The 138,359-nt window shown below is 37.0% G+C and overlaps 20 protein-coding genes across 28 annotated transcripts in view; 9 read left to right on the forward strand and 11 right to left on the reverse strand.

Annotated features, from left to right (window-relative positions):
* Positions 1-2,368, forward strand: part of LOC130719986 (uncharacterized) — a 3,549-nt gene extending 1,181 nt beyond the window's left edge. Inside the window, exon 2 of the mRNA XM_057570571.1 lies at positions 1-2,368. This exon is cut by the window's left edge and continues 315 nt beyond it. Coding sequence (XP_057426554.1) covers positions 1-2,368 — 2,368 coding nt within the window.
* Positions 2,369-15,752: 13,384 nt separating this feature from the next.
* On the forward strand, positions 15,753-21,688 carry LOC130718119 (BTB/POZ domain-containing protein NPY2). Of its 5 annotated transcripts, XM_057568591.1 has the most exons (7): positions 15,753-16,090; positions 16,183-16,246; positions 16,989-17,536; positions 17,621-17,712; positions 19,117-19,186; positions 19,436-20,611; positions 20,943-21,688. In XM_057568591.1, exons 4-7 carry the CDS (start codon positions 17,651-17,653, stop codon positions 21,498-21,500), a joined length of 1,866 nt encoding a protein of 621 aa, XP_057424574.1. In that variant the 5' UTR covers positions 15,753-16,090; positions 16,183-16,246; positions 16,989-17,536; positions 17,621-17,650; the 3' UTR covers positions 21,501-21,688. The 5 variants fall into 5 exon arrangements, with proteins under 5 accessions (XP_057424574.1, XP_057424575.1, XP_057424576.1 ...); XM_057568592.1 differs by lacking the exon at positions 16,989-17,536; XM_057568593.1 differs by lacking the exon at positions 16,989-17,536 and having other exon boundaries at positions 15,753-15,995.
* A 5,158-nt stretch (positions 21,689-26,846) lies between these two features.
* Positions 26,847-28,311, forward strand: LOC130716608 (LOB domain-containing protein 38-like). The gene is made up of 2 exons (XM_057566581.1): positions 26,847-27,123; positions 27,796-28,311. Exons 1-2 carry the CDS (start codon positions 26,937-26,939, stop codon positions 28,206-28,208), a joined length of 600 nt encoding a protein of 199 aa, XP_057422564.1. The 5' UTR covers positions 26,847-26,936; the 3' UTR covers positions 28,209-28,311.
* A 12,729-nt stretch (positions 28,312-41,040) lies between these two features.
* On the reverse strand, positions 41,041-47,710 carry LOC130717222 (QWRF motif-containing protein 2). 2 transcript variants are annotated; one of them, XM_057567369.1, is made up of 6 exons: positions 46,032-47,710; positions 45,144-45,263; positions 44,672-44,788; positions 44,503-44,592; positions 41,602-41,712; positions 41,041-41,508 (listed from the first exon to the last, which is right to left on the reverse strand). In XM_057567369.1, the coding sequence occupies exons 1-6, from the start codon at positions 47,430-47,432 to the stop codon at positions 41,428-41,430; spliced, it is 1,920 nt and encodes a 639-aa protein (XP_057423352.1). In that variant the 5' UTR covers positions 47,433-47,710; the 3' UTR covers positions 41,041-41,427. The 2 variants fall into 2 exon arrangements, with proteins under 2 accessions (XP_057423352.1, XP_057423353.1); XM_057567370.1 differs by having other exon boundaries at positions 41,602-41,709; positions 46,032-47,709.
* Positions 47,711-55,063: 7,353 nt separating this feature from the next.
* Positions 55,064-56,263, reverse strand: LOC130717223 (40S ribosomal protein S29). The gene is made up of 3 exons (XM_057567371.1): positions 56,103-56,263; positions 55,393-55,492; positions 55,064-55,286 (listed from the first exon to the last, which is right to left on the reverse strand). Exons 1-3 carry the CDS (start codon positions 56,162-56,164, stop codon positions 55,278-55,280), a joined length of 171 nt encoding a protein of 56 aa, XP_057423354.1. The 5' UTR covers positions 56,165-56,263; the 3' UTR covers positions 55,064-55,277.
* A 1,557-nt stretch (positions 56,264-57,820) lies between these two features.
* On the forward strand, positions 57,821-59,795 carry LOC130720731 (uncharacterized). The gene is made up of 2 exons (XM_057571424.1): positions 57,821-58,052; positions 58,354-59,795. The coding sequence occupies exon 2, from the start codon at positions 58,379-58,381 to the stop codon at positions 59,459-59,461; it is 1,083 nt and encodes a 360-aa protein (XP_057427407.1). The 5' UTR covers positions 57,821-58,052; positions 58,354-58,378; the 3' UTR covers positions 59,462-59,795.
* Positions 59,796-60,779: 984 nt separating this feature from the next.
* On the reverse strand, positions 60,780-64,276 carry LOC130721197 (uncharacterized). Its single transcript, XM_057571950.1, has 4 exons — positions 63,792-64,276; positions 61,665-61,893; positions 61,285-61,409; positions 60,780-61,113 (listed from the first exon to the last, which is right to left on the reverse strand). The coding sequence occupies exons 1-4, from the start codon at positions 64,101-64,103 to the stop codon at positions 61,009-61,011; spliced, it is 771 nt and encodes a 256-aa protein (XP_057427933.1). The 5' UTR covers positions 64,104-64,276; the 3' UTR covers positions 60,780-61,008.
* A 1,954-nt stretch (positions 64,277-66,230) lies between these two features.
* LOC130719987 (putative pentatricopeptide repeat-containing protein At1g74580) lies at positions 66,231-79,872 on the forward strand. The gene is made up of 8 exons (XM_057570573.1): positions 66,231-66,621; positions 67,791-67,992; positions 68,334-69,500; positions 73,337-73,394; positions 73,611-73,724; positions 74,555-76,294; positions 76,371-77,318; positions 79,359-79,872. Exons 1-6 carry the CDS (start codon positions 66,231-66,233, stop codon positions 76,286-76,288), a joined length of 3,666 nt encoding a protein of 1,221 aa, XP_057426556.1. The 3' UTR covers positions 76,289-76,294; positions 76,371-77,318; positions 79,359-79,872.
* Positions 79,873-80,293: 421 nt separating this feature from the next.
* On the reverse strand, positions 80,294-82,882 carry LOC130717195 (leucine-rich repeat protein 2-like). Its single transcript, XM_057567330.1, has 7 exons — positions 82,631-82,882; positions 82,274-82,406; positions 82,075-82,146; positions 81,668-81,811; positions 81,484-81,555; positions 81,276-81,347; positions 80,294-80,622 (listed from the first exon to the last, which is right to left on the reverse strand). The coding sequence occupies exons 1-7, from the start codon at positions 82,707-82,709 to the stop codon at positions 80,556-80,558; spliced, it is 639 nt and encodes a 212-aa protein (XP_057423313.1). The 5' UTR covers positions 82,710-82,882; the 3' UTR covers positions 80,294-80,555.
* Positions 82,883-85,305: 2,423 nt separating this feature from the next.
* On the reverse strand, positions 85,306-86,014 carry LOC130717196 (uncharacterized protein At2g23090-like). The gene is made up of 3 exons (XM_057567331.1): positions 85,857-86,014; positions 85,674-85,714; positions 85,306-85,564 (listed from the first exon to the last, which is right to left on the reverse strand). Exons 1-3 carry the CDS (start codon positions 85,927-85,929, stop codon positions 85,445-85,447), a joined length of 234 nt encoding a protein of 77 aa, XP_057423314.1. The 5' UTR covers positions 85,930-86,014; the 3' UTR covers positions 85,306-85,444.
* A 546-nt stretch (positions 86,015-86,560) lies between these two features.
* Positions 86,561-90,134, reverse strand: LOC130717194 (uncharacterized). The gene is made up of 5 exons (XM_057567329.1): positions 89,914-90,134; positions 88,979-89,137; positions 88,720-88,892; positions 86,917-88,633; positions 86,561-86,800 (listed from the first exon to the last, which is right to left on the reverse strand). Exons 1-5 carry the CDS (start codon positions 89,974-89,976, stop codon positions 86,744-86,746), a joined length of 2,169 nt encoding a protein of 722 aa, XP_057423312.1. The 5' UTR covers positions 89,977-90,134; the 3' UTR covers positions 86,561-86,743.
* A 1,108-nt stretch (positions 90,135-91,242) lies between these two features.
* LOC130718159 (protein FAR-RED IMPAIRED RESPONSE 1) lies at positions 91,243-95,435 on the reverse strand. 2 transcript variants are annotated; one of them, XM_057568658.1, is made up of 8 exons: positions 95,085-95,435; positions 92,520-94,662; positions 92,384-92,440; positions 92,141-92,209; positions 91,981-92,049; positions 91,816-91,884; positions 91,656-91,706; positions 91,243-91,566 (listed from the first exon to the last, which is right to left on the reverse strand). In XM_057568658.1, the coding sequence occupies exons 2-8, from the start codon at positions 94,581-94,583 to the stop codon at positions 91,516-91,518; spliced, it is 2,430 nt and encodes an 809-aa protein (XP_057424641.1). In that variant the 5' UTR covers positions 94,584-94,662; positions 95,085-95,435; the 3' UTR covers positions 91,243-91,515. The 2 variants fall into 2 exon arrangements, with proteins under 2 accessions (XP_057424641.1, XP_057424640.1); XM_057568657.1 differs by having other exon boundaries at positions 91,981-92,052; positions 95,085-95,434.
* Positions 95,436-97,175: 1,740 nt separating this feature from the next.
* On the reverse strand, positions 97,176-100,004 carry LOC130721367 (probable prolyl 4-hydroxylase 9). Its single transcript, XM_057572156.1, has 8 exons — positions 99,657-100,004; positions 99,464-99,583; positions 98,637-98,794; positions 98,187-98,289; positions 97,994-98,089; positions 97,801-97,866; positions 97,589-97,708; positions 97,176-97,437 (listed from the first exon to the last, which is right to left on the reverse strand). Exons 1-8 carry the CDS (start codon positions 99,762-99,764, stop codon positions 97,351-97,353), a joined length of 858 nt encoding a protein of 285 aa, XP_057428139.1. The 5' UTR covers positions 99,765-100,004; the 3' UTR covers positions 97,176-97,350.
* A 3,750-nt stretch (positions 100,005-103,754) lies between these two features.
* LOC130721585 (uncharacterized) lies at positions 103,755-104,611 on the forward strand. Its single transcript, XM_057572387.1, has 2 exons — positions 103,755-103,884; positions 104,008-104,611. The coding sequence occupies exons 1-2, from the start codon at positions 103,841-103,843 to the stop codon at positions 104,282-104,284; spliced, it is 321 nt and encodes a 106-aa protein (XP_057428370.1). The 5' UTR covers positions 103,755-103,840; the 3' UTR covers positions 104,285-104,611.
* A 694-nt stretch (positions 104,612-105,305) lies between these two features.
* On the reverse strand, positions 105,306-105,686 carry LOC130719988 (uncharacterized protein C6G9.01c-like). The gene has a single exon (XM_057570574.1). It carries the CDS (start codon positions 105,684-105,686, stop codon positions 105,306-105,308), a length of 381 nt encoding a protein of 126 aa, XP_057426557.1.
* A 1,319-nt stretch (positions 105,687-107,005) lies between these two features.
* On the forward strand, positions 107,006-109,556 carry LOC130720357 (probable E3 ubiquitin-protein ligase RHY1A). The gene is made up of 3 exons (XM_057570982.1): positions 107,006-107,387; positions 107,551-107,738; positions 108,741-109,556. Exons 1-3 carry the CDS (start codon positions 107,214-107,216, stop codon positions 109,138-109,140), a joined length of 762 nt encoding a protein of 253 aa, XP_057426965.1. The 5' UTR covers positions 107,006-107,213; the 3' UTR covers positions 109,141-109,556.
* Positions 109,557-112,538: 2,982 nt separating this feature from the next.
* On the forward strand, positions 112,539-115,165 carry LOC130716811 (probable protein phosphatase 2C 63). 2 transcript variants are annotated; one of them, XM_057566816.1, is made up of 5 exons: positions 112,539-112,665; positions 112,801-113,056; positions 113,359-113,732; positions 114,246-114,482; positions 114,574-115,165. In XM_057566816.1, exons 2-5 carry the CDS (start codon positions 112,804-112,806, stop codon positions 114,841-114,843), a joined length of 1,134 nt encoding a protein of 377 aa, XP_057422799.1. In that variant the 5' UTR covers positions 112,539-112,665; positions 112,801-112,803; the 3' UTR covers positions 114,844-115,165. The 2 variants fall into 2 exon arrangements, with proteins under 2 accessions (XP_057422799.1, XP_057422798.1); XM_057566815.1 differs by having other exon boundaries at positions 112,574-113,056.
* A 1,073-nt stretch (positions 115,166-116,238) lies between these two features.
* Positions 116,239-118,930, reverse strand: LOC130716810 (pentatricopeptide repeat-containing protein At5g02860-like). Its single transcript, XM_057566814.1, has one exon. The coding sequence runs from the start codon at positions 118,843-118,845 to the stop codon at positions 116,440-116,442; it is 2,406 nt and encodes an 801-aa protein (XP_057422797.1). The 5' UTR covers positions 118,846-118,930; the 3' UTR covers positions 116,239-116,439.
* Positions 118,931-125,026: 6,096 nt separating this feature from the next.
* Positions 125,027-127,953, reverse strand: LOC130718069 (uncharacterized). Its single transcript, XM_057568525.1, has 3 exons — positions 127,274-127,953; positions 126,335-126,682; positions 125,027-126,221 (listed from the first exon to the last, which is right to left on the reverse strand). The coding sequence occupies exons 1-3, from the start codon at positions 127,697-127,699 to the stop codon at positions 125,604-125,606; spliced, it is 1,392 nt and encodes a 463-aa protein (XP_057424508.1). The 5' UTR covers positions 127,700-127,953; the 3' UTR covers positions 125,027-125,603.
* Positions 127,954-137,274: 9,321 nt separating this feature from the next.
* The window catches only part of LOC130718557 (protein DWD HYPERSENSITIVE TO UV-B 1), a 5,967-nt gene continuing 4,882 nt past the window's right edge, over positions 137,275-138,359 (forward strand). The window contains exons 1-3 of one of the 2 annotated variants that reach the window (XM_057569162.1): positions 137,275-137,502; positions 137,790-137,856; positions 138,098-138,351. In XM_057569162.1, the coding sequence (XP_057425145.1) occupies positions 137,471-137,502; positions 137,790-137,856; positions 138,098-138,351 (353 nt within the window). In that variant the 5' untranslated portion in view covers positions 137,275-137,470. Of the gene's footprint in view, positions 137,503-137,789; positions 137,857-138,095; positions 138,352-138,359 lie in introns of those variants that run through there. The other variant, XM_057569163.1, reaches the window with a different exon arrangement.

Raw genomic sequence — 138,359 nt, forward strand, 5'->3', positions numbered from 1 at the left:
CCAACCGTCAACCCGGGAGTCCCGACGGAAGGGTCAGGACGAACGGAAGTCGAGACGGAAGAAATATGATAGTTATACCTCACTGAACTCCTCCCTCTCACGTATCCTGAGGGAGAAAGCCTCCACCGACCTCAGAGACCGCCCACCCCCACTCCTGACAAGGGGGGACAAGCTAGATTCCAAGAGATTCTGCGAGTTCCACGACAGCCCGGGCCACAACACTGACGAGTGCCTGAACCTCAAGGACAAGGTGGAGGAACTGATCAGAGCAGGAAGACTGTCCAGGTATGTAGCTGTGTCAACGGGGGCCCTCCCGCGCCCGCGCTCGCCACCCCCGAGGCGGACACCGACCCCCCCAAGACACCGAGACCGGACTCCTCCCAAACGCCGATCGGCAGAACGTCGAGACAGAACTCCACCGCGTCGCCAAAGCCCCGAGCGTCGCCGGAGCCCCGAGCGTCGCGGACGAAGCCGAGAACGGAGAAGAAGTCCCGACCGCCACGGCCGGGATGAAGTCAGAAGACAACATGGAAGCAATATAGTCGACGTCGGTTCAATAGCAGGAGGATGGGCCGCAGGCGGGCCCACCAACAACAGCCGGAAGAGGAGTACCCGCGTCATCATGTCCGCGACTGGACGGCCCCGACCAGGGTCCCTCCACCCCCCAAGGCAGAAGGTGGCCATAACCTTCACGGAGGACGATTACGGCAAGGACACCGGCGAAGAAGACGACCCTATCGTCATTGAAGCCCTGATCGGCAACGGTAAGATCCGAAGGACACTCATCGATACAGGTAGTTCTGCTGACATTATGTTTTATGATGCTTACAAGAGCTTAGGACTATCTGTGAAGGATCTGCTCCCCTACGACCATGATTTGGTCGGGTTCACAGGGGACAGAGTCCTACCCTTAGGATATTTTGATACTTGTCTTTCCTTGGGAGATCACAGAATTTGCAGGACTATAAAGGCCCGCTTTCTGGTGGTGGAGTGTCCAACAGCGTACAACGCCATTCTTGGCCGTCCAAGCCTCAACACCTTCAGGGCTATCATATCCACCCACCACCTAATGCTTAAGTACCCCTGGGCAGGAAGGGCGGTACCCGTACGCGGCAACCTGGAAATGGCGAGGAGCTGCTACAACTCCAGCTGCAGACTGGCCAGGGAGGAAAGGAAGAGAAAGAAGTCCAAAGCGCACAACCAGCACGGCAACTGTCATGTTCATCACACCAGTCTCCTGACCGACCTCGACCCCCGCGTGGACCCGTCGAGAGACGATCAGCGCCTCAAACCCGACGGGGAGTCCCACCCCATCCAGGTCGGTCCCCTTCCAGAGAACACCACCAACCTAGCTCGGGGTCTTCCCAGAGACCTCTCCAAACGGATGGAAAAATTACTACTTTCCAATGGGAAGCTGTTTGCCTGGTCGTCAGCAGATATGCCTGGCATCGACCCCGCGTTCTGCAGCCACAGACTTTCAGTCGACCGGAAGTACAAACCAATCGCTCAGAAGAAAAGGCAAATGAGCGCCGAGAAGCAGCAGGTTATCCAGCAACAGACCACAGAATTGCTTCAGGCCGGGATCATTCGGGAGGTCAAGTACACAACCTGGCTCTCCAATGTGGTCTTGGTCAAGAAGGCAAACGGGAAGTGGCGCATGTGCGTCGACTACACTGACCTCAACAAGGCTTGCCCCAAGGACCCGTTTCCCCTACCGAGCATTGATGCGCTGGTCGACAACTCCTCGGGATACGAATACCTCTCTCTTATGGATGCCTATTCAGGCTACAACCAGATTCCCATGCATAGGGACGATGAAGAGAAAACTGCCTTCATCACCGACCGGGGCACCTACTGTTACACTATGCTGCCCTTCGGCCTCAAGAACGCAGTGGCAACCTACCAAAGGATGATGACCCGAATCTTCGGGGACCTAATGGGAAAATCGGTCGAAGTCTACATCGATGATATCATTGTCAAGACCCCGAAGGGAGGAGACCACGCAGCTGACCTCGCAGTCGTTTTCGAGCAGTTAAAGAAGCACAACATGCGCCTGAATCCTGACAAGTGTACTTTTGGCGTTCGAAGCGGGAAGTTTCTGGGCTATATGCTCACCAACCGCGGCATTGAGTTGAACCCTGACAAATGTCAGGCGATCATGAATATGAAGAGCCCGCGCACGGTCAAAGAAGTCCAACAGCTGGCTGGTCGAATGGCTGCGATCGGCCGATTTTTGCCAAAGGCTGCTCTCCGGGCCCTACCTCTTTACACCCTCCTGAAAAAAGGAGCAACTTTTGAGTGGTCGGCAGAGGCCGACGCAGCATTCACTCAGCTGAAAGAGATGCTCTCTTCCCCCTATTCTGGCTAGCCCTAAGCCAGGGGAGACTCTACACCTATACCTAGCCGTGCGAGAAAAAGCAGTGAGCTCTGTCCTGATCAGAGAAGAAGAAGGAATCCAACTACCGGTCTATTTTGTTAGCCGTTCATTGAAGGGTGCGGAGCTCAGATATAAGATGCTGGAGAAGGTGGCGCTGACTCTACTGACCACGGCGCGACGACTAAGGAGGTACTTTCAAGCTCATCGCATCGTGGTGCGAACCGATCAGCCGGTCCGACAGGTCCTTCATAAGCCCGACCTAGCCGGTCGGATGGTTAGCTGGTCCATCGAACTCTCCGAGCATGACATCCGCTACGAACCCAGAAGAGCCATTAAAGCACAAGTCCTAGCAGACTTCTTGGTCGAACTCACCGATGAGGAAGAGCCCCCTGCTGAGATCACCTGGGTGGTCAACGTCGACGGCTCGAGCAACAAGGAAGGTGGCGGGGCTGGGATCGTATTACAGAGTAGCACCGGGATGGTGGTCGAGCAATCCCTCCGCTTTAACTTCCCAACCACGAACAACCAGGCCGAGTATGAGGCCTGCATTGCGGGACTGGTCACAGCTAGAGACCAGGGGGCTAAGGAGATACTGGTCTGCTGCGATTCTCTTCTAGTCGTCTCACAAGCGAACGGAGAAGCTCAAGCGAACCCCATCCTGGAGCAGTACTTGGCCCATTTGAAGCGACTGGCTTCAACCTTCTCCAAAGTGGAGTTCCGCCACGTCCCCAGAGCCTAGAATGATCGTGCAGATACCCTGGCCAAACTGGCCAGCACTGGAAAGCCTGGCCTAAATGGAACCGTCATTCAGGGGACCCTAGCCCTCCCTTATGTGGCTGACCCCGAACGTCCGGTGGGACAAGTTATGATGCCGATCGGTACCGAAGAAGACTGGAGGACCCCGATCATCAAGTATCTCAGATCCGGATGGCTACCTGAAGAGAAGGCTGAAGCCAAAAAGTTGGTAAGGCGCGCCTCCTGGTACACTATCGTTAACGATGATCTCTTCAAGCGGGGATTCTCCACCCCCCTTCTGAAGTGCCTGGGTAAAGACAGAGCAGCCTATGTCTTAGCGGAAGTCCACGGAGGCAGCTGCGGCCACCATCCGGGTGGACGTTCCCTGGCCCGGAAAGTGCTCCGAGCCGGCTATTACTGGCCAACCCTAGAGAAAGACGCGACAGATCATGTTAAGCAATGCGACCCCTGCCAGAGGCATGCTGATCTGCACAACGCTCCCCCTGCCCGTCTTTCATCACTGGTCAGTCCTTGGCCTTTCCATCAGTGGGGCATGGATCTATTGGGCCCGTTCGACACCGCACCCGGCCAACTCAAATACCTGGTGGTAGCGGTGGATTACTACACCAAGTGGATTGAGGCCGAGCCGCTAGCAACGATTACCTCAGCTCGAGTGCAACGCTTCTTCTACAAGAACGTCATCAGCAGGTTCGGAGTCCCCGGAGTCCTGGTCACAGACAATGTGACCCAGTTTACCTCTAAGGGGTTCAGAGACCTTTTGGATGGGCTGCACATCAAACAGCGGTTCACCTCCGTCGAGCACCCCCAGACGAACGGGCAGGCAGAGTCAGCCAACCGGGTCATTCTCAGGGGCCTCCGGAAAAGATTGGGGAGCGCCAAGGGCGACTGGGCCGAACAGCTCGATCACGTCCTGTGGGCATACCGCACCACTCCGCACTCGACTACGGGGGAGAGCCCTTACCGCCTCACCTTTGGCACAGAAGCTGTGATTCCGGCTGAAATAGGAGAACCGAGCGCTCGAACAGCGGGTTTCGACCCTAACCAGAACGATCAACTCATAGGGGAAGACCTCGACCTCCTGGCAGAAAGGAGAGCGGTAGCCAACTACAGAGAGCTAATCGCAAAGCAGCAGGCAGCCATTCGCTACAACAAGAAAGCAGTTCTCCGCTCCTTTACCGCAGGGGACTTGGTTCTCCGGAAGGCCAGCGTCGGAGCACGATCAACCGAACGGGGAAAGCTAGCGGCCAACTGGGAAGGCCCTTACAGGGTAGTCGAAACAACCGGCACGGGAGCATACAAACTGGAAACTCTAGCAAGAAAGGAAGTCCCTCGTACATGGAACGCAGCCAACCTGAGAAGATACTATAGCTAAACCACGACCGACCAGGCACCCGCTATCTGTTCAAGCATTTTCTTTTAATTTAGTCTTTTGTAATCAAGGGTACACACCCACCTCGTCCAAGTTTGTAGACGACTAGAGCCACGAGCTCCAAGCGCAGAAATGAAGCAGTTTCTTATGTTGAATTTGAATTAATTGAACTGGCAATATATACGACCGCATCAACAAACTATTAAAGACCCTCCGGGCACCAAGACCCATAGGGCACTAAGACCCACCGGGCACGAGATTATTAAAGACCCGTAGGGCACCAAGACCCGTCGGGCACGAAATTATTTAAGACCCTCCGGGCACCAAGACCCATAGGGTACTAAGACCCACCGGGCACGAATTTATTTAAGACCCTCAGGGCACTAAGACCCGCCGGGCACGAATTTATTTAAGACCCTCAGGGCACCAAGACCCACCGGGCACAAAATTATTAAAGACCCCTAGGGCACCCGGACCCGTCGGGCACAAAAACATTAAAGACCGTTCAGGCACTAAATAACTCTAAGACGAGTAAAGAAAGAAGAATACAACCCAACAAGAAAATATAATAATAAGTTCTTACAAACACAGGAACAACGAGTCTTTACAAAGACGGAACAATAATTAAAAACAACAAGTTTAAACAAGCACAGAACGATCATTAAACACATCAAAATACAATAAAAAGACAAGAACTTCAAGGAGCTGGCTCGGCTGGGAAGGTCGGAGTAAACTTCTTCTGGTCGTCCAGAGTCCCGATCTTTCCCCCCAACACAACCTTCCGATAATGAAGAGGGCGCACATCCAGTCTTGGATGGACCACCTCAAGCTGAGCCAAAGCATTGTCAAAAGAAGCCTTGTGAATCTCCTTCAGATTCGACCTCAGCTTCTTTCTCTCAGCCCCCAGATCGACAACTTTCTTCTTGAGCTCGGCATTACTTACTTTCAAAGCCTTCATCTCCTTAACTTCACTCTCTCGAGCAGCCTTCTCGTCTTTCAGGGCCTGCTCGGCTTTCTCTGCCCGGGAGCGCAACCAATCGTTATCCTTCTCGCTCAGCTCCAGCTTCTCCGCAAACTTCTTGGCCGCAGCCGTCACCTCGAGAACCTCCCCTTGTAACTTCGCTTTAGAAGCGGTCAGCTCTTGAACCGATTTCTTGGAGTCAGCCAACTCTTTGTCCGCCTTAGCGAACTTATCCTCGGCGGCGTTCAACTGCTCCTTGACTTCTTCCACGTCGAGCACCGGCCCCTGCTGCACATGACGAATGATGGAGGCAGTCTGAAGCACTGCTTTCAGAGCAAAGTTCAAGAGATTGTAGGGTTCCTTTGTGCTCAGGAACGACTGGTCGAGCTCATTGTACACCAGATCATCGATTTGGTTGTTGTGCTTGTCCGTGTCCACCGCATCTCGACCCCACACAGAAATTGGCTCCGAGGGACCTACTTGAGCAATCGGAGTCGCTCGTTCAGGAGAACGGACCCCCTCGCCTGAGGAGCGGCGTTTCCTCTTGACCGGGCGCTCCGAGCCGGCCCTTTCCCCCTCAAGGGAGCCCTCCTGCTGACGTACGGGATTCCCTGAGCCCGACCCGGGGTCTGCGTTTTCTTCGCCACCGACCGGGACACTCTGACCGGCCCCATCGGGGTTAGCCCCGGCTAAAGGCTGCCCCTGGTTGCCAAGTCCATCGCCCTCGTCTCGGGGCACCTCCTGCTCCTCTTCACTGTCGGTCTCGACCTCGTCGATCGGAACCTGCAGCGCGGCGACCAAAGCAGCGTTGACCTCCATCTTAGCTCCTGCATGAACATCACAAGAAGAAAGTCAGTCAGACAAAGAGACATGCATCGCTTTAGACATAGTAATAAAAAAAAAAAAACCCCTACCCCTCTCGCGCAGCAAACAAGCGTTCCTACAAACGCTATAAGTACAAAGGTCGTAACAGCGCAACGGCCGAATGCAGAATTCTTTGGGTGGATTACCCCTCACTTCCTTCCGTATGGCGGCCACCAAGAGGTTTTTGAAGGCCAAGTCCACTTCCGACAAGGCCCCGGCCTCGTAACCAAAAGCACTGATCTTCACGTCGTAGTGCTTGGCGTTCCAAGTCAGCGGGAACCTGGCGCAACTGCCGCCGTTCGAGGCCCTCTCGAACCACCAGTGAGGGGGCGGAGTAGTAGGCGCCACCCGAAAGAATTGATCTTTAAAGTCCCAGTAAGACTCTGCGAACGGGTGAAAGATCTGGAGATCTTTACCCGACCTCTGGGTCACGATCCCGTGCCCGCCATATCCTTGAGTGTGGGCCACCTCGAACAAATGGAAAAAGAGCGGAATCGACGGCTTCTGGCCAAACAAGACGCAAGCAACCTCGTACGCTCGTACGAAACCCCAAGCGCCGGGATGGAGCTGCGACGGCGCGACCCCCATATGGCGAAGAACGTCACATTGAAAGTCCGTGAGTGGCATCCTCACCCTCACCTTCTTCATGGTGTAGATATGCATGTACACCCCGAACGGCGGGGTGTGGGGTAGTCACTCCTTCTTACCCGGCGAATACACCATGTGACCGGGGCCGATCTGAGTCTGCGACATAAAACGCTGACTCCAGAAATAATCTTCCTTCTCGTTTGCATACTCCGACGGGAGATCGAGGATGGTGCGGCACCACTTGTCATACACGGCCTCGTCCCCCTTCAGATGAGGGTATTTCTCCCGGTCGATCTTCTTATTCTTAGGGGCCCCTGACCGGGGCCTAGAGGTTAAAGCCCCGCCCGGGGCCTCATCTACAGTCTTGCCTTTCCTCTTCTGGGTAGGCTTCCCCATAACGACACCTGCACAAGGGAAAACGCCGGATCAACACCTGGGTCGTCTGTATCGGCTCAAAGAAGGACCCACCCGGAATCCATCTTTGCCCTAGGCAGGATAGCGCGACCGTGCGGCGGCACAGACCCTCATAGAGAGTCTCCGCCGCCGCAAGAGGGGGCCACGGGGGGAGGGGAAACTCCCAACTCCCCCAAGAGCGAGCCACCGTTTCTACTAGGAAACGGAAAATTAAAAGTCTTAAGAAAGAAAAACTTAGTGAAGCGAGAACTTACAAGAAAAAGCTGGAAAAGCTACCGAGCGACCACCGCGCAAAAGGAAACACCACCGTGAAACACCGGTACTTGACGGAAGGAAGGAGAGAAGGCTTGGGGAGAATTCAGAGATGCAAAAGTGCAAATGAATCCCCCTCCTCTCTCTTTTATAGAAGATGAGGAGGGAGACGTGACGTTTTGACAGCCCTAGTTTCCCTAATCATGACGTTTGGGGAAACCAAGGGGCATCGTCCAATCAGACCCTGCCACGTCAGAAAGGAGGCAGTGACGGCGAAGCGACACACGCCTCCAAAGGCACGCGGGAGAGGACTAGAGAAGCGACGCAACCCACCCGGAAACGACACGTACCATCCCAAGAGTCAGGTACATTAAATGCAGTGGGCCCAAAGCCTCACACCGTTCCATTCTCCCGCACCTTTTTGGCTTCTCAGATTCAAACCATGCAACAACCTACTCGGTACTAAACCCGGTCGTCCCAAACCACTCGGATCCGGTCGGTCGACTCCGCATACACAGCCTCGAGAGGGCTCGCGTTGACCACCGGCCTCTACATTTAATGCCCCGTTTCATTTCCCAAGAGAAACTCCTAGGGAAAGGCTAATGGGCGTTACCACCCAAGAACGTTTCGATTATAAATGGTAACCATCCCCTTTGCAGGATCCACATTTTCCTCAAGATAGAATGACCTCCATGGAAGCTTACCTGAAGGTACTCAGGGCCGAGGCTCTAGACAACGACCTATACTACTTCTACCAAACGCAAGCCGCCACCCCCAGTAGGATCAGATCCCTAGTCGGCAGAATTCTGGCAGAGGATCCTGACCCTTAACCGAAGGCGGGGCTGCTAACCTTCTTGGAGCTGACGGAGGAGATGTGGGAATTACACCGACGCCGTTCGGAGGTTAGCATGCTGATTTGGGGCCTCGAGGTTTCTGCCACGGAACACCAAGGCGAAGGGAAGGGAACAATGGACGAAATCAAAGCCGAGCTGACCCCCCTCCTGACCGTAAGGGAGAGTCTCGACAGAGACCTACGAACCGTTCGCCTCCGATACAACACCATGCGAGTAACACCCCCTTTCTAGGGGTACTGAATGTAACGGCCAAACGGCCCCCCACTATCAATGAATAAAGTTTTAAATTTATGACCCCTATGTAACGACCCCAAAAACGTCTATGACACCACAAACACCGAGCATGAATAGCCCTCGCCCCGCTGGAACAGCCGACCAGGGCTGGGGGGCTACTGTTCCGGGAACCCTGACCGAGGATGGACAGGGGACCTAGGGCAGGACTGGCCCCACTAAAAGTTCCAGATAAGGGGCCGTTTGGGGAAGGCCAAGAGCCCCCTACTCCTGAGCCCCACCACCAAGGGTGAGGACAAGGAACCCGAGGCCCACTACATAGGGGTTGACCTAGGCCAACTACCCTAGGGGTAGGTTGGCTGGTGCAGATCCGTAGGGGCCCCCAAACCGTTGGATCACTGTTCCTCTACAGGGGATCCAACGGTGACCCCTGCCCCCAGGTACGAGCCATGCATGACGTTGCATGGCTCCAACCCTAATCCTGCCTCTCCTATATAAAGGGAACACTCCTTCAATACAAAGGTAACGTATTTTCTCTCCAAGTTCACCATTCTTACTACTTCCCTCACTGACTTTAGCATCGGAGTGTCTTGCAGGAGCCCCTCCCGGGACCTTGCCCACTTGGAGTCCTTCAACGCGTCCAGATCCCTCCTCTCCTACCCCTTGCCAACGGGTAGCTTGATCTCTCTCAGATCACATAGTTAATGCATACTTATTAAACTCTCAATGAAATCGAAAAAATGCATTAGATCTTGCTAATTAATGCCAACTTATTATTTATTTTATAGGCTAGAGCCATATCAATCAATGTGTGTTGTTTTGTATTAGAAGATGCATAGTATTACTATTTTCATTTTATAAATTCCAGTCACAAACATGAACAACAGAAAAGATGCTAATGTATTTCCCATTCACCAAAAGGTGCTAATGGTAATGGTAAGCTCAATATATATATATATATATATATATATGTATGTATGTATGTATAGCAGGTTTGAATTAATTTCTTTTTTCTCATAATTAATTTTTGAAATAACTCCCAAAATTAATTGTGGCACTAGAATAAAGTGTAAAAGAAATTTCAAACACGTCACAAAATTCTTCGTATCTACATGATTACGTACATCAGAATCAGAGTCACCTTACATATTAAAATTACTTATATATTTGAATTCTCATTAAATTAAGGTGGATTTATGTTGAACTTGCAAAACACAATCTTACCTTTTTTATCTACACTAGACTAAACTAGCATGACAAATTTTAACTTATTTATTAATAACTTAAAATATATGTAATCAAGTTAGCGTTTGTACTAATATCAGATCAAATATACACTTCTCACGAACACATTTTGCTTAGTGTAAGAAACTATGAACATTTCTCATATGAATCAGCAACGCGTGCTACCACGCAATGATGATCATAAAGTTGTGGGAGGCTATCACATTATGTTCAAAGATATCACCTTTGAAGATGATAGCCATAATTAGAATATCATTTCAAGTCACAGGTTTGTATGATTAAGCTTTTTGAAAGCAATATCTCAGTGTTTAAATTAAACCATAAAATTAAAAGTTGTTCAACCACTGAACATGCTGTTTAATATATGTCTTTCCAATCAAGGGATAATTGAAACATCAAATCTATTTTTATTTACTTAAACCTCTTTCTAATTGTCAGATTTAAATCTAAAGATTTTGTCCTCGAAACTAGAGCATATGAATATATGATCGATGATTTGATATGCTTTAACATTCACAATTATGTGCTCTACCTAATAGTATGATTCTACTTCTTTATTTAACTGGCATAATTGCTGCAAATGTGATAATAAACCATGTGAATTCTGATACTGAGAAATCAAAATTTCCGTACAAATTTCTCTAACAAGCTAACTGTACATGATGAGTTCTAAATGCAATGGCTGTTTTATATAGTCCGAAAAGGAATCAAGTAGTACCATTGCTAGCTAAGATCATAATAATGTTTATGCACAAAATCTGTAGCATTAAACCGTCACAGGATTTTCACACTCCATTATGATTACACTGTCCCCCACCCTCACAAATCCCTTTCCCTCTGTGATCTCGTGATAGACTGAAACTAGAGTAGATTCAACAATAATATTGGAACTCACACAAACCTAGCAGAAATTCTGATGAAAGTTTCATAGTGCTTGTTTGGTCTCATGACTAGTATAGAATTAAGGCTTAAAGGGTCAAAATGTCCCTGAAATTACAAAGGGAATCAATTCTATGACTTAGAAATTTTTTCATCAAATTGGGTCCCTAGAATTTTTTTTTAATTCAATTAAGGCCAAATATTGCCACATCTCAATTTTGTCCTAGTCACCAATACCACATGACTTTTTTATTTATTTTTTAATTAGAAAAATTAATTTTAAAATCCAACTCAATTATGTAAGCAGAAAAATAAAATAAAAAACTTAATAAAATCCTAATATAAATATAAACTTAATTTTTTTAAATACCAACTAATGTTTATCATTTTATTTTATTTCCAACTCATTTCATAAAAAATAAAACCTATTCTAACTCATTTCCCCTAAACCTAAACCCAATCTTCTTCATGATATACAACAAAAACCCAAATCCATTGAAACATTAACCGTATCTGCTTCTTCTTCCTCTGGTCCTCTTTCTCAGTTGTTCCTCACTTCCTCACCAAAACAAAACCCTAAGTCGTGAGATCAAAATCCATGGACGGTGATTCTCTGGAGTGCTCGGCGATTCAAGTACTCATGGCGACAGAGCAGTTAATGGTCGTTGGTGGCACCCACTGTGTTCAGATCGCCGCCCTCGCCTCCGACTCCGAGTGAGATGTCGCCGACACCGTCGTTCCGACACCCTAGGGATCTTGACGAAAGCGCAATGATCTGTGGCCAGATGAGGCTGGGTTTGAGGTTGAAATATGAGCATTTTTAGGATTGGGGTTGAGAGACACCAAGGGAGGGTGAAGGTGAGGTTGGTTGCGACAATGGAGTGGAGTTTAGAGGGTTTCAAGGTAAGGGTTTTAATCTGATGTGTGGGTGGCCGGATCTGGGGTCTAAGGTGGGTTTGGGTTTCGTGGTGGTGGCTGTGATTGATGCAGTTGTTAATGTTGTTTGTTTGTTGAGTATTGTGGTTAGAAGGTGAATTTTTGAATTTTAAATTGAATGAGTGTTGGGTAGACTGGTTGAAATTACAGGAAGATTATGATGCTCTAGGAGTAGGATCCATGGTTTTACATTGCAGTTGTGGTTGTATCATGGTCCTTAAAATCATGGATATAGGTTGTTGTTTCCAATCCATTGTATTGTTTGGAGCACCTCTGATTTCTACTTGCGTGTTGGCATGAGGAAGTGTTTCCGGTTGTGATTGTTGGTGGTGCTATGGTGGTTCTCTGGTGGTGGTGAAGGATGGCGGTGTGGGGGGAAGAAGATGTTGGGGTTAAGAAAGGAAGAAGAAGAGGCTGAAGATGAATGAAGAAGATGAAGACCATTTTGTCTGGGTTTTGTTCTTGAGATGGAGATTGAAAGAAGAGTGATGAAGATTATGTGTTTAATTTGAATTTAGTTCAGAGATTTATTTAAGTTTAGGTTTATATTAAGATTTTATTAAGGTTTTATTTTTAATTTATGGGTTTGAATTAAAAAATAAAGTTTTATAATTTTTCAATTAAAAAAAATAAAAAATGCCATGTGGAAAAGATGACTAGGACAAAATTGAGATGTGGCAGCCTTTGTCTTTAATTGAATTAAAAAAAAAATTCTAGGGACCCAATTTGATGTAAATTTTTTTTAGGTCCTGGAACTGATTCCCTTTGTAATTTCAGGGGTCTTTTGACTCTTTAAGCCTAGAATTAAAGACACATTTACTTAGAAGTTTATAGAGTACATGTTTGAAATGTTTCTACTATTGATTTTAAAGTCTAAAAAAAATTTGGAGATAATTTTTTATCAGTAACGTTTATGTGTCAGAATTGATTCTCATAAGAGAGTATATTTGGTCCAAATATGCTTTAAAAATTAAAACACATATTCGATTTCATGATTTGCACAAAATCCAATATTCATCTATTCATAAGTTAAGTGTGTGCTTGGTATCACATGCTAGAGTCTCATAATTAATTTTAAGTGGTTATATAAATGTTTGACACCCAATTTAAGAAATTGATTTTAGTCACAAAATCTATTATGTATAGAAGCTATGTATTAGTTTTTACTCCCTCCGGTCCTATTTATAAGCAACAAAAAAAATTCACATAGTTTAAGAAATGTAGTTAAACTAGATAAAATGCATTAAATTTGTCTTAAATCAAAATAATCTTCCAAAATTACCCTTTGTTATTAGTGTTGGAAAGTGGGAAAGAGAGAGAATAATTAATGAGACACATTTTACAAGTTAGAATTAATAAGGGCATCATTGGAAAAAATTAATTAATATAGCTCAAACTTTCATTTGGTTCTTATAAAAAGGACCAAGATTTTTCTTCTCTTTCATGCTTATAAATAGGACCGGAGGGAGTACGATGGAAAAATCAATTGAGAGATTTCATAACTAAATTTCTCACCATTATTATATAGAAATTACTCTCCATAAACGCATTCAAATATAAACTACTTTATTTTCAACTCACTTTAACTTATATTTACTAAAATAAATTGTATCCAACATGAATTTTTGAAAATGCTATTCCAACACACATTTAAGTTCCCTTCTAAAGTGTGTGCGAGATGCATATCCAAACACGCTTTAAAACTAGTAGCTTCTACACAAAAGTGATTCTAGAGTTTTTTCCCACGGAAATTAAATATGACTTTAGCTTATAACCGGAAGTGATTTTAGAGTATTTCACTGTGAAACTAAACATGTTAAGAGTAAATTCACTTTTTGAGGGTGAAAAATATGGATCCAAACACAAATAGAATTGAGATTTAAGACAGAATATGGCCAGTTTATCACGGTCCTAAAGTTTTTCTTCATTGTTTAATTTGCCTAAACATTACTCTCTAAATACAGGGGCTGGCTCAGTCAACAATGATAGAGATTAGCAAAGAAGAGTCAAAATCTATGTAGGGGGGACCCTTTTTCCATAAGTATGATAAGAGGGTCATATTCTTTTGAGATCCTAATGGTTAAAATTAGGCAATGTTGGGCACTTTTTGGCACAAGGCGTGACCATAAGCCGTTGACTAATCCCTTGTTGGGAATCTCACCAGAATACATGAGTTTTGGACAAGTTCACCACCATCTTTGAATTTGAACCAGCTTGATCAATCTCAAAGTTTGAAGGTATCAAGTGTTACTGAAGGAATATACTTTAAAAAATGTTTGAAGGTGGAATATTTAGTGCTTGTGTTCATACAGTCAGCACCACGTGTAAGAGTTTAGTTCAGGCACCTTGTGAAGATTTTGAGGGAAAACAGGAAATGGGGGACCTAAACATGTGCTTATGAGTTTTGTTTAAAGAAATCTAGCAGAATAGCACTATTATTGGGATGTGTTCAAATGGGAATATGATATATTCTTGGGTGGTTCTATAATACAATGTGCTTTGTTAAAGTGCCTGTTGGACAGGAACGGGTTTCTATCAGTATTTTTAGACATAGTGAACGATATTTGGTTGGTTAGCAATTGACATATGCATTAGCCACATTTTAGTAGCAATTTTTAACCTTGTTAACCGCTCCAAGTATTAACCGCCGTTAAAAATCATCATTAACCAATAATATGTATATCTATCGGATATTATCTCAAAATTAGATGTTCACTTGTTAGTACTATATTAAAAATCATGTAAATTATCATTTTTTTTGTCTTAAAAGTCCTAGCGTATTCTGTCCATTTAAAAGAGCAACTCTCAACAGCTCCACAACACACTCTCTACTATTTTATACTTACCAATCAGGCCTTCTTTGCGTACATGGATTTTAATATGAAAGATAAGTGAAATAGGTAAAGAGTATCTTTGAAAACTCATTCATTTTCTATTAGCATGTTTAGATTTGGGTTAGAAACAACTCCAAAACACATTAGTGGTCATGCTCCATGTTGTAACTTATATATTAATGAGATTTTGATGTTTAGCTTCGACTCCAAACCTGCACTATGTAGAGCAAAAAGTGCTTCTAGAAGAAGCTACAATGAAGGGAGAAATAACTTAAGGAGATTCATGAAACCGAACATGCTAGATGTTTGTTTGACTTTAAATTTCACTCAATTGGTAGTATGGAAACAAGAAACAATATAAAAATAATATTGATTAACACTAATTTTTTTTATAAATGTAGCATCAACTAGGACTGTTCATGTTTCTCTAAGAACCGAAGCTAACAAAAACTCGAACCGTTAAAAAACCAAACCGTTTAAAAACCGAACCTTTAAGAACTCGAACCGAACTCGAACCTAAATTGAAAAACCGGTTCGGTAACCGAACCAAAATATCAACTACCAGTTCAGGTTCGGTTCGGTTCGAATCATAGTATATCAGTTCGGTTCGATTCGGTTCGATCCATCTATAAATATGCATGTTTTACCGAACTGGTTAACCGAAATTTGAAACCGGTTCGGTTCGATTCGAACCATACTATATCGGTTCAGTTCGGTTCTCTCAAACCAAAATTTTGGTTCAGGTTCGGTTCGGTTCAAGCAAAGAACCGAACCATGAATAGTCCTAGCGTCAACCATCAACCATGTTGGTTGACAATGTAAACATGATAATAAGTTACCGCCATTTACTTGCGGCTTATGAGTCTCTTAGTTGATGTGTATGGTGAAATCGAGTGATGAATAATTTTATTTCTCCAAAAACTATACTTTTTAAATGGAAAATCATACTTTAGGTACTCATTGTCACTACTTCAATGTACTTTTCACCTTCAAAATAAAATTAACACATTCGAAATAAAAAGTGAACAATTTTTTTCTCAAATGAATGTACTTTCCACCTCAAAACACATTTATTTATAATCATATAGTACTTCAAATAAAGAGAAACAAAATTATCCGAATAGCTTGTGATTTTGCAGTCGTACAAAGCAAAAAATTGCTTTTGCCAACTGTCCACCAATGAAAAAGACTGAAGTGATGATGAAAATGGTATAGGAAGGAGGATTAGGATGCAGTTGGCTGCTACTTTGATCAGACCACAGGCAGCAGCAGCATTTATTGAATGATCTCCATTTCCATTTCATTTAATACAAACACAACCTTCCTTCCTTTCTTCTTCAACCAAAAAAGAAAAGCTGTAGCATTGTCAGTTTTGGCGTGCATAACTTAGCAACGTGCTTCCGTGGCCTAAGGTGCACACCCCAGAAATTGAATGGTGTGCTACTAACTTTCTCACCCAAATTTAAAGACCAAAATGCATTAGGAAAGTCCATCAAAAGTGCCAAAATAGAAAAAGCAGTAAACTTGAAGGTTGAAAGACTGATAGAACATTTCTTCACCGTTTGGCATTTTGTCTGCTTTTGGTTTTCTCAGACACTGTTTGTACTTTGGTTTTGATGCAGGAGGAGAAGTAGTAACATGAGAGAATGAACTTGTTTTTGTGCTGAAAGTTGAAACTTCTTCAAGGTCAGTTTTGTTTGGTGATTCCTAAACATAAACTGCCATGCATAGCAACAACTGCTTGTGAGTTTGTTCTACAGAACAAACAGCAAGTTTGAGATTTTTTCTCACTGTGGTTGTGTAAGATCTTAGGACCTCTTGGTTTACTTTACCCTCTTCCCTCTCTTGCTTCATTTTTTTTTAATGGCTTTGGTTTACTTTTACCTTCACTACCATGGCTATTTTGTGACATTGTTTTATTGTTTTCCTCTTGGTAATGGGGTTTTGGAGCTTAACTTAGTAAAGGGTGTGTGTATATGTTTTCAAGTTTTTATTTTTGTTGTTGTTGTTGTCAGCAATGAGCTATGCGTGTGTTTGTTTCTGTCTGTGGGTTGAAAAAAAGGGTCTTGGGTGTTGTTGTGGTTTACACGGAGAGTGAAGTTTGGTGCTTGTCATTGTGGTATGCCAGTGGATCTAAGGCATATTTCTTCATGTGGGGTTGAGCGTTTGACACTAAGAAGTAGTATAAAGTTTTGATCTTGCCTTCATTATTTTACTAGATTTATGTGATACATTCTGGGGGATTCCTCAGATTTCAGCTTAGTTTGTTTATGATATTATTCTGGCAAGTAGCTGATGAATGATTTGTTCATAACTATAATAATTCCATATTCGTGATCTTCTTCATTTATTCCCATGTTTGCCAAAAGATTCCTGCTGTCTACAGTTTTGGTGGTTTTTTCAACTGATACCAAGATGCTGTTTTCAGTTGCAGGTTTTCAAACTTCAACGGTAAAGAAAAAAGGCGAAAATATATATATAAGCATTATAGATATTGATATCCACATGTTGGATATGGAACTTGGGGTTTTTTAAGCCACTAGAGAGGTCTTGGTGGTGTGAATCTTTATTAGGATTTAAAAACAAAGAAACAGTGTAATCAGAAAGTGGAAGATAAAGAAATATGGGAAAGTGAGGTGGAGTCAGATTTGTGTGTGGTGTGTCTCTGGTTTGAGAATTGTTTAGTGTTACTTCTCTGTTGGCTATGTCCCCTGAGCTGACTCGGTGCGCCCGGGCTCCGTGGGCTTTGCCGTCGACCAAGGAAACAATCTGTTGTTGGGGTCTCTTCCCATTTAAGAGAACCTTTGCTTAAAAAATTGGACAATCCCATCTAGTCCAATTTCTCTTTCTCTCTCTTATTCAGCTTCTTCTGCCTTGTTTGCTGTCAAGATTTGTTCATACTCTGCAGTATTTAAACTTGCTTCTCTAGAAGCCTTTCTTTCCTCTCTTAAAGCCTAGAAATTTGCATACATTGAGGTGAGAATTGGTCCTCACAGCTGGGGTCATTTTCTCTTTTCATTTCTGGGAAATTTTGTAACACTCAGGATACTATTTATGTAGCTGAGAGTAAGCAGATCTTATATTGTCAAGATGAAGTTTATGAAACTTGGTTCCAAGCCAGATACCTTTCAGACTGATGGGAACAATGCGAGGTGAAAATATACACTTCTTCAACATACACATTGTTGTTTATTACTAGTTTGCATATGTTTTTAACTGTGATGCAAATTACATTTCTCGATGTGTTGACGTTCCTTTCTTTTTCCCCCAAATATAAATTAGTTTAGATAAGCATGATATTCATTCTCCTAACAACTTCTTTCATAACACACACATAGTGGTAATTGAAAGAATTTTGATAATTCCTATGAGTCTTTACTTCCACTGTGTGTAATGCCATCTTCTATGTGTCTTTTGGTGATTAACGAAACATTTTCTGTTTCATCCCTTTTTTGGTTGGGGACAACAGCATGAATCTTCTTATTTCTGAGTGTTTTCCACCCTCTGTGGTAGCTACTGATGTTTGATATAAACTAAAGAGATACGCAATCAAGATAAATGCTGGGAACGGAAATGTTGCTTGTTAGATATATAAATTCTAGTTACCATTGTTGTTGCTGACCTGCACTTCATAGCTATTATAGACTAAGGCGTTCTTTGGGTTTTGCTACCCTAGCTAGGACTCTTATGATAATAATGAAAATTAGCTATGTTCAAATTGTTTCCTTTCATTTATTCATTGATTTTGCTTCTAATGTGTAGCTACTATTTAATAAGTGATTTGTCATTATACACTAGTATTTATCTATCACTCAAAACTCCTAACATTACTATTCTTTTATATGACTGATGTGAAAAAACTTTAGGATCTACTTGATTTTTTTTTCTTTGAAGCTGTATGGCATTATCATAAGCAGAATATTTTAGTTTTATAACATATTGGATAATATGGCTACCTATCCTTATTCCCAATTAAGGTTTTGATTCGTTTTTACATTGTTTCAAATGCCTATTATAAGAGAATGTTGATTCCTATGAACCAAAATTTAGACATTAAACTTTGACAGAACACAGGTGCACAATCAGTATCTTACACACTTACATATAATTTTTACTTTTGACTATGGCACAAATTTTGATTGCTACATAACTTCATCAAGTAAGCAGAAATTTGTCTGACTCGGTTAATTTTCTGATTCTTCTCCCTTGGTCCACCATTGATCAACAAGCTTTCATGCTGAATCCATACAGGCCTTTTGTGTAGAAGTAATTTTGAAAGTAAACATGGTGTTGATGAAACAAGCATTCAGAGTTGAATATCCGTTTTAATAAACAAAGGGTTTAGTGTTATATCTTTGTTTCATGTGAAACTATATACAGTAAGATTTCAATCATGTAGAGCCTGGAATTTGAACTTAGGTTAAAGTTAGATGTTCAAACAATTTTTTCATGACCTGCCCACCATACTCACATGCTTCGCTTTTTTAATACTATATGTTTCCATTTTATGTATCCTGTTTTCAAACAGTTGCTAATGAGATGGATTTCAAGTGCAGGTATGTGGCAAGTGAGTTATCATCAGATATAATTGTCAGTATAGGGGATATAAAGTTCTACTTACACAAGGTATTCCTCAATCCAGTAAATATATCTAGTCTTCAACTAAGAAATTCTACATAAGCTTTTATTGATTTCTAGAAGTCTAAATTATTCATGGCAATTTTTTGAAAGTCACTGTAAAATTATCACTTCGATATTCTTTTCCCAATACATTAATCTATCAAGGGTGATTCATATTTGAACTCTAAATCAATTTGGGTACAACAGTACAAGTTTCCATTTTGTTACTGATATTCCAAATCTTTCTGTTTGCAGTTTCCTCTTATATCAAAGAGTTCTCACTTGCAGAAGTTGATCTCTCTCAGTAATGAAGAAAACATGGATGAAGTTCACATTCCTGACATTCCTGGTGGCGCAAGTGCCTTTGAGACATGTGCTAAGTTTTGCTATGGCATGACAGTTACACTCAATGCATACAATGTAATTGCAACTCGATGTGCTGCAGAGTATCTTGGAATGCATGAGACCATTGAGAAAGGGAACCTTATTTACAAGATTGATGTTTTCCTTAGCTCTAGCATTTTCCGTAGTTGGAAGGATTCGATCATCCTTCTTCAGGCTTCAAAGTCCATGCTACCCCTGGCTGAGGATCTAAAGGTGGTGAGCCATTGCATTGAGTCTATAGCAAATAAGGCATGTGTTGATGTATCCAAAGTTGACTGGTCCTACTCCTATAACCGGAAAAAGCTTCCAGAGGAAAACGGGGCTGAGACAAACCAGAATGAAGTCAGAACTCGAAAAGTGCCGAGAGATTGGTGGGTTGAAGATTTATGTGAGCTTGAAGTTGATTTGTACAAGTCTGTAATTACAAATATTAAAACCAAGGAAGTTCAATCCAATGATGTAGTTGGCGAAGCTTTGAAAGCTTATGCTTACAGAAGATTGCCGAATTTCAGCAAGGGTATGATCCGGTGTGGGGATGCGTCAAAGCATCGCTTGATAGTTGAAACTATTGTGTGGTTGTTGCCTGCTGAGAAAGGCAGTGTTTCTTGTAGGTTCTTGCTCAAGTTATTGAAAGCTGCCATTTTTGTAGAATCAGGAGATAGGACTAAAGAAGAGCTTGTAAAGAGAATAGGGCAGCAACTAGAGGAGGCTTCTGTGAGTGATATTTTGATTCAAGGATCAGATGGAGAGGCTACTATCTATGATGTTAGTATAGTATATAAAATTGTAAGGGAGTTTGTTATGAAGGATCACAATGCTGAGATTGAATCAGTTGTAGATGGTGAACCTGAGGGGATAAGAAAGCCAGGGATTTTATCAGATGCTTCCAAGCTGATGGTTGCGAAACTCATAGATGCATACCTTGCCGAAATTGCAAAGGATCACAATTTACATTTGTCAGATTTTGTTAATCTTGCTGAGTTGGTGTCCAGCACCTCTCGTCCTAACCACGATGGCCTTTACAGGGCTATTGACACATATCTGAAGGTAACTCTTCTTGAAACGAAAAATCCTTGACTCAGATTTGCACACTTCATTTTAAATTCAGTATAGTATGTTTTATAGTTTATTAAAATTCTATGCTCAATATCCAGTAATACTTTTATCATGTTTGAATCAGTTTATTTTTCCTCGGAATCAATTCTGGCACCTTGAAGCTAGTCATAAAATCTTTGCCCCAGAATTGATTCTGGCTTTAAAATCAATTGTGGAAAGATTTCCAAACATGCTTTAGCTTCACCCCTTGTTTTTGCCATGGCTCTTCTGTGGAGGCAACTAATTCATCCCTTTTGTTTTACTTTGCTTTAAAACACTACAGGAGCACCCTGGGATCAGCAAAGGTGAAAAGAAGAGGATATGCAATCTGATGGACTGCAAAAAGCTATCGGTTGACGCGTGCTTGCACGCTGTGCAAAATGAGAGGCTACCATTACGGGTAGTCGTGCAGGTACTATATTTTGAGCAGTTGAGGACTGCTGCATCCTCAGGTACTAGCACTCCTGACATACCTAAAGGAATGAAAGATTTGAGCAATGGATCCAATGGTAGCTCAAGGTCAGGGACAACTAACCCAGATGATGACTTGGATGCTGCATCCAAAGCGGAGGAGCTGAAGGCATTAAGAAAGGAACTTGCATCGTTGAGACTGAGTAATGGAGTTAAAGATGGAGATAGCAGCAAACCCAGCATGGACAAGGCTGTGATTGGCAAGATGAAAGGGTTGCTCAAGTCAAAGAAGTCATTCATAAAGCTCTGGGCTAGCAAAGGGGGACAAGGGGAGAACAGTGGCTCAGACTCATCAGAGAGTATTGGTTCTGCTAACCCAGAAGAAGCCAAATCTACCCCTTCCAGAAATAGGAGGCACTCAGTTTCATGAAACTAGTTGGTCCATTTTCTTGGCTTATCTTTTATTGTTTCTTTTTTGTTAGTTTCTCTATGACAAGACCCCAACACTAGTGATATCTAGTTTAAGATAGCAGAATTGTGAAGAATGGAAATCATGTGATCCTTGGCATCTACTATCCTATCATTGTTATTAAAAAGGCCTTATGCACTTCATTGAAACTATTTTGACTCATGACTATAGAAAGAACCTGGTATAAAAGTAGTTAGTTCAGTTACTGCCAAGCATTTTGTTGAAATTTTAAGCATGTTTGGATGAACTTATTTTTCCTCAAAATTAATTCTGACATTTAGCAACAATTGTTGGAAGTTTCACCTCATAATTAGTTTCATCTTTCAACAGTTAATTGTAGAAGGATTTTTGAACATGCAGTAACAATACTTCAAGTCTATTATGGGTATCTAATGTCAAAATAGACATCAGTGTGGTATGTGAGTGTGTTTGGTTTCTAATTGAAAGTGCATTCAATTTAACTGAGATATTTGGTTTTACAAGACAGGTTTTCCAATTGAGTTGGATTGAGAAAAAACACATTCAAATCCAATTCAATGGATAAACAAAAAACACACAGAAAAGTTACAAATAGAAACAAAATAATTTACTATTTAATATAAATCTATGATTGTGGGAGATTTGAGAGGCTGCAACACATGCATCAACATTTTATGGAATTGCAAGCTTGTGCACCATTATTCTATCCCCAAGTTAAACTAGTTGTTTTGCATATAACTAGTGATATTAACCCGTGCGATGCACGGAGACTGAATGTTCGATTTTATCAAAAATATGTATGATATGTAAAATATATATATATATATATATAATGAAATCATTTGTGTGTATGTTAATATGTGTATATATATATATGTGTGTGTGCTTTTGTTGTGATATACTAATGAGGAACATGGAGAAAGAGTACATAGAAGAATTAATCATAGTTTGGTTCCCCATGAAAAACCTCATAATCAATTTTGGTAGAGTAAATATTGATGTTTGGAAGCCATTTGCATAATTGATTTCAGACTCATAATCAATTCTATTAAAAGTTTTATATAGAGAATAGTTTTTATACGGGTTATAATCAAAACATTGTCCTACAAATTTCACTGGTAGCCAAACACTAATTACATTATTTTAAACTCATGATTATTAATTATTACATCCAAACACACTTAGTTACCATTCAAGCGGTTGCTAACATTTTTTTTGGTACATCGAAAAGTATTTAAATTCTCATTCCAATGATTGATTCCTGAATCTTCCTTTTCTTGGTGGCTAGTAATTTTGTTAAAACATATATATTTATTTTATAATCAACATCCTTATAATAATAAATAAATGCATAATGTAACTTATAAACTTTTATTTATTTTTTAAATACTAACAAAGCAGTCTTAATATTTTGGAGCCCTTTATGCATGTGTTTACATGTTTAATCCCCTTTATGATTAGAACCCATGGTGTGGAAAGACTCGTTATTGCTATTTACAGAAATTCGAATTAATGCTCATTTGGTTTCATCGAAACTGACCCACGGTGCTTCAGTTTATCTTTCCATCATTGGATTTAATGTTTTTTATTTGAACGGTCCAGATCAGCTAATATTAATAATAATTCATTAATTAAATATATATAACTTTACCAAAATACCCTTGTCTCTTCCAATGCTTAGCCACCACCCCTCTCACTCCCATGGCAGCGCCGCCACCACCTCCCTCTCCCTCCCTGGCCACCACCACCGTTCGAACAACAAAACCAGATTTCCTCCATGGTAGATCCTTAACCATCAAAACTTTCATATTTGCATGTTTTTGTTTTCTTGTTTTTGTTTCTCAATGCCCACTGTTTCAACTTTCAGATCTTCTCAAACCTAATTTAGGCAAAGCAAGAAAAAAAAGGTTACCCTTTTACAACTCTGGATCAACTTTGCTGAATTTTTTCCAGAAAATAAAACATCGATCTTCAAGAACCTAGATGATAAGATGATGTAAAGGAACCCAGATAAAGCATAGGTGAACCAGAAATTGATTGGTGATGATGAAAGAAATTGATTGATTTTTAAAGCTTCAGTGGTTGCCATTGTTTCCCATAACTGCATGGCAAAAAGAAATTGTGCAAGCAAATGGGTAATCCTCTCCCCTTGCAGCGCCGCCAGCCCGCCACCAGTCCACCACCACTCAACACAATCAGATCTGGTTTGCTTGCAGGAAACGGGTCGACCCATCCCCATTATTGCAAAGCCCAACCACAGTAACCACCATCCAAAGCAGAAAACCCAGCGTGAGTTGGTGATGATGGAAGGAGAAAGATGGAAAAATTTAAGCAAGAAAGGTTATTTTTGTCTTATCACTCCTCTAGTAAAACTGAAGCACCGAATTGACACACGGTAGACGCAGCCCATTTGTATAGAACCAAACTTTTGTCAATAAAGTTCACCAACAAAAAACTCGAATTAATGTTCATTGTATAGAACTCAAACTTTTGTCAATTGTAGTTCTGTTGACGTAGTAATATTTTTTTGGTTTGAACAATGTTTTTCCCAGGGAACACAAACCTGGTGGAAATCTCATAACAAAATAAAGAACTCAAAAAACTCAACGCATTTGTCCAAGAACTCTTGTGATAGTTCCAGCTGGATGTAGGACGGCAGCTAAAGAATTGGATTTGGGTGAATCTTGGAAAATCCATGGGAGGATTTAGCTGAGATTCTGCCTCAGCAATACAACACATGAAGATTTTGGCAGCTGGTATATCCATACAGTGAGCTTGGACAGACTTGGGTCTATGGAGCAGAAAACGGGTGGGTTGACCCGGCCCACGAAACTACCTCTGATGAACAGTTCTTCAAGTTTTACTTGGTTATGTGCTCCAAAATTGGATGAACAGTTGCCAAAAAGTTCTTGAAATAGTAGGTTTTAGATTTAACAGCCTTGTAGGTTCTTTAAAGGTTCATTATCATTATCATTTTCCCCACTACAAAGGAATTGGTGCAAGGGTAATCCAAAGTGAGACTTCCAACATACATTGTAGACAAAAGCAAGTAAAAAAATAAAAAAACTCAACGCTGCTGTCCAAATACAACACAATGCTTAGAGGTAGGTGAGTTCTGAAATTGTACATTTACTACCCCGGCCAATAGCAAACATAAGAAGAAACAAAACTGGTCCCCTAAAATCCACACCAACATGCTTCAAAATGCACGTCAGAAACATTGATAATTAATGGTAATTCGGCACCCATTAACCACATCTCAAACTTTCTTGGATGGATTATCAATATAATCAATTAATAAAATCAAGGTCAAGTGCTTAAGTGTGCCGCGGCAGCAGGTTCAATTGAACTAACAAATATTAGTCATGGAACCAATAGTAAGTGATTAACTGGCATCATTCAATAACCCCCTACCTGTTAACTTCAGTGAGTTAATATTGTACAAATTGTACTTTTCTCCACTTCGTTTCTGCCACAAGGTTTGATCAGCTTCATTGTAAAATTAAGATTTAAACGTGTATTACAAAGTAAAGGAGTGGCAAAAGTTCAAATGGAAACCTAGGAAATATGAATGGTTATTTATTAATGCACAAAACATTGGTCAAGATAGCAAAACAAAAAAATTGAAATCACTGTCATAAAAATGTTAGCAGGGCATCTTCCAACTTCCACTGAGATTAGATTCAAGAAAAAAGGGTCAAATTGATTGAAAGGTCCCTGCAAAAACTAATAATAATGCCCCAACTCCAATTTGTCTTCCTAATGTACTGAAGGGACACATTAAAAAGATGATACTGATACACCAATAATAGTCCCTCTATTTTAAAGACTAGTTTTTAAATTTTTGAACTGTGTAGGGCCTAATTAAACTTGATTAAAAGTATGAATAATAAGCAGGGGATATAATTGGTCCAGTCCCCCAATTTGGATATAATAACAATCTGAGACTGTGGTGGAGTCACCTTTAAGGCTTTAACCACACAAGAAGATGCATGTGTATGAGGACAAAGTGTGAGCTGCAAAAGTTTAACCTAATTGGAATCCCATTCTCCATAGACATTTATTTTGTTGGAGAGTACGTTAAGCACTTTTCATGTGAAAGCCAATGTGGTCCATTTTGGATAAAGATGACAATTGCCACGTATTCAACTTCTGGCTGTAACTTCTATGCCTATATACAGCTATATACACTAGCTAGCCTAATCATCAACGTCCTTACATTATGCATCATCAACCTCACATTACATTTTTAAACAAATAGTTTATTAATATCCCCACCCTATCATTATTGCTTAAGTCTTTGTCCACACTTTGTAGTTCATACTCATCTATAAGGAGAAAAATGAATAATAGAGACATTAATATGAGAAATATGATAAGTAATGTGACGTGAATAAAAGAGAGTTAGAAGAGAAAATGAATGATAATAAGATGACGAAAAAGATAAATAAAAGATAATTGTTTACCATCGCTACTTATTTAAACGAATTTTCTTTTTGACTGAGATCATTTCTATGTCGTCCAAGTGACACTTGTAAATTTTGTTTAACCTTCTAAATTGTTGCACTAAAATGACAGCACAATCTACGAATAGGCTTTCATAAAGTTGTAAGATCATGTATGCAGTTCATGCCCGATTTTGTTTAACCTTCTAAATTGTTGCACTAAAATAACAGCACAATCTACGAATAGGCTTTCACAAAGTTGTAAGACCATGTATGCAGCTCATGCCCGCCCAATACTAATATTTTTTTTAATGAGACAAAAATAAGTAAAGATGAGATTGAAATTATATATTTTTTATAAAATCAAAATTTGTTCTAGAACTTTTAAGGACTTAGACAAATATAAGTTTTCCATACATAAGACTCAAATTTAAAATTTTCTTAAGGGAAATAAAGCATATATTACTTGAACCATCAACTAACAAAAGTATATTTTCGAACTAGTACATAATAATCAATGATATAGTATAAAATAAGTTACAATGAATCTAATGCACATTTGTATTGATCTGAATTGCGATTTAAAAGAGTTTTCATGGTTAATTAGAGATAGATACGAGGAGGAGAATCCAAATATGGAGAAATTCCAACATTTGTGGAGAACCGGAGTTGCAGCTCAGGACATCCATTTCTTTGGAATCCCACTTAGCCCCACATTTGCTTGCTTCCCCTTCCCCATGACCCTACCCTACCCATGCATTAGTAACTCAACCGTGGTTGCATGAATATGATAAAATAATACCAATACAAAATGACAAAATGCTGATCAATTGGTAATGCAGGTTCCCCCGCTCTTTTATCACTATATATACCATATATGCTTTACTCACTTTCCTTTCTCCACATAAATCCTGCATCCTTTCTCCACATATATGCTTTACTCACTCAAGATATTCATCAAAGTCACAAGAAGATGAGTTGCAACGGTTGCCGTGTCCTCCGAAAGGGTTGCAGCGGCGATGACTGTATGCTACGACATTGCCTTCGGTGGATAGAAAGCCCCCAAGCCCAAGCTAACGCCACCGTGTTCGTCGCCAAGTTCTTCGGCCGCGCCACCCTCATGTCTTTCCTTTCCTCTGTACCCACTAACCAAAGATCCGGTATGTCTATTGATGCATGAAAAAAAAAAAAGAACTATAAATGCTTGCACATGAATTTCAACCTTTTAATAAGATCATACACATCATGAATTGGTTCATCTTTCTCTAAATTAACATGAATCACAGCCAGGTGGAAGAATCAGTGTTATTATCTATACAAAATTTTGAATGATTCTACAATTGAATTGTATACAAAGGCAGGGGTGGCTCCATTTGAATGACAAGTACCTTCCATCAGTTCAACCTTGCCAGATTAAATTTGGATAAAGATATTAGTATATACATGAAAATTTCTTATACACAAGTTTCACTATGAAGAATTCAGATCATATATATGTTGCATGCTTGCGGCAGCAAAATGATAAGTATATAAAAGTTTTGACCAATTTAACTTTTTATGAATCAATATATGAACCATTTAATATGATAATCAATGGTAAAGAATTCGCAGCAGACACATGAAGTTGGTGCACTCAAGTTTGGTGTAACATATCAATAGATTATATATATGTATTGGCACATACCACTCACCACTATAATAATTAACTAATGAAAACTAGCAATTAATAATTGATTAGGAACTTCATGTTCTAAACTTATAATGTTTGTGTGTGTTTGAGTATGAAGAAGTTGATTTGGAAAATTGTAACATGATGTATATGGAATTCGCAGCTTTGTTTGAGTCTCTTCTATATGAAGCTGTGGGGCGTGCATTAAATCCAGTGAGCGGAGCAGTGGGGTTGCTGTGGAGTGGGAACTGGCAGCTCTGCCAATCGGGTGTGGAGAAAGTGCTCCAAGGTGGTGGCGCGTTGACTCCACTTCCTCAGTTCTCAGGTGTGGATCATGAGAGCAGTGAAGGCTTTGAATCATTTATTGCAGGTTCTTCTCCTTCAAGGAAGCTGAAGATTAATCATGAAGCAGAATCATCAGGTTTGGTGGTTGGCGGCGGCGGAGGAAGGTGTCACCAAGCGAAGAAACAACGTGTGAGGACACCGTCTGAGGAATCTGAAGGGTCGACGTTGGGAAACAGAGGAGAAGATTGTGGTTCTGACAGTGAAAGGAAACTCCTTCCTCTGTTTTTCTGATGCCTTCTTGTTTTGTTTATCAATATTATCCAATGATCATCAATTAAATATATTTTACGTTGGTCAATATTCTTGACTAGCTATCATATGATTCATATCCAAATCATCTCTCATACTTTGATGAATAAATGACATGCCATCATAGATTATTATTAGTTAAAAATTACTGTAGTATTTTAGAGATGAACAAGAAGAGAAGAACACAACTTTTTAAATTAGGTATTTGGGTTTCTTGCTTTTTGGATAACCTTAAATTCATGTATTCAACTAATTTAATTTGTTTGATTATGATCGAGTAACTCACAAATTTTATTAAGATCGGACGCCTTCGATCTCAATTGCATGACTCAAATTTATAATTCTTATATGCTTTCAAATGCTACAACACATTATTTTGTTTTTTAGTGTTCAAAAGGAATCAAACATTTTTAAGAAATCTACAATCACACTATTTAGCGAACACTGATCCAACGTTGAAATAAGAAAAAGTATGAGATAAGAAAACAACACTATCTAGTTAGCAGTTTTTTTCTTGAAATGTTGGATATCGAATTACTGAAAGCTATAAACGGCCATATATCTACATAATACAATAATGGCTACCAAGAGTGTCAAGTAAATTGAACATCCTTCCATTTTAATTTTTTTTATGCATTTTAATCATCCCTCCTTGCTAAATTCTTTCAATCAGATCTTTGTTTGCTCTAGTTTTCTAAATCGGTACTCACCACAGTGGTGACAACTTGTTGTTTGCTCTTATTTTCATGTTATGATCAGAGCTCATCAGCTCATTGTACGTCATTCAAGTTATCATCAGACATTGGAGACCTCTCTAACACTAAAAGACAAGAATCAATTTCGTAGTGCATGAATTTATCTAAAACACTAGAAGGAAAAACTTAACTTTGAAGGCTTAAATCCATTTAAAACACTATGAACAAAATAGCTTGATTTTATCCTTTGAAACCCCCTAAGTTATTACCATTTGTAAACCACTAAGGTAAAAAGCCTCAAGAGAACTTGTTAGAGTTCCATATTGTTCTTCAGATGCATCTATTTATTTGACATGGAAATACACTTGTTCCGGTATGGAACCGCAGACTAAGACTAACCAATATCAAGAGCAAGCGAGAGTAAACAAAGTGAGTAAAATGCGTGAAATGATAGGATGCCCACCGCTTGGGCGGTCCTCTTTTATTTATAGCTTGGGTTTTGGTCCGGCTGGACCATGGGTTGCCCGGCCCATTAGTTACATGATACTGATTAGCCCATTCGGTCCGCCCATATCAGTCCACAGGCCCACAAGACACTGATGTTTTAGAACTAAAACGAAAGTGTCTCATTGAGGCCCACAACTTCTGGTACGTCCGTGTACAATGTGAACCAATTTGAGAGCACGCAGGCTTCAATGAAATAAGGCTAATCAACAAAGTAAAAATATACTAGGCTAATCATTATAAAATAATTCTTTCTGCGTGACACGTGATGTCTAAGTGACGCTTTGCCCATCACCTCAATCACTATGCACCATATCAATCCCCTTCCGGATTTTTGTACCTGCAACAATCATCACAAATACACTACAGATATCTTGGAACTTGTAATGTATAAAACCTACCTAAGCTATGCTATTCGCATTAATTGAAATGTGCATTTAAAATCCACTCATAGGGTAACTTTTCTCTGAAACGACTCTTCTTCTTCGAAACGACGCTTACCTGCCAACTGACACCACTCTCTGCTCAAGCGTTACTTTTTCCAAACGTCACCTCTTAATGACGCGCCGGTTCACCGCCTCAGCAAATTCAAATGTGTGGTCTGAATGAACGCGTGGATTCACACAAACCACACGCATGCTCACAGTTTGCCTCAAGTATTTTTAACCACACCTTTTTGACACACCTTTTCATCTTCTACCTTCTCTCTATATATAGCAATCCTTTTTACCCCCAAACCACTTCACTCTTGCACTTCAAAATTTTCACCATTCCTCCGCAATTACCAAATTTCTTGCATTTAACTACAAGTGTTCTTGCACATTACCAGAAGTCCTCCAGATTTAACCGAGTTCATCACAGCCTTTTTCACTGGTAAGCATTCTTCACTCTGTTTATTCATGAAATCTTACTTCCTTCTACACTAAAAAGTTTCATCTAAATTCTTCTTCTTCTTCATTCGCTTGTTTATCCAAACCAAACTCTACTTAAAATCTATTCTTCCCCACAATTCCAACTTACATTTTACCCCTTTATATTCATAACCCTGGATCCTTTATAATTTCAGGAATTCTTTTGAAAATGGATGCAAAACACACCCGTAGGGCCTCTAAAGCTCCTAAAACTTCTTCCATTGCAGTCGATACATGGGTCACTAGCAAAGTTAAAACTAGGTTCACTAAATTCTGCAATGTTAAAACTGTAATGGATCTAATCACTGAAAACACTTTTCGCTTTGATGGCCAAGATGTGTACCTTGACATAGTCCTCTGTTTACCTACTGAACCTTGTTGTTTTGGGGCTCCTGACCCTAACGGCAAAAACCACACCTATTTCTTTGAAAACATTTTCACCGACCTAAAATATAAACTCCCTCTCTCAGATTTCACTTGCTCCGTTTTAACCTTACTAAATGTTGCCCCAACACAACTCCATTGTAATAGATGGGCATACCTGAGGGCGTTCGAACTTCTATGTCAAGTGTTAGGTATCGAACCCACTAGCAATAAGTTTTTTTACTTCTTTGAAACTAGTGGTAGAAGCATAAAAGGTGAATATCTTTCTTTAGCCGCCGCTAGGGGAAAAGGCCTATTTACCTTATTTAGAAGCCATTACAAACAATTTAAAGGGAAATTCTTTAGGCTAAACGAAACAGAGAAGTGCAAGGATGTATTTTATTTCAATGATGGAAGCCCAAAGTTCCCTTTCTACTGGACCGCCCGTTATGAGGCTATCATCAAACTTCCTGATGATTCCCTCACCCCTGAGGAAATGGTGGATTGCACCTTTCTATCTAGCATTGACTTGAATCTCACCGAATTTCTAGATGCCCATTATGAAAACAGATTGGGTGAATATGTGGGTAAGATTCTTAAATTTCCACATCTTTGTATCTCGAGTATTTATTTTATTTCTAACCCTACCATTTTGTTTCAGCAAAAATGACTCGCCTCTCTGATGATGATATCCTCCGTTTCCGTCGAGAACAACAGGCTGCAAGGGAAAAAAGAAACCCAGCGAAAACTCTGTTAGATGCCGATGCTAGTCATTCAGGCACCGAATTGAATCGCCCTCAAAAGAAGAAGAGAAAGAATGAAACACCTGAATCGGCGAAAGGAAAAGACTCTTCTCAGCCCTCAATGGAAAAATTTATGGTGAAGGGTAATCCTCAACATATGACACACAAAGCTGGGTCTTCAAGTGCTCCGCCCCCTTCATGGAAAAGCCTGCTGAAAGAATTTGAAGAACTCACTTCTGAAGAAGTGACCTCGCTATGGGACTCCAAAATTGATTTTAATTCGCTGGTGGAAACAAATTTGGTATTTGAGGCGGATCGGGAAAAGGTTAAGAAGATCGGATTAAAAGAAGCTTGTCAAGCCATCATGACAAAAGGACTTGAAATTGCGGCAATTTCCAAGATGATTGACCTTGAGACCGCTGACTTTGATGGGATTAATTCCGCCAAACAGTTAGAAGAGAAAGAAAGAGAGATGCTGAAGATGAAAGCTACTCTGAAATTGTTGGATTCTGCCAACAAAGTGAATGAGAAGAAGGCCGCAGATTTAGCCCTAGAGAATGAACGCTTAAAGAAGCATGCTGAAGACTTAAACACCGCTCAGAAAGCTAAGGAAGAAGAACTTGTGAAATCTCAGGCAGAAGTCACACAACTCCATTCCGCCAATGCTGAATTGAAAAATGAAAATTCTAAGTTGCATTCACAAATTTCTGAACTGAAGAATTCTGTCCTTGACCAATTTGAAGCTGGATTTGCAAAAGCCAAAGAACAGATTCTTTTCCTAAATCCTCAAGTTTCCATCAACTTTGCTGGTTCCGATCCTTATGCAAGGATTGTTGATGGCAAATTGATCAGCCCTGACACTGGTGATGAGGAAGAAGAAGAAGAAGAAGCAGATAAAAATGAAGAAGATGGGAATGCCAACAACAATGAAGGCGAAGGAGAGAATCATTAGTTCCACCCCTGTTCAAGCATATGTACTACATGAATTATCCTTTAGTTTTTTTTTTCTAAGTTAGTTAAATCTGCCTATGTTTTATCTTTATTTCCGTAAGTGTTGAGCAATTAGCTCCACGGTTTATCCTAAGATAATTATGTAATGTTTATCAAGCACTATTAATATGATGTGTTTTCTATATATCAACTCTCAAATTGCACAATTCTAATGGTTCTGCCTCCCGTCTAAATTACTTCAACACTTAATAACATGTTTCCAACACTTAATATATTTTTGTTCCTATTCCTATTCTATGAAGACATCACATCTTAACTTAACATAGAAACCATTAAGTTATTCTTTCGATCTCAATAACATAATTCATCCAACAACAACTAGATCAATTAGACAAATTAATATAATTAATAATACTGCGCTTTACTAACCTTTCAATCAGTAATCTCAAAGTATAACTTAACATGAATAATTTTTACTAACCTTTCACCAAATTTGATCCGCCTTCGTCGTTTAGTTGAATACGTTATTCCCACATTTTGCCGTACATAATGAAATATGCTAAAGTTTAAACTTAATCAACTACTTTGGAATCATAAGGCCTTTGTGTACATAACTTAGTCAAATTTTTCATTTTTGACATAGTTACTCATGGAAATCAAAGTCAACATATTTGATTTCATTAGTATGCTCGCGTGGAGACTTGTGCTTAGTTTGGACAAGCTTAAATCCAATTTAAGACTGTGCTTATGAATTCGTGGCCGAATGCTCTTGTTTTAAGAGACTTACTTTTTTCTCAATTGTCTGACGTCGCCCAATTGATAGACCTTAGTTGATAAGTTTCCGCTATGGGTAAAAGAAATAAGTAAAATGATAAGCCCTTGATCATTTTAAAAAAGATTATGCCTCGTTAAAAACTCTCCCGCCTGGGGTAGAGAAAAGAGTGCACACCTGTTATTCATTAATAATTGATGCCTCGTTAAAAACTCTCCCGCCTGGGGTAGAGAAAAGAGTGCATCAAATCTAGTCTTACACAACAAACATAGTTTTAAACGATACAACCAACAAACGTAGACTTCAACACACACAAACTGAAACAACGAAACACAGTCTTGGACAAACATACACTGAAACAAACTGTACAACACAAAACAAACCGAACGAACCACCCTGCACTTCAACTGTAATAATAACGGAGATGCTGTGCATTCCAAGCCCTTGGGACCCTTCGCCCCGATAACTCCTCCAAATGATACGCCCCTTGACCAAGCTCTCGCAGAATCCTGTAAGGTCCTTCCCAATTAGGTGATAACTTCGAATCATCAGGCCCCTTTGCCTTCCTACGCAGAACCAAATCACCAACTCTCATTTGCCTCGGAACCACTCTAGAATTGTATCGCCTTTCCGACCTCTGTTTTACCATTGCCTGCCTCAAACGAACCTCTGCTTGCGTTTCCTCTGCTAAATTGAGATCAACCACTCTATTCATGTCGTTCTGCTCTTCATTATAAGTTGCCACCCTGAAAGTTACATCTTGTAATTCTGCTGGTATCATTGCATCTACGCCGTAAGTCAACTTAAAAGGTGATTCGCCAGTAGTTGATTGAGGAGTAGTATTGTAGGCCCAAATGACCGTGATTAACTCTTCAGCCCATAATCCCTTAGCTTCGCCTAGACGCTTTCTAATTCCATTGAGAATGACTTTATTCGCTGACTCCACTTGTCCATTTGTCTGAGGGTGTTCAACTGAGGCGAAACGCATCTCAATTCCCATTCCTGCACAAAAATCCTTCACACTCCTGCTTGTAAACTGTGTTCCATTGTCTGAGACGATAGTTGCTGGAACGCCAAATCTGCAAACCAATTTTCTCCAATAAAACTTTTTGACTTTTTCTGCTGTTATTTTCGCCATTGATTCCGCCTCAATCCACTTAGTAAAATAGTCCACCGCCACCAAAATAAATCTGATTTGAGAACCTGCTGGAGTGAACGGTCCCAGAATATCTACTCCCCACATTGCAAATGGCCACGATGAACTCATTGAGCTAAGAGTCTCAGGCGGCGCCTTATGTAAATTTGTATAAATTTGACATTTACCACACTTCTTCACATATTCCATACAATCCCCTCGTAAAGTTGGCCAATAGAACCCTGCTCTGAGCACTTTCGCCGCCAAAGATCTTCCCCCTACATGACTTGCACACACACCTTCGTGAACTTCAAACATGATTCTTTCCGCCTCATCCTTAGAGACACATCTCAATAAAGGAACTCCAATCCCTCTTCTGTACAATTGATCGCCCAACAATGTGTAACGACTTGCCTCGCGAATTTGATCCTTAGAGAATGTCAACACATTAGAGCCTTCTGCCTCCAAACACTGTTTGATACGCCCCATCCAATCTGAATTCGCTAAAGTTAACACCATCATTGTCTCATCTTCTTCGATACTTGGGCTACTTAAAACTTCCTGGATAACTGACTTATTGTTTCCCGGCTTCTTGGTGCTTGCTAACTTTGATAGAATATCCGCCCTTGTATTATCCTCCCGCGGAACATAATTGACCTGCACTGTGCTTATCTGCTTTATCAATCCCTGAGCTTTCAATAAATACTTAGCCAGCTGTGCGTCCCTCGCCTGATATTCACCCTGAATTTGCCTGGAAACTATTTGAGAATCTGTTTTAATCATTATGCTCTTGACCCCCATCTCGATCGCCAACTTCAAACCTGCAATTATAGCTTCATACTCTGCCTGATTATTGCTTGCTTTAAAGTCAAACTTGAGTGACTGCTCAACTGTCACGCCACCTGGCCCTTCTAAGATTATTCCAGCTCCACTTCCCTTGACATTAGACAAACCATCTACAGACAAACTCCATTCGCCAACTTCCATATTTTTCTCACTGGAAGACATTTCATTAACAAAATCCACCAATACCTGTGCTTTAACCAGACCTTTCCTGTCAAAAGTGATTTCAAATTCTGACAATTCAACAGCCCAGGAAACCATTCGTCCAGCCAGATCAGGCTTTTGCAAAACTTGGCGAAGTGGCCAATCTGTTTTTACCACAATTGGAAAGCCTTGAAAATAAGGTCTTAATTTCCTGGCGGATATGATTAGAGCTAATGCAGCCTTTTCAATTTTTTGGTATCTAACTTTAGCTCCTTGAAGAGCATGACTCACAAAATATATGATCCTCATATCATCCTTATTTTCTTGCAACAAAACTGAACTAACTGCATTATCAGAGATGGAAATAAACATTGATAATGAAATACCTGGAACTGGTTTGGCTAAAATTGGTGGCTTGGATAAATGATCCTTCAAACTTTGGAACGCCCTCTCACATTCTTCAGTCCACTGAAAAGTTTTGTTCTTCCTTAAGCATTGAAAAAATGGTGCTGATTTTTCCCCAGAACACGGAAGAAACCTGGACAAAGCTGCTATTCTTCCTGTTAACTTCTGCACATCTTTAACTGAGGTTGGACTCTGCATATCGAGTATCGCCTTACACTTATCAGGGTTCGCCTCAATTCCTCTCCTCGTGATCATGAAACCCAAAAACTTTCCGCTTTGAATTCCAAACGAACACTTTTCCGGATTAAGTCTCATGTTATGCTTTCTTAGTTCGCCAAAAGCTTCTTCGAGATCAGAACAATGCGCCACCATTTCCTCTGACTTGACCACCATGTCGTCTACATAAATCTCCATGTTCCGCCCCACCTGCTTGTCAAACACCTTATCCATCAACCTTTGGTATGTTGTTCCCGCATTCTTCAGCCCAAACGGCATAGTGTGATAGCAATAGTTCGCCTGATTTGTCATGAAAGCTGTTTTCTCCTCGTCAGGCTGATACATTCTTATTTGATGATACCCTGAGTATGCATCCATGAGGCTAAGCATTCCGAATCCAGATGCCCTATCCACAAGCTTATCAATATTCGGTAAAGGATAAGAATCCTTAGGACAGTGCTTGTTCAAATCTGTATAATCTGTGCACATTCGCCACTTGCCATTAGCCTTCTTTACCATAACAACATTCGCCAACCAAGTTGGATACTTTACTTCCCTAATGAATCCAGCTTCCAGTAACTTATTTGTTTCCACCTTTACAGCCTCTGCCTTTTCTTCGCCCATCTTTCTTTTAAACTGAACAATAGGTTTCACCCCGGGATTTAAAGCCAATTTGTGACATATAAATTCCGGATCGATTCCTAGTAAATCTCTTGCACTCCATGCAAACAAATCCATATTCTCAGATAATAATTTTACCAACCTGTTTTCCTGACTTGTAGTTAAATTGACACCAACTTTCAAGTTTCACTCACCAATTTGGATCGCCTTAGTTTCCTCTTCTGATTTCATCTTGTACTCACTGAATCCTTCTCGAGGATCCAAAATAATTTCTGACTGTTCTAAATCCACCTCATAGACTCGATGCCCCTCTTTCACTGCTTTCTTACCCATGTGCCCATACTGCTTAAAACTTTCTGAATAACACTTTCGAGCAACCATTTGATCAGCCTTTAAAATTCCAACTCCTCCTTTGCTCAATGGATACTTCGCCGTTAAATGTCTTGTAGAAATGATCGCCCCCAATCTGTTTAGTGATGGCCTCCCAATGAGTACATTGTACGGTGAAGTACACTTTACTACCAAAAACTTAATAGCAAATGCCTCCGCATTCTTCCCTTCTCCAAAGACAGTTTTCAATTCCACATATCCTCGAACAAATACTTTTTCTCCAGAAAAACCCACTAAAGAACCATCATAAGGCAACAAATCAGATTCATTTAGCCCCAACTTTTCAAAAGCGTCACCATAAATCAAATCCGCCGAGCTTCCTTGATCCAGAAGTACCCTCTCAATTTCATAATCAGCAATCCTCAGCATTACAACAATTGGATCGTCTTCGTGAGGCTGTACTCCCTCAAAATCTCGCACAGTAAACGTTATATCGGGTTGATTGGTTGCCCAACTTCCCCAATCGTTAGAGTAAACAGCATTAATGGAGTGAACGTACCTCTTACGAGCTGAATTAGTCATTCCTCCGCCACGAAATCCACCAAAAATAGAATGAATTCGCCCCTTTGCTTTTCCATCCGATTGCCTATCTTGACCACCACCCTCAATCTCTTTTCCATCTTCGGTTCGTCTTGTTGAAGTTCCTGCTTCATCTGAATTGCTTCGCCCCTCAAGCTGCTTCATATACCCAGCCTTTATCAATTTATCAATCTCCTTCTTCAAAGTAAAACAGTCATCAGTATTATGCCATGAAATCCTATGATACTCGCACCACTTCTTCTTGTCCACGTAACCCGTTGACGGCTTTGGCTGCCGTGGAAAACGAATAACATTCGCCTCCAAACACGTGTGCAAAGCTTCAGTCAAATTAACCGCCAAAGGTACTGCACGGTCATTTTGGTTCCGAGTCCACGTCATCGAATGTCCTGGCCCACGCACTCCATACGGTTGAGCACGATTTTTGAAATTAGAACGGTTATCAAATCGGCCGTCATAACGGTTACGATTATTATACCCTGCGTTGCCACGTTCGGTCCATCCCTTCGAATATTGATCTGTAACCGCTCCTTTTCTCGCCTCGAACTGCTGTTTCTGCCCAGTTACCACCACATTCGGGCGGTTATTCTTGATCTGATCACTTTGCTCCTCCCTAATGTATCCTTGAACCCTTTCGCGTAGGTGCACCATTGTTTCCACCGGTTTCCTGCTTAAATTACTGTTTAGACCGCCCGGCCTCAAACCCAATTCAAAGGCTGCAATGCAAATTTCTGGCATCTTATCCTCCAAATGAACAGATAGTTGATTGAAACGCCCCATATAAGATTGCAAAGTCTCATTTACTCCCTGTCGAATGTTGAATAATGTCGCCGGAGTCACTTTTTGTGCACGACTGGTAGAAAACTGAGACAAGAATTTTGTAGATAATTCTGTGAAATTGACGATTGACCTTGACGGTAGAGTTGTAAACCAAATCATCGCCGATTTCTTAAAAGTTGACGGTAACATTTTGCACTTCAACGCGTCTGATGCGCCTACAATGACCATTTTCGTGTTGAAATACACTAAATGGTCCTTTGGATCTGAATCGCCATAGTAAGAATCAAGCTTCAACGTCTTCAAATTGTCTAGGACGGCAGTGTTCGCTATTTCCTCTGTGAAAGGTTGAAAGTCCACCACCGTCTCAGTCATTCTTCGATCGCCCTCTCGTAAACCCTGAGTCTGATTAAGATCAGTAAGTTGATTTTGCAACTGCTGATTATGTTGACGAAGTTCATTGAGATCGTCCATGATCCGCTAAAGAACATCGGGAGGAACATCATTTTGTTGAACATGATTCCTCTCTCCGTTCGCCCCGGATCGAGTCACTATCGCGATGAAAAACGAAGCCTAGGAAAGTATCCAAGGCCCCACGGTGGGCGCCAATGTTCCGGTATGGAACCGCAGACTAAGGCTAACCAATATCGAGAGCAAGCGAGAGTAAACAAAGTGAGTAAAATGCGTGAAATGATAGGATGCCCACCGCTTGGGCGGTCCTCTTTTATTTATAGCTTGGGTTTTGGTCCGGCTGGACCATGGGTTGCCCGGCCCATTAGTTACATGATACTGATTAGCCCATTCGGTCCGCCCATATCAGTCCAACACTTATATCATAACATGTAGTAATTGATTTCCAATAACACTTGAGATTGTGATAAAATAGCAACTATATGTAAAGTTCTTCAAATCTCATTAGTTAGTTTTCAATCCCTAGTCATTAGTCTATATTTTTGTTAAGCAGTTCACTATTAAGGATGAAATCTTAAAACGTTGATTTAATAAAATGTTTTTTTGTTCTTGAGCCAATTTGATATATAAGACTGTAGAAGCATGATGTTCAGATCGGTTTTGGGCTTTTTGGGAGGTCTTTTCATGTACATTATTGTATGAAACTATTCATTTGCCCTTATCCAAAGTCTTCACCTTGATTCGCTCATACTAGGTGGTTGGATACCTAGATAGAATCTTCTTTGCTCACAATTAATTATTTTTTTCTGCTTTTGAATAAGAAATTGAGAAGAAGACAACATGTTTGGAAAAAAAAATGTAAAATCGTACACAAAGTTGCTCATGAAGTTATTATTTATATAGCTGAATTTTTTTATCTAGAGAACTTTAACATATGCATCTCTTTCGTGAATTCATATACAGTGCAGGTTACTGTTAGCAAAACATTGGACATATACAAGAATGTAACTGGCCCTTGAATTCTTCGAGGAGGCATTGGATCAGATATTGTTTTGGAGTAATTCTGTTAATCACGAATGGCCTATTTCACCAAATTTCATGAAACAGGGAATGCATGTGGGTCTGAATTCTGTGACTTCAGACTTCAGGAGGAAAAAGACCAAAATTCAATGAAAAAAATGAATTTTCTATTAATTTATCTTTTGTTTTGCTGAAGATTTGTTTGTTTATTTATATGAACAATATGCATACAACTCTGGCAGAGGAAAAATTAATTTCCACCGAATGGAAGACTGGAAGACTAAGAGTGGGGTAAGGCCTATTGAAGAAGACAGCACTGTTAGTGGGACCTCAACATTGTATTTTTTCATGTTTGGAGTGCCTTTGTGGCTTTTTGCTCTTTTTCACTGACAAGTCCCAATTAGAGCCTGTTCTTTTATTGTTGGAGTAACTTTGTGGGCTCATCACATTAACTCACATCTATTTGATTTATAAGTAGGTTGCTTTGCTCAATTCATGAAGTTTGAAATCGAATTCACTTTTTTAATAAAAGGTTGATTTTCTTAACTCAAATTAAGCCTGTCCTTTCAGGTTTCTACTCTTCTAAAGTGAGTTCTCAAAATATGTAATCACTATTAATAATTGTGATAAATTATTTTACCCTGATTCTTTCACTTCAGAGGAGGCAGATCCGTTATTGTTCTTTCGTGATTGATTGGCCTCATGCTTGGTACAATTGTCAAAAGTGGCATGTTTGACACTTTTAATTCATTGAAAAACATTGCTTGTAGTCTAAGTTAGATCACCAAAGACATTCACGTAAAATGCCTACATGTTTTTCTTTCCTCTTACCCTTCTTACTTTAAGGGGTGGAGGAACAATCTCTTTCTATCATTGTATGTACTTAGATATTTTAATTTCATCTTTTGGTTGCCAAGAAAAGCTTTACATACAAGGGGAAACTATCCTTGTGCCGAATTTGAACCCGCGACATGCTGGTGAATGGGATAAACCAACTAACTAAACCACTGGTGCTGCAGGGATTGGCATACCTAGTTTGATCATGTTCAAATGTAGACTGTGCATGTTTGATTTTCAATTAAAAACCACATTCACTGCATTGGAATTAGAAAACTTGCGTTACGAAGCACCAAATGTGAAAGCAACCCAAGACTTCCGGTGGCTTTCAGTTGGGTTCAACTAAATACCAGACATGAACTAAATTTTCATTTCTCACTTCAAACGTAAAAAATGGGTATTGCATAAGGGATAAATCTGAGCTGCATTTTTGCTACGCTATCACCAAACTATGTATCACTTATTTACATTGAAGATCATAAAAATACCTTCAATCACAGTGATTGCTAGAACTATCATGACTAAAGAATCAAAGCAAATGATCATAAACCAGGAATTCAAATGAAGATTAAGCCACAGACTACCTACTAAACAATGATTAGTTGATTACATATAGAGATATATACACAGACAGACACTTGCTTAAATTGTATACAGCTAGCTAGCTAACTAGTGAGAGAAAAGCCACCACTTTTTTCCTCTGTAACTTGTAATATTCAGACACAAAGACTATACTACACACTGAGAGACATACAAGACCACCACACAAACAGCTTTCAAAAATGTCAAAGGAAACACCAAAAACCAGCTATTAGCTCCATTCATTCCAAGCTTATTACCTTGTGTGTTATCTCCACCCTGTGGAAAATAAAAGGCTGGGAGTAGTGTTAGCATTTAGAGTGAGCAGTCAAATAAGATCAGTTCATCTACACACGTGTTGTCAGGGAGCTGGAAGTCGGTGCGCGAGAAAGTTGTAACATATGCGTTCTTAAGCTACAATCCTTGACCTGCCAGAATTTTGTTAAGACACACAATAGCAATAAGAAAAGTGTGATATATAAAATTAGTATGTGAGAAAGCTTTGGAGAAGAAATTGATACCTGCATGGCTCCTAGCGATGATAAAAAATCATTGCATTGTTCAAGCAAAAACCTTTCCTTTGAGGTCACCTTTAGGATTTCCGCCACCAAGCAATTAGTTTCTTCCACCTGCTACAAACTCATGAATTCAGATATAGTCCTCGAAGCGGAAATAGGCACTTCCCATGAGTGGAACCATACAATTTCAAAATATATGAAGGAACCATACAATCCGCCATGAGAGCAAATATGCACATATCGTTGTATACAAAAGAACGATGCACCAATAATTTAAAAAATGAGTTTGAAGATTCAATCCAGGCTTTGAAAGTGCAATTGCCAAGCCCCATTTGAATTCTGATAATTCAACTATTTTTTTCTTTTAAGTTATGAATATTCACTTGGAACTATCCCAAAGGAAGAAGTAGAGCTTAAAGAAAACAGAAGTAGAGATTGACAGGTAACGCGGCAAGACATTGAATACTATAAGGTGCTTCCACTCACATATATGGCTAGTAGCTAAAATGTATAAGAAAAGTTGTCAAATATTAAATATAACTTTTTTGAACAAAAAAATGTCACAACTCTTGATTATTGTGTATAAGCCAGATGTGTCTATGTCGCGAAGCCTATGTACAGATAGGGAAGAATATATACTTGTAAAATGATATTCTTAGAATGTACGAAAAATATAACAAATTAATTGGATTGTATCAGAGTGATTTAAAATATCTTAGACTTAGAATATCTCTAAGGACTGGTTTCCATTTTCCTTGGATATCATGATTTGTTTCCTTAACTAATTAGGATTAGGAGTATAGTAATTATCATGATTAGTTTTCTTACTAAATTAGGATTCAGAGTCTAGTATTTAGTATAAATGTCAACAGACTGTGAAATAGAGCATTTAATGCTCTTAATTAGCAGTTATATTTTTGTCTGTATATAATTATGTTGTTTCCTGTTTGTACTTAGTTTATTTTAGGTAGTTTCTTATTTCCATTCATTCTCCTTAATTCTCTCTTTAGTCAAGGATTTCCTTCTTTGACTTTGATCAATCACATTATGTAATTTCCTCTATAAGAAGAGGAATCCCTGTACAGTTTTTCATATCAATAATATTACCAAATATTTCAACTATAAATAATGGTTAGTGGTTAGTCTGTAGTTTAATATCAAACCATAATTGTAATTTAAAGTCTTTATTTGCTCTCTACCCTCCTTCCTTATCTAAATCCTATAACTACAACATGATATTAGAGCATTCCCATCATTTGTGACCTGTCTTGTCACCATTCTGTTGTCGAGTTCTCTAAAATCTAGTACTCTAATACTAAGTCATTATCTCCATGATTCTTTTCTTCTCATCGCACAGATTTCGGCCCCTATTTCCTTTTCAAATTCTCTTTTTGTTGGTGGGCTTTTCTATCTGTCGCTTTCATAACCTATCTCAGAAGCCTTACACTCATTGTCTTGCCATTCCATCCAGCAACCTCTGACTATTTCAAATAAAGTTTGAACCCAGATATCCCAAAGGCACCCCCAAAAAATCCCAGATGAAGTTTAGAAGCCTCACTAGTCACTATCCTATATAAAGTTTAACCATTGGCAATCCCAAATCCAACCTGACCTTGACTATCCCAGATGCAGCTTGGCCTCGACAATTCCAAAGTAGTGATGAATTAGCTATGCACATATCATCCTTCCATTGTCAACCACGGCAATGCTGATTCCTACTATCTCATCAATAAGTCATGCTGTAATGAATTATATATGGATGTGATGGGCACCAACCTCAACTTTAATTTCAATTTATTTGCTTGGATATCCTAAATTTTATTGTTTTGTAAAGCTTCCGAAGGCTGTGCTCGGTGGATTTGGGATAAGTTTTCGTTCTTGTTTATAATTTTGTACCAGGAAATTTTCGTTGATGATCATTATAGCGAGGCTCTTCTTCCCTAGTTATGCAACATCTCAACCAGCTACTATTTAGGTTGATGATTATTCTAATGATGCTCATCTATCTGACACCTCCAACATCCTTGAGTTGCCTTTCCAGCATGTCTTGTGAAGTCCACATTATATTTTTCTTTTTAAGGGTTTATCTGTAACAAGCTTAAAGTTGTAAGCTTTAGCTTGAGAAGAAATGTTAGAATATATAAAAAGTATCGCATACTATTTGGGTTGTAATATCCTAATTTATCTCTTAGGTTTTGTTTCGATATTTTTTCCATTATTTCTATCCTTATTAAATTAGGATTAAGAATCTGGTAATAGTATGAATAAGAATTAGTCTGTCTATTGTATAAGATCAACCTATAATAGCAATTCAAAACCTTTATTCATCCTCTTCCCTCCTTCCTTATCTAACACCTTATAACTACAACAAATATCACACACTAACGAACGCATAGAACACCTGAATCATTATGAGTTTAAGACATCAAGATCATGGACAATATTTTGTGTCCAGCAGCCCAACTATTGACCCTTAAGATTTTATACTTTCTGCATTTTTGGCATATTCTTTTTAAACATCAATTTGAATCAAAACTCTATAAATGGTAAGATGGACATAAATGAGGTAAAAGGGGATAGAAAACCAACAAGTTTCTAGACCACCACATAGCTAATTTTGGCTCTATTCAAAAGAAATTAAAGCCCAAGGATCTTGTCTTCAAAAAATAACTACAATCAAATAATGGTAGAATGGCTTCAACTGGCATGACAAAATGTGAACCTGAGACTGAACCAACCATTCTAAGTATTACTTCCAAATTAAATACCAACCATCAAACAAAAGTTTGGACAATAAAATTATAGACATCTTGGTTTCATGCAGATGCTACACAGCTAAGGTGTCAACTAAACTAACATGCACCTTACAAAAAAATGCATATGCAGAAGATATTAAAAAGACACCTTTGATGAAAGAGTGTATATTGAGGATGCCATTGCCTGCATCACATCAACTGCTGACCGCAAAGCATCCTTTAGATTTGGAACATCAGCCTGATAAAATATAATGGTTTAATATTTGACAGACTATCTTAAAATAGTATGAAGCATCTAAAAAAAAATTAGCACATACTGTTGCTTTTTCAACGACCGGAAGACGCAGGGTACTGGCCCTCAAAGCTTCAGTTGCTCCAAGCAAAGAACTGGTGTGATCTCTATCTAGAAGCGCCCATTCTTCCAAATAAGAAATCTATGACCAACCACAATAAACTTCAATCACGATAAATAATGGTAATGAAATAATTAGCATAATGATCATACACATTGTTGATTATGGCTCTAGTGTAAAAGTGAAATTAAATCCTAATTAATTTAAGTGTATGTGCGTGCTTGGAAGTAATGTACTGAATTGCCAAAATTTTATTGAATGGTAGACTTTGCATCAAGATGTAATCAAGCACATCAGCCGGCATGAAGTATTTAATAAAACAAAAGCAAGTTTTCAGAAAACAATTTAATTTTTTTGAAGCTTATCAGCTCCCATGAGCTACATTCATTGCATAAGTAAGAGGCATTATTTTAACATTGAAAGCTCTGAATCATACCTGCCCCTTTAGGATGGAGGTTAGCTTCAACTTTTGCCTCAGCAATAACAGCTTGATTCTTTTAAGTATGACTGAATGCCGAAGCTCGGAAATAGTTACCCATGCATTCCACAAATGTCTCTGGTAAAATGAAAATCATTTAGTTTAGCCTACAGTACATACATTACCACGTGGTAGTATTGTTATCCACCAATAGTGTAGCCATTGTCATTCTAATTAATTGTAGAAGTATTCTACTTCACAACACATGAAATTAGATGTGCAGGTGCAATCTTTTTAAAGTATCTGACTGCCTCTCAAGATAAACAGTTCAGAACATTGTCAGCATAATGCAAACCTAGGTAAGCATGAATGAAATTTCTGAATGTCACTAAGACAAATATATATCTAGAGCCTATAAAGTGATGTAAAAAGTCTCCAAATTGTCAACTTCATTAGACACCTGACTAAAGGTCTACATGATAGATACTATGTCAATCTGTACATCCACATTTTCTAGACTAAGATAATAAATCCAAGAAGTGCAAAATCAATTTCATCATCCTAGTCATCTGAGTTCTAAAACCTCTCATAGTTCCTTGAAAACGAGACATCGCCAATTCACCATTCATCGTTCACCTCAAGACCTTAGCAGCCTAGATTTCTAGCACAGGATTTCTCAAATGTAGTTTGTTAGCGCATTCCCAAGCACATCATATTGAATGTCCCAAGTGCGACGAAGAAGATCCTCTTAATCTTAGACCATTCCACAAGATACACTACAATTTACTAGCACTCAATGACTCAATTACTAAACAAAACATATCAGTTCGAGATATTCAATCAATTACAAGTAAAAAGGAGGCATAATATAGAATATGGTGTGATTAAATACATGTATAGCCATACCTCTGCATTCAGCTTCTGCACCATAAATGTAGCATCTGCCCTTGCATTAACAAACCGCCATTGAGCATACCGGTTATACAGAAGCCTCAAGGCATGTGCATCAAATATTCGATCTTCCCCTATCTTCCCTCTCCGCACATCAGCAGAGAAGCTAAGAATTGAAGGTGTGTTACTAGAACCACTATTGATAGAGCTAGCAACTGCACTCCTCACCCTAGCAGGGCTAGAAAACCCCCTTGATGGTGATGATGATGCAGATGCCCAAAGTTTACTCGGCGAAGCAGGGCGCGCGTTTCCCCTAATCGGAGAAGCCATGGTTCGAGGGGACAACATCGGACCATCAGAGTTATACCTTTTCAATGGAACATTCTTTGATGAGATAGAGCTTCTCGAAGCAGGGCTGGTCGACAAGGGAGAACCAGGGTCCTGCAAGCGGCGCAGGCGGCTATTAGTTTCCTGCCAAAACCTGGCAGACACAACAATGCCACGAGGCTCCCTTGAAGCCTTAGAAGCCCCAACACAGTCTTGTGCACCTGAAGTGCTACCAGAGGAAACACTATCAGTATCAGAAGCAGTGAGATCACAAGGCAAACAAGGCTCACTATTGAGTTGAGCTTGAGCTTGAGAAGCACCCTTAAGCAACTCAGCTTTGCCCAAATCAAAACTCATACCCCTTAACCCATCAAAAGAAGCCCTTCTTCCACCACCACCACTCTTCATCTCCATAGACTGCTGCAACGCACGTGCCACTTTCCCCAATCCATTCCCAACAACAACCCTCTTCTTATCCCCATCACCACCACCACCACTGCAATCCACACTCCTGGAGAGGCTATTAGCCTGCCGGGACCTCCCCGGCCACCGATGCTGATCCGCCGGACGAGAATTCTCAGACTTCTCTCCCTGATCCCCTCCTTTCCCAGCAACCAAAGACGCCCTCCGCCGCTCCGGCGTCGCCGCCTTCGCCTTACTCTTGCTAATGGGTAGCGAAAAAGCCTCTCCCTGAAACGAAACGGACAAGCTCCGAGTGGAAGTCACCAGAAGCTTCGTTGCCTCAGGAACTGGAGTAATGGGTCGGATTCTCCGGCGGTCCACCGATTGCGAGCGCTTTTGAGCAAGTGGGGTTGCGGAATTGGTGGAGTGTGAGAGAAGAGGGGATGGAAATCGCCGTGAAGAAGAAGAGGTTGTCGTTGTTGTCGTCGTTGTTGTAGAAGAAGAAGACGTCGTTGTTGTTGTTGTTGAAGGTGAAGGTGAAGGTGAAGGAGACATGTACCTGGAAGAAACTTGCCTCCCTTTACCTCTTCTGGGTATGCTGCCGCCATTGTTGCTCTCTGAAGGTATTTGCTGTTGTTGTTGCTGCCGTGAGGAGCTCAATGGGTGTTCAGAAATGGCAGCCACCATTATAGGAGCTTGAGAAAAGGTGGAAACTTTTCCCTCACATTGCAACCGTGAGACACGAAAACGCGAGAATCTGAGGTTTAGCCATGGGGGAGAGGTGCAGATCAAGAGGTTGGATAATGGGTAGGCTCCAGATTCAGCATTTCAGAGGAACAGTGAGAGACACAGCGCTTCAGGTTTCAGAGAGAGAGAGAGAGAGAGAAAGTGAAGTAGGTGAAAAAAAAATTGAAACAAAAAAAGAAATAAAATGAAGAAAATTGAGTGAGACTTTGGGTTTTGGTTTTGGTTTCGATTTTGGTGAATCTTTGGAGGAACGTTATGTTGTGTTAATTTAGTTTATGATGCTTTATTATTTTGCTAAGCTTTGTTTATTATCATTCTTTTTCTTTCCCACACTCAAAATGCAATTTTATGCTATAACTTTTAACTTTCATTTAATGAAATAAAAGAAAGTTTGAGTGAGTTCAGCTCAAGTTAATATTATGAGTCAGGACGTGTTTTAAGGACTATGGATCACTTATAAAGGTATATATAGCTAAATCGCTTAATAGCACAACTCTCACATAAATAATAGAAATTGGACACACAACATTTTGAGATGAAATGATTCAACATTGCAATAGAGTAAAGATGCTTCTATAAGTTGTTATAATAAGCTATATTGCGAGGGTGTAAATTTTTAGTTACCATTCACTTCAAAGTAAGGGAAAGAACAAGAATATACCCTATCGTTTTCACTTAAAGGGAAGGGAAATTTTTATATTGCAAAATGTTACTCTTCAAGAAGAAATAAAATACAAAATAAAGTAAGGCCACCTTTATTCAACATTTCTTTTGATGCAAATTCGTATTTGGATCTAATATTTAGTTTGATTTCAAAAAAAATTATTTAATTTTGAATGGAATTGATAAAAGTAAAGTAAAAGTGAACCGATTTAGGTTTTGGTATATTTATGAGAAAAACTATTTCAGGGTTTATGAAATCTATCTGTAAAATTAAAAAATTGATTACTTCCACATAAATGTATGATGTATGTTTTGTAGAGCTACAGCCAATTATGAAATAAAATATCCAAACACCAAAAATTTGATTTTGCCAAGGAAAATCAATTCTAATACTTATAAACGAACATGAAAATATTCTACTAGTAACTTCTTCTACAATTATTATGTTTCAACATGAAAAACTATTGAGTTTCCAAACAAATCTAAAATAAGGGCAATGCTCCAATACCCTTGAAAATGAGAGAATTGGGTACCTTTCATTTCATTATTTATATTTAAAAACTTATTAGTACTTTTAAAAAAAATTATAAAATAAATCATGGAAAATTAAAGTAAATTGTATGAAACCTCTTTTTTCCTACTTACCAAAAAAAAATTGTATGAAACCTTTTCATTTTGAGTGGATATCAAAGAAATTGCCCCTATCGTTTACTTCTATAAATGTTAAATGTACTTTTCTCCGCTATGTGTTTGTTTAGTAACTTGGTAAATTTGCATATTAGAAGACATGGTTCTGAAAAAAAAAACAGAAAAGAAAATACTTCTAATAGATTTTATAGGGGGGAAGTGAATCTAGAAAGTTTAAATATAATACTAGGTGACCCCTAATGTGGACTAACCTGCTATAATAGGTCAACACAACTTTTTTTAAAGAAATTTAATACATAATAAATTTTTAATGATATTTTTTCTTTAAAAAATAATGTGTTGACCTGCTATACCCAGTCAAAATAGGTGGTGTAAAATTACACCACCTAAAATTGGTGCATATTAGGTTCACCAATAATACTAACGATGCTATAAGAATATTTGTAATGAGAAGTTCTTAACGAGTTATGATATATACACACTTCTCCACTTCTTTTCCACCATATTTTCTATATATTTCTCTTTTTTCTATCAATTATATCACTCATCACATCTTTACTTTCTCTCTCATTTCTTTCTATCTCTCTCTTCTTTCACCTCTCCACACCTCAAAAATGAGGTGTGAAGATATAATTATTCGCTCTTAACTAGTTAATCCTCCATATGAATATGGGCTCCATACTAGTTCATATAACGAAAAGAAACCCTTAAAGAGATACATAATTAGTCCTTTTTTATATATATAATGAATTGAGTTCAAACTCTTATGAATGCAAAATTTATTTTAAGATATGCAATTTTATTTTAAATTTTAAACGGTAAATATTATAAAATTTCCTTTTTTGAGTTTTCAATTTTCTAATATATATTTTAATTTTCTGAACATCTATATTTTTTTAGTGGAGGATAATCACTGTTGATAGTGGAGGATATTCTAGTTTCAAAAAAATAAAAATTAAGGCATATGTAAAAAACAATTTGACGTTTTTGTTTGTACTACTTACGATTATATTTTACTTGAACGCATAAATGATAATAAAAAAAGTAAACCTGTTTTGGGTAATTGAGATTCAATCAATCATTCTCAGATTACCTTCACAGGGTTAGTGCCTAACCCATTACCCATCTCTTTCATAAACAGATCACATTGCATCAATTTGTGTTTTTATTAGAGGTTTTGGAAAATGGTCATACTTTCATGTGGTTCTTACTTCAGCTAGTAGCTTGGCATCTCTTAAGTCTTAACAATATTTGGTAGGAAAGTTTTGAAAAGAAAGAAAGCAAGTTGGCTATGTCTTTAGTCTTAACATGATCATATATTTCTTTAACTTTTTTCTTCTATTTCCTTCTTACCAAACATAACATTAATGTTGTTCCCTACAAGTCTTCAACTAATTAAGCTAATGTCATAAATGATGTTTTCAACTAAAAAGTCCATAGATAAAGAAAAAACAAAAGTTACATATATAGTACCCACGGATTATTCATAATATGTGGTACTTTGCACAATATTTCCTTATTAGTCTTTATATCTCATGACTTGAGCATTGACTATTGCATAGGTAGCTTGTTAAATTAGTCACCCGTCCTTCTGTACAATCATAATTTCACAAAATTGTAATGTGTGTCAACCATGGGGATGATTGGTGTTTAGTAATATATGTTTGAATCCCTTAAAATGAAATTTTAGATTCCAGTTCTGTTGAAAAGAAAAAAACTCATTGGGGGAATTAGTCCATTATATGTTATGTGGATAATTCAACTCGAACACAGTTCATATCGAGAATATCTACGTTAAAAATATGTTTGACCATGAGCAGTGGCGGAACCAAGGGGGCTTGGCCATGCCATAGTCACCCTCAAAATTATACTTTTCTTTTTATACCAAAATTATACATGTACAATACCACCCTCTTTAGGCTTAGCATCACCTTCTTCAGAAGCTTGCGTCCGCCACTGATCATGAGCACTAGTGGAGCTCATTTCTTCCTTTCACATTGAGCACCTCATAAAATGCAATCTCAATTTCTAATACATCACTCTAAATGTATTTCTCTTTCACATGTTGAGAAATACTTATTCAGCCGTATAAGTACTTCACAAACAAGAATATATACAGAAATTGCCACTGTGATATGTTCACGTGTATGTATATATATTATATAATAATGTATAAACAAAGATTTGCCTCCTTCAATTAGTGACGTGAGATAGATAGATTACTTCATTGGGAAAGAGATGAATGAGCTAACCTTATGAAAGGGAGCTCTAAAGCAAATACAGTGGTTGATGATGTTATCAATGAGAAATGCCTAAAAAGCTTAGACATTATCAACCAGAAAGGCAATGCTGTTGCTTAATTGTGATTTTTGCAAGCTAAGCTATAATCAATAAATTATAATAGCTAGATTAAGATGCCACATCTCTTTCTGTCCCTCTCCATCTACAATACTCATTATTGCAGCCTTTGAACGCTTCATCTTGTTAATTTCTTAACATCAGGGTTCTATTCTCTGTTTTCTCCAACCTATGGTTCTCCTCTAGCTTTCTTATTCTTTATGTATGTCATGTCCAACGAATTTCATTAATTTTTCCCAACAATGTTTTTCATTTAAATAAACAAGAAAATAATTTTAAACTTGAGAATTGCTATTAGTTATGAAATATCTTCACAAGAAATGCAAGAACTAGTTATCTAGCTGGTTGGAGAAAATTTCAAGGTCCCACTACCACTAAAAGGGTGAATTTGATTGGATGCAGTTTTCTTCAGTTGATTTCTTGCTTAAGTTCATTTGTAATAAATATCATTTCTCTTACAACATTCAACTTTATGGCTAACACACCAATTCCTTACCCAGGAGTAATTATATTACAGTCAATAAAATTCACATTTTGTTAGAGTTAACTCTTTTAACAGGAATTTTATCCATACGTAAAACTTAAACTTGTGACGTTACTTAAACAAAATTAAATATGTTAGTAAAGTGTAAACAGATATAAAATCTCCTAAATATTTGAAAATTTCTTTTTTCTTTTCCTTCCCATCCCTCTAATCTAATGTCCTTGCTTGTAGTTTGTTGTGAAAGCATCTTGTGCTTTATATATATTCAAGATAGTGACTATTTCCTAGGCTGACGGCGTAGTTTACTCATTATTTAATTTAGGCTCGATTAAAATCAATATTTTCTGTTGTCACAGACTCACAGTAACTCTCAGTGAAAATTACTGTGAGCAATATGCAATTAAAATACAATATTTGAAGATTCTGAACTTCTAAAGCAACGGTTTGATAAGAACAAATTAATAATCTAAGGAACTGCATAAAATTCCAAATCTTGATCAATATTGAAGTAGTATAGTCTAGTGTGTGCTATAGAGTGTAATAATGTGGTATCACAGACAATAATTACTTTAACCACTGCCCAGGCCTAGCCATCGATCTCAATCCAAAATAATACATGGCGGTTGGTTGAATTCTCTTTTTTCTTGGTTGTAATGAGCTATTATTAGTTAGAACGACATAAATATCCACCACAGCAGTTGAATTCTATAATGGAGTGATTACAATTTCAAAAAATATAATGGAGTGATTACATGTAATGATCCAATCGACATATATAATAGCAGGTTTTTAACCACAGCAAACATCAGCAAAACCGCCGTTAAATTGTCAATTGGATGTCAACCAAAACGATATGTCTTGAGAATCATTTTCATTTTATAATTGTTTCTAAAATCTGAATAAAAACTTCTATGAATAATTCATTGAATTTAATTTCCCGTTCAGCATCAGAAATCAAAAGATATTACTGCATTGTTTGATTAAATAAATTATCCATGACAAATGTATCCTGGAATGATGAGAATCGAAAGGCATCATATGCTGGAGGCAATGTAACTTAAGGTACACTCATAATGGAATAATTGGTTAAAAGTAAACACCAACTCAAAGATATCAGTTAATAAGGCACTATTTAACTTTGCTTCAGAAGCGATTATGGGCTTAAGGAAATAATATAGCCCCTGCCACATTCCTTTCCAACTTTGCTTATCCTTTCCACCTCAACCCCACAAAGGAAAGTGTGTGAATATTTATAAACAGAGAAAGAAAAAAAAAACGTGAAACGCAACTTTAGCCTCAGTTGGTGGAGTATTGGCGGCTATATATTCAGCATGCTCTAAAATGTGGTTATTATTATATTGCTTAGGGGGTTAATAAACCTTGAAGCCAAAGATTCAAGATTCTTCTTGATACTTGATTTGTTGAGTTAAAGCTTTGAGTACTCAAAGAACCCCATTTTATGCAATTTCTTATTTTATGGCTCAAGTCAATCATTGACATTGTAATACTCATTCTTCTAACCTTAAAGGATGAATACAGTATACATCACTTGGCAATCATTATTTTAACTCTTATTTTGAAGAACTTTGTATACTTTATTCAAATAATATGTAGTAATTTTGGTATAATTCTTGTGAGGAAAAAGATATCACGAAAATGACAGCTTGCTTGTGTAACGAAATATTCTTTTCAAAGGTTATGATGCATTGATCCATTTAAGAGGTCACCTCTTGGTAGCGTTGCTTTTTATCTTATATATCAGGCAACACTGTAACAAAGACATATATACTCAATCATTCATTCCATTTCTATATGCTTAACGGCTGAATGTAAACACACTTCAAAGAAAACAAGGAATAAGGTAGCTTGAGACATCATTTGGATCTAATTCTTTTACCCTTTATTCAAGTTTCAGAAATTGAGGTTATCACTCTAATTCTGATACTCTTAAGCTATATTTGGAAGCGATGATGTAAAATGATACGTAATGGAGTGATTAAGAGATAAATTTCAAGAGAAGCTCTGCGTTTAAAAGCTTTAGGATCACGGAATTGGACCATCTGCAGTTTGCACAGCTTTAGAATTATTTTCATGGTTGACTTTAAGTTTTATTTGCTCACTTCATTGGTTAAAAGTAAAACCCTGTTCTGTACAGACCATGATCTTTGATGGTCACGGGTGCATTGTCAAAAGTTATTATTGTGAGGGGAAGAGTCCAAAAAAAAACACATGATACTCTAGTTTCAGAATGGCAGGTAAACTGGTAAAGGATTCATGCATGAACACAAAAATCATACAAAATGTACGATGCTGCTGAAATGCCTTCAAGATGAAGGAAGAATTAGAGGTCTGCGTGATATGATAAGTTGGTACAATTCATAACGCAGATAAAATAAGCGTTTCTGAGCTTATATTCTCTGCAGCTGTTGGTGGGAAAATCCCGAGTAATAATATATACACACCTCATCTTTTAAACACTTCATTTACACCTATTTTTGTTTCTATCTCTCTCCTCTTGTCATCCATCACATCTCATACTTTTTCTCTCTTACTTTTTCTTTTCTTCCTATCTCTCTCCTCCTCTACCTCCTTCCACCTCAAAATGAGGTGTGAAGAAACCATTTTCCGACAATCCATGTAGGCTAACAATTCTTTCACCTCTCATCAAGCAATTTTGCTTTTAAACTTGTTACCATGTAACATGTTACATAAATGCTCATCCAGTTGTTTTCATATAATATGATGACATTCATTGAAAAAGATAAGATGGCGAATACAAATTGAATTTATGACATCTAAAAACAATGGAAATCAAGGTGTTGAGTTATGTCATTAACCCAACAAATACAGCGATGGCAAGTTAGCAACCTTCAAAAGGTATAGAATAGTTTGAATGGATAATGAGAGAGATCATATTTCATTGCTGAATAAACAAATTAAACGCTTAATATAAATGACATAATACAAACTTTCATTAAATCTAGTCATATCTCATTTCTTCTTCAATATTTTCAACCAATTATTATCAAGGCCAGCTAACATAACACTAAAATATGAATCAGTTAAAATTTGGAGTAAACCTAACAATTCAAAGATTAATTTCAGCCGCACATTGTGCCATGATTCAATCATATACATGACAATATTTAGATACTACCACCCTACAAGTTTCAGGACCACGCCCAAAACATAATGCAGCGGTTGAGTTCTTTCATTGAACTGTTATAAATCAATATCAGGCTACAAATTTGCCATTAGATTGAAAATGTTTTGATCCATTAAAACGTTATCAAGGTATGTGAAACTCAACTAAAGCCAGATATAATTTCAATATAATACCACAAACACCAACCGAAAAATAAAGAAAACGGCACATATTTGCAAAAATATAAGACTAAAGCATAGGCACGGACCACTGTAAAGCAAAAAGACTTCTGAAATATTAAAGGATCACAATTGGGGAGGTCAATAGTAAAAAGAAAATATGTAAAAGGATTCTTACTACAAATTAAGTCTCATAATAAACCAGATGCAAAAATAAAACAAGACTCAAGTTTCTTCAAAAACATAGATCCCCAAAACATCCTAATGCCAGTAACTAAAATAGGTTGAGCAGGTGACAAGCTCACTCTTTAGCGATACTGCAAACAAAACAAAAAACAGCGAGTCAGTTTGAGGCAAAGAAATTCACATCAGAATAATTTGAAGACAGCAATTGAGAATAGATTAGCATATACAAATATTAACCTTGATGAAGCCAATTTCCTTGGCATTGCTGCGGAAGCACTGCCTGCAGCACATGAGGCCATACTTCCTGATGATTGCATGGGGATTCCCACACACGCGGCTGCAACAAGTGAACAAACAGGAAACAACAATGACAATCAGCAAAGATCATCAAAACAAGTACACTATAATTAGCCTAGATAAATAAACTATGCACCCAACAACTTCAAAAGAATCAATCATTGAGATTCAATCATAATAACAAAATCTATCTAATTCTCAAAAACTTGTTTGCTCAATGTTTTTCCAGTATCATAACAACAACACAACAAAACAACCAGAACCTTAACCACTATATAAGATTGACTAGATCAAACAAATACATGTTCATTGAGAACTAACCCCAAACCCAAACCAGCTTGAAAAAACCCTAATAAAAAAAAACTGAAAGTTTTCTTCAATTGTCAGCATATAACCCTAATCTTAATTAGGATCCTTAATCCACTAGTTTACCAATCAAGATTAACTTAAACAAGTGATCAATCAGAACATGAATACTTAAACCCTAACGAAAAACAAACAACTATTGCTATATAGCACAGAACAATGGAAAAGTAACAGAAAACATAAACAACAGCATCGATTGAAGCGTCTAACATTTGCGATCAAAATGAAAACTATAGATTCAAAAGCAATAATCCCAAAAAAAATGATGAGAATCGGTGACGTACCAAGCGCGAGAACCAGGACCGTAGGTCTTGGGGTGAGAGTTCCAGACGTTAGAGTGTCCCATTGCTTCGCTCTGGTTTCCTAGGAGAAGAAGAAGATCTGATTGCGCAGCAGCTCAAGGATGTGGACGAGGAGCCTCTGTGATCAGAGAAGGTCAATTTATATACGCTCCAAACTAGGGTTCTTCTTTCTGATTGTTATTTATTGGGCTTGATCTTGGCCCAGCTTCTACTTCTGCCGGCCTATTATTACTACACTGGGCCGGGGAACTATTTTTTCTTTTTTAATTTTCACCCAAAAATATCACCCAAAAGTAATATATTATTGACAACAAAAATTGAAAGTAAAGTCATATATACAATTTGGTCTTTATAATAAGACTAGATAATAAGCCTAGAGTAGTATAAGATACTAATGTATAATCAGAGTTATGATGTTTGAGCTCTTTGATCTTGTGCAAGTTTTATATTTATAACACTAAAGAATCGGAATAATAAAATACTAAGTGCCTGCATGTTTGAATTTGAGTTGCATTCACTCGATATGCAACTATGAAAGTTGGATAAATGTTCACCGGTTCATGATAGTTATTATATTTTAGATTAGTTTATCAGAGAAGAGTAGTGAGTCCTTCTTCCCTAATCATTTTGGGCGCTGCCTTAACTTTAACTCAGATAATAATTTTCCCAATTTTGTCGCTGCCCCTTCCGATCCATCAGCGACATCAAGTTCACTTACCTTTGCCATTTCTCCGAGCCTGTCAATATCATCATTCAAGTTGCAAGTGACGGTCCATGAGCTAGCTCTCACTTAAAATATATGAAATGGGAAAGAGAAACTCTGCTCATTATGACACAACACGTGTGGGAGATGCTAGGCCTCAACAGCAACACGACCATGATATTCTCCAAATGCTTCCCAACTTCAATGGAAGGTTTATGAGGAATAATACGTTAGACAAATTTGTGAAAAATGTATGAAACCCTAGCTTGCGTTGTTGTTCAAGCCCTCAAAACCTTGATCGTGGGTCTCTCACTTCGTCTCCTCTAACCAGCCATGTGGGCTGACGCCACCTCCTTCCTCGATGTCCTCCAGCTTCCTCGTGCATGTTTCCTCAACTATCTCACTCAATCGGATGGCTAATGATGTTCCCTTGCGTTGTTCAACAGACCACCAACAATCCAACATTATTCTCTCTTTCCCCTCTTATCCTTCATTTATCTCTCCAACATTATTCTCTCTTTCCCGCTCTCACTCTGTTTATTCACTATCCATAACCAGTTACATCTCTTTTATTTATTTATTATTAAAAATTAACACAAAGTTGGATGACTTATTATAGGCGACAAAAGACAGAGGTCTGAATTTTGTCCTCATTAAAACTTATTCACATTAGGCGACACTTCTTTTTTAGTTAAGTTGATGAAAAAAGTCATTTTTCTAAATTTATCATTCCCTTTAGAAAAGTGCACTCGAAAGTGAAATTTTATGATTATCGAGTGAATGACTTTTATACAAACACGCTCTAGTCATAGAAAAAAGAAAATGTTTTTACTAAGTGAAAAAAAGAGAACTAGATGCATGAATATTTGGGGAAATCTTTTAGTGAAAAAATCTATAAGTAAAACCTTTTTCAAAATGATTATTGAAATAAAACTAAAAATAATTACAATATTAAAATATAAAAAACCTAAAATTTGTTGAAATATATGACAAAATTCATTTTTTCAACTGTGAGAGGGAACAATAGACAGAAAAGAGGGAAGAACGACGAGAGAGCACAAGGTTGAAGATGACTGAAGAATGTTACGCCTGCTTTGAGTAAAATCCCTTCTTCGAAATTAGGGTTTTCTCTCCATCATCTCTTCTCATTCACAATCCGCACGCCACCAAAATAGCAATTGGGGCTTCCAACTTGATACTCAATTCAACATCGGCGGCTTCACATTTTGGTACGAATCTCTATCTCCCCCTAATTTCATCAAATCTTGCAACTTTCTTCCAAAGGGTTTTCATTTCTACTCGATTTTCGCTGCTTAGATTTCTCAATTTTGCTCATTTCTCAATTTCGCCCAATTGTCATCTGAATTGCTGTCTCTAATGGTTGAATTGAACTCGATCGTGATTTCTGATTATGAATTGTTGATAAAGATATTGTTTTGGAACTAGGGTTTATATCAAGTTTTTGTTTTTTTGATTGTTTGGGTTTTGTTGATTTGAGAATCTGAGGTTGTAATTTACTTGTTGACTCAGTGATTGTGTGAAGATTTGGAGGGAAATGACGGTGCCGAAGCGAAGCTATATTCGAGTTGACACTCTCAAGCTGAAGGCTCTGATTGTTCGGAAGGTTGGTCAGCAGAGAGCTGGCAAGTACTTTGGTCAGCTTGGAAGGTTGTTGAGTTCAAAGATTAGCAAATCTGAGTTTGACAGGGTTTGCATCAGGACAATTGGGAGGGAAAATATCCCTCTTCACAATCAGTTCATCAAAGCAATTCTCAAGAATGCTTGTTCGTCTAAAGTCCCGCCTCCGAGAGGTCCTGCAAGGATAGGGAGTGCCTTAAGTGGGAGGGATTCGAATGGGCTGCAGCAAAGCTCTGTTCAAATACCGTATGGGGATGCAGTTCCTTCTTTGTTGCGGAAGGATGGCTCTGTGGCTCCCCGGGAGCAAAAGTTCAAGGGCCGGCGAAATGGTTTTGGACTGCTGGGTAAGCCGCAAAGTCTTACACCGGAAGAATTGATCGACAAGGCTCAACAGCAGCAGAGTGCAACAGAGCTGAATTCCCTTGGCAGCAGACCTCCTATTTCTGTTGAAGAGGGTGAAGAGGTTGAACAGATGGCCAGAAGCCCCAGCATCCAAAGCAGGAGCCCAGTTACAGCTCCCCTTGGTATATCCATGAATTTCGGTCATGGACGTAAACTTCTTTCCAACGTATTAGGTAGCAAATGTCATCCAGATACCTGTCAAAGCAGTGGGGATCTCCCTGACACAAGATCTTTGAGGAGTCGGTTGGAGCAAAAGTTGGAGAAGGAGGGTTTAACTGTGACAGTGGATTGTGTAAATCTATTGAATAACGCGCTGGATTCATATCTCAAGAGATTGATTGAATCCTCTATAGGTTTGGCTGGGTCAAGATCTGGAAGTGAGTACCTAAGAATGCGAAACCGACAGTCAGTAACTGGTTCAAATGTATTGCTACCTGCAAGATACATGCAAACAGCAACACAGTCTGCTGGTGTATCTGTCTCCGATTTTCGTGTTGCTATGGAGTTAAATCCACAAGTTCTAGGACCAGATTGGCCCATACAGCTTGAGAAAATTTGCATCTGCGCTTCTGAAGAAAGAAGCCAGTGTTCTCAGTAGATCAGAATTTTTTTCTAGTAGATGAATTTAAAATGCAGGAGTTAGTAGGCAGTCCATGCTTGTGAAGAGTTTCAAATGTTGAACTGTTTACTTCAGCTGACATGACTTTGGGTTTTCGTTTAGTCCTGATGTTATGCAATTTGCCGAAACAGAATAAGCTGTCATTTTAGAAATAAGATAGGGAGTTGGTCATGTCAATACAAAAATATTGGAAACTAGATAGGGTTAAGAAGTTCATTGTATCACGAGTGTAACACCATTCTTCATTAATATCCTGTTCTTTTTTGTTTATTTTTAGTTCAACTAGTTTTTATTGAAATAAAGCACTTCTGAATGCCTTGGTTTCAACTTTGGCTGTCGATCATGCAACAGGTTTAGGACCTGATCTTGAGTTACTGCATCTCATGGTTCATTTTAAAAGAATGTGAGCCCGGCAAATTTGCAATGAATATGATAAGGGTAAATTTGAGCAAGTTCAGGATATTGAATATTGTTACTTGATTATGACATCTTTTCTGCTGCCCTGGCATAGTCAATTTAATAAAAATGTATCCTCAAAATTGTCACTGCGGGCAGTTCTGCCAGTTAAAACAGAAATGGTCATATGTATACTTTCTGTTTTATATCGAGATCTGACAGGTTTATGCTTCTGCAATGGTTGTGGCTCGTCATTATTTTCCACGAACTAAGCCTTGTGGTGTCTACTATTTACATTCCATATGTAGCAACTTTTCCATCTCTTGTTTTTTTTTCTTTTGCCTTCCCCATAATATTTTTGTTTCTCTCTTTTATTCATATCTTTCCGAAACGTGAATGTGAAATATGAATGTGAATTTTTCCCATGTCTAGCAATTCTATTTCTGACACAGATTCTCCTCGGAGATAACTTCCCCTAGGGCATGTTTAGCTGGTTTCAGAAAGCTGCTCACCACTATTGACATCAATAATCCTGTATCTGGCTAGTTTATGCTGCATTCACTAAGACCACGGAATAACGATGTTTGAATTTCAGTTTGCAAAACAAATTCTGGTAAAAGTGAAAGATTATTCTCTTAATGCTTTGATGAATTGGGTACTGATTATTGTGATATTGAGTCTACCTTCTCTAGATACATAGAAACTCCCTCAAAAATTACATTCCCCTAGTAATCTATCATCATCTTCCCAAAACTATATTTTCTCATTAGCAAAAAAAAAATTGGTGGCGGCGTATTGATAAGCACATTTCCTCCTCCTCTTTAATAAGAAGGAAAAACGGATATTGAGTAAAAATATAAAGCGAAGGAAAGGCTTCTTGAAAGAACTAATAGAAAATGTCTTCCAGAAAAAGGGGGGAAATTCATTAACAACAACACTATAGAGGTTCTACAAATAGGTCTAATTGTATAAGAAAAAAGGTTATACAACCAAAACAAATCAGGAGGAATATTTGTTAAACAGGATGAAACCAATTAATCTAATTCGTAGTATATCCTTGGACAACGAGATCAGAATTCCCGGGGACACCAAAAGATTTGATAGTATACCACAGTTTACTTTGAGAATGATCAGCTAGCTATCTCTGCTATCTCTGCTATCTCAGCTTTCTCTAGGCTTGCCATATAGGTGATGTAAATGGTCCACAAATATGAAAATGAATTGCTGACTAATGGCTGTCAAAATGAACAAATGTAGAAAATAATCAGTTAACAACCAGAGCCTAAAAACATAAAAATAGAATGGAAAACTTGTGGCTATTTATGGTGGCACACACCATGCATCATCCAAATCTGCAAGCATGGCATGCAGTAAGAAAAGAAAGGTAAGAAGATATTAACACATACCTGTAAATGGACAGGAATGAATCTGAAAGTAATAAAATCACACAAAGGCCAGTACATAACGCCACTCAAAAACGTAGGAAGCAAATCCCGCTTTAAGCGTGCTACAATCTCCGTGCCAGTTTCACCTAGCAACCAAGGAAAGCTGTTTAGAACATTATAACTTGAAAGAATTGAACAGAAGATAAAATATGTCATGTATGTGTAGCAGAAAGATTTTGTTCACTAAGAATAGAAAAACGAAATGTTGAACAAGAAAAATGGAAGGATAATAATATCAAGAAAAAAATCCTCCCAGAAAATAAGGTAAGCCAAGGAAATCCATATACAATATATAAAAAGGAATTGCATTACAAATATTATGCTATGAGAATTAGACATACCCTGCAAATGCGCATTAAATGAGAAGAAAATAACAGTCATGGCAGGTCCATAAAGTGTCTGACCCATGACCATTTTCATCAATGTAGAGAAAAGATCCGTCCTTGGGAAAAGCTTTGACATGAAATTGAACCAGAAATGCAGTGTTGGTCCTAAGATGATCATCCCATATCCCGCCATGCGTAAAGTTCTTACGAAATCAAAAGGTTCTGAAGATTGCCGCACAATAGCCTAAAAGAATTAAATATTAAATACCATGAAAAGACAACAAAATGAGCGTCAAGTATGCAATATATAACCATGTGAAGCCACGTAATGGGTTGGTAACATTTATATGACCCGAGAAGGCCTCAAGTATGCAAAAGAACATGAACCAATATCAGTATTGGAGGAATTTCAGTGCAAGACAACCTTAAGGCTCCTCAAAAAGGTTACCCATATAACTTTCAGAAGGTTAAAGTGAGTAGCAAGACTACCATATTGCAAAAAAATGCATGCACTTTCAAGATATTATGCCACTGGGACATTCAAACCATACAGCAGCAATGAAGCACTGGAAAGAAAAATCAAAACAAGGCTGAACAAATAAATCTTACTATGCAATATTTTTTTTTCCTGTCTCTTCATGATTAATGTTTTTTTCTTCAAATTATGACCTCCACCTAACATACAAATTACAGTGTCTAACAAAATACAGGTGACAGACAATAACCTTAGATAATTGGTTACTCCAAGGTAATTTACATGATTCTTAAGTATCAGTTTCTCCATTTTCTTCTTTACATTGATTTGTTTCTTTATTTGATTAGGATTGGGAGTCTTAATTGCTTTTCATATTTTCCTAGAATAAGAGTCTAATATCACTATAAATAAGGGCAAATGCATCAATTTTTCCTATTCCCTCACTGTTTTCTTTTAATCAGAAACAAAACTTTCGGCACAGGCTTCACAAGAATTTTTGCTCGTGTCACTTTTCTCACCTAAACCAAACAATGGATTAGTGATTGTGCAATATACCAAAGGCCAGGCAAGAGTAAACATGGAAAATCAACAAAACGTTATCATGAATGTGAATGATATGATACTAGGGTAAAATAAGTGACAACACGCCAAAAAAAATAAGGACCTCTCTCAAAAGTAAAAAGAAAAGGCCAAGGTTCTCCAAAACCAATGTGTTACTAGGTGAAATCAGAAAACTTATTTGTTTCAAGCATTCACCAAAAACCTTTGATCTTCAGTTCCATTCTCTTCTTTTCCTATGCTCTAACCTTACAACAAACCATAACCACTGTTGTGAAACTCAAAAGGTGATTGTCATTTCCTTACTTCAGCTTTATACACAGATTTCCTTTTCTTTCCTGTGATACACATATTGGACAGTTGGTTTTGCTATCTAACTCTGAAAAGTTTTAGTTTTTGGTCTTCACATAAGTTTGTTTGTGCTGCAAATCCTTCACATAAGTTTGTTTGTCGAATCAAAAGTGTTGTAAATTTTTTTAACAAGTTACATCTAAGAGTGATGTGTTAAGTCTATGCTTGCATAAAAGTAGCTCTTCCACTATCATCCCCTCTAAAATTCCTAGCTGGATCTCCATTTCCACAATTGATGCTACTACCTTACACCAGACTATTACAATTTTTACTTTCCCTAGAGTTCCATGCCACAGCTAATGAAACATTCACAAGTGAGCAGAACCATGCATCTTATAAAAAATAAAATAAATAAATAAACAGTGACAGATACTCTAACAGGAGCTAATGAAGAAAAGGCAAGGGAATCAGGAACTCTCAGAATCATAGTTCCACAACCAAGGATTAGCATTAAGTTCCCATATTAACAAGATAATCTATTGCAGTTGAGTCGAATTCAATTTCATACGCGCTAAACAACATCAGACAAGGCATTCTTAGAAATCAAATATTAAACCCTAGTTGTTTTACAAGAAACATAAGCCAATTAATTCAACAACTACACTATGACCTCAAACTCAACTTTTCCTTCTCAGCTGAAACTAATGCACTTTCCATTCCTTTACAAAAATTACCAATCTTCATAAATAAAAAACTCACATGTCCATGAAAAATAAGCAAACAAAACAGATAGGATAAAAATGACACTAGGGGATTACCTGGGAGGATAAATCAGCAGCAGTGTAAATAAGTGCAGAAGTAACACTTTTGGTGAGAATGGGCCGGGCTTTGATCATTCCCAAATACCAACCTACAAAACCAACCTTGGAGGCGGAGGCGGCGGCGGTGGTTGAAGAAGAAGAAGAAAACGAAGAAGTGAACAAAGACGGTGATGACACTTGATATTCTCTAGGCTTCCTCAGGAAATGCGGTAATCGAAAGTAAGGTTTAGACTGCACTTTGTAAGGATCAATGACACGGTTCATGACATGGGAAAACTTGATGGGATTCTTAAGAAAAGAACTACCCATTTTGTTAGGGGTAACCTCAAAGAACACGAGTTTGCAGCTTTATGTCAAGTGTCGGAGTTCCTGGTTCATGGGAATTGGCGGTGCAAACTGCAGACAGAAATTGCAGGTGCGGCTTTAAACCCAGTTCTGCAATTCGCTTCTTAAACCTCAATGTCTTTGTTCTTTCCCACATAAATTATTTTATTATTATTGTTAGATGCTAAAAATATTCCTTTTATGAAATTATATTTTGAATTTTTAGTATAAGAAACACCTAGGACAAACAACTTTGGTTAAGGAAATGGAGTCACTAATTTCATGCCACGTTTCAAACCTGCTCTTTCATTTTGTGCCACGTGTATATGTTGTGTTCTACATCAAAAGTCGATGGTCGACATATTTTTTCTAAGGTCGCCGATGTTGAAATTCAATTTTACCATCAACTCTATAATAATATATAAATTTGAGTTTATTCTATAGTGAAGTTATCATTTTCTTTTTTTCTATGAACTCACATTTAACATTTTTTTTTACACGGAGAGGTTAAACCCCAAAAAAAACTAAGTACCCGACTCAAATGGTTAGGGAGACGTCCTCCCTGGTGTCTATTATAAGAAGACGATGACACCCGCCAAAAGGAGAGAGGAGAAGGTATAAATCCAAAAGGGAAAGACAAAGCTGCACTAGTTAATCAATCTGCCATAATATTTATGTGGGCAAAAGAGAAGGTGACATTCCCATGGAAGGCAACTCCATGATCAATCTTGTGGAGGATGTCCGCATACGGATGATTCGACTCATGATGAGAGGACACCAACCGAATCGCCTCAATCGAATCACTGTCTATAATAATATGAACGAAACTTCTCTTTAGGGTGATAATCACTGTTGAAAAAAATGACATTCAACTCAACAAGGAGAGGATTAGAGGTGCCTAAGTTGTTGTAGAACCCAATAATCCACTCGCGTTCAACATTGGGCAACGTTCCCCACAACTTGCCATCCTATTCTCCTTAACGATGTCGTCGACATTGAACTTCACTTTAACCGAACTCGGATGCTTCCACCGCTGCAGACCCTGGTCTCTTTTCCACTATCCATGCCACGCCCAGCCTGGTTCATGATGTGAGGACGCTCAAAATTTGAGGACTGATGCGAGAAGATCATAAGTGAGGTCTCCCTGTGCTTGACATCAATTGCAGTAGCTTGGATATGCGCCTAGGCACGTTGGGGATCCGGAGGCAGCTCTAGAACACGAATTCATTCCTCAACCTCCAAAGGGCCCAAGTTGTCGAGGAAAATCTGACCGACCACAAAATGGTAAGACACACAACTCCACAAACCTGCAAGTTTTGAGTCACTCAAGAACAAAAATCCAATGAGAAAAAAACATGCACAATCGAGCCACGTAGTAGCCATGTCCAAAGAAGAGACAATGGATGACAGTCCGTGAGGACGTGTGGATCCGTTCCCATGGTCGTGCCACATGTCAAGCAGAGATTCGATGTTGCTAAACCGCGACACACCGAGTTATAAATTTCACACGCTCCAAATAAAAGTGAAACTCTCAAGTTTAATTTGATTAAATTCAATTTTTTCTAAGGTTTAAATAAACTTTTAATCCCTGAAAAATACATCATTTTTGTTTATTGTCTCTGAATTTTTTATTTTGTCTAACATACTCCAAAAATGACATGTTTTATTCTTAGTCATTGTCTTCACATTTTTCATCCAATCTAAATGAAATAAACACAATTAACGTAAAAGTATAAATGAATAAACACAATAGCCATTTAACCCATGTCATGTGTAATTTCCTTTCGGTTAGATGAAAGATATGATGGTAAGCACTAAAAACAAAATCTGTATTTTAGGAGGTGTTAAACAATTTTTTTTTTCAGTGACAAAAAAAATGATGTATTTTGCGAGGACTAAAAAATTATGTAAGCCTTTTTCTAAATTATAAGTTTCTATCTTTATATAGTTTCAAATTCAAATATTCCTTTTTTTGACAGTAAATTCAAATATTCCTATACTTTGGAGATTTATTTAAAATAACAAAAAGAAACAGAAGATATTATTGGGTCCAAGTCTCGCACAGAAGATATTGATCCCAATCCCGAACAGAGGCAGAGATACCTACATACAATGTCGTCGTCATTTTTAAGGTTAAGGAACTGTCCGTTTCTTTCCAAACCCACTTTTCTTCTTTCTTTTCATTATCACTCTCACGATAGTGTTGATGATGCCGTCTCCAACTTCAATCGCTTGCTCCGAATGAGTCCCACCCCATCCATCATTGAGTTTAACAAGATTTTAACTTCCCTCGTGAAAACCAAGCATTACCGCACTGCAATTTCCCTTTCTCACCAATTGGACTTCACTGGAATTACTCCTAACATTTTCACTTTCACCATCTTGATCAATTGTTACTGCCAACTAGCTCAAATACCTTTCGCATTTTCTGTACTCGCTAAAATTCTCAAGAAGGGTTATCAGCCCAACACTGTCACCTTCACTACACTTATCAAAGGCCTCTGTGTTAAGTGTCAAGATTTCTATTATACTTTGTTTAGCTGACTAAACTATGACTATGCTATTTTTAAATCTCTATGCAGGAATCACATGACCAACTCTCATTTGTAAAAACTGTACTCTCTCTCTTAATAATTTCTACTGAAGGAACGTGTATCATATGCCAAAACGCACTATTGGCAGAGAGTGATATCCATGGATTCTAGAAACTTGTTGCGCTTTCTGGTTCTTTCACTCAGTGTAGCACTAGTTTTGCTTGTAACAACAAGGCTTCATATTTCCCATTTTTTAGTAATAGTGGATTTTAATATGTGAAGATTGATTTTCTTCTGGGGTATGGTTATCTTTAAGTCAGGTCTGATGGTTGTATGTTATTCTTACCTATCATTTTTATGTTCAACTCTAGCAACATTTGACCCCATAGTTCATGTTTCCTTGGCCTTGATCCCGGTAAAGAAAAGGTCTTTGCCATTAAAACCTCGAATTCTTGAAGTCCATAAGAACCAATTTCAATATTCCTTTTTCATACTAAGGCTTGCCTTCGGACTTTGTAGCATATTCACTTACCTTAAATGCATCATGTTGAACGTTCTTTTTATTCCAACATCACCTCTACAATGCACATAAGTACATATCCCAAACCAGCATGATTCATTTTGTTTATCTGTGAAGAAGAAGTGGGGTGGTGTTGTTTTCAAGGTTGAATCCTTCCTACCCTGCACCTCTCAGATCAGTTAGTTGTATACATTGATACCGTTCAAATCAATTTGCACCAAAACAATGATAGTCTAAATTCATGCATCGGTTTTCGTGTTTTCTTTCCTCCCCCTTTCTTTCCACCCAACCAAACATAGCATAAAACTAATCAATTACTCACTTCACCTAAAATGAATCCAACAAAAAAAACTTCTTGAAAAACTGTAGCAAGTTGAACCTTCCTTATAACCTATACAAACTTGTTTCATTTTGAAATCTTCTTCAAATATGTGGGGACTTTTCTTGTAATTGTATTCTTGAATTAATTTAAAAAAGTGACAGCCCATTAATCCCACTAGAACATGTGAGTTGAGCCTCTTTCCAACCCTAACTTTCTTCTTCCGTTTCTTCCATCAACCTCTTTTCTCCATTCTCACTCTCTTATGATGCTGTCTCCATCTTCAATCTATGTTTCAGATGAAGCATACCCCACTGCAATTTCACTTTCTCACCAAATGGACTTCACTGGAATTACGCCTGATATTGTCTCTCTCAACATCTTGATCAATTGTTACTGCCATCAAGCTCAAATCACTTCCGCTTTTTCTCTACTTGCCAAAATTCTCAAGCTGGGTTATCAGCCCAGCACCATCCATCACCTTCACTACACTTTTGAAAGGTCTCTGTGTTAGAGTCCCACATTGGCTAGAGATGTGGCCAAACAATTGCTTATATATGGTTGTGCAAACCTTAACTCTTGAGCTAGCTTTTGGGTTAAGTTAGGCCTCCTTCATGGTATCAGAGCCAATGGTTGTTTGACCATGGGCCTGGGCCCTATCCTAGATCAATTTGTTGACTCCCCATATTTGGGTCACCCGTTTCATTCCACGCTCCAGATGTTCTACACTGGGCGTGAGGGAGTGTGTTAGAGTCCCACATTGGCTAGAGATGTGGCCAAGCAATTGCTTATATATGGTTGTGCAAACCTTAACTCTTGAGCTAGCTTTTGGGTTAAGTTAGGCCTCCTTCACTCTGTCTTAATGGTCAGCTTCAAAGAGCACTGCAATTTCGTGATGACGTTGTAGCACAGGGATTTCAGTTGCTCAGAATGATTCAAGGGAAATCGGTTACGCCTAATGTGGTAATGTACTCCACCATCATTGATAGCTTCTGCAAAGATAAGCTTGTTAGTGATGCCTACAATTTATATTCTGAAATGCTTGCCAATGGAATATCTCCTAATGTTTTCACTTACAATGCTTTAATATATGGCTTTAGCATTGTGGGTCAATTGAAACAAGCAACTGAGTTGTTAGATGAAATGGTGACAAAAAACATTGACCCGGATGCTTATACTTTTACTATACTGGTCGATGGTTTATGTAAGGAAGGAAAGGTGAAAGAAGCTAAAAATGTGTTAGCTGTGATGATGAAACAAGGTGTGAAACCTAATGTTGTTACTTATAATTCTTTAATGGATGGGTATTGCCTAGTTAGTGAAGTAAACAAGGCCAAACACATATTGAACTCCATGCCTCAAAGGGGAGTGACTCCTAATGTACAGAGCTATAATATTACTATTAATGGATTGTGCAAGATTAAAATGGTGGATGAAGCATTGACTCTTCTTGCAGAAATGGACTGCAAAAACAGTATTCCTAATACAGTAACATACAATTCTCTTATTGACGGTTTATGCAAATCAGGGAGAATCTCTCATGCTTGGGAGCTTGTTGATGAGATGCACGTTAAAGGTCAACCAGCCGATATTATCACCTACAATTCTTTATTGGATGCTTTATGCAAAAGTCATCATGTTGACAAGACGATTGCTTTAATAAAGAAAATTAGAGATCAGGGTATTCAGCCAAATGTGCGCACATACAATGTAATTATGGATGGACTCTGCAAAGAAGGAAGACTCAAGAATGCACAAGAGGTTTTCCGGGATCTTTTAATTAAAGGCTATCATGTAACTGTCCTAACATATAATATTATGATCAATGGGCTTTGTAAAGAGGGTTTGTTTGATGAAGCATTGGCCTTGCTGTCTAAAATGGAAGACAACGATTGCATTCCTGATGCTATAACTTTTGAAACGATCACTCGTGCTCTATTTGAGAAGGGTAAGAATTATAAGGCAGAGAAACTTCTACGTGAAATGAAGGCAAGAGGTTTATTGGAAAAGTAAAACTAGGTAATTAAGATGCTTTCTAGTTACACATTATCTTATTTGTAAATTTTATGATGACCATCTTATATTTATTTATTTTTATGGGCACGCACAAAAAGGAAGATGGACTACCCAACGGACTCACTAGTACTTTAGCTGTGATAAAAAGCCATAAGTTACTAGGTTCATTTTAGCATTGTCATGATATCAATGGTCCATTTTTTGATATAACTGTTCTTCTTCCTCTTGTTCCTTTTCTACTGTTTATTAGCTTCAGCTACTACAGTGGTTCTTCCAGAAGCCTTGCACCGAACTTTTCCTATCTCTTTCAGCAGATCAAGTGTATAATCCCTTCTTGAGAAATGAAAATGCCTTTCTTGCTTGTTGCCTTTCTTTTTTATGAGATGTTCATAAAATCAATTGATTAGTTCTATGAAATTTTGCACCTAAAAAATAGTTATGCTTCTGTGACTCCATGTTGAATCTAAAAAACTTTGATTAAGGATTTAAGTCCTTTGGATGAGTAGCGTACTATATATTAGCTGCATGTGTTTGTGAAGATGTTGCTTTAGCAATATTGTCAAGATGTTGCTTTGTGACGGGTTTTATTTACAACTTCTAGTTGAACTTTCAGGGTGTTTGAGTAAGTTGGGATTTATATTTAGGATTATGACAATTTCATTTTATGCAGATAGGTTTTTTTGGCAATAAACAAATGTAATTAAGTCCTTTCCACCCTTGTTCTTTGAAAAAATTCCCCAAGCCAATGATCTAATTCCTCTGTCCGTTTACTTTTTAGCCATGTTTCCATCAGCTTGTATTCAAACACAATAAAAAGAATAGGATCTTTTTATCAATGAAATCAATTGCAGAAAGGGCAAAACTTAGGTGCAGTTATCGTGGGAAGAAGAAGAACCGGAAACAGATTCCACTGAAGAAGGGGAGACAATTTCGATGGCAGATACAGAAGAAGTGGAAACAAGTGCCTACTGCAGAAAAAAGGGGGAAAATGCTGCTGAAGTTCATGACAGCAATATATCAGAATTTGATCATAATGGTCCTGCTAGTCTGAATTCAAGTGGTAAATTTTCCCCTGCTTTTAGTTTTATGCTATATTCATTTAATTTGTTTGGAAATTCTAGTTAGATACAAAAAGAAATTAGAAAAGAATAGAAATCATGTGCTTTTTGTTTTGCCTATAAAAAAAGTGCTTTTTGTTTAGTTTCTCCAAAGTTAATCGTTCAAAATTCAAAATCTGTTATCAACATCTAGTTATAAGTTTTGTTGCTTATTTGACATTTGATTGGGATAGTCGATAAAGAACAGAAGTTCAGTGATTTTTTTCAAGTATATCTGTTATGCTACTTTAGATTCTTACATGCTATTTCATTTTTCATTTTTTCTACATTTGATGGTGAATGAGTTGGTTGCTATTTTTGGTGCTTGTAACCTTGCGTTTCTTGTGTTAAAGGGTTAAATGGCAAACATAAGCTTTTAGTATATGGTTTTTTTAAATAGGGTTGATTGTATTAGCTCTTGAAGATGAAAATCATTCTCGTGGTTCCTAAATGCAGTCTCTTGGGTCAAAAAAAATGTTTAGGCTTTCTTCATATGTTATATGTACTAAATCTTGTTTTTATGAAATATATTAAGAATATAAGCCGTGACCTTATCAGTATTTAATATGATTTGTGATTCAGTTAAATGGAAGGATAACATTGAGCATGAAGTGACACATGAAGATATTATCCCATATTTTGGTATGGAGTTTGATACAGAAGATCATGCATATAGATTTTATAATATGTATGCTGGTTTCATTGGTTTTAGCATTAGAAGAGATTAGAGAAACAAAAGCAAAGTAGATAAAGAGGTTGTGATATCTCGAAAATTTGTTTGCTTTAAAGAAGGTTTCAAAAGCATCAAGGACCAAGATGGAAAAAGACCTGCAAAGATATCTGAACTGGATGTTTAGCACACATGGTAATAGGTCGACAATCAAGTGGAAAGTATGTCGTTACTTCTTTTGTAAAAGATCACAACCATGAGCTTGCTACCCCTAAGAGTAAGCACAAATTGCCTTCACAAGTGAAGGTTTCTATAGCTCAAGCTGCTGAAGTTGAAATGGCGAACCGTTCAGCTATTCGGCAAAAATTAATTTTTGAGTTTATAAGTCGACAGGTTGGAGGGAGAGAAAATGTTGGTTGCACTGCCAAACATATAAGCAATCATTTGAATTCTAAGAGGATGAAGGAAATGGAAGAAGGTGAGCTTACACTTTGCTTGATTATTTTAAATCCAAACAAACAGATCATCCTTCTTCTATGAAATTCAACTGGATATTGATGATCAAATAACAAACATTTTTTGGGCTGATGCTAAGACGGTTGTTGATTATGCTTATTTTGGAGATGTGATATGTTTTGATACCACTTACCGCACTAATCAGAATTTACGGCCATTTGTGCCTTTCATTGGATTCAACCATCATTGAGAAAGTGTGTTATTTGGTGCAGCCTTATTATATGATGAAACTGCTGAATCATTTGAATGGTCGTTTAGGACCTTTCTCAAGGCTGTGTGGGAAAAAACCGAAGACGATTTTCATTGATCAAGACGCTGCCATGGCCAAAGCAATATCACAGGTTTTTCCCGAATCACATCATCGTCTGTGTTTGTGGCCTTTGAGTATGAGGATGACTTCCTAAATGCTTGGGAGTCACTACTACACAAGCACAACCTTCATCAGTATAAGTGGATGCAAGATTACTTTGAAAAGAAAAATGGGCTTTAGTGTATGGGCGTCATGCTTTTTCAGCCGGTGCTACAACAACACAATTAAGTGGGAGTTTCAATGGTCGTTTGAGGCTTTATATGAGGTCTACCTTTAATGTGCTAGGATTCTTCAGGAACTTTGAAACGTTGCTAGAGGATATGAGATATAAAGAGATAGCGTCTAATTATGAGATGAGTCAGAAGATGCCATCATTAAATATGAATATCATGTTATTGAAAAATGCAAGAGATACGGACACACCTGCAGTTTTTTCTCTAGTTCGTGAGGAATATGAAAAATCTTGTAATCTTGTCATCAAAGACTCCACTCACAACTTGCAACTATATGAATATGGTTTGGGGCAATGAGGAAGCATAAAGTTACCCTTAACCATGAAGATCAAAGTGTTGATTGCAGCTGTAAACGTTTTCAATTCATCGGTATCCTTTGTTCCCATGCTCTCTGAATACTGAATCACTTCAACGTGATTGTTACCCCTCCAAAATATATCCTTAAGAGGTGGACTAAGCATGCTCGAAGTGGATGTGTTCTAGACATTAAGGGACAAATTATCAAAGAAGATCCAAATTTGGCAGTCTCAAACTGTGTCAAAGATTTGCGCCGCTCTGCAGTAGAAGTATAAAAAAGGCTGCTGAATGTGAAGAAGCTTCAGCATATTTTCGAAGAAAAAGGGTGGAAGTTGGCATTGGAGTTGATAGCATCTTGAATAAAAGATCTTCCAGTTCAAGTACAGATCTCAATGACGTAAATTGGCAAACTAATGAAGTGAAAACAGATGACACATTTATCATTTCAAAGGAAGAGTATAATATGTCTCAAGCCAAGGGTGTAAAAAAGAAGGATAGCACATCTCGGGTAAGGGTAGATCAAGAAGTTGTTTGAAGAAAAAAATAAAAAGAGAAGGCACTCGCAAGTATAGTCCATTGAGAGAAACAAATTCTTCTACCAAATCAATTTCAGCTATACAGGTACAAATAAGAAAGTATGATAAATGACAAATTCTTACACACTTCTTGTATGTTAATTTTTCTTTTGATTGTTAAATGTGCATAGTGTGCCATTGTTACATGGAAGTCATGATCCAGTAGCAATTGATATTAATATGACACAGGTTGGTTAATCTTTTATGCTTTTATTTGTTTTCTCCTAATATAAGATTGCTTGGCTGGTTTAAGTACTACCAAGCCAATTTCAACTATAAAGGTAGAATGTGCACATTTTTAGTTTGCTTTTCATTCCAAGTATACATGTATTGATCTTCTATTGCTTGAGACTAATTTTAGTTCTACTGTTTTTGTCATCATATATTGATCTTCTGGAAATCCAGCCTGCCATTAAGGATGGGGAGAATAAAGAACACAAGGAACAATCAAGTCTTTCTATTTTTGCTCATCTCGGACCAGATCATATGAAGAAAGATGATAAAGAGTTCTACAGTCCTGTCCTTGACACAACAAATGAAAAACTTTATTTCTGAGAGTAGAAGCAAGGCAAACAGCTAATATGATTCATCACAAGATAGCCTATTTTTCAAGCTGTGAACTTAGATTTACTTTTCCTTATAAATTTATGCTTACAAATGTAACTTAAATTTCAGCACTGAACTTGCTGTAATGGTTGTTTTTAACATTTGCTATTTCATGTCTTCTATTTGTGTGACCTTATAGTTAGTAACTCATGAGTTTTGGATTATATTTCTTATATTATATGTGAGACATAGTTTCATGATAAGTGTGTGAAGATCACTTAATGACTTGTTTCTGTGTGAGAGCAAGGCAATTATTTTCTTCATTACAGTTTATCAGTAGTTCCTCTTTCATTGATTGGGCTTAGTCCATCAGTTTATTAGTAGTAATAAAAGTCCACCAGCCTGCCTAATTCATGAATAGTATCAGTCAGCAGTTGGCTTTCTAAACAACAATTTTGAAATGTGCAAAAAAGTGTTGGTAATTCAAGCATTACTTTTGATCAAACACTTGGATTCTTGCATGCATTCCCATTTTCACTCAGTGCTGTCTTGAAACAAGAAATGTTTACTCATTAGGTGCAGGGCAACTCTCCAGAGCATTAAGCACAGCCATAATTGGGCTTCTCATAGCAAAGGAATCTTTTTGTCAAGGTCTGAAGGATTAATAGAACATGCTTTAAAGTTTCATTCACAAGCATGTGTGTGGTATCCTTCTCTCTTGAGGGAAAGTGTATTATTCCCTTAAATATTGACAAAAGTTCCTTAATTAATGAAATTATGTACATCATTCATTACTTTTTAAAACAGTGGTTATTTTATTAATATTTGTGAATGGTCAATTTCAGATTCATAATGCTCCATATTTTGTGAAGAGAGCACAACCACAACATAATATAGATATATTCACTGTTTTGTCGCAAACAGCAACCAATTCTGTCGGGAAACAACCACTCACCATGTCGTCATTTTTAAGGTTAAAGAACTCTCTGCCTCCTTCCATTCGCAATGCTGATGATGCTGTCTCCATCTTCAATCGCTTGCTCCGAATGAGTCCTACCCCACCCATCATCGAGTTCAACAAGATTTTAACATCCCTCGTGAAGATGAAGCATTACCCCACTGCAATTTCCCTTTCTCACCAATTGGACTTCACTGGAATTTCTCCTGACATTTTCACTCTCACCATCTTGATCAATTGTTATTGCAATCAAGCTCAAATTACTTCCGCTTTTTCTGTACTCGCCAAAATTCTCAAGAGGGGTTATCGCCCAGATACCATCACCTTCACGACACTTATGAAAGGCCTCTGTCTTAATGGTCAGGTTCAGACAGCACTGCAATTTCATGATCATGTGGTGGCACAGGGATTTCGGCTGGATCAAGTTACTTACCGTATCTTGATCAACGGGTTATGTAAGATGGGGCAAACAAGAGCTGCATTGCAATTAATGAGACAGATTCAGGGGCAATTGGTTAAGCCTGATGTGGAAATGTACACAATCATCATTCATAGCTTCTGCAAAGACAAACTTGTAAGTGATGCTTACAATTTATATTCTGAAATGCTTGCCAGGAGAGTTTTACCTGATGTTTTCACTTACAATGCTTTAATATATGGCTTTTGCATTGTCAGTCAATTGAAAGAAGCAACTAAGTTGTTGGATGAAATGGTGACAAAAAACATCCACCCGGATGCTTATACTTTTAATATACTGGTCGATGCTTTAGGTAAAGAAGGAAATGTGAAAGAAGCTAAAACTGTGTTAGCTGTGATGATGAAACAAGGTGTGAAACCTGATATTATTACTTATAATTCTTTAATGGATGGGTATTGCCTAGTTAGTGAAGTAAACAAGGCCAAAGACATATTCAACTCCATGCCTCAAAGGGGAATTGCTCCTAATGTTCACAGCTACAGTATTATGATTAATGGACTATGCAAGACTAAAAAGGTGGATGAAGCTTTGAATCTCCTTGCAGAAATGGACTGCAAAAACATTATTCCTGATACAGTAACATACAGTTCTCTTATCGATGGTTTATGCAAATCAGGAAGAGTATCTCATGCTTGGGAGCTTGTTGATGAGATGCACGTTAAAGGTCAACCAGCCAATATAATCACCTACAATTCTTTATTGGATGTCTTATGCAAAAGCCATCAAGTTGACAAGGCAATTGCTTTAATCCAGAAAATTAAAGGCCATGGTATTCAGCCAGATGTGCACACATACAGTGTCATTATGGATGGACTGTGCAAAGAAGGAAGACTTAAGAATGCACAAGAGATTTTTCAAGATCTTTTAACTAAAGGCTATTCTGTAACTGTCCAAACATATACTATTATGATCAATGGGTTTTGTAAAGAGGGTTTGTTTGACGAAGCATTGACCTTGCTGTCAAAAATGGAAGACAACGGTTGCATTCCTAATGCTATAACTTTTGAAACAATCATTCGTTCACTTTTTGAAAAGGGTGAGAATTATAAGGCAGAGAAACTTCTACGTGAAATGATGGTGAGAGGTCTATTGAAAAAGTAAAACTAGGTAAGATGCTTTCTAGTTACACATTATGTTATTCATAATTTTTATGATGACCATCTTATATTTATTTATTTTGTAGGTGCGCACAAAAAGGAAGATGGACTACACAACGGACTCACTATCACTTTAGCCATGACAAAAGCCATAAGTTACTTGGTTCATTTTAACATTGTCATGATATCAATGGTCCATTTTTTTATATAACTGTCCTTCTTCCTCTTCCTCATTTTCTACTGTTTTTTAGCTTCAGCTACTACCGTGGTTCTTCCAGCAGCTTTGCACTGAACTTTTCCTACTCTTTCAGCAGATCAAGTGTATAATCCCTTCTTGGGAAATGAAAATGCCTTTCTTGCTCGTTGTTATTTCCATCCCAAGAAATTACTTGTAGTGTCCAAAGTCTTTTGCCTGTATTTCTTCTTGAAAGCTGACATTAAGTTTCTGAATTCCATGGGGATTATTACCAATAGTAATTATTTCATCAACATAAACAATGAGAACTACTTTCTTCCCATTTTCATTTTGTTTAATAAATAGGGTGCCATCTGTTAGAGACAGCTTAAAGATTTCCTATTCAGGGAAATGATTATCAAAGAAGATTTATATTGAGATGTTTAGTTTTAAATAAGTTTAAAGATGTAAAGATTACAGAAAGAAAATTTGAATGCAATATATAGATAAAATTATCAATGATGTGAACAAGGACATATACAGTTTTTGCCACTGTATATGTACTTTCACTTCAACTGTGTTGTTTTCAGAGTTTCCCAACCAACCAGCCATTGTTTTATGTAAATTCAAAGGGCGAGTAGAGCTCAATCTGTCTATTTTGAGACAGTCATTGTTTGATATATTACCAAGTATGTGTGTGGTCAGATTTTGGGTACTTGCCTCTTCAAATCAGGTTTTATATATGATCACCTGTTGGTTGATTCTTTCTGTCGCTTTAACATATTGTCATGTATCCTGACTGAGCAGTATGAATGCACCTGTCATGGTGGAGTTGGAAGGGGTGACTGGTTCACTTGAGGTACCAGAACATTTCCTTCTGCTTACTCATGATTTTTTCTTTCATGTAATGTTACTGAATTTAAGCGCACATTTGTTGGTCGTTTATACATGTCTCTCCCGATCATTTTATGTCAGTATCATATTTCTAAATATATATCCGTATGGCTAGATGCCCTTCATGTGAAATGGATTAAAAGGTTTCTTTTAAGACGCCTCCTAACTTTGACCACATTAGTCATTTAGTACCCTCATGTTGAATGAAGTGCCTTGACTTGCTTACTACGGATCATGTGAGAATTGTATGTAACTATTTACACTGTATTTCCCTTAGCTCTCATTTGTATGTTTAACTTTAGCAACGTTTAAATGCCCATAGTTCATGTTTCCTTGACCCTGATGCCTGTAAAGAAAAGGTCATGGCCATTAAAGCTTTAGTTGGAAAGCTAGGAAATCTCAAGATTCCACGTGAAATTGCCAAGGTTTCACGTGGAAAACTCAAGTTTCCACGTGAAACAGCCCAAGTTCCACGTGAAAAGCTTGGAAATCTCAGGATTCCACGTGAAGTTCACTACCTCACTTTGACCATGCTGCTCTTTTTAATATTCCAATGATGTTTCAAACTTTTTTTTAAGATATGACAAGATGTTCATAAAAAACAACTGATTAGTTCTATGAAATTTTGCACCTCAAAACTACATTTATGCTTCTGTGACACTGTTGAATCTATAAAACTTTGATTAAGGATTTAAAATACCTCGTACTACATATTAATTCCAAGTTGGGTTTTAATGGTTTAATATAGTTCTCAATTTCTTTAATTTGGTGAAGAACTCCGCAGTTTATGCTCAGAATGAAAATTTGATCATTTATTAATTCTATGAATTCTGGAAGTCCATAAGAACCACTTTCAATATTCCTTTTTCATGCTAAGGCTGGGCTTTGGACTTTGTAGCACATTCACTTGCCTTAAATACATCATGCTTAATTTTCTTTTTTTAATATTTAACCTCTTTCATGTTCTATTTTCTAACCTGTTATTTTCAATATCTTTATATTTAAGATCAGCTTCAGGATACATGTTTTATATTTTAGTTCTATGTTATATTCATTTTTAATGTATTAGTTGTGTGATAACAATAGCTTTGCATTCATTTGAAATTACAATGCACGTACCTATCCAAAACATTGACAAAACAATTCATGAGTATCTGAGTACACCTAGCCAAAATTTGTCAGCACTTATCGTTTTTTAAGACTCTGTTTGTGTATGTATCATTTAGTGTGTCTGTTTTAGTGTAGGAGTGTGGTTCAACATACCTTCTCCCCCAGCAACAAATTTTTGCTTCTTTGTCTTTGTGCTTTGCAACTTTTCCTAAAATGCAAACAAACATAGCCTGAACCATTTGATATTTATCTAGACTCAATATCTGATATCTTGTTCTCCCAATGTCCTGATTGCTTTGGAGGAGCTTCAAGGGCGGAAGATACCCTTTAGCATCTGTTGCTAACCATCTTGTTCATTTCTTTTGTCATTTGCATGTGTTTATGGCAACATGGTGATACAATTCTAGCACTATTTTAGCTCTGCTAAGTCAATAGAAAGGTAAAAAATCTGGAATGTAAATTGGCTTACACGGTTTGGTGCAGCAAAACTAAGATTTTACCAACACAACAGATGGCGGAATTACTTTGTAAAAATGGGGGTAGTCGCTCTCCAAAAGTTTTTGTTAAAAAAATAAATAGAATTGTATTCAAATGTTCTGTTTTCTCTCTTTTAAATTTTAATATTGCTTAGCCATTTAATTTTTTTTCTTTCTATTATCTCTTTTTTCTGGCTCCGTTCCTAAACACAACTAACCTTACCTTGAGTTCAGAAACAGAATGACTGCCTTTGTTTACAGCAATTAATAATTGTATATTTTGTGGCCAGGTTTTGCAGTTTAGAAAATCTTACAGTCTTACAGGACTTAGCTTCTTTTGATAACTTAGTTTTACAAATATTATGTTTTTATTTATTTATTGGTAAATGTTTGATGTCGTTTATCTTTTATGCTGGCAGCTGAAATGGATAAATGCAGATATGCAAAAGATACAATCAACATCTGGGGAGAAAAAGTACAAACCCAGAAATCCATCCAACCCCAAACTAGCAAACCCAACCCAAACTGCAAGACAAGTTTCATTGCTTATATATATGAGAATACTGTTTTTATGAAATGTGCTGAATTGTATCTTATTACTGGAATCCTAATTTTTTAGCCTAGTTAAATTGGCTTACCAAATTCTTGCTTTTGGAGCCTGATTTGCTAGTGAAATTCAATATGACTAGATATATAGAGCTAGGATAGTAGAACTGCAGTTTCTCACTTGTGCTTAATGTGCTTTGGGGAGAGGTCCGTGATTAGTCTCTTTGTCTGGAAGGGTCTTTATTCCAGGAATAGTTTTGGGTGGAATCATGGAAGAAAGGTCAACTTTCATTTTATTATTTCCTTTTTATTACCAATAATTTGGATTCCATGTTCTAATAGAAAATAACTCAATTATGAAAGTCACTGAAACTGAATTCGTCCTTCTCTGGGAGTCCATCATTGTGAATTAAGGCCCCAGTATGAAATGTTTCATCAATTGGTTTTTCCCCCCACAAGCTTCTTAGTACTCATCATGCCTATCCGGTTTAGCCTTAAATTGACCCGATCCTGACTAGACCTGAACATTGTTGGGTTGTAATATGTGAGTATCTGTTTGCATTATAGTCTCGTGTGCTGAGGTGGTGGCTAGGAAGAAGGGGAAGAAAATGACCAAAAATGATTAAAGGAAACTTTGAAGGAGTAAAATTGATGTGAAAATTACACGTGAACACTTATATCTGACTAAGATTACAATGTGAATTGGTAACTAGGTAAAAAATATGTCTAGTATACTTTACGACATCACGACTAACATAAATCAAACAAAAGGATGGTTTTTTCATGGATCAAAATAGAATCATGTGTATAAGTCGAAGATCAAAAACATATTTAACCCATAATGTTATTTACATACAATTGTTTGTTTTTTCACCAATCTCACACTATTTTTTTTATAATAAAACAAGTAAACATAAATTGGAATTCACTCTCCCTATTTTTATTTTCCTAAGAGTAAAATGGTGAAGAAATATTGATGTGTGAACAACACCGCCCTTAATGATTCTCCCGGCATAAACCAAGCCTCTTCGTTGCATTCTTTTAAGATAATATGCAAATCCAATCTTTCTTCAGCATCCAAAATCATATGGTACCAGTCCTTTCAGCTCGGGACCACTGAGTCTGTTGTTTTCAAAACTGAAACAAGAGCAGGAAAAATGTATTGTAAGCAAGACATTCAAATTACTCAAGCTCAAAATGAAACATGTGAAGACTTTGTGCCATCACATAGTTGTTGTAAATTCAAGTTTCTGAGTTTCTATTCTAGCAAGCAAGATAGTCTGCAAGTATATTAGTGTATTTAATATTTTGGATGTTTCATTCAAATTATCTCTCTCATGCATCATGTCAAGTGTGGTCCTCAAATGCCGTTGAGAAATAAGCTAGGAACTGTACCCTATGCAAGTCTATAAGAAATGATACTTGTTTGGATGCTTAATGATGTAAAGCTTTATGAAAGTTATACAGAATAGAGAAGGCACTTGATGATTTTCTGTTTTTTCACATTGGAAATCAATGCTACAAAGGCCACAGTAAAGGGTCTTGTTACCCGTTTGGATGCAAACCAAAAAGCACTTAAGGCTATATTCAAACGGGCTCTTTCTCTACTCTACCTAGCGAGCATTGGCATTTTCACATGTTTGATGCATGAAACTATGTTCCAGAATTCTAAATCACAATGCCTTGCATATTCATAAAGACATGTTTGGATTGGTAAGCCATTGTTAGTTGTTAAGAACAAGTTATGCACAGGACTGATGAGATAACAGTCACAGAAGAGTTGCTGATACCTTTCCATTGGGAAGGACCCAAAGTTTCCATCTACTGGTATTGTTCCACAGAGGTCATTATTAGAAACATCACTGCAACATTGGAGTTTAAAATCAGCTATAAATAAAAGAAGAAAACAAGCAGAAAAATTGAACTTTGACCATCTCCATTACTTCACATTCACAATAAAGAACAGGAAGAAAACAAGAGACATGAAAAGAAACTCACAAGATTTTGAGATTGGGGAGATGAGTGAGTTCTCTCGGGATTGATCCCGACAACTCATTGTTGTTTAGCCGCCTAATATATAATTGCAAATGAGTGAGCAAAACAGGAAGCAATTCATACATCACTCCAAAAGTTAAGAAAAAAAAATCAAGAAAAAAAGACAGATCAACATAAACATGCTTACAGGAATTTTAGTGACTTCAACTTGCCAAATGACTTTGGAATCTTCCCCTCAAACTTGTTGTCATACAAATCCATGCTGATGAGTGTTTTCAAGTTTCCAAGTTCTTTAGGGATCTTTCCTCTCAGGTCATTCTTATAAAGCTCCCTGTAATTAAGAATCATCAATAATCATCAATCTATTTTTCCAAAAACACTCCCAAGTCCTAACCCCAACCAAAAACAAAAGCAAAAACAAGTGTATATTTGATTAGACACAGAGAAATCCTAAAATTGGCTTGTTCAGGTTCACAGTTTTAACAATTATAGATGGCATGTAATGTTAGATCAAAAGAATAAATCAAACAAAGAAGCTCATATTTCAAATTTTCAGCAATATTGGCCAAAGGGAAGAGTAAGATAAGACCATACAGGTACTGCAGATGATGAAGCTGGCCAAGTTCTGGGCCCAGAGTTCCAGAAACATTAGCATTACCTAAGTCTCTGAAATTCAAAGAAAACACAAATAATTAAAAAGCAGAAACCCAATTACTGTAACATAAAGACTCAAAAAACAATGAAAAAATTGAAAAAGTAAAGAAAAAAATAACAAAAAGGGGATGGTTCTTACAAGCGAATCACATGATTGTTGGAGTTACAGGTAACATGGAACCAAGTACAGGGATTAACCAGAGTAGGGTCCCAACTCTGAAGCACGTTGTTGGGGTCAGAAAGCCTGCTTCTCAAATCATGCAGAGCATTTCCTGCACAACCAAAGCAAAAAAATCCAAATCATGTCAGAAACAGATTAGGACTAAAAGAAAATAAAAGAGCAAAATCATTCAGGTCAAACAACAAATGATCTAGATATAAGAAGTGTAAATATAATTGATTTTTGAGAAACCAAGCTGAGTGTAGAAAGACAACAAAATTGAAAAGCAAAGAGAAAAGTTGAGGAATGAAGCAGCTAGCAAGTACTGAGACATACCTTCAGGATTGGTTGAGAGGGATAGGAAGGGAAATTGGAGGAGGAGAAAAATCACAGAGAGGGAGAGGAAAGGAGCCATTTTTCTTGCTTTGTGGTGAAAGTGGGAAAGGAGAGACAGAAAAAGTTGGAGAGAAGGAAGAAAAGAAGAGAAAGAAAGTGGTGATATTGGAATAAAAGAGTAAAAAAATGTGGTGGTCAAATACAAATGGAGAATGAAACTGGAAGTTCAAAGTTTGAAACAAAATGGAGGTGAGTGGAAATTGGAAAAGTCATGCATTGGTTGTGAATGATGTGAGTAGTACTGTTCAAGTCATTGGCAAGTTGTGTTTGTGTGGGGTACTCTCTCTGTCTCTCTCTACCATGGCCCTTTGGAACTTGATCTGATCAGTTGGTAACTAAAGAGGAGCAGAACATGGTTTGGTTGGAGGGAGGGAAACAGTGTTGACTGTAGACTTAGATTAATAGGACTTTTCTAGAATAAAATTTGGTTATTGCTTCAGAAATTAAGAAATAAGTAGTAGTAATTATTAAAAATTGTCTAATTTTTTTTTGAAATTAATCAATATGTAATTAATTTGTGTTGACTCATGACTGTTGAGTTTATATTTAAGAAAAAAAGGAAACTTATTCTCACACCCTAAACCTTAAAGGAAGCCTTTACGTTGATGTACTCGGTGCAACATTCTCTTAATGGTAAACAAAACAATTAAAGAAAAAATTAAAAAAATGGTTAAATGGTCAAATTTAACCTGGTCAATTTTTTTTTCAGTTTAATTGAGTAATGATTTAAGGTAAAATTTGAGTGCAATATTATTTGTGCTCTTATAATTATAACAATGGAGAGAAAAAGAAAAGGCGAAATAGGGGGAGAAGAACTTCAATGGCTTTTTGTTTTATAGGTGAGTCAATCATCATTTTATGTAACTAAAGAATGTTGTAAAAGGTGTAACCTATGGCTCACGTACTTTAATTTGAAGAGTCATTATATTGAGCAACTAATCGATGCTTTAAAGGATCTAATTGCTTACCATTAAAAAATATAGCAATAAGGAATGGCCTAATGCATGATCCGGAGAAAAAAAAATAGTTGTTGAAGTGGGTGAAAGGACGAATAATGAATTCATCACTAAGAGGAATCTATAGGTAGACTTTACATATGCTGAGGCTTGAATGTTATTGTGGAGGCACTATTTATGAATTTTATATTTGGTCGGGTTTTTTTTTAGGACTTTTTTTTAGTCATATAGCTTTAGAAATAATAACATAAAATCATTAATTAACTTTTATCCAATAACTTAAAGTTGTTAGAATAATTAGTCTTTTAAGATAGTATAGCAAAGAGAGGTGCTTCTACTAGTTCTCTTGGGTCTTTGATCCTTGATACTTCAAATCCTGATGTTAAGTACATTTTGTTGAATGACTCGTTGTCTATTACTTAATTACTTTGTTGCTTTGTAGTTTTCTGATGTCTCAAAAAATACAGTATCAGAACTTTTGTGACTATGTGGTCTAGAGTTCAATTTTTCTCCCTCAATTCTTAATAAAAATGAATTAAAGCATATTCAAGCTCAAACAGGCATAAAACAATTCATGTGCTCCTTAACATTTTACGTTTTGTTTTTGGACAAAGCATATTAGGGTTTTGTTTTAGGTCAACTACTAGTAGGGGGTGTTTGTCTTTGCTGTGGTCGCACGTTTACTTTTGGGCTCTATGTAAGATTTATTGGGCTTTTTATTCTTGTGAATGTTAGGCTAAAAAAATGTGTTGCTACAGATCAGGGGAAACAGGGGATTGTTTCTCATAGAGCATATTTTGCTAACAATATTGGTTGTAAAAAATGAGAACATAAATTTAAATCATATAAAAGATATTTTATTTTGAGAGACATGCACCGATGACAACAATCGTTAAATTTAAAAGGTACAGGTACCCTTTTTGTTGAAGGTCGTTCGAGCTTTACCTGGGAGTATGACATGAGTTACTTCAGCGTTGTAGCGCCTGATACTCGAACATTGGCTCGGGGCATTTTCTCTACCCCTTCTTACCCTGAAAAAACAGGGGCACCTTGCGTCCTTGAACCAATAACCATCTTTCGGCTAACCTAGCCTCCTTCGTCCCTCGGGACCAACAAGGGGTAGTACATAAATATTCACCTGTTGTCCATCGACTACGCCTTTCGGCCTGATCTTAGGCCCTGACTCACCCTCTGTGGACGAACCTTGCGGAGGAACCCTTAGGTTTTCGAGGCATTGGATTCTCACCAACGTTTGCGTTACTCAAGCCGACAAAAAAAAACACATTTTGCTATGAGAATTGCTATTAGTACTATACATACAATTATTCACAATAAAGTCTACTAATAGTGAGTATATAGGTTTAAATTCATCTAATCGAAATTTGATGAATACTTTTTAGTGTTTTATGTGATTTAGTACCTTGGGATTGTTTGTATTTGTGTTACTTTCAAGTTAAAAGTACTTTCAACCTAATGAAAGAAATTCACTTCTACTTTTTGTGCTTTGGTATGTGAGATTAATGAAACTCGGTTTGTTGTCAATGGCTTTTTCTGGGATTAGTTACATTATATCCCCATTTTGTTTGTTCAATTTATTGCCTTCCCATTCCCAGTTTTAGTGTTTTACTTACCCTCTGCCCACACCACCAGGCACAAAAATTCATAAACTCAAATTAACATTGATGTTAATACTAATTAATATTGACATAATTAAGTACTTCATTACATAGATATGGTGAACAAAACGAAAGAGTCATGTTGTAATCTGCATCCACAGGTTCTTGTTTTGCAATGACAGTCACTTTTTGAGATGCGGGAAACAAGCATAGAGATCAGCCTTGGGGTGCTTTGCTTCAGCATGTTCCCGACACTTAACCTCAGATGTGGTGCATATGAATGTCTGCATGCACACCTTGCACTGCATTCACCATCCATATCAGATATTCATCAATTTGGAAATGGAATTAACAAATTGTCTATATAATACAACAACATTTCAAGATCAACAAGAAGGAGTTAATTACTACCTGAATAGTCATGGCCTTCTTGTTAGTTTCTAGTTGGCTACCTAGTAAATCAGATTCAGCAGAAAATGAAAAATTCAGAAAATAAATATACGGATATATGATTTACAAGGGATAATTAAATTGGAGAAGAAGAGAATTAATGAAGAAATTCAGACAGAAAGAGTAATCAAGTAGTAGTAGTACCTTTAGCGGATTTGAGCTTCTCCATGTGTTTCTCACGAGCCATCCTGGCTTTCTGACCATTGCCTCCTCCCATGGCAGAGCAGAGCAGAGCAGAGCAAGAAATGCAGGAGTGTGTGTGTGTGTGTGTGTGTGTCTGTCACTGATGGAACTCAGCTTCATCATGGAGTATATAACAAGAGGCCACCTCAACTACTACTCTCTAGAACCATCCACATTTATTACTATACGTAAGCCTTTCTCAACCAAAGTCCACTCACAATAAATAATATATCAAGTGTCACAAACTTTCAATTTTAAGCAAAATGAATGAATTTTAGTATTTTACCATTAAATTTGAAGGTGTACTTTAAACAGTTTATTTTGCAGAAAACAAAAGGGTTTTATGATCAGGTACGGCTGTTTTTTTGAGGTAATTTTTTTATTATTAAAACAGGTGAAAGAAATTTATATGAAGTAAAGGAAATTCCTTAACTCACGATACTAAACTAATTTAGGAAAAGGTCTGATAGACACGTTAAATTAGATGTATGTGAAGGGTCATTAGTGATCACTGATCAGTGTTTATAAATCGTGATTTGTATAAGTTAACCCCATTATGGTCAGTAGTTGAAACCAATAAGTTATTTCTTCTTTTATATCAGGACAGAATTGCTGATTTTTGCATCAACATTTGTTGAGTTTGCCCTCAGAAAACAAATCAAACGTACAAACGACTTTTAGATGGCCCTGCCATTGCAAATCAGAAACCAAATATGTTTCTGAAAGGTTGAAGCAATTAGTCCAGGAATTGAGGTACAAAAAAAGAAGCGGATATTACACATGTAATTGATATCAAAGCAAAATTTCATCGACATAGATGAAAAAAGAAAATGTACTGAAAATTACAATCATATTGCTTTCATTGCTTGCTTCCTTTCCTCCTCTTCAGCTTTAATCCATGCAGTCTAGATGAAACAAAAACAAAGCAGATTGAACAGAGTCAATAACTTCTACAACTATTGTTTTGAAGTTAGAAAAAATATAAATCGAATTTAGTTGGTCAAGTAACACTACTACTAACCTTGTCACGTTCAAGCTTAGAAATATGTGGCTTAAAGGAGTTTCCTAAGCTCATTCCTCCCCAAGCTTCTTGCAACTCTCTCTCCCTTGCTTCACGACGAGCCGCAGAAAAACTGACTGGCTTCTCTGGCTGTTGAGCAGCAACCATCTCTTCTCTCTCAAGTCTAGATTTATGTTTAACCAAAACTTGGTCCAGACCACCACTTTCTTCATTTGTATGGATGTTTCTGTGACTTCTCTTAACTTCACCCCATTCTTCTCCTGGATTGCTCTTCAGTTTCTCCTTCTCCAATCTAGAGACATGCTTAACTAAAATTTTATCCAAGCTCTCACCATCTGGCACGTTGGATGCTCCTTGATTCTTTCTTGGTCTGTAATTTTCATCCTGGCTTCCCTGTGACAGGGCATGCATCTTTTCTCTTTCCAATCTATGCACCGGCTTTATCAGAATCTTCCCCAATCCATCTTTGTTTTCCTCTATCTCAGAACTCAGATTAATCCCAGTATTCAAATCTATGTTTTCTTTCTTTTCCGAGGTTTCATCAGAACAGAAAGTTGAATTTCTTTTCACTGGATAAAATTTTTTCTTCAAACTTCTGTTCTCATTGATTGCTCTGCTTTTTGCTTCTTGGACTTCCTTTTCTAGTCTTGAGACATGTTTCACTAAGACCTTATCTAAGCTTGGCACTTCTGTGTGATCCTTTTGACGGCTTGGTATGCCACCTGGTACTGCTGGTGTTTCATTTGCTGCCTTAATTTTTGCTTCCTGGATGTCTTTCTCCAATTTACTATAATTCTTCACTAGAAGAATGCTTCCCAAATCAGGTATGGTCTCTGATGGAGTTCCATCAACAGATTTACAAGAGCTATTTTTACCTGAATCTGTCTCATTCTTCTGGTTCTTCTTGGCTTCCCAAATCTCTTTTTCAAGTTTTGTCATGTGCTTGACTAAAAATTTATCTAGGCTTGGTAATTCTGCCTCAACTTGATTCTTTCTCATCTTTCCCAATCCTAATGATGACATTCTTCTGGCTGGAAAATTAATTGCTGAAGATGAGCTATACTCGGTAGCAGAACCTGGATTGTGTTGCTTGATATTCTGTACTTCAGCCAAGGCAGCATTTAAACCATAAGTTGCAACTATAGTGGCAAGAGAAGAAAGTTCATCTTCTTGCAAACATTTTAACCTCTCAATCATCATGTCTACTAGTTTTATTCTTTTGTCTAGAGACTCTCTCCTCATGCTTTTCCTCTGACTCACCCCTGGAAATGGCATCTTGGAATCCAAGTCTTGGGAGTTGAAGTCATTCTTTTGAGGGACTGAATCAAGCTCAGACCCAGATTCAGATTCACACTCTGAAGAGAATTCATACAAGTCCTGATAGCTCTCATCTGTATCTGGGTTTTCACTAATTTTTTTCAACAGCTCTATGACTTCACCTTTACTGAATAAAGGGCAGTTTGCAAGCCTAACAAATGCAGTTTTGACAGCTGCAGCTACTTCTTTGTCTACATCAAAGGCAGTCTCAAAAGACGCAGTAAAAGTGTGGGTAGCTGATCCTTCTCCATGAACAGAGGATGTCTCTATTTGACAATGCTTCCTAGGGCAATCTGGCAAGTCAAACATGATAACGCCCATAGCCTGGGCTGCTTCAAAAGCTTCACTTGCACTTTGTTCTGCCTTTGAGAGTTGAGCTTCTGCATCATCACTAGGAATCCTGAAAATGCGAATAGGATAAAGATGAAACTGAATTCCAACATATAAATGAAAAACCAACAAAGCCAAGCATGTGATAAACCATACCTGGCAGCACGTAAAATTCGACACCAAGAGGCTTCCACCATAGCAGCTCTTCGAGCCTCCATTGCCTTGTGTGCCGCTTCTCTAACTGCCATTTTCTCTCTCAGTACTCTTGAATAGTGCGGGTTTGAACTGCCTAGAGTCTGATCAAGTGTCAAATTCATACCATCTACTTCCTGAAAAGGTAAAATCTCTTAGCATTGCAGAGTTCAGAAGTAAACAACTAAACACAAGAGGTGAACATATACGGCTATGGCTTAACCTGAAGCATTTTAAGTTTCCTCTTCAAGTATGAATCCACTTTTGTTCGAGGGAACCAGTTGATAGGAGAAGTTTTACGACGAGGAGGCTTTCTAATTTGTGATGAGAGCTTGTTAAGAGCACTTGGTGTGGATCGATCACCCTCCTTGGTCAATTTATTCTGCACTCAATAAAACACACAGTATTGTTAATTTGTTTCAGACAGCCAAACAATTACTTATAGTACAGATCTAAAAAAACGGAAAAGCATAGCAAATGACATAGCAAACTGTTGAAAGGACTATAATGTAGCATAATAAGCCAGAAATCTCAAATTAATTAATGATTGTCATTTGTCACGGTCACTTGTGCTTGTTCAAGTTCACTGCAAGGCTACTTTGCAAGAGGAGAAACTATACTAAATGTTAGGTTATTGCAAAGCCTAAGTGAGTTTCACAGAGGTGGTGCTTCAATTCATTTTGAAGGCTGGTTTCGCCTACTAGCTATTAAGAATTCGAGTTAGGTCTAACTCTACCCTAAAACCTAATTCAGAATTGAGGATTGCTCTACCAAACTTATTTAGCCATATCTGTGACCTCAACACAATCTACCTACTTATATTATCCTAATCAATGAAATTGTTACACGAAATCACGAGATTTTCCCATCCCTAAGACATGGTTGGTACTAAATTGGATAATCTTAGGTTTTCTGAAACAGCACCCATTTCTGAAATCAATAAAATCTTGTTGAATTTTGAGCAATTTGCACGATTGACAAAATAATTGCGAAAAGCCGAATACAAAAGAAGTAGCGGAAACAGTGTCTCATCAATTTAGGGTTTTAAATCAGTAAACACTGAACCGAAAACAAGGGATTATTGCAAACACAAATTGAATATCAAAATTGACTACGAAAGAAGAAAATAAACAAGAAATGAAATTCGCGAAGGCTAACCTTTCCGATCTTGGAACTGACGGAGGCGGAGGGAGAAGGAACAGCATCAGGGGAGTGATCCATTAGCGAAGCGTTGAATTGATGCTTCGGAGAAGAAGAAGGGATGGATGGAAGAACAATGGTTGGGTTGAATGTTGAATGTTGAATGTTGAATGTTGAATGTTGATTGATTCACAGTCACCGACAGAGGAACCCGCTTTGTAGTTGCAATTGATTGAGGAATGGAAAACTAGCCGTTGTATAAACTTGTAACGGCCTTTTAAAGTAATACTTTCATTTTCTTTTTCTCCATTTCCAAATATTTCAAAATATATCAATGTGATTTCATTTATACTTATAATTTTCATACACCAACATCCAACCATACTATACCACATATGATCACATTCTAGGGGAGGTTATATTTAAAAAAAAAAGTTAAGATAACATTATTTTTTATTTGGCGGAAAATAATTGAATATTTATATAAATGATTTTGCACTGGCAATACATAATATATGACTTTAAATATTTTACATCACGTAAAATCTTATACATAAATCATATTGTGGTGTTTACATGTATCATCTAGGGAAGACAACTATGTTCGAGTCAGGAACATCTACATTATGATGGACTAATTTTTTTATCCACAAGACTCAAATCCGATACATTGCTTAAGGGGAATCAAACATGTATATTACTTAAACCAACAAGATGAGTCATTTTAGATTTTTACATATGTATGTGTAGGCGAGGTAATTTTTGAAATATTATGAATAGAAATTATTTGTTTGTTACAAAGTTGGGAAAAAATAATTTATTTAACACCACATTGTGATAAATATATTATATTCTTTCACACCTAAATATTCATCCATAACTCATGAATTTTTTGTTTTCCTGTTTACAATGAGAATTATCCTTTAGCTAAAACACAAGAAAAACAATTAGATAGATGTATGAAATGAAACTTCAGAGAAAAACGATGCATTTTTTATTCCAATTTTGAAAGACAGGTAAACTAACACAAATTTGAATAATTGAATTAATTTGTAGTATAATCATTGCCAATAAACCTATGGCAATTTTTTTTTTCAAGTTTTTTCCAACCAAAGATCTGATGAACTAGCCACCAGGTTGAGTCCACTTGTGTTCCGTAATTCACCACAAGTATGATTTTCTTCTATAAAGTTGTGATATGTTTTACGTTTATGATCATTTAACAATGGAGCTTGTAAAGCTTTTTCATGGGTTATACAGAGACTTGTAACGCTAATATAATATTCCATCTACTATACCTAGACTGAATACTACATAAGTACACATACAGCTCATTCTAAAACGATCTTCAGAAAAGGGCCATGAATGATGGCATTAGATTTCTAAACCGCAATGTTGTGTCAGATTCTATATAAAAGTTCACTCCATCTAGTCTATGATAAATATAGTTAGAGAAACTTTGAATGACAAATATAGTCACAGAAACTTTGAATGATAAATATAGTTACAGAAACTTTGAAGTATGAATATGGCTGTCTTCGTTGTCCAAGCTCATTTCAATCACCACAGGGAAACTTCACGGCCTCTGAGGAAACTACCATATCAGAGAAGAGACAACTTCTAAGTGTTTCTTGAACTGTTGCCATGGAACTGTGGATCAGGCTCATCATCCTACAATTAAGATCATGTGCGGTGAAAAACAAAGCACAAACTATTCCAAGTTCAAATCCACTAGTATATGGAACATTTCATGCACAAACCTGAAGGCTATATCCAAAACTAGTTGCTGGACGAAATTCCAACTGCCCTCCCTGCATGAACCAACACAATGTTAGCAAAACTTTCACATTTTTGAAGTTAGTCTCAAGTAATATGAACTCCCAAAATTTTCATAGGAAAAAAAAGTAAAAAGTACTCTACCAGCCCATGAATGCTATGCTGTGTTCCAAAAAAACCATCATGGCTTGGTGCCATAGAACTCAATGGACCCTACAAGGATATGAATATCAATTTATGATCCTAATCCTATATTTTTATATAACACAATCGTATATGAATATTATAATCCAGATTAGGACAACTTACGAGGCCTTGCATGCTTTGTTGATTAACATAGTAACCCTCATGAGGCGGCTCCATTAAGTTCAATTGTACCTGCTACAAAAACCATATTTATGAAGCATTATATTGATTCTTAAAATACAGGATATATTTAAACATCTCTTAGTTTACAAGTAGAGAATACCAGTCCTTGCACATTCTGCTGGCTACCATAATATCCATTGAGTGCCATCGCATCCGAGCTTAGATTATCCTAAAAGAAGGAAAGCACATGTTACAGGAAGCATAGGCTATAGATTTATTTTCTGTCTTGATATAATGCAGTAGGTGTTCATGAAAATAGCAATGCGATTCTCGAGAGATAAATGGACACTGCTTTTTGGTAAAAACTAAAATAGATCATGATTGAATCAGATGTAATACAAACCATTTGCTGCAGGCTATTTTGAGCATCAGCAAGGATAACATCCTGCTCTAATTGTGCCTGAAAAAGTGATTCTCAAATCAATTTCAAGCCAAAACAACTTAACACATAAGCAGATTAACCACAAAATAGAACCAACCTTTCTTTTTCTAGCTGTGTTCCTCTTCTTACTTGGTTTCAAAGCAAGAGCACCCTGATTTTCTTCTGCTTCACGAAGGCTGAAAGCATTGTTGCTAGTTTCTGCACAATTGTTGTTACAATTGTTCACAAGAACACAGTTCTTCAGGGCATCAACGAGTGCACGAAAAGCAACATTGTAACTCTCTTCAGATAATGATCCTTCTTCACTCAACACAACAGCTCGTTTACACAAGTCATTGTATCGTTGCACCCTACTCTGTATCCTTCTTGTCTTATCTGCCATGGGTTCCCTAATTTTGGCATCTTTGGTCCACCTCTTCATGATATAATGTGATGGAACACTAGAACAACCACAACGCTGGAGGACGCTCAATGCATGCCTGCAAAGGAAACCTTTATATTCAAACAATCGGCAGAAGCAGGAGACCTCTGAGCTCAACTCGTTCCAAGTTACTAAAAACTCTTCATTCTTTTCGTAATCCTGAACTGTAAATTTTGCAATGGTTCCATCTTCAACCTCTATCCGAGATTGACAACCTGCTACGCCCAACACTTCAACTTGGAATTTCTTGAATATTGCATGTGTATAAACTGTTGACATTTGTTTTTCCCAAGGTGAAGGAGATTTGAGTGCAGGCTGCTTGTGCAATGTATCAAAATCTGCAATGGCTTCCTCATCATACCTACTATGAAGAATTACCCCGTATTGCTTCACAAACTCTTTAAGGGTGATTTTCTTATGAATATATTTGTCAAAGAAAGAGTTCATACTTTCAGAACGTTGAGGTGTAGACATTCCAGCTAAAAAAGTGTCCCCCATGTAAGTTGGCACCCAGTTTTTCCGGTCTTCATACAATGATTGAAACCATATATCATCACGAAGCTCAAATCTAGTGACAATTTTCCACCATCTCATTTCAAACTGTTCATCTGTCCATGACCTAAAAATGCACTTGTGAAACTTTGGCAAGAAGTTCTTATACTGTTTGATCACAAAAGACAGATTTTCAGGTATTCTTTCCAGTATGTGCCAAAGAGAATAGCAATGCCGAACATTCGGGAGCACTTCTTCAATTGCTGTCTTCAAGGATTTGTCTTGATCAGTGATTATAACTTTGGGAGCTTGCCCACCCATCGCTCTAAGCCATGTCTTCAATACCCAAGAAAATGTTGGTTTAGTCTCATCTGCAACCAATGCACATCCAAGCAATATAGGTTGACAGTGATGGTTCACTCCAACAAAAGGAGCAAATGGCAACTTCTCATTGCTTTTTATGTAGCTGGTATCAAATGAAACTACATCGTTAAAGCTGAGATAATCATTGATACTTTTTGCATCAATCCAGAATATATTTCGTAAACGCTGTTCTTCATTCAAGTCTATAGAATAGAAGAAGTTGGGATTCTCTTTTTGAATGTGCTTAAAATACTCAAGCATAACTTGGGCATCTCCTTCATCCATAGCCAAATACTGGCCTTTTTTAAACTGATCATTTAAATCCCCTACAAGAGACTCAATGTTTAGACAGCCACCAGATTGCCTAGACATTTCAACATACATCTTTCTGGTACGTTCGCTGACCGCGTGCAAGATGTCCATATTATTCTTTTCAGCTAATTTCACATTTCGGTGAATCCGAAAATGATATGCCAAAGCTGGTAGAAGTTCATGATTGTGTTCCTTTATAAATTCATGAATGATCCACTTTCCGTCCGGCTTTCTCTTCACATGCATGCAAGCTTTGCAATCTGTCTTCTTTACACTCGATCTACGGTTGCTCCCACCGTCAGACTCAGGTGTCACTCCATATCTGGAGCAAGCAAATTTGGCATCAATGAACTCTTTTGTTTTCTTCGAGCGCCTGCTGTTCTTAATCGAAGTGGTGAACCCCATAGATTTAGCATATTCCTGGTAAAACGAATACGCTGCTTCATGAGATTTGAACTCAATGCCAGTATGTGGCTCAAAATCTCTGTCCCCGTCAAACAAAGAAAGGTCCGTATTAGGAGAAACAACAACAGCATCACTCCTGTGTTGCTCTCCATTCAATGCATCCCCCATATTTTCACTCACTGCACCACCATCCCTCTGTTCTGAATATCTTCTAAAATATAAATTGTACTTGTGTTACAGCCAGTAACTGAAAATTACAACAAAACAAAATCTATTATCAGTGAACCAGCCAAATCTATCAATTCAAACATAAAAGTTGAAACAAAGTGCACACAGCTTGCAATTCTAAAGCACTACATATAAAATCTTGGTGTATCTTGTAACAACATTCATAAAGATAGCCTTGCCCCTGATTCAAAATTCATGTAATAATTAATGGTTCTAGATGTTTGCAAACTTGGGCAGTCCAACTAAGAAGAGTGCTAAAAAATCAGTGAACAAGTTTTTCTGGCTATAGCACACATCAATATCTCTATATATGCTTGTAACACTGAAACCTTAATTATTGTATTCCGGAACGAGTTAATAAGACGAAACTATAGTTGCTTTATAGTCGCAGACATAACTAATGGGGAAGTAACTAGTGAAGATGAGGGAGAAAGGAAGAACCTTAAAAGGCGGGGTTGGAGGATCACGAGCAGCGAGTTTGAAAAGTGTGAAGGCGAGTGAGGGAAAGCGCGAGTGGGAAAGCTAGGGTTTTGGAAATTGGGGGAAATAATTTCAATTTCAATCGGAGAGGAAACTGATCAATCAACTCGCTTGACTCACTCGCTGTCTTCTGCACTTCATTCACGGCGCGTCTTGCTATTGCTTTATTTGTTTGTGTCTTCTCCACTTCCCACACACACGCGTCCTGCGTTTTCTCTCCTTGTTCTCCGTACCACGACGTAGCGCGTGAATAACGTTGTCTTCATATAGTGTCTTACCACCTGTTCCCCACTCTGCACCACATTGCGTTTAGTTCACTCCCTTCTCTTCAGATTGTTTTTTTTTTTTTAAGGAAACATGAAATTTATTAATTACCAACTGGCCTAGAAGCAGTTACATCCAAAGACACCAAACCAAAAGCAGCCGCAGGAACCTTTTCCACCCATATTGTATTAGCATAAGCGGAAGCGTTCTTAGCGAGAAAGTCTGCTACTGAATTACCATAACGTCTAACAAAAGTGAAACTGAAAAAATCAAAAGAAGAAACATAAGAGCGGCAATCGCTTATAATAGTATCAAGGTAAGATCGTCCCACCACCTTCTTCTTCGACCAACGAAATAGCTGAAGGCAATCCATTTCGACGCAGACACGCCGGAAACCAAGCTCAAACCGCCAAGTGCATAGTCCATTTCAACCCCAAGGCCTCCGCTAATAAAGGTGATTCAAATTGTTTGTCGTGAAAAAATGTTTCTATAGTTCATAATTATATTTAATGATGAGGAGTAGTTAAAGAATTAGTAAAGCCTCTAGTAAATGGGTGTAACATTTACCAACAATAATATTGTGATTTATCAGGTAAACTTGACCTTAATTTAAAGGGTTGTCTAATGAGATTAAATGAGATTAATTATATATATATATGGGATTTGCTAATTTACTTTCACTTTTTTTTAGAAGAAGTAAGTTAATAATTAACACATTTTCATTTGGACAACATTATCCCTTACTTTTATTCTTTAAGAAAAAGTTCATAAAAATGTGAATTTTTTTCAACTCTACTATCTTAAATAAATTGTGCTACACGAGTTTCAAAACACGAAAAGTCAAAGCAAGAAAAGTTGGATTGGGGTTAGGTGTTGGCTAGGGTGAGTTAGAGGATGAGTCATGCACCACTAGTAATAACTATTGAAATTATTAGTTTTTTAATCAATGACCACGATGTTTTAGGTTACTTTCTAGAGGTTTTTTTTATGATCATATATTTTATGTAAATCAACCCTTAACAGTTCGACTGCTCGAGAGATCTTGCATGACCAATTGCGACCTTAACCCTACAATCACCAACAAACTACATGGGAACCCAAGTCACAACACGCCGCCCTTCTTCACTGCCTTGAATCCTTAGTACGGAATCACCCAAGACAAACACCAACCAATTCTTAGGAGAGAATCAACAAATGATATATGTGGTGACAGTGGTAGAGCACCTGAGAGATGAAGGGGATGGCGACCATCATTCATCTTTTTCGTGACGGTGGTGGCTGAGAGGAGGACAAAGGCGACCAGAGAAGGAGCTAGGTCTCGACGAACGAGGATGGAAAGGGTGTGGCAATTGTACATACTAGACACACGTAAAATATTAGTGTTGACTAAACCGGTGCTAATTTAAAATGACTAATTTGACGTTGGATTCTAGGATTGGTCATCGTTTGAACATAACATTCATTTAGTGTCATCAGCTTGGGCAGAGCTACCACCGTCATCAACTTATGAGTGCCTCGCTAACTAGTTAGCTTCTAGACTTTTAGCATCGGTCCTAACACCAATGCAAAGTCAACGCTAAAATGGCTTATTTCTTTTAGTAAGGTTAACATTAGCTGAAGGATGGTTAAGGCTTAAGCATAGTTATAAAAATGGACTAAACCGGCTGAGCATGGTTAAGGTTAATTAGTTGAACCGGAAACCAGTTATGTGACTGATCCATTTTACTCAATTCTGGTTGATCTTAGAACTGGTGAAAAAACCAATCAGACCTATTTGAGAACACGATCAATCATAAAATATATACAAGATTGCTCATTCACTCATTTGAGCCTATAAGTTACAGCTCTTTATCATCCTTAATTACAGGGAAAAATTTGTAGCACCGATATATACACAAAAAGGAAGCATCTCTGAATATAGGTTAACATGAGGACATAATTGCAAACGCCTTAAGAAAGAAAACTAGTAGAATAGCTTTCGATCATTAATCCACTTTGTTGCAACCCATTTCTCCCCTTTAATCACCGGACAACTTCCATGAAGAGAAGTCTGCAGAAATTGACAATGTGAAAGCAATCAAAATTAACATGACTTTCTTACTAGAATGACTCTTTTGCCACAAAGTTTATGCAGATGTTTTATCTCCCTTTGGCTTAAATGAAATTTCCCTGTCCATGCATGCTACAAAATGAAAGATTACCTTATCAATTTTCCCATTTGGAAACAATGAATAAAATAGAAGTCCATCACCTTGCCGGGGCTTCACCTTCAAACCAATGCATTCATGGTAATCATAACCTGAATCCATATTCAAACCATCCTGCAAATTGAAGTAGTGAATGAATGACTACTTACAAATTAAGACTCATGGAGTCATGGTGTAAAGTATCACAAAGGGGACAGTGAAGCTACCTCGAAAGGGAACATTGTTTCTCCTCCGGCTTCCACATTTGACAGGTATAACAAGAAGGAAGCAACCTGCACAATTAAGCACGAGTAAGAGATCCATAAACATTTTTATTCACACATGTCTAAGCGAGATTTGTGATTAAAAAAACATGAAGAAATATTTGACATTAATCTGTAGTTGTACTTGTTAATATACCCTTTGGCTCTCAAGTTTGCCATATTCATCTGGGTTGAATGCATCATAATGAGAATCATATTTCTGGCCAACTTCATACCTCAATATATTGAAATCCTGCAAAATAGTCAGAAAATTCCTGCTTTATTTATACATAAACACTTACATACACCATCATGGAAGGTTATGAAAGATAATTAAAGAAGGGACATACTTCTCCAAAGGTCTTTGGAATCATTGTAGCCTTAGCGATTTTCGTCTCAATGAGGTCTAAGATGCCAGATTTGTCTTCTGATGCACTGATGAATGCGCCTGAACTGTTGCCAGCTAACAATTAGCATTCAACTTTATATACTGCAGCAATGCAAATGTCTCTAATTCATCTGTAATGACTATCTGTTCTGTTCTAACATGTGCAACATCTCTTCTCAGTTATCTTTCAAAATCAGAACCGAAACATATGTGGTAAAACTTAAAACCCATCATTTCAACACCATGATCTAGCTTCTTCTTCTTTTTTCCTTACCATGAGAGGTCCAAAAAGTTTCAAGATAGGAGTATTATATATAACTCTAGATTCATAGCCAATATGATAGAAAAGAGGAATTGCATTAGATGGCACACTATATTACACTAGAGGCCTTGCTTATAATTGTATTAGTACCTTGTTCTAGTGTCTTTTGTGTTCTCAGCAGTTTCTCCTTTTCGCAAAGCTAACCTTGATGGTTCAAGTTTAGGCTTTGCCATTTTAATTATTTGTTCACATACTTCCGCATTTGTGAAGTTTGGAAAGTAAACCGCCCTGGGTCTCCAACTTAAAATCTGCATAAAAGAAAGTAGGTAGGGCAGAAAGAAACTAAGAGATCGACAAACATAAAAAGTATTAAGTTCAAACCATAAAACAAGGATTTGACTCCTCTAAAGTGATGGAACCACTCTAGAAGGTAAAGTAAGTCCTCATAACCGTTAATTGAGAAACCAACATTTGAGATTGTGATCATATAATTGCACATGTATAACATAGAGATATTCCTATTTCCTACTTGGAGTCTAGTACATTCACATTTCACAAATCACAGGTAAGAACCTATCCCTCATAAAACTATGTAAGGTTGGTTCACAGAACCACAGGTGAGCAAAACAGGAAGACCAGCAAATAACCATCAATAACAACTTTACAAACTAAGGATACTGATGACTAGCCATAACCATCAATCATTAAAGGAAAAAGTTAATTTATTAAAAAAACAGTGAATTATGAAATACCATCTATCAGATTAAAGTTAAACATGACTCCTTGTAGTTGTACCATATATGCCAGAGTGAAAATTCACATCAAACCAAACTAAGCATTACTCTATAAAATATCATCCAATACCTTAATTCAAGCAATCATGATTACAACTGAGTCATCAGCTGATAAATAATATTAGACTTAGTAACTAGTAAGTACACAATCCCAAAAATAGCAAATAGAAAAAGAGAAATCACCTGAAATGGAATTGAATCAACAAAAGGTTCCCCAGATTTACCATGCTCAAGAGGCTCATACTCTTCTTTCTTCACCGAATGATGGAGTATCCTAGACCCTTGCCCCACCTCACCCAAATCCTGCAATCATTACTAATGAATAATGAGCTGGATCAATGAAAAGTACCAAAGGAAGCAACTTTAAATTAGAAACCTGAAAGATGATAGGAGACACAAAGAGCCCAACAAAGAAGAAGAGGGTGCAGAGACAGAAAACAGGAATACCAAACTTCAGTTTGGAGCTTTTCGCCTTGCCCTTCATAGTTCCTCTGTTCGTCGCTAAAATGGGAAATTAAAAATGCAAGCTCTTTGTTGTTTTTGGTGTTTTCTCCTCCAATTATTAAAGGGTTCTGCAATGAGAGAGTGAAGATGATGAGAGATTTTGGATATTGGTTGGGGGTCTCTGTTTGTGAGGAACATGTCACCCAACGCAACAATGGCGGGAGGGAGTTTTCTTGTTCTGTTCCATTTATGAATTGAGTTGAGAGGTTTCAATCTACACGCCTCCACTTTTCTGGTTACATTTGCCATTTGGCACCAATCATTATTTTACCACTTTTTTCTCAAGTATGTCACATAATATGATTGATTCATGATCTCATGATCCTACTCAAAAATATGTTATTCATGCATACTTTCACATCAACTTCAATCCTTTAAAATTAATTTTAAGGTGTTTGATGTGATACCTTAAGCCGGATTAGGGTGTGGTACCCAAAATGAGTTGGTTCAATAATAAATACTCATGTATCGATTAAAATTTTGATTTTGTTATATTATAGTAATGCAGTGTTCCATTCTTAGGGACATGAGATATACTAGTTGTGTTTTCTGAACTTTGCTCATCCATTAACCATGATCATTTTACGCGCATCTCCAACACCATCATTCGTTTCCACCACTCATCCATTTTTCATTAAGAAATGAATTTCATGAGATAAAGTCAATTGATAAGTGAAGTAAAATCTAAAGATGTAGTATTTACCTTGAATAATATGATAATAATCTATTAAATTATTTAGTTCGGGTACCACACCCAAAAAATCAGGGTACCACAAAATTTACCTAATTTTTATGGTGGTTATATCTTTGTTTTCCCATCTTCATCTTCCCCTTTTCAACCACTACTCAATTGAGCCACCTCACAATCTCCACATCCTTCCCTTACTTTCACCCACCTCACTCAAAAGTCAAACATTTCCTCCCCACCACCTCCACCCTCTCTCGTCATTTTCTCTCTTATATGGTACCAACATTATATATAAATTTCAAAATTTAACTCCCTAGCTCGTAGTACTGTCCAAAGATTGCTGACATGTCTAAGTATCGCTAAACTATTTTAGTTTGTCATCAAACTCATTTATAATCACCAAAGCAGCGTGCTTTAATTTTTTTGATGAGGTGTTTAAGTGTGTTATGATGCATGCATTCTTTCATGTTGTTGAATTTTAAAAAGTTAAGTCCCCGCTTTCGTTTAGGCAATATATAAGTCTTCTACTTATTATTGGCATGCATGCACACTCTGACGTACTTAATATATAGTTGCAAGGTTTGGCACTTGTGTCATGCATTTTTAAGCATTTACATTTGCGCATACTAAATAATATTGGGAATATTATCCGTTTATGTTCAGTTCGATGAAAAATAAAGGTGAATAGTTCCTCGTAAAATAGTAGAAATGTAATAAAGAGTCATAACTAAAAAAAGAAATGTAATAAAGAGGCTCTAGGTGAATTTTAATAGATGTCTGCAGGCTTAAGTAATTGCTCTTTTTTTATTACTGTGATTCTGTGATTTGAGTCCATGAAATGTATCTAAGTCTAAATCTATATTTGATATTAATTGCACTTCTATTAAGCTTTTTTTTTTTGTGCAGCACTTCTTTTAAGCTGTTGTACTTGTATGCATGAGCAATTTTATACTAATAAAAACATCAAATATGCAATTAAAATTAAATCTAAATATAGACCAAATCAGCAGAAAAAATTTATGAGTAAATGGTCTATCTTTCATTTTGATATATGACATAGTACATGATTAGTTTGGCCACCACTAGAAAAGTTTGGTTATTGTTGCTGTATCATGTATGCATGAGTGTTAATCTAGTGCGCAAGAAATAAAAAGAATAAATAAGATATTCTTACATGTGTCTACCTGAACTTATTAATAGGAAAATGTTTGGTGTATACTGAAATCGTGTAACATTTCGAGAAAAAAAATGGCGTAGACAATAAATTAAAATCATAGTAAGAAGAAGAGAAGGGAGATAAATGATACTATGTAATCTAACAAGAGAAAGAAGAAGAAAAAAATGAAGCATGTGAGTGTCAATGTGTCATATCGAACCTTGTATGATTTGGGGTCTACGTAATCGGGATTGTAACTAATATTTACGTTCAACATGTTTTAAAAAGATCTCACTTTCATAATATCTTTCACGTTTATAACACTGATACATCTTTTTAGTGCCTTGAGAATCCCTCTTAAATAATTTATTCTACATCGAATATAAATTATAAAAATCATTGTGTACCATTGCCGTACAAGTTAGGCTTAATAGCACTTTTGGTCCCCCACAAATGCAAAATGTGCAAATTGGGTCCCTAAACTTTAAAAATAGCATTCGGTCTCCCCGACGTTATCTTCTGTCAACAGTTTTGGTCCCCCGTCCTTTTTCCGTTCAAAAAGTAACGGTTTCTGGGTTTTCCAGAAAAAATCAAGGAGTTCTTCATCTTTTTCAATTTTTTTTTACAGAAATTCAAAATTCTCCAAAACCAAGAAAATAATGCCCGTAAAAACAAATGAGAATCCAGAAATTAAATGCCCCAAAGGAAACCAATAAAACCCAAATATAGAAGAAAATATAGACCCAGAAGAAGATAATGGCCCAAAAAACCTAAGAATATTTAAAAAGATAAAATCTTTTAGATACTAAACTTTTGCTTCTCGACATAAACCCAGCTAGATTATATTGCTAAGGACAAATTACAAATATATATATACCCAGAAGATAAATCCAAAAACTTTTGCTTTCTCTCTCGATTTATGTTTCTTTATTCCATCCAAATTGCAAAGATCGTGCCTGTGAGAACGACAAGAGGATATCAAACCACACTTCATCCCTTCCATTGAAAACTTAGAAAGGAGATGAAAAAGAGGAATTTGTCTGTGTCCTATGTGTCCAGATCAATGTTCGATCTGGGTTGGAGGAGGTTGAGGGAGGCGATTTCCGTTTGGGCTTTGGTTGGATGTGTGTTGGGGGAGGATGAGGGAAGAGATCTTGGTTCAGATCTGGTTGTTCAATGGCAGGACCAAAACTGGGTGCAAGGGTGAAGATGAAGGTTAGGGGTGGGTTATAGATCTGTATCCATTTTTCTTTTTGAGTGAAGATGAAGATCAAGTAGATAAAGATGTTTGTGAGATGAAAAAGAGGATAAGATGATTTTGGTTTTTAGGTTTTTAATTTTCTGGGTTTTGGGTTTAATGATTGAGAAAATAGTGAAGATGATGGAAGAAGATGGAGATGATGAATTTTCTGGTTTTTCTTTTTATTTTTCTTAATTTATTTTTTTGTTTAATTACATATTTCTCCTTAAAAACGTTAGTTTTTTGACGGAAAACTGTCTGGGGACCAAAACTGTTAACGGAAGATAACGTCGGGGAGAAAAAATGCTATTTTTAAAGTTTAGGGACCCCATTTGCACATTTTGCATTCGTGGGGGACCAAAAGTGCTATTAAGCCTACAAGTTATTATAATCAATGTTTCAAAATTCAAAGTAATTCACTCACCACTTTCAAGAAAAAAATTGAATTCACGCACCTCACTATTTCACCTAGGTGCAGGGAAGCCAATATGTGTTTAAAGTCATAAAGGTTCGTTTCATGACATTTTATTCATGTGTACTAATTTAATTTGAAATGGTTGAAGACAATGTTTAAATATACAAGGAGATATGATATAGTGGTTAGTTACTCCGTCCATTAATTATGAAGTTCATTAATTATGAAGTTGGGATCAATCATCACTTATGAGAATGAAATGCATATTATGGTCAAGAGAATTGAGAGATTGAAATTGGGATGAAAAAGAAAATTGAGTGTGAATAAATCAAAACTCATTCTAATCTCCTTAACAAAAGTTGGGACATGAATTTGCTTTTGACTTTCGTGCTTCACACGTGCAACAGAACTTATTCTATGCTGGATCCTTTCCTCACTTGCAGCACTAGACTATAAATACCCATCATAAGGTCTTGAGGCTTAAGCAACAAAGGCAGTTAAGTTAGTTCAGTGTATTGAGATCTGAGACATTATTATACAACTGCAACTTGCAGCTCATGGCTAGAGGTGGCATCACCAAATCAACCTTGCTGATTCTCCGGTAAATTGTCATGAATCAGTCTCTTAATGACAAATTCAAAGGCATTACAAAGTTCTTATCAATTGGTTTCATAGTGCTGTTCATATTTTTTATTAACAAGTGAAGTGTGTCAATGTCATGCAGGGGAGCTAACCGAGCAGAGAATAGGGTCATGAAGTTCTCAGGGACTACTGCTAAAGCAGCTGCTGCAGAAAGCTCTGAAGAAGAAGTTCCAAAGATTAGTGGGAAGACAGAGGATTCTTCAGCAATCTGGGTTCCACACCCACGCACAGGAATTTACTACCCAAAAGGCCATGAGTGTGTGATGGAGGATGTTCCAGAAGGTGCTGCTCGTTTTACCCACACTTATTGGTTCAGAAATGTTGATCATGGTGTGGGCTGTACCAACACCCAACCTTGATGCTCCACAATATTCCCACTAATAGGTATCACTAGTTAATCAAGGGAGATTCCGTCGTACAAGAATTATTCCATGTTTGGAAATCATTCTACTATACAAAATTAATTTTGGAGAGTAGCTTCTATATTTTAAAATTGAGTCTGAGAATATAGAAGTTAATTCAAATATACAAGTGTATCTATTTCATGCTTTCATGTAACCAGAAAATAAACTTCATTCAAATATAAATGAGGTTGAAAGTGCATGTGTAATGTTGCCTTCACCTTATCTCATAAGTCCCTGACATTTGTATATTGTCATTATAAAATAAAGAGTTTTAGTTTAAAAGGGATTCTATAGTCTGATGCAGACTAATAATGACTTGCTCCATAAAAGCTTATTTTCTAATATAAGGGGGCGGAGCAGCAGCATAAAAAAAGTACAAAGATGTTAATCACATATCATGAAGGCATTAATGCAAACCTTAAAGCTGTAATTTTCAAACAAAAATTAATTTTATATTTTTACACAGAAACATCAAAGGCAAGAGAGTTAGACATTTCATTGTAGTAAAGGTATAATTACCTTTTTACAGAAGTAACCATCCTCTTGCACTTGCTACATTATGTTTCCAACTTTCTCCACTATCTTCAGGTACTTGTAGCATGAATGATGTACCCATCCTCAGTCCATTTCAATGACTTTAGCAAAAACAGAACAAAAGAAAAATGAGATGGTTGCTGCTTTGAATTTTCAACATCTCATCTCACTATATACTTTAATACAAAGTGAAAGAAACATAACATGCTTCAAAATTCAAAACTTCAGTAACCTCTTTGACCACCTAAATATGGAATCATATGTAGATCTAAAGAACTCAACCTCAGGACAAGATGACTCAAGCCAGAAGCCCAACCATAAATAAAGGAAAAAGCAACTCCCCTGGGGCCCTGGCTTATAAATCCAAAACTGTAAGTGAATGATAAAACCATTGTACACTGAACCAAGGAATTGAGAGTGCAAATTGTTGTGCAGCTACCCATCAAAAACAACAAGAGCAATCGAATGGGCAGAGTGGGGTACTTCCAGCATCCTGTTTATTAATACCTAACTCCTCCTCAGTATAAATGGAAAGTCCATCCTGCGTTTTCTTTCTTGGCCGCGAAGGTCGGTCTACAAATTCACCATCATCTGGCCTATCAGTTTTCTTCTTATTGTTTTTCTTCTTCTTTACTTTCTCGGTTGTCATAGTTACTTCATCAGGTTTTCCACTCTTCCCCACTTCATCTTTTTTCCTCTTTTTACCAGCAAATATTTCATCAATTTCATTACCTGCCCTTATTACAGACGAGGGTTTTGCCTCTTCCACAACAATATGTTCTTGCAACCAACTAGGGGTCGTTTTCGAACTCTTCTTCGTCATCGGAGTGCAAACAAAGCTGCATGCCATGTTGCAAATTTTGTTAGAACTGAAATGATCAATAAGCATAAAAATAAAAGCATCACACTTAAAGCCCACCGAGCCTACTCTTCTACAACAAAGTAGCTGCAACAATTCACAAATGATTGAACAAATGCACCGCACCTAAAACATAGTCTCATTAGTTCATTACAATAACAATGCTTCCAAGCTGGTTCAGGACTAAGCAAGAGAAAACAAACATCAAATAGAACGAGAGCAACAATTGATAAGGATTTACATCAAACAGTTGGTCGGCATCAATTGCTAAGCATGAAACCTAAGTGAATGTTCAAAACAACCAAACCACCATACTCAGGTCATTGAACACAATCATTATGCTACTGTATGGAATTCAAATTCCAACGATCAAAGTAAGCAGAAGAAACAAAATCATGAAGGTGACAGGTATAAATACCGAACCTAAGACAATGGTGGGCACAGAGCGACAATGTCGCGACCAACAATCCAACAGCGGCGACGGAGGGCAACGCAATATTCGACTTTGGGCTCTGCTAAGAATGGGCCGTAGTAGGTTGAAATTTTAAAGTTCACAGGATTATATAATTTTAATTTTTTGGTTTGCTAATTTCCTATTTATTTTTAAAAAAATATATAAAATAAAGTTGGAAACATGTTTTGTGTAATTTAAAATTAATTTTTTTTTATAAAATATGATCAAAACATAAAACTAAAAAATAAAGACGTTTTTTAAAATGGTTTCTAGAAATGAAAAATAGTTGGATGAAAAATTGTGGTGGTGGAGGGCTCGTGGCGAAGACAACGATAAGGGTAATGATAGTGGTGGAGGTGGTCGCTACGATGACAATGCCAACAACAATCGTGGTGATGATAGTTGAGAAGGTGATGGTGGCAGCAGTAGTGACGGAATTGATGGCGGTGGAGGTTGGAGGAGGTGACGACGATGACAATGGCACTAGCGGCATGATAATGAAAGAAAACAGAAAGCAAGATGTTAAAACGTGTTTAGCAGACAGGCTCTTAACTTTTGGATCCATCAAGTGTTAATCAGTGACAGATTCATAAATTCCAACTTGTGGAGGAAAAAAATTGTGAAGAAAATTTTAGAGTGAGGGTATGATGTCTCATTTAAAGACAGAAAAAACTCATAATACTTAAATTTAACTTATTCCAAGAAGAGAAGTGGGGGTTCGAACCTACAATGTGTCAAATACAAGACTCTCTCTGTCATGCTATACTAAATCAATCGTCGGAGTTAAAGAGTTATAGGTTGTGGGGGCACATATGTACATTAGCAAATATCTAGATTAGGACAAGCTTATCTTTTTCTTACATGACATCACAGTCAAGAGCTTTATTTGAACCTTCCAAGAAAGGAAAGGGGTTCAATCGGGGAAGGTGAGAGGAATCATCATAGGACGCAGTTACTGTCTGGTTTCGCTATTTCACTCTCTTCCGCTACCGTCGATCCACCGCGTCCTTCCTCCTTCCTTCACCGCGCGTGTGTGCATGACGAGCGCTTCTGAGCTATTCCACATCAGACGGAATCGATTCGGAGCACGAACTACTGCTCTCGATCTAGCCTTCGATTCCTCCCCTTCAGCTCCACATCACCGCTTTCACGACCCCGACGCCGCCGCAGCAGCAGCTTCCCTCCGTCTCCGCCGCCGCCGCCACCACCCGGTATTTCCTTTTTCTGAAGATTTGTGTGAATATATAGTAATGTTCATTGAATTGTTTGTTTGTTTGAATTGATTGAAAGTTAATTGATACATTGAGGTTCTGAGTGAGTGTTATGTTGTGATTGATTAAGTAACTGATAGAGTTTTTGTGCTGTGCTTGTTAGGAGCGTTATGCAACTGATAGAATTCATGGGGTTGGGAGGCATCGCCGCTCTGCTAGTGCTATACATGATAGAACCGTTGATTCTGCAGAAAATGTCATGAGAGGCACTGATAGATTACCAGATGGTGTGTTACTTGCACGGGCAAGGCTCCTGCAAAGGTTGAGAGGGGAGCCTCTCTCTAGAACCAGGTTTGATTTCTCCTTTTTTAGTGTTAATTGCAGTTTCATCTTGTTAACTATGCATGCGAGATTGAGGAGGATTGTTAAATTGCTTTGATGTGTGACAATGATGAATAATGTTGATGTATTTGTAAAATTGGTATTCTATTAGGGTGGTGAGTTGGAGCTGGAAATGGTCACACATGAAATCAGTTATTATAGTTGCAGAACCGTTACAGAGCAAATTTATTTAGTTTTTCATAGCTGACTGCATTTCTCTAACTATGTGGAAAGCTATCTATGCACATTATTTTGATATTGCACCCTCCGAAGGAAATATATACATATGGGTTTGTTGGGAGGAGAAAGTTTTCATTTTAAATAAACTTTCCTCTGATTTGAAAACTTTTAGGAAAATGGGATTTTACCATGTAACCAGCCTTCTATCCACCCTTTATGCATAATGGATGACATAATATTACTTTGTTCTTAGTCATGATCCTACTTGTATAACTCATCCTTAGTTAAGTGAGTTCTTTTTATCATTTTGTCACTAAGATCATGGTAAATTTTATGTTGAGATGCCTGTCTTTTAAATACAATATCTGATTATCTAGTTCTGATAGATAACATGTTCACATCCCTCATAAGGAACAATTATCCAAACTTTTGATAAGTATGGCTATTCTATGAATGTGGTATACTTAAAAAAAAAAATTCTCTTTAGTAAATCATTTCATGGTATGTTTTGCCATTCAAGTGATGTAAATTATATCTGCCGTACTTATTTTGTTGAGTTTCTCATAGCACATACTTGTTTTATGAGATGCCTCTCTGGCATCTTTAATGGCTTGTTGTATTGAATTACTTGATGTGAAGTCTAAGTTGTTTGTATATCCTTGATTATTACTAGGAAGAAGTCCACTTTGAATCTGTTATTGATTTATCTTCTGAATCAGTCATTTACGCATGAAGATCTGCCATTGCTCTTTGATTCAATCTGAAGGCTTTTCTTTTTGCTGGTTTCCTCAGGCAATATGGTTCAGATTCAATGGATGAGGATCAAGAAAGTGAATTATCAAGTGATGTTCCAACAGGGGCCTCTCTGGTGACTGACTTGACTTCTCAAATGGAAAGGTCCCAGCTCTTGCTAGACCTAAACAACAAGCCACCTGGACTCACTCAGGAGGATGTGAACTGTTTGCATCTGGAAGTTTTCAGGATCAGTGAGACAGGATTAGAATCCAGGGTGCAGGATTGTTCCATATGCTTGGAGTCTTTCACGGATGGAGATGAGCTGATACGCTTGCCATGTGGACATAAATTTCACTCTGCTTGTCTGGATCCTTGGATTCGCTGTTGTGGAGACTGTCCATACTGCCGGCGATGTATAGTTGTAAATAGTCACCTTGAAGAAAATGAGGCTGAGTAGTTTATAAATTATATTGATTTTCTTGTATTCTGTTGTATAAAAAGATGCTGTAGGAGAGCTGGCCTTTTTGAAGTTATGTAGTGTTCCATCTTGAATATATGCACATTTTTCTTGCTTTCACCTCCATATACCTAATACAGATTTTGTTAGCATATGCTGTAGTCAGAGTCAGAGGCAATATTGGACCTACCTTATTCCAGAGGAGAGGACGGCAGTGGGTAGAAAATTTGAAGAAAGGGCATGTTCCCCATCTATGATAGGATATGTGGTTGGTAATATAAGGCTTAGATAAAATTTTACCTTATGGTTATATTGTATTAGAATTTTAGTTTTTATGTGATGATACGTTGTATGATTTATATTAGTACATTTCTTTTTAACATAAACACCTTTATAAGTATGTTATATTCATGTAATTTTTTGGTGTTGTACAAATTTGCAAGAAATAGAAATTTATATAGATTTAAATTATGTATGAATATGCTTGGCTAAGATGGGAGCTTCTTCTGCAAGCACGTTTACAATGTAACCTGCACCTTCTGATCGTGTGAAGGTGTTTTTAACTGCTGATTACATGGGTGTTCCGACTCTTAGAGCATCATTATCCAAGAAACTCATTAAACTCTAATGAGTTTCTAATTTAAATTTTGGTAATGTCACGTCATTTAAACCACTTTAATAAACTCTACTCACTTTTTACTTCAATTCAGAAATTCTAAAAAGTTTCTTAAATGAATCCCACAATATACCTCACCTCACTACTTTCTTGTAAATCCAGTTACCTATTTTTTTATTTTTTTATTTGTTTTTTATTTATTTTTAATCATTAAATTTAGAATAGAAACTTTGAGTAAAGTTTCTCTTTTGGAGCAAAGTTGTTTCCCACGTGGAGAAACTTAATTTTCTGCAACAGTTAAGAAACTTTACTTCAGATGACATGTCACAAACAAACTCATCTTTGTTGCTGATGCTCTTATAAGTTGCTTTTTGTTTTTAATTGCCTATTGAACCAAAAAAATCATGTCTGAATATCATAAATTCAACAGCAGAAATCACCCGGTTGAAAAAGCTTTGTAGGAAATTTTTATTCAATAGACTTGGGTGGTCTTATGGGGCCTCGGACTATTAATTTTTTTTAACCAAGGTATCTCATCGTTAGTAGTTGTGAGACTAATATATCATCTAACGATCAACATACTATGTGATAGGAGCGGGAGCTTTAATGTTTTTTAATAATTTCTTTTTGGTCCAGGAGGAAAGTAATGTTTTTTGATAGTGAAAGATAGTAGAAAAATCTTTAAATTGAATAAACGACGAAAAAATAATTTAATTTGAGTAAAAATGAAAGTTCTACCAATAAGGTGTAGCACAATTGGTAGATAATTTAGTTTCTTAAGAATTCGATCTGTAAACCGTGTGTATGGAGAAACAATTGTTGAAAGATACCCACTTAACGTAATTTTCAAGCCTTGAGGAATTAATCTTATGTTGTCAAGTGTGCAGATACTTTGAGAAACCAACAACTATAGTAAATACTTTCTTATATTTTCCTATGCCTTTTTACTAAAACCTTACCCTTCTCTGAATATATAGCTAACTGTGAATGAAGTTTACTCAACGCGTGGTTTTGTAAGTTTCGACCAAATACACGCTAAAGTTTATTCCGCGTTCCAGTCAGCAGAGTGTGTACATCTAATTATATTTAAGACCAACATTCCATTTCTACGGTGACCGTAAATTAATCAAACAGAACAGAACAATAAATATAAGAACATGAACATTATTTTTTAGCGTAAGAAAATAAACATATTTTTTTTCTCCTTCAAATGACTCAACTATGACAAAACTGGTCCTTGGAGTTTTATCCTACCCATCATATCTTATTAGTCATTCCTACGTGGATGTTAATAAGAGGATAAACCAAGAAAATCCAAACAAACGAAGTTAGCATTGAATTTCTTTCTATAAAATTTAAAATTAGGTAAGATCTCACATGTTTATTATTCTGAAAATATAAAATTAACACATAATTAAAATAGGTGCACAAGCAACACAAGTTTAGACCGACCAATTTGAGTAGTCGTGAAAGAAGAATTTTTTGTGCAAATAGGATACTAGTTTATCTAGAAGTGGTTGATTCAAGTTGAAGGCATTTTATTTCTTTAAAGCAATTTCTTGAATTTGAGAAGAAAAAACCATTCAAAGAGTTATATCTTTGGAAAAAAAATCCGTACGCCAATGAATCGTGTAACAGGTTCTTTATTTCTTAGTTACGTTATTCATAAGCTGAAATTTAGCGTTTGGTCACTTCTACTTAAAAATTACACTTTATAGTTTCTTATTAGAGTTCATTTTGAGACCAAAGTTAATCTGTAAAAAGCTAAACCAACCACGATTACAGTGAAAGGAGATAAAGTCGTTTTCTTCTATATGTGAAGAAATTAGGAATTTGAGCTTCTAATTTGACGTTTTTCAAATGGTAGAATCTATTATAGAGTTATTACGCTTGTTTAACCAAACACATAATAAAACTATCTTGATTTTGAATGAGCTTATTTGTGATTATCTCATGAGGAGTGCTATTAACATTCATTTTAACACTTTATATTAGAAATGAGAAATGAGACTCACATTTTTAGTGGAACTCACATGAATTTCAACCAATGAAAATAAAAATGTTAAAAAAGAATGTTACTAGCATATTTCTTATCTTATTGAATGAACACTTATATAAAAATAGTTTATGACCGGTTTTTAAACTGTTTTAAATTTCATAAGGTGTTCATATTAACTTATGAATAAGAACATATACTTATCAATAACATGTATTTAAGTTTTTTTAAATTAGTTAATGAAAAATATTTATGCGCAAAGCTCTTCTTGCTATAAATACTTAATTAAGTTTTTCACTCAAACAAACAATAAATTAATCTTTGGTATCATGTTACCCCACCAGGCCACCATATTGAAGTGTAAAAGTAAAGTAAAACTATCAACCAATGAATTTGGCTTTTCTAAAGTCTAGAGTGAGAAAGTTACTTTAAATTATAAAGTTAATTATTGTTAAAAAATTAATAATAATTACTTACTTTGAAAATTCAATAAGGCAACTAAATAAATAATTTAACTTCTCTCAAGTAAAATATTCACTTTAGAGGAGTCAGACACGTCAACTAATCATATTAGGGTTGCATAGAATTGCTTCCATAGAACCCTATAAAAAAGTTTTATTGACACTGATTCCATCTTTATTTTTAGATAGAGAGATAAGAACAAAATAAAATAAAAAGAAATGAAAGATATATAATTATATATAGCTAATAATGTGATAAGAACATTAAAAAATAGGGTGAAAATGGAATGTAAAAAAAGGGTACAAAAGAAGAAAAGAGGAAATTGTGTAGAATAAAAGGGAAAAAGGAGCACGCACAGTCACACACACATACGCGTTAACTCAACCAACACAAGAAGAAGAAGAAGAAGAAGAAGAAAGCTTTCATATAGAGACCAGTTTCATTGATTCAGGTTTCAATCTTCATTCTCTTCTTCCTCCAAACGCGCCATTCAAAATCACACACTCTCTCTCTCTCTCTCTCTCTCTCTCTCTCTCTCTCTCTCTGTCTCTTCTTCATTCATTCCATTTCTCTGATTCTCCGATAGATCATGCTTCGCTTGTGCTTCCGCCCTCTCGATTGTATCTTCCGACGGTCACGTGACGGCCTTCTCTGGCACACCGACCTCAAGCCTCACGCCTCCGGCGACTTCTCCATCGCCGTTGCTCAAGCCAATTCCAGCCTCGAGGATCAGAGCCAGGTTTTTACCTCCCCCTCCGCCACCTACGTCGGCGTCTACGACGGCCACGGTGGCCCCCAAGCTTCTCGATTCGTCAACAACCATCTCTTCCCTTATTTGCACAGTCAGTATTTCTAAATTTTCTAATCTCGCTTCCGGTGCAATTTCTATCATTACTTCTTAATTCTTATTATTTAGTCAAAATTAATGAATACCCATTTATTTTTTCAACATAAAGATTTTATTTTTGATATTTCCTTTGTAATAATCTGTACAATATTTGGAGATGATTCTGGAAGATGTAACATCAACAATTTTTGAATTTTTTGTTTTTTTTTTTTGTTTGTGTTGAATGTTAATGATACATAGTAAGATACGAACTATTAGTTAATGTTTATGTTTGTTCTTTGTTGTTTTGATTTGCAGAATTTGCCACTGAGCAAGGGGGGTTGTCAGTGGATGTGATCAAAAAGGCGTTTAGTGCTACAGAGGAGGAGTTTTTGCATTTGGTGAAGCTCTCTTTGCCTGTTAGTCCACAGATTGCTTCAGCTGGATCGTGTTGTCTTCTCGGTGCTATTTCTAATAATCTGTTGTATATTGCCAACCTTGGAGACTCTAGAGTTGTTCTTGGCAGGAGAGGTACCGAGAGAAGGAACTCTCCGGTGGTTGCCGTGCGCTTGTCAACGGATCATAATGTGGCTGATGAAGAGGTGAGGAGAGAAGTTGAAGCTCTCCACCCTGATGATTCACATATTGTTGTTTATACCCGAGGAGTTTGGAGAATTAAGGGCATCATACAGGTATACAAATGTACTGATACCTTGTTATCTTCTGGAATTTACCACTAATTGCTGTCATCTTATAACAAAGTTGTGCTTAACTGTGAACTTTATGTTGAATATTAGACAGTTAGGCTGTTTATATATCCATGACGCAATCTATGATCACACTAGCTATGTGTCTGATTGTAGCATAATCTCTTCAGTTTATTTACAATTGCAAATTCTGGCTCTGAGTAAAACCAGTCTATTGACTTTTATGTGTTTTCTTTTGAACTTTCATCATGCACTTTCATGTTGATTATGAATGTGATGTATTTCCAGCGTTTTTCAGAAGCGTCATTTATAATTTGAGGTATTCCGTAGTTAGTCAAGACCTTAGACTTGGATGCTCTAGCTTATATAATCCATGATTTTCTGATTTGATTTCTTTATGTGCTGGCCTCCATTGTAAGAGAAAGATGCAGAGGGTTACTCCCTTGTGACAGATACATGGGTTCAGGGTAACTGATCTATACAGTTTTGGTGTTTCAGGTGTCAAGATCTATTGGTGATGTGTATTTAAAGAAACCTGATTTCTACAGAGACCCTATTTTCCAGCAATTTGCAAATCCTATTCCTTTGAAGCGTCCTGTGATAACAGCTGAACCATCAATCATTATTAGGGAGCTAGAGTCAGAAGATTTGTTCTTGATATTTGCTTCAGATGGCCTTTGGGAACAATTAAGTGATGAAGCAGCTGTTGAGATGGTTTTCAAATATCCAAGAGCTGTGAGTGTCTTTTGTTCCTTGTGAGCTACACAGGGTGATGGAATTTTTAGATTCTTACATGAGTTTCTGTCTGTGTTTCTGGTACTTGCAGGGAATTGCGAAGAGATTAGTGAGAGCTGCTCTTCAGGAAGCTGCAAAGAAGAGAGAGATGAGATACAATGACATAATGAAAATTGACAAAGGAATTAGACGGCACTTCCATGATGATATCACTGTTATTGTAATCTATCTTGATCATCATGAAGGATCCTCTAATGGTAAATTTAAGCAAACTGGTGTTGGCTATACAACTGCTCCTGTTGATATTTTCTCTCTGAATGCGGATGAAGCAGAGAACAGGATGTTTGGTGCAGTTGCCTGAAGAGTGAAGTTGGTTCAAGGGATAACTGGGAAGAAAATTACTTATAGGTGAAGATGAATATTGTTGGTAAATGAAGGGGATTCTTGAGAAAAGGCACAAATTAGAAATTACTGCATAGATAGTCGCTGACATATTCTTGCTGATGCAGATATGCTTATGTATAGTTGTGAAAGATTTTACTTCTTTTTTGGTTTTTGATAATATCAATTTTGTTTCTTTTGAAAGAATAAAACAAATTGCATTGATTGGTTAGTCCTTGTACTAAATTCATGGTAATGTTCCTCATGAATAATAAGCAAGAGGGTAAGCGTTGCTGCTGACATTTCACCAGCTATCAAAACTGCAGGATGGTCAGTTGGATATTTCTCATAAGCACATTCCTGTTACCATGGTACCTGCACTGAGTGCATGTTGGGAAACTCTCTTATAATTGTTTCTGAAGGCCGAATCAATTCTGAGGGAGAAACTTCTGTGAGTGACGTTTGAATTTCAGAATTGATTCTGATTAAAGAGAAATTGATCCAAACATGCTATGAATACAACAGGGAAATAAAATTGCAGCCAAGACTTTGATTGTGCCATATCCACAGCAACAGGCAGAAGATGTAACAGGGAAGCGCTGGAGCAGTCAGAATTTTATTTTAGTCATCAGATGCATTGATTTCTTGAGATGAATATTCAAACTTTGAAGAAATGACCCTTTGTGTTATTAGTCAAACTTTTGATTAGTTAGTTTGTAGAAGGTTGATTTGGCATTTTTGTCGGCCTCACCAAAGAATATTTTGTTCTGAGCTCAGCCTCACACCAAAAAAATTTGTAAGTAGGGAGCAAATTTAATATATGGAGTGCCCTGAACGATGAACGAACTTGAATAAACTGACCGATTCTAAATAGATAGGAACAACATAATTGTAAAATAACGTAATCCATACGCAACATTATAGTTAACTGAGAAAATAATGATTTTGGTTTTTCTCTTTTTCCTTGAAATGACTGAGAAAACCAAGTCAATCGTGCCAGGGTCAATGAGGGTTTGGCCTCAACCACTTCCCTTCATTTTTCAAACTTCAAGACTTTACCATTCAGGGCATTGACCAAGCAATAGGACATTAACAAGAAAAGAAGACCCAAACATAGAATTGCCTCCTTGTTTGGAATATGCAAGACTTCCAAATTTCCCTTCTAAGTTCTTTCTTAGATGTCTGAGACCAGAAAGCTAGACAGAAACTTCCAAATTAACCAAAGACAGTGCTTAGAAGTTAGCTATCTTCTTTTAGTTGGTTTTCTTTTTTTGATAAGCAAATCTTCATTTAGTTGGTACTAGTAATTAGCATGCTGAAGTTTTAGACAAATAGCACTATTGCTATTAAGAATACTCATAATGGCAATCCAGAAAACAAGAACATACGTAAATATTATTTGAAGTACACAAAACAATACAAAATTCTACCAGAAGTTAGAACTTATCACAATGGCTTTTGCGCTAAGAGCCTGCACTCTGCACAAATTTTTTTATTCTTCATTTGTTCTTATAATTGTATTCTATTCTAAATTACATTGATGTTCAAAATTGAACAGATTCCAGAGAAACATGTATCAATTTATCCATTTCTCTGCTATGCGCTCTAGTAATCTGCCTTTTTCCTCCTCAGATACATGCAGATCAAGGCTGGAAAGGTTGTGAACAAAATTGTATGCTTCCTCTCGCAAATGGAGCTTACAGTACCAATCAACTATGGAGTTGTATGTATTCTGATCTGGCTTGCATCCTTGCTTGATCATACACTGAACTACACCAATAGCCTCCCCAAACATTGAGTTTGCAGCATAAGTTGCTACAAATGTATTGTAAGTTACAACATCAGGAACTGGTGCAGGATCTTTCATTTCATTTAATATCCTTTTAGCCTCTGTCATCTTGCCATTTCTGCAATATGCATAAATAACTATATTGTATGAGATTAAATCAGGCTCTATACCTTTCTCCAGAATTTCCCTCAAGATCATTTCTGATTTTCGGAAGTTTCGAGTGCGGCTGTGCAAATACATCAAGCTATTATAGCCAGGCAAGCTCAGAGTAAATCCACTCTCATACATGAATTTCAAAATCTTGTTAGTTTTGGCTACCAGTTTCTTCCTGCCATAAAGTGAAAGCATCGCATTCAAAGTAGTTATGTCATGCGGAATTCCTCTCTTCTTAAACTCCAAAAATGCATGCTCTGCTTCTGCTAGGAAATCAAACTTGCTATTTACTAGAACAAGGGTCTTCAAAAGAACAGCATGTGTTGTAATTTTTCCAGAGTATATCTCCTCTGCAAGAGCATTCATCTTTTCAAACTCTTTGCCATTGGCATAAGCATGAAGCAAAGAAGAGTATGTTACCTCATTAGGTTTACATCGACCATTCTCCATTTCACTAAGGACTTTCTCAGATTGTTCCCAAAGCCCTCCTCGAGCCAATGCTGCTAAAACAGCATTATAAGTTGAAAGATCTGGAGTCACTCCAGCCTCCAGCATTCTCTTATAAACAGCCCTAGCTTGGTCAAAGGAACCACACCTGCTGTATGCGCTTATTAGAGTGTTGAATGTCTCCCTCTCCGGCACAAACCCGGCTCTCTTCATTTCTTTGAACACTCCTGATACTTCAGAGTCCAATCCATTTTGTCCAAATACAGCCAAAAGTGTGTTCCAAGTAACAATATCAGGGGAACACTGGCATGCCTTGATCTCCTTAAAAACTTTCCCCATTTCCGCAAACATCCCTCGGTCTCCATACATCTTGATAAGGGCATTGAAGGTGCATATATTAGGTTTGCAGCCTGCCGTTCTCATTTCTTCAAAAACTCTCATTGCAAGCTCATCTTTTTTGGCATTCACAAATCCAGACAAAAGCGTGGTGTAGGTGTAAACATCAGGTTTAATATGTTTCTCCACCATCTGGTTTTTAAGCTCCAATGCTTCCTCTAGCAAACCATCTCTAACATAAGCTGATATCAGCGAGGTGTAGGTAACGATGCTAGGAGGAAAGCCACGACTCTCCATCTGTTTCAGAACCTCCATGGCTTCCTTAGGCCGCCTCGACTTCCCATAAACATCCAACAATGCATTGTATGTAACCATGTCTGGTCTAAGTCCAGCTAACTTGATCTCCTCAAAAAGTTCAAGAGCTTCTTCATACAAAGACCCCGCCCGACAACAACTTATAAGAGTATTAAAAGTGCACAAATCCGGCGCAAGCCCTTGGCTCTTCATGTCCTGAACAAGAGCAATAATCTCAGTCCAAGGCATACCCATTTTCCCATAAATATTCAAAAGGGCATTATAAGTAATCAAAGTAGGTCTACACCCCAATTGTTTCATTTTATCAAACACCTTCAATGCATCCTTATACCTCTTACCATTAGCATAAGCAGTTATCAGAGAAGTATAAGCATACACATCAACATCAACCCCATCAGTTTCCAAATCATGCAGCAACGAAGACGCAGAAGAAACCCGACCCGTTTTACTAAGAATGCTGATAATCACAGCAATCACAGAACCATTCAAAAGAGAAGCACAATCCTCCCTACTCCGAACCCGGTCAAAGAGAGTCAACGCGAGTTCACATTTGTTGTAAAACCCTAAACCCTTGATCACACCCATGATGTCCCAGGACAATGATTCACCAGAGGAAGAAAACAAAAGGCGCAGAGTTTCATCAAAGCGATTGAAATCGAAAGATGGGTCGATTAGTGTATTGAGAATTCGCTGACCTCGAGGGGAGAGGCGGTGGCTTGACCAGGTTCTACGGCGGCGGTCGGAGGCGGGGGTATGTGGTGGCGGAGAAAGGGTGGTGGGGTGGAAATGGGGAGAAGAAGTGGAATTGAGGTCTAGAAAGAGGTCTTGGAGAAGGGGTGTGATGGGTAAGGGTGAGGCGGAGGTGGCGGTGGTGGTGGTGGAATGGTGGTTTGGAAAGGGAGGTTTGGAGATGAAATTTGGGTGTGAGAGATTTCCTGCCATGGATTGATGATGGTGGTGGTGGAGTGTGGTGGCTGAGAGTGAGGAATGACACTCTAAACGGTGGTTGTGAAGAACCAGATTTAACTCATAAATCTTACCATCTAAAAATTAATGGTCAACAAATTGAATTAAGGATAAGAGTGTTGGAAATTTTCATAATTCTTTATTTTTCATGAATAATCCTTTTTTTTATTGAAAAACATGAATAATTTTATTAGTTTACTAAGATGAAACTAAATCATTATAATCATCCTTTTAGTGATTTAGCCAACCTAAAATTAATAAGATGATATAATGTTTTCATAAACTAAAATTACATGTTAAATCAAATGTGCTCCAAGTTTTTATTTCAGATTGACAAATGGTAATAAGTATTATTTTAATGTTGTTATAGGTTGGAAAGAACTATCACAATTTTTCAAACTGTTTAAATATGTGGAAATAAACATCATCCACCACCAAAATCCATGACATCTTCAATGATATGGAAATAGAAGAGATAAATGACATATATAATCACTGATATAATATAAAAAATGAAAAGAGAGTAAGTGAAAATAGAATGGAAGAGTCAGCGATATGATTATATAATAATTAAGAAAGATAAATACAGTGGTGATGTAACATGATATAAAATGAAATTTTCAGCTAAGAGAAAAATTTAAAATAATGAAAAACAAATATGGAATTTGAATAATGAGAAATAAGTGAAATTTTAAAATTTAAAATTAAAGGCAAATTTTTTGTTAACATGTATTCTTCATATATGATATATGTGTTATAAATTAAAACTATTAGATGAGATATTGAAATACCTAAAATCAATTTTATATTTAAAAATATAATTTAAAATAATAAATGTTATTTTATTTTAATTATATAATTGTAGTGTCTTTTTTTCAAGAAAAAACAAATGTAAGTGTCTTTTTTTTTTTTGGGTCAACAAGTTATATTCAAACAGAGAAGGGCTGAGAAGCCGAGGCCTATCCGTGTTAGCACTCAAAAAATTGGGCCAATTGGGTCTCAGCTGATTTGGATCCATTGGAACTACCCTTTTTTTTTGTTAAACATTGGAACTACCCTTAATCGAGCAAATCATTGTGGGACATGGCTGATTGGGATTTGGGTCTACTAGTAGCGCATTTGAACCATTAGCTTAATAGGCCTAGAACTCAAGCCCAAGAGCAAATTGTATTTGTCACCATCACCTAAAATGTAATTATCAATACAAATTTCTGTCAAAAAAAAATTATCAATACAAATTTGAGAATGAATATAATTTTCAATGAAACTATTAATGTTAGTTATTCCAACTAGATTCAGTATCATACATGTAATGATCACCATCCCCTTTAGCGCTGTTATTCAAATAGATAGAATTCGTATACCTAGAAAAAAAACTTTATAGTTCACTTAAAAACAAATGATCATTATCAATCTCCAAAATTTGATTTTCAATAGCAAAATATATGGGCCCAAAAAAAATGTTGTAAATGGTATTGGGTAGACAATGGATCAGTAGTTACTTTACCAACCGATGTTGTAACTGTTGTGTTTAGCAAAAGTCACATACTGTATTCGATTTTGATCACAATTACTATTAACAGTGGCATTTACCCATTTTACACCACGTACCATGTTCCATGCACCTGGCCTGCACCCATTTTCTCACCCAGGAGGCATTAAACCATGTTCATACGGAGAGCGAAATGTCATGTGTTGAAGTTAGAGTGAGATACTCATTTTTACAGTAGAAAGGTAAGCAGTTATACCACTTGGAGAACAGTGTCATAAATAATATGCATCAATTGCAGGTCCCTGAAGCACTATTGTAGTAATAAATGTGTCTCCATCACCGTGCAGACCAAGAAGGGGAACCTTCCTCTGCCGACACTCCTTTCATACTTGACAATTTCACTATTTTAATGTTCATTGCATGCGCCTTCTTGAAGTGCTAACCATGATGACAACTTATAAAATCACTAGTAGTAGTAAAGAACTCCTCTTAAGACCCTCCTGTTTTTTCAGGATTATGCTAACTCTGTCAGACAAAACAAGGGTCACAAAGTCAAGACAATTGCCTTCTAAAATGGGGCATTCTACATGTAATTGGCAGTCATTTATTATTGCCAAATTTTGCAGCTAATCAATGCAGCGTGTACACCATTTTTGTAAGTTATTTTTATAAGCGCACGATTTTTTTAAGTGACATCGCGTTTGTAGCGGTTTGTAATCACTACAATGCATATGACCACCACAAACTACAATTGTTGCTGGTGTTACTAAAGAAAAGTTGTATGAAGATTTTGAAACATGTCCTAAATACTTATCATTATTAATTATTTATTTTATGAGAGCGAGTCTTGACTCAATGGTAAGATTGTTGTAATGTGACTTTCGGATCATGAGTTTGAGCTATAAACTCAAATGTTTGCAAAATATGATGTAAAATTGTCTACATTACATTAGATCTACAAATTAAATTCAGCTTCTTCCTAAATTTTTCTCATAGTCGGAACTTTATAACACTAGGTTTACCCTTCGCCATCAATTGTTTATTATATGTCCAATTAGTCTTCTTTCCCCATTCAATCCACGAGGGTAATCCTCTGTCTCATTCTTAAATTATTCATTTGAAGAGGAAGGAGAGCTTATGGGATTTGCTAGGAAGGTACGGTCATGCATTTTTAAGGTTAATTTAAGGCATGGAATCCAAAATGTTCATCCAAGGAAGGAGATGTGGTTAAGCAAGTCAAACAGATATTAATCATATACTGTTATCAAGAGTTTTGCCTTTGAATGAATGTTAGTAAGATTTGAATCCACATGAAAATGAACAAATTAAAATAATGTCAGGCCCCTGTTATCAAGGAAAGCGTCATGAACCTCAAAACTCTCCCTACTTCCCGTTCCGATCATTAATTGAGGAGTGAGGACACTAGGACAGTCTCTAGACATCTACAAGTTTATACGAGTGCTACCACTGTGTTCCTTTCACACCAATCAAACACATCTTCTTATAGAGAACTATATTTCGGGTATGGTTTTAAATTTGTATCATGATTTAGTATTCATATTTGGAAATCCATCCAATTGATTTTAAAAGCTAAAATAATTTTGGAGAGAAATTTCTGGGCATAACTTTTAGGAATCCAAATGTGCTAACTTTGAGTCTTTGACATAGTGATATTTGAAATTGTAGGAAATTACATCTAAATGTGAATAATGTGTGCAATTAAATAGACTAGAAAAAAATTGACATTACGTTTAGAGCATGTTTGGGAAAACCTTGAGCATAATGTGGAGTTGCGTTTTTCCAATGAACCACAAAGCCACTTTCACGTTTTGTTCCGTTTTTGTTTCAAGAAACTGTGAGCTTGATTTTCCAGGTAAAAAACGTAAGAAAAAGTAGAACATACCAATATACCATTAACTAAACATATACTTACAAGAGTGTTAATTTTGTTGTCTTCCTTTTCATATAGTTTAGAGTTTAAAATTGTAGTTGCGCGGTTAAAGTTACATATCATTGAAATTTGGTTATGAAGATTTGAAAAACTTTGTTATTGCGGCTATAATTGAGATTCCATACCTTAATTTAAGACCTTTCATTTTGAATTTGTTTATGTCTATTAATGCTGAATGATTACGAATTATGTGAATGGTCGATAAGGGAGAACTAGCAAGTACTATGCAGTCTATGCTAATTAGTAGAAGGAAGACCAGAACATGATCTTACATTTTTTATTGCATTCAGATCTACAAGTCTAGATATACTTTATATTATGCAATGAAGATGAGCATCAATTAGGTCCTACTCCAAATGACGAGCAGAGTAGGTGTGGTTGTTCTGCATGGGACAAACTTGTTTGGTTCAATGTTGCATGACATATATAGAAACTCAACTTCCAGACAACTAAATCCAACATTCAACTCAATTTGACCCTTAGCTAAGCATAATTTTCAATTCTTATAGTATTATTTAATGCAGGGTTATGGTAATCATGAACGTGTGTACATAGCTATCACTAAAAGTGCCTATCAAAGTTCATGTATTTCTTCAATAGGCTAAGGATTGGAAATTTCTTTTCCAAAGTTACTGCTTTTGAATGCACACCCTCCCCATGTAGGGAATGGTTAGTTATAAGGACAAGCTCAACAAAATTCGGTTGCATTATTGTCTACATCAACGAGTTAATTACATTTACATCTTAAAATGGGAAAAGAGAGGAAAAAGAAAAAAACTAGCAGGCTTGACTCAAGCGTGATTAGGATGGACAAGGGCATAAAGAAAATGATTTGTACACATATGTATAGTGTAAATCCTGACATAGATTCAAAGAAAGAAAAGAAGATAAGAAAAAAAAGTAATGGATGTTAATGTTATGTATGATGGATGTGATAAAAAAATAGAAAGAAAAATAATATGTATGTGAGATGCTTATACTCTTTGTGTAAAATTAGTATTATTAATGGAGTTATAAAACTAAAGTAAGGCAAAGGCCAAGAAGACATAGAGTTCTTTTCAGAGCGTTCTCTCCCAAATTTGACAATCATGGCCTATAATAGGACCACATCAAACGAGCTTTTCATTGCTTTTTAACTTATGTAATCAAAAAAGTTGTTGCTAGTAAGTTTCTTAGAAACCAACCAACCAATCAAGAGTCAAACATGTGCTTTTCTAACCGTATATAATCAATTCATTTAGCAAGCATGGGGTGGTGATGGCCATAATAAATGTCTACACATTGACTAATGCCACCACAAAGATGTAAGAACTTGCTCATAAAAATAAGCACATCTAATATGTCTATTTTGGAGTCTAATGTACATATGTTTATAAGTTCTGGATCAGCACATAGATAGTTTTAATCGTTGATATGATATTATAATATTGAACAAATGAGATTAAACTATTGAAATGATTAAAATACCCTTTATTAAACCTACACTCCCATTAGAAAGCAAAATACCCTTCCATTGTAATGACTAAAATACTCCTATGGTAAATCTATTAGTATGTACACCGAATTCATAAATTTCAAAAAAAAATATACATGTTAGGCCTTTTTCTAAAGAGAAAAATATGAAAATAAGTTAGAATTTTGATTTGACCTACCGTGTTAAAAACATATTCACTCATGAATCATATTTTTACAACTAATTCACCGTAGAAATGAATTTAACTTTTTTACATTGAAATATCATAACTATCTATTCATTAAAATATAAAAAGAATTGACTTGCTGCAATTTACTGATAATTTCACTCTAAAACATTGTTTCTTCACAAAGTAAAACAAGTTGAAAAAAACTATTTGATTAGCTCTTACCGCTTAGTCTCACGACTATCGGTGGTGGAATATTTTGGTCAAGATTAAAAGACAAAAAAGAGTAAAACATGTTGCTAAAAATGGATAAGAAGAAGAAAGCGAATGGTGAAGGAGTTAAATCCAGAAGGGTAGGGTTCCAGATTTATTAATCACTCTAGACATCATGAAAATGTGCCAAGCAATTGCATTAATATTCACCATATACAACATGATCCAACCAACCAACCATCCCATCAGGGAGGAAGAAAAGATGAAGGAACATAAACAGAAAAAAAGAATGTTAAGATCTTTTTGACTGCTTTGGGAGAGGGGAAAAAATAATGGCTGGAAGCAACTAAGAAAGGGAAACCAAGCAAGCTGGCAGCTTAGGTTACCTCACTTGGGGCATTGGAAGCATCCAACCTCCCTCGTGGTATGCTCATTCCATAATCACGTTTACACACGCTGTCACCCAGGTCTTAAACCTTTCATCACAAAACCAAACCAATTTTACTTTGTTTATTCTGAGTTCTCTTTTGTTACTTTATTTCTACTAGTACTTATATAGTATTTTACTTCCTATCCTCATTTGACCATGACAGCGATATAGAGAGACTTTCACACATGCCTACCAGGATAAAGATCTGAAACATGGAAATTATTACTATATTCTTAAATTCAGGATATCTCTTATACCATATGCTCTAGTGAAAAACGCAAAATAAACAAAAACAAGAAAAATATGGTTACTGTGTACAATTTATCAACTGCTTGAAGATATAACAGTAAAGATGAGAGACATAAAACTCGGCATTCATTATATGACACTGACAGTTTCATTTCAAGGATCACTGAAGGTCTGAAGCCATCTTAACACAACATGAAACATATTACTGATAATATTAGAAATGTTTGGGTACATCACATGAATTAAGACTGAGTATAATGTCTTAGAGTAACCCCACTCCATTTTCCCAGGTATCAAAAACACCATTCTTTACCCTTTCAAACACAGAATTCAGAACTTCTACCCCACATAGAAGCTGTTAGGGTCAAACTTGACTGGCCGGCGGCAGCCTCTTTAATATCGCCACCACCGACACTGAATTTAAGATAAGTTGCTAAGTTTAATGGGTCCACTATACCAAAGCTTCACCACCTTCCCTTGCTTATGGAAGGTAAACTAAAAATTTAACCTCCATTTGCTCTGTTCCGAATTGGAACAACGAGCTCCAACTCCATAGTTGGATTCTGCATCGAGTATAAATATTCACTCAGGTCTGCATAACACCCGTGAATTTTCATGCTCTATTTACAGAGTATAGAGGCATTAACAAACTTCCACAAAGAACCAACTGAACCCCTACTCTAAAATCTAAACGTTAGTAGTCAAGAACTAGTAACTGCTATTAACAATTGCCTTGAATTGATGATCCTAACCCCACTGTTAGATTTCCATGTTCCACATCATGTTATCAATGTTGCAATTATGCTGTTTCTCCAGGGCAACAACCTTGGTCCGGTGTCCTGCTAGTGAGTTCTTTGCTTTTTCATTCTGAGGGAGTTCACAGGCTTCACTGATACAACCTGTACTCAGATCAGCTGGGGGAATGAAGCAATCTACAGAGAGGCCAGGAATGTTGAACGCGACTTCTTCAATCGTCCAAGCTTCTTCCATTCTGGTTTTAGTGTGGCTCATGGCCATCTCCCCAAACCTGAACAGAGTTACCACAGAATGCCCTGAGTGGGCAATCATGATCCCTTCCACAGGCCTGTAGTCATCAAGGAATGAATTGATTGTGGTTTCCCAATAAACCGCATCACCTCCATTAGTTTGGATGCGGGTCAGATGAGAATCCTCAATGTGAACAAGCAGTCCGGTCTTTTGGCTAAAGTAGCCAAATAACACATGCCTTATGATCTCAGCAGGGCCCTCGCTCCGAGCCTTCAATGTTTCAGGATCAGTACAGAGCTTAAGGATGAAGCAATCCTCACCATTGATGTTCTTCTCTCCAATGCATCTAGAATCAGCAAACATACTGGCGGTGGTTCTAGGGTCAAGACCCTAATTAAACAAATATAAACATATTAAAAATCAGAAATAAAAATGGAACATAAGACTTGATGAAAACACAAATGGCACATGTGCTGCGGGGAAATTAGGAAACAAAGTCCAACCTGAAGTGCACGCCGCAAAGGCCTCACAGGTCCCTTTGCTGTGTGAGCACCTAGCCAAGGTGTGTGCCTCCAGACAAGCTTTCCATTGCAGCCAGCATGAACCTTGCTGCCCCCAACTGCAAGCTCTACATACCACATGTCAGGATTCATCTGCCACAGCACAAATCCACCAGACTCTGCACACCTAGAAACATTCCGATTCTTCACTACCCTTGTCGCAGTTTCGAACTCAGAAGCTACCATTCGAACCTTTCCCATTGCATATGAATTTTTTATAGAGTTCTGCAACTTCTGCCCTCCAGATGCAGCAGTGTACTGCTGCAATATATACTGTGCAGATGAAGTTTCCTACAAGGATATCCAAGAACAAAACAACAAACAATTAGTACTAGCTTTGCTGAAATCAAATTATTCCCTAAAAAAAGATAGTCCCCTTAACTAAAAAACAGACATCAAATGCTTGAATCTCAAAGGCATCAATTTGATAACATAGTTCTACTGTACATCATTTGGTTCCCTGTTTCAAAATGTTTTCATTTTCTTATATTTTAGTCCTCTTTCAACAGCAACTCTTGAACTGAAATTAAAGAAAGGGTGCACGTGATTCATTTTTCCCCTGATTAACCATTTCAGCCAAACACCAACATACACACACAAAAGCCAATAAAACCAGAAATTGCAAAGTGAATCATCCACGGAATGAAAACACGACAAGGAACATAAAAACACCATATAAGTTACCAGAAAAAACATATTCTCAATTACTCAGGAGAAAGACATTGAATCTGTGCTACTTCATAACAAGACAGAGAAAAGAAAATGCTCAAAAATCCAAAAACAACATACATCCAAAACAAAAAGCTGAGTGAATTCAGAAACCCCATTCACTCAAAAAACAGCAAAACACCAAAGCAAGAGAAATGGGTAATGAAAACTCACGATGGGTGTGTCCTTAATGCTGAGATGAGGCAAAGGGTCGGTGGAGCAGACATGAAGCGGAGCCAGCGGCGCACCCATGACACCAAGCAGAAGCCTCAGATCAGACCTCTTGTACGAGACGGAGGGGGTACGAGACAGCTGACCCTTCATCCAGTTTCCGAGACCCGACCCGACCCGTTTGGGGTCCCCGTTTTCCTGGTCAGGTCCCTCCATGAGAGGCGTTAGAGTCTCTCCTAGCGGCCTCAGGCTGCCGGATCTCGCGACGGAGGAGTCAAGGGTGGGGGCGGCGAGGTGTTTTTTCCTACGGAGGAGGGTGGAGATGGGTGAGGCGGTTCGGGCGGGGCTGGTGGAACGGGAACGGGAAGGTGAGAGGCCGCGAACTACCTCGTGTTTGAGAGCGGAGAAGAAACCCTGTTTCTTTTCCATTGAAGAGGAGGATCAGAAGGGGAAACACAGGAGAAGAAGAAGAAGCTAGTGAAGAAGGAGAATGAAGGGAGAGAAATTCATAGAATGAGAAACGGTTTTGAAGAGAGAGTGAGTGAGGTAGTGTGACTGTGTCTGTGTGAGTGAGTGTGTGAAGGAACGGTTTCTGAATCTGGAGAGAGAAAAAGTGGAACGCACAGAAGAGAGAGAGAAAATGGTAGGAGTATCTGTTTGGTTTGGTGCTTTATGGGGAGGCTGAAAGGGCGTGAGCCACAGTATTATATAAACGAGTTTCTTTATTTACACTTTACATACGTGGAATTCATTTTTATTTAAGCTGTCTTCTAATATCATTTATTAACTACTCTATATCATATTATCACATCAATACTGGGAGAAAGGGTTATTTAAATGCCACTATTACCTCATTTCCTTATTAACTGTCCACTTTAAAGAAAAAAATTTGTTCGTATATGTATGTCTTACTGTTCACTTGGAGTTTCAAGAGAGCATTAAATGATGTTTTTCTCAAAAATGTCCTTACATAAACAATAAATGAAGAAAGATAAAAATACATTTTAAAGGGTGAAATAAGAAAACAAATAATACTTTCATGAAATTTAATAAAATTAATTGCATTCCTTAATATGTGTGTTTCTTCTCTTCCTGTATAGTTAAATAAAAATGAAGATAATATTATTTATGTGTAATGTGTAATACAGCTCTTAATCTTTAGGTGATACATGATTATGAGGGGCACGGTGGTGAGAAGGGACGGATGCACTCACACGGTGTTAGGGGCATAAGAAGTCACTATAAAGATATTACAGTATGTTACTTAAGTTCATATGAGAGCGCTGAAAAGAGAATCTTAGTTATTAAAAAACAATAAAATAGTAAAATGAGTAATGTTTGCATAAATGAACGACTAAATTTTATGAGACAGATTTTACTAGTAAGCAAACTTACAATGATGTATTAAACGTGTCAGATATTCTATTCGGTTGAAAGTTGAACATGATAAAATCGCTTTTGATAATCTCAAGTAATCATTATAAAATTTACTTGTGTGGATCTTTAGGACCGCCTCATTAATGTTGGGCTTAGTGACCTTTTGAGCCGAATAGAATGAGAGTATCAAAGTAGCTTTACTACACTAATCAACTAATGAGTAATGACGATTATGGGGCGCACGCTTGACGATAGAACAGGACCTATCTTCTTATCTGCAATCTGCTGCATACAAACTCAAAATCACTACCTCCAATCCAATGTGCTAGCTTGAGTGCAGGCTTATAAGCCAGACTCGACCGTTACTCTTTTTAATCCCAAAAAATCCCTATTGGCTTGTTGCAACTTGCTAAAAAGCTTCATTTTACTTTCCCCCATGCCATGGCCTACCGTGACTTTTTATCCTTTTGGGTTTGTCCCATTTTTATGATATCATAAGATATTTATATTACTGAAATAGTAAAATCCATTCAGAATGAACCCTATTTGTTTCCATATAGTTGTAGTATATAGTATTTTCATTGTTCATGAATCTTTTCAATCTTTATTAAATCTTACAAAAAAATTTAAAATGAATATTAACTTGCCCCTTTTAATTTGGTCGTTTCTGATATGCTAGCCAGCAGTTTGCTCCCTCCACTACACCTTTTCCGAATCCTTGTTTGCTGGAACTCCATCCCCAGCTTTTGTCATCTCCATTTATGACCGCTGTTATTGTTTTATATTAAAAATCCATGTATGTACTTAAAAAAAAAACTATGTAATTTTGTTTTTAAAATGCTATAAGTCTATAACCATCTTTAAAAGGAAAAAGATGTGGAAACAAAAATTAAAATGAAGAGGAAAGAATTAGCTAGGGGGGAGAAAAGTGTGGATATATTCTGATATCTGCAAGTATTTGGTCGTAGGACAGAAATTGAGAAAAATGACATGAAAAATTGTGTATCATATTGTTACATTTTATCTTCCTTAATTTTTGTGGAAAAAAATGGCGTTGAGGTTGATTTGACACATTAAGCACGTTGTCCTTCAATTTCTAAACCAATTTTAAGAGCAATTGAATACTCTCATCTATTGCCAATTGGTACTTCTAGAATGAGACATTTTTAGTTAGTTAGGAATGCATTTCATTATCTATTTATTCAAACTTTTCTCTCCAACAAAACAATTAGAAAAAAAATAAATTACCTTTGTTTATCTTAATTTCTGTCATGCTGAAAATTACGAAAATTTACCCAATTTCTCACTTCATTCTTTCTCTCTTTCTTCTTTCACACAAATTTATTTTGTGCAATAAACAAAGTACTCCTATTATAAGACTATAGGTAAATAATCTACACCAAAAAAAAAAGACTAAGTAAATAAACTTTTTTTTTGATAGTTAAGGAAATATACTTAAAAGGCACCACTGTTGTTCTTATTTGTCTTTTTAAGCATACATGGAAGGTTCTCCCTAATATGCATCACTTCTATAGTGGTGTAATTTTACACCACTTACTTTAACCGGTTATAATAAATCAACACATTAATTTTTTTTAAATAAAATATCATTAAAAATTTGTTATATATTAAATTTCTTTAAAAAAAGATGTATTGATCTGTTATAGTAGGTTAAAAAAGTGGTGTAAAATTGCACCACTTTAAAAGTGGTGCATATTAGAGGCCACCAATATGGAAACAAATAAACTGTCCGAATACCACTTTTCATGTTTACTATTTTACTAAATATTTTATAAGAAAAAAATGCAGAGTATTTTAACAAAAATGTGTAAAAAAAAAGCCCGATCACAGCGGAAGCAGAAATGTGAAAGACTAAGAGGTTAAGATTAAAGAAGAGTTCCAATTATTTCTAGAACTCACATACACATATATCACATGTAAAAAAATAAAATTGAAAAAGCTTGAGCGCCATGATTATAGCATTTCCCCTATGACTGAGGCCAATAAGTTCCACCTTAAAGTCAGTAGATGACGCATCCAAAAAATTAAAGTCGTAAGACAATATATAGACACGCATATACATGAACACGTAATGTTAAAATACAAAATTTTGTGGGAGGAATTAATATATTTTATATATATAGTGTTAAATTATATAAAACACTTGTGAGAGATGAGTATATATTATATATATGATGTTAAATAAGTCTAAAATTCTTGTGGGAGCACTTGCCCCGACCCTAAATTAATCTGTCCATGCTTAAAGTTGACCATCGAGCATGTTTTTTGAGAAGTTAATTTTCATGCACCCTCACACACTTGGTGGTTATTTGATAGTCTGAAAATAAATTTTAAATTTAACTCTAATAAAACTTATACAAATATTTTTGTGCAAATAGACCAATGTATCTTGAAATAATTAGACATCATTTGTTACTAAACTCTTACTATTTCAACACCATATGGAAGAAAAGAATTTAGGATAATGAAAATAACATTTAAGCATTTGTTTTTTATGCGGTTGGGCCCCAAAATAAACGCGTTTTAACTTTATGCCTTTCATACAACTAATAAGTGGCTTATTCGACCCAAAATAAATAAATAAATCTAACAGTAAAAGGCAAATAAAATCTCCCACCAAAGACCTTGCCACTTGCCAGGGCCACATAGTGCTCAGCCTTTCTTCGCCTACTTTTGATTCCTTCCAAAAAGAACACATTGTTTGACTTGGTTAAGGCTAGGGCTGAAGAAGTTTATAATGCTAGAAAATTTGCCCTTTGTTGTACTTGTAATTTAACCCAAAGAAATAAAATAAGGAACTAAAATGCAATAATATGATATGAAAAACTCTAAAATTAAAGAAAAAAGATCACGGTCGTTTTTCAAATTGGCAATAAAAGAATAAAGACTACTTGAAAAAATTGCAACGCAAACAGATTTTTCTCAATATCACCTTGATTAATATCCTAGTATACTCACTCCTCACAAAATAAATATATAAATTAAGGACGTTATATATAAACTTAACAGTGCCCACTAGGGTGGGCAACTTTGTTTTTGGTCCACCGGTGGACCATCACTAATCACCATTGGATCTTAGAATATAAGAATATTCTTTAGATGGATGGTCAAGATTTAATTTCTACTAAAAGGGTAGAATTGTAATACCACCATAATCTTCCCCCTTCCCCATCAGACCTAGAACCACCCTCACCTTCAACCTCCACATCCCTGCCGCCGTGGAACCCAGAACCGAACCAACCAAAAACTCTCCATGATATCAGTCCACTTTCTTCCTCTCCTTCTTCATCTTCTAGAATCCACCAGATTGAATGCTTAATATTCATTTATGGAATCATATAGCTTGAACAAGACCCAGAGACCGTGGAAGCTTTGATCAAAGGCTCTGATTCTGTTGATATTTCTTTTAGAACACAAAATGAAAATAAAATTTATTACGAATTTATAAATTCTTTATACATAACAAAACACAAAAATTGCATAATAGAAGAGGGAAATTTTTGAACTACTACATAGAAAAAAACAAAATAAAAAAACAGAAGCTTGATCTTGATTGAGAATCTCCAGTCTTGCAGTATTGCTCCGATCTGGTTGGGAGATGAGAGGGTTTTAGAAATAGAGTAAAAGAAACAATAGAAAAGAAAAAGGAACAGCAAAAACATACCTCAAATCGATTGCATGTGTGAAAAAATCCTTGTTTCCTCCGATCAAGTAGAAAAGGAGCCACCTTTGGTCCGATCTGGTGGAAAAGGAATCACCTTTGCTCCGATTTGGCGAAGTTGATGACAGGAAGTGACGGGGATGCCGGATTTCAAGGAGAAATGTGAGGTTTTTGATGATTTAAGGGAGGTTGAAGGGTTGGAGAGGGCGGAGTGTGGCAGAGGAGGTTGGTGTAGAAAATAGAGAGCCGAAGAAGAAGAAGAAGAAGAAGAAGAAGAAGAAGAAGAAGAAGAAGAAGAAGAAGAAGAAGAAGAAGAAGAAGAAGAAGAAGAAGAAGAGAGGGGCGGAGGTGGTGGCCGGAGAAGTGCATAAAAGAAAAGAATCGGAGAAGAAAAGGAAGAAAGTGATGGCGGCGGAGAGAGGAGAGCCGCAGAGATGGCCGGAGAAGAGGAAAAAAAAGAAGGTGATGGTGGTGGAGAGCAGAAAAGATCAGAGAGGAGAGGAAGATGGTAAAAACGGCTGGTAGCTAGAGTGGAGGAAGAGTTGAAAATTTTAGGGTTTAATTTTTTTTATATTTTTATCTTGTAAATTACTAAACACACCCTTGGTCCACCCATGGACCAATTCTAAAGTGACCCACCCTAGTGGACACCTAAACTTATAGTGTTACTAACTAGTGTATCTACGAACAACGAACTATGATCCAATATATAGTTTTGATCTCTCTTACTTCAACATCCTAGGCTACATGAAAGTTTTCCGAAAGTCAATTTTTGACTTTCATCTTCACCTCTCATAATGGTGATGTGAGATTTGTTTCATCATAACAATCAATCTTATTAAGATGTTTCCAAAACATCTATATGATTTTTAATACTTTTTTTTACATATATGGGATATATTTGGTTAATTGGGGAAAAAAAGGAACGAGGACAAAGAATAAAAATGCAATTTAGTGTATTTTCCTCCATTTGATTAAGAATAACAAGTGGAAGAATGAATAGTTACATCAATTCTAATCTTTGCATGAAAATCCCTATTAGATTCTAAGATAGATTGACCAAATTGAGAGATCAAACTAGTTTAGTGTACAAATATATTGTGTGTGTACTTCTTTTCTTTCACAGGTAATGATGTTTTAAATAGGTCTAGTAAAGTGCGAAAAGACCGTCTCTCTTTTTTTCCTCCTTTTAAGAGTTTCTCCATTTTTTAGAGGAATTTTCTCCTTTTACATCATGAAAAGTAAGAAGTAATCAATAATAATAATAATAGCTATTGATACTAGCTATTAGTCCAATTTACTCATTGATTCAACAGTAAACACATAAGGAATTCATGAGATGGGATTCTGTTGTATATCAACTGGCATGTAGTGTGGTTCCTTAGATGCAATTTTGGATCTTAATTGCTTCTCTCTAATCTCCACTCTTCAGTGTAGTAGGGACAGTTAGATTAGTTAAACATGTTATGATTCAGAATGTTGCCCCATCATCCATAAACAAAAAAGTATCTGAACCCCATTTTGCTAACATGCATCCAAGTGACCCCAATTTAAAAGTGTTACTTTTTTAATTTTCTGTTTTAATTAAAAAGTATTACTTATATTATATTTTATTCACGATCATTGCCGTGTGCATGATCTTCAAACTGAGACAGTTATCATAAAGAGTGGGCCTCCAGAATTACAACTAGAAGAAATTATTACTGATTAGTGGGCCTGTCTTTTTTTTATATATACATACTTATAGATACTAGTAGACAAAATTGTTGTTCCTTCTCGACAAAGGCTTCTATTCCCATCAACTTTAATTTCATCCTCTTATTCACCTCCAATGGATTCTCAAATAAAATAAAGAAACATGTGTAATTTTAAATTAATTAATCAACTAAAAATTATTATTGAGTTAAAAAACTCCATACATTAGGTATTATTAATAATTGTTAATGCAATATATGATAAAAAAAGATGAATTGTTAAATATGAATTGTCCTTTTGTTTATTGTTTTCAAAAGCAGAGATCAAGATAACAACTTTCTTCTAGTCCCCTTTCAGATTAGGTTTGTTATCATCGGTCGGAACCCTCCTACTTACAAAGGTTATTTTTGTATATTTAATTGTAAAATAGTATAATTTTGAGTTGAATAAAAGTACTATGGACAACAAAATTATTTTTATAAAGTATTTAACGCATATGCATTTACAGGAACTTAAACTAAAACATTAACTTAAGTTAGAACAGACCTATAGGCTAGTGGTTCCTAGTTGCAAAGTTGCATACCTATTTCCAATTTTCACATAAACTTAAACCCTAAAAATGTCACTATCAATTTGAATGCTAATTTACCATATTGTGATCCAACTGAGTCCAGGTTGGACACATACTTATATTAATTAAATTTGATGGTTGGTAGTACATGATTTTGATTAATTCCTAGTACTCTTTTCAAAGAGTTCTTAAACTGCTGCTGACTTAAATAATTATCTACAACAGGAATTTATAGTCTAGTAATTAATAGTATAAATCTTACTCTTATGATCGAGCCTCGTGACAATAACTTCTCATAGGTTTGATACCTCATTTTAGTCCTAGGTTGCAATTAGGACAACGAGGCTTAAGTCTTAACCATTGTTGGTCATTAGACATTAATTGACTTCTCACACCAGCGATTTTTTTTCTATTATATTAATTATTTTATTGGGTAAAAATATGATAATTAATTGGAACTCCACCAACTGTTATAAGTAGTTACAACGAAATTAAATACTAGTACTCGACCATGAGTATATCACATTATCACCCCACGAAACATGAGATTTCCGATTGTCAATTCCCAAAGTTATCATTATTTGAATAACTGAATGAAAATATAAATTTAATTGAAGAATATTGAACTAAAATCTCAGGTATAGCAATGAGATTCAAATAATCAACACACTAATTAATGAACTAAACACACTCATCTACTGTTCCGACAAAGACCTGAGGCAAAATTACTCAATTGACGATAGAGAGTAGTTGAGATATCATTTATCTGACATATAAAACCCACCCATAAACAAATCATGTATGGTAATCAACATACACCTCGAGAACCCTAACTTTATAACCCTTTATTCTCACACCCAGCTCCTCCAAACACTGAATTGAGCGTTGAAGTCTCTTTACAGGTTCCGTCACTGGTAGCGCAAGAGCGGTCAAAATTGAATAATAGAAGACATCGACGTATATAAAGAAACTCACTCTACCATCCACGGTTCCCAAAAAGATGAAAACATCAAATTTAAGGGTGATTGATCGGATTTGACACGATCATGATCCTTTCAATCCTCCCCCTATCAAATTTAATTCACTTCCATAAATTGACAAATCTTTAAAATTTGATTTGTTGAAAGTGTACAAAATCTGTATATTTTACTCAAAATTTTAAATTGTGTTGCAGAAGAAGTACATGTTAACTGAGTTCCTATATATCCATAGAGAAGGACCTAAGCTGACAAATGGGGAATTTTGTGAAGGTATCTTCTGGTAGAAGTTTTCTTGCCGGTTACCATATGTCCTGATGAAAGGACTTCCACATGCTAGTGGTTACTCATTATATGTACTCTTATAAATTTTCCTCCTTTCCCTTTTTCAATTGCATGTTATCATGAGATGGCTGCTTACAACGTTCTTCTAACTGCCATGTTAAAATATTCTTTCCCATTTGTTGCTACTATGTTTCTTGTTTTGACCAGAACAGCAAAAAAACATCCATGTTCTACTTCTATATTATGCTACTATGTAATAATTTATGAATCAAACAAACTGATATATTAAAGCAGCAAGCAGTGTCTATTCTTCCTTTGGGGGGTCCCAAACCATATGCTACTTTCTTTAGTCTTTCCAACAATCTTCCTCTTTACGCGCCACAGCACGTGCTAGCACAGATTTTGACTCATAAAAGAAAAAAATATCATGAATAGAGAGTGAGATATCAGGGATGTGCACCTTCATGTTCAACTGGGTCATCATCTTCTTGATTGGTGTGTGTGATCAGCGGTGGGATCACCTTTACAACTAATCTCAGAACAAGAAAGGAGAATAAGTCCAAGAAGAAAAAGAAAAATGTTTCTTGTACATACATTCTTGGCGACCATACAATAAACATAATTAGTAGCAGCTTTTAACCTTAAAAACTGCCACTAATATGTGTGTTTCTTGTATGTAAAAAAAAATGTATGTCACATATAAGAACCTAAGAAAAAGATCTCATTTGAAAGTGGGAAGTGGTCAAGTTTTTCTTCTTTGATTTTTCAAGTTGTGTAGCTGTCAAGTGTGATAACTAATAAAGTGAGGGCCAACATGGTTGGGTTTTTGAGTGACATAGGAGAAATAGAAGCACAGCTACAAGTTACTTGATATTTTTGCACCTAAACTCACTTAGTTTTTTTAATAAAAGTTTAATCTTAAAAGAGGTTACTAAGCAAAACATGCTTTAGAGGACAAAACCATTGTAATGGTTGAAATTTTTCATCTTACTGGAAAACTATGTGATTTAAAAAGAAGAAGAAACATTTGGGCTGAATGAAACACAGAACGATTTGTGCTTGTGCAACTTGCCTTCATTTTAAACTGGGCTTCTTGGTCCAAAACACTGGGCTTCATCTTTGTAAAACTTATCTAGAATATTGGGCTTATCCCAAACGGGTCCCAGGAGATGAGCCCAAAACTACAGAAATAGAGTAATGAAGATTAGCGAACTAAAGTAAGTATGATTTTTTTTTTTTTTGAAATGAAGTAAGTATGATGATTTAACTTAAACTTTGTTTAGAGTTATTTAAACAACTTCATTGACCAAAAAAAAAAAGAGTTATTTAAACAACTTTAAATAATGTTTTGTTCACATTTCCTTTTCACCCCTCACAAATAAATAGAAAGAAAAATGAAATGGGAATGAAACCAGAAGAAAAAAAAAATAATCAGGTGGCAGTAAGAAAAACTAAAAAAAAAAAAAAAAAAAAAAAAAACCGAAAGAGAGAGAGAGCAGTGTTTGAATCTAAACGTGTGCTTTGCATTGTGATCTTATCACTCTTTGGTTTGATAATTTACGTTTTCCGATTTGCTTCGTGAAATCGTTGATCGGAGAGTTTTTCCGATCGCCATGGCCGTCGACATTCAAACATTGGAAGACAGGTACACTACTCCTTTTTTCCTCTTTTTCGAATTACATTTGCTTAGTTTCACTAATTCCTTCTTCATTTTCATTGAATTGGACGTTGCTTCTTGTGATCGGGAACTTAATTGTATGATTATGGCAAAATTTTCAATGTTTGATTAAATTCGTTTTGATCAAGGGAAATAAGCTAGTTTATGCATGGGGGTTTCGTTTTGATCATTGTTGATACTGATAGTATTTGCGTTTTTCTGTATTTTTTACTCCATTGATTCTAATAGTGTTTTTGGTTCTACTGTTGTTCTAGGTATATTGGTTTTTGCAGGAGTCATGGTGCTTCTCCTAGCCCTGCTATTTTGTCAAGCTTCTACAAGGTCCGTCCGTTGTTTTATTCCGTCGTCTCTGTTATATTCAAACATACCTATTTGCATTTGCGCGTGTTCTGCTAAATAGTGACAAGAGATTCATACTTACTTGAGTTCCATCAATTTTTAGTCTCAACCAATTTGTATTTGTATTCCAATTTCCAAAGTGTACATGTTGTTCCCATGTATTTCATTTGTACTTTATATCCTTTTTATTAGTAAGAAGCTAAAGCTAATCATGATTGTGCAGGCTGAGGTCAAAAAATCCCGTCAAGAGCTGTGCGTCCTGGAAATTGTAATTGATGACATCTGTGATTTTGATTTTGCTCCACTTCTTGACACGTGCATGAACCTTGATGCTTCTGAAATAGAAGCTGTTGATGTACGTAATGAATCATCATGTCTATTAAATGGAGAATGTGCATTTTCATTGCTGCGTGCTATTAATCAAAAGCTTCGAGTAGTCGAACTGCAGGACGTGTCATTTGGAAATGACTTCTTACGGTATATTA

Source organism: Lotus japonicus, chromosome 5, assembly GCF_012489685.1.
Source record: "Lotus japonicus ecotype B-129 chromosome 5, LjGifu_v1.2".
NCBI classification, from domain to species: domain Eukaryota; kingdom Viridiplantae; phylum Streptophyta; class Magnoliopsida; order Fabales; family Fabaceae; genus Lotus; species Lotus japonicus.

What these genes read in the sequence shown, in the direction of transcription:
- LOC130718119 (XM_057568591.1), top strand. Translation starts at nt 17,651, where the DNA reads ATGAAGTTTATGAAACTTGGTTCCAAGCCAGATACCTTTCAGACTGAT. An exon ending in TAAAGTTCTACTTACACAAG is followed by an intron (nt 19,187 to 19,435) that starts GTATTCCTCAAT and finishes TTCTGTTTGCAG; the next exon opens with TTTCCTCTTATATCAAAGAG. An exon ending in CTATTGACACATATCTGAAG is followed by an intron (nt 20,612 to 20,942) that starts GTAACTCTTCTT and finishes AAAACACTACAG; the next exon opens with GAGCACCCTGGGATCAGCAA.
- LOC130716608 (XM_057566581.1), top strand. Translation starts at nt 26,937, where the DNA reads ATGAGTTGCAACGGTTGCCGTGTCCTCCGAAAGGGTTGCAGCGGCGAT. An exon ending in ACCCACTAACCAAAGATCCG is followed by an intron (nt 27,124 to 27,795) that starts GTATGTCTATTG and finishes TGGAATTCGCAG; the next exon opens with CTTTGTTTGAGTCTCTTCTA.
- LOC130717222 (XM_057567369.1), bottom strand. Translation starts at nt 47,432, where the DNA reads ATGGTGGCTGCCATTTCTGAACACCCATTGAGCTCCTCACGGCAGCAA. An exon ending in TGCAGAAGCTGAATGCAGAG is followed by an intron (nt 45,264 to 46,031) that starts GTATGGCTATAC and finishes TCATTTTACCAG; the next exon opens with AGACATTTGTGGAATGCATG. An exon ending in CCTCCATCCTAAAGGGGCAG is followed by an intron (nt 44,789 to 45,143) that starts GTATGATTCAGA and finishes GGTTGGTCATAG; the next exon opens with ATTTCTTATTTGGAAGAATG.
- LOC130717223 (XM_057567371.1), bottom strand. Translation starts at nt 56,164, where the DNA reads ATGGGACACTCTAACGTCTGGAACTCTCACCCCAAGACCTACGGTCCT. An exon ending in GGTCCTGGTTCTCGCGCTTG is followed by an intron (nt 55,493 to 56,102) that starts GTACGTCACCGA and finishes CACTTGTTGCAG; the next exon opens with CCGCGTGTGTGGGAATCCCC.
- LOC130720731 (XM_057571424.1), top strand. Translation starts at nt 58,379, where the DNA reads ATGACGGTGCCGAAGCGAAGCTATATTCGAGTTGACACTCTCAAGCTG.
- LOC130721197 (XM_057571950.1), bottom strand. Translation starts at nt 64,103, where the DNA reads ATGGGTAGTTCTTTTCTTAAGAATCCCATCAAGTTTTCCCATGTCATG. An exon ending in ATTTAATGCGCATTTGCAGG is followed by an intron (nt 61,410 to 61,664) that starts GTATGTCTAATT and finishes CTTGGTTGCTAG; the next exon opens with GTGAAACTGGCACGGAGATT. An exon ending in TCATTCCTGTCCATTTACAG is followed by an intron (nt 61,114 to 61,284) that starts GTATGTGTTAAT and finishes TCATTTTGACAG; the next exon opens with CCATTAGTCAGCAATTCATT.
- LOC130719987 (XM_057570573.1), top strand. Translation starts at nt 66,231, where the DNA reads ATGTCGTCGTCATTTTTAAGGTTAAGGAACTGTCCGTTTCTTTCCAAA. An exon ending in TACACTTATCAAAGGCCTCT is followed by an intron (nt 66,622 to 67,790) that starts GTGTTAAGTGTC and finishes TCTATGTTTCAG; the next exon opens with ATGAAGCATACCCCACTGCA. An exon ending in GCAAGAGGTTTATTGGAAAA is followed by an intron (nt 69,501 to 73,336) that starts GTAAAACTAGGT and finishes AAATGTGCATAG; the next exon opens with TGTGCCATTGTTACATGGAA.
- LOC130717195 (XM_057567330.1), bottom strand. Translation starts at nt 82,709, where the DNA reads ATGGCTCCTTTCCTCTCCCTCTCTGTGATTTTTCTCCTCCTCCAATTT. An exon ending in CTTCATCATCTGCAGTACCT is followed by an intron (nt 81,812 to 82,074) that starts GTATGGTCTTAT and finishes TCTTAATTACAG; the next exon opens with GGAGCTTTATAAGAATGACC. An exon ending in GGGTCCTTCCCAATGGAAAG is followed by an intron (nt 80,623 to 81,275) that starts GTATCAGCAACT and finishes CTCTTGTTTCAG; the next exon opens with TTTTGAAAACAACAGACTCA.
- LOC130717196 (XM_057567331.1), bottom strand. Translation starts at nt 85,929, where the DNA reads ATGGGAGGAGGCAATGGTCAGAAAGCCAGGATGGCTCGTGAGAAACAC. An exon ending in GAAGCTCAAATCCGCTAAAG is followed by an intron (nt 85,715 to 85,856) that starts GTACTACTACTA and finishes CTGATTTACTAG; the next exon opens with GTAGCCAACTAGAAACTAAC. An exon ending in AGAAGGCCATGACTATTCAG is followed by an intron (nt 85,565 to 85,673) that starts GTAGTAATTAAC and finishes TGGTGAATGCAG; the next exon opens with TGCAAGGTGTGCATGCAGAC.
- LOC130717194 (XM_057567329.1), bottom strand. Translation starts at nt 89,976, where the DNA reads ATGGATCACTCCCCTGATGCTGTTCCTTCTCCCTCCGCCTCCGTCAGT. An exon ending in GGAAACTTAAAATGCTTCAG is followed by an intron (nt 88,893 to 88,978) that starts GTTAAGCCATAG and finishes TTACCTTTTCAG; the next exon opens with GAAGTAGATGGTATGAATTT. An exon ending in CTAAGCTTGAACGTGACAAG is followed by an intron (nt 86,801 to 86,916) that starts GTTAGTAGTAGT and finishes TGTTTCATCTAG; the next exon opens with ACTGCATGGATTAAAGCTGA.
- LOC130718159 (XM_057568657.1), bottom strand. Translation starts at nt 94,583, where the DNA reads ATGGGGGATGCATTGAATGGAGAGCAACACAGGAGTGATGCTGTTGTT. An exon ending in AGCAGAATGTGCAAGGACTG is followed by an intron (nt 92,053 to 92,140) that starts GTATTCTCTACT and finishes TGGTTTTTGTAG; the next exon opens with CAGGTACAATTGAACTTAAT. An exon ending in GTTTTGGATATAGCCTTCAG is followed by an intron (nt 91,567 to 91,655) that starts GTTTGTGCATGA and finishes TCTTAATTGTAG; the next exon opens with GATGATGAGCCTGATCCACA.
- LOC130721367 (XM_057572156.1), bottom strand. Translation starts at nt 99,764, where the DNA reads ATGAAGGGCAAGGCGAAAAGCTCCAAACTGAAGTTTGGTATTCCTGTT. An exon ending in GCAAACTTGAGAGCCAAAGG is followed by an intron (nt 97,867 to 97,993) that starts GTATATTAACAA and finishes TTAATTGTGCAG; the next exon opens with GTTGCTTCCTTCTTGTTATA. An exon ending in AAACAATGTTCCCTTTCGAG is followed by an intron (nt 97,709 to 97,800) that starts GTAGCTTCACTG and finishes TTCAATTTGCAG; the next exon opens with GATGGTTTGAATATGGATTC.
- LOC130721585 (XM_057572387.1), top strand. Translation starts at nt 103,841, where the DNA reads ATGGCTAGAGGTGGCATCACCAAATCAACCTTGCTGATTCTCCG. An exon ending in TCAACCTTGCTGATTCTCCG is followed by an intron (nt 103,885 to 104,007) that starts GTAAATTGTCAT and finishes AATGTCATGCAG; the next exon opens with GGGAGCTAACCGAGCAGAGA.
- LOC130719988 (XM_057570574.1), bottom strand. Translation starts at nt 105,686, where the DNA reads ATGACGAAGAAGAGTTCGAAAACGACCCCTAGTTGGTTGCAAGAACAT.
- LOC130720357 (XM_057570982.1), top strand. Translation starts at nt 107,214, where the DNA reads ATGACGAGCGCTTCTGAGCTATTCCACATCAGACGGAATCGATTCGGA. An exon ending in GCCGCCGCCGCCACCACCCG is followed by an intron (nt 107,388 to 107,550) that starts GTATTTCCTTTT and finishes TGTGCTTGTTAG; the next exon opens with GAGCGTTATGCAACTGATAG. An exon ending in GAGCCTCTCTCTAGAACCAG is followed by an intron (nt 107,739 to 108,740) that starts GTTTGATTTCTC and finishes TGGTTTCCTCAG; the next exon opens with GCAATATGGTTCAGATTCAA.
- LOC130716811 (XM_057566816.1), top strand. Translation starts at nt 112,804, where the DNA reads ATGCTTCGCTTGTGCTTCCGCCCTCTCGATTGTATCTTCCGACGGTCA. An exon ending in TCTCTTCCCTTATTTGCACA is followed by an intron (nt 113,057 to 113,358) that starts GTCAGTATTTCT and finishes TTTGATTTGCAG; the next exon opens with AATTTGCCACTGAGCAAGGG. An exon ending in GAATTAAGGGCATCATACAG is followed by an intron (nt 113,733 to 114,245) that starts GTATACAAATGT and finishes TTGGTGTTTCAG; the next exon opens with GTGTCAAGATCTATTGGTGA.
- LOC130716810 (XM_057566814.1), bottom strand. Translation starts at nt 118,845, where the DNA reads ATGGCAGGAAATCTCTCACACCCAAATTTCATCTCCAAACCTCCCTTT.
- LOC130718069 (XM_057568525.1), bottom strand. Translation starts at nt 127,699, where the DNA reads ATGGAAAAGAAACAGGGTTTCTTCTCCGCTCTCAAACACGAGGTAGTT. An exon ending in GCATTAAGGACACACCCATC is followed by an intron (nt 126,683 to 127,273) that starts GTGAGTTTTCAT and finishes ATATCCTTGTAG; the next exon opens with GAAACTTCATCTGCACAGTA. An exon ending in CTTTGCGGCGTGCACTTCAG is followed by an intron (nt 126,222 to 126,334) that starts GTTGGACTTTGT and finishes TTGTTTAATTAG; the next exon opens with GGTCTTGACCCTAGAACCAC.